A 122,520-nucleotide genomic window follows, 5' to 3' on the forward strand; every position below is an offset into this window, starting at 1 on the left:
AGGTGGATCTTATATTGCAGTGAATCTAGGATGTGAGTTGAGTCAAAGTTGTTTACCTATAGAGGACCCATTAACAGAATTGTGCCAAAGTTGGGTCTAGATAACCAGAAAATGTACCCTTGTTATTGGGATTTCCAACTGCACTTCACCCTTCTATTTGGCAGTCAGCCCCAGGAATGTAAATTCATGCTGTTTTGAATGAGGGGGAAGGTGAGGGAACTAAGTCTGCCTGCTGCTATTCTGATTACAGCATTTGTCCCTCAGAGAGACAGCTCTGGGATTGATGCTATTTTTCTTCCCTCTCAGAAAATGGCTTGGGCTGTGTATCAGGGAAGACCAAGGGGCACCTACAAATGACAATTTCTGCTTAATTCCCCAGCAGGTTTCCAAATCTGTGGTCCTTCAGCTGTGCCCTTGAGTTTGACCCATTTATCCCCTTCTCCCCCACCTACTGCAAGAAATATGGCATAGAAACAGAGCAGTGCAATTGTGTTGCCTTTTTTTCTTTTAATTTGTTGAAATGGTCTCTAGGCAGAAGAAGCGGGGAGTAGAAACCAGATGGCTGTAGCTGAAGTAGAAACCCACTACTAAGGAGCTTGGAGATGCTCAAATCTGGTGGCAGTATTTCCCTGCAGGGACAGGGGATGAAACAGCAGAGTGGTGACAAAAGATTTCCAGAAGACTCACCTCCAGTGTGCTGTTTTCTCTATCCTAGGTCCACACACATGTAAAATGCAGTCCCTTTTCCTTTAATTTTCCAAAGCACCACCAACCTTGGGTTGGAGCAGACTTTTAAGTTTGGTAGTGGGGAGAGAGGTAGTTAGTGGTAACACAAGGGTCTATATCACAAGACTTAACTTACAAATGAGTATTATCCATCCTTCCTTCACCTCCCTATACCTTCCCTCAGCATCCCAACCACTCACCAAATCCCAGAAAATTTCACCAAACCACCTGATGTGTTCTTCGACCTCTCCTCCCTACACACATGAGGTAGAGAGAAATTTGAGACTGAGGGAAAAAGGAACAGTCAGAGTTGGCTAAGAGTTAACCTCCTTATCTTCCTACATTTGGGGAGACTCAGCCAACAGAAGAGCCCTTCACCCTGGTCTCCCTACCATCTAAACTCCTGGAGGATAATAGCACACCAAGGTCTGGGGTGGGAGCTGATGCTTCTCTCCCCCACTCGTCCTTAGGGAAAACTTACTCAATCTTTTGTGAAGCACTATGCAAATGCAGGTGAATATCCATTCAGATATCCCCTGGTTAGGGTTTTTTCCTCCCCAACCAAATACATGGTATCTTTTTCAACACTATTTCTCCAACTCTCCAACACCAACTGGGTGTCCTACAACTCAATACCTGGAGTTAGCGTCAGGCCCCACATGTTTAAGGGCTCAGACCCACAAATCTGCCCTCACTGCAGAGACCAGTCACAAGTATAAAATCCCCAGATTACCTATACTTCTGTTCAACTTGGCTACAAATTCGGGGGTTCCCACAAATGCCTCTCAGATTTGGTAGCATGATTCACAGCACTTGGGAAACCACTTTACTTACCAGCTTATTATAAAGAATACGACTCAGAAAGAGATGCGTAGGGTATGGGAGGGGGGAGGGGGAGATGCCATGCCCCCTCTCTGAGTATGCCAACCTCCCAGCAAACCTATGTCTTCACCAACCCAGAAGCTCCCTGAACCCCATTGTTTAGGGGTTTTTAAGGAGGTTTCATTATGGAGGTTTCATTATGTAGGCATGATTGGTCACACTATTGGCTATTCATGATTAAATCAGTCTCCAGCCTCTCTCCCTTCTGAGGAAGTTGGTGGGGGGGGGGGCCTGAAAGTTCCAAATGCCTAATCAAGTCTTGGTCTTTCTGGTGACAAGGGGCTCCTATCACCCTTATCACTAGGGAAATTACAAGGGATTTAGGAGCTCTGTGCCAGGAACTAAGGACAAAGACCAAATATCTTTCTTATTATACTACCCCATTATATTCACCTGCCTTGTAAAAAATTTCTAGAAATGTCTCCTTAGGGTGTTAGCCTTTCTGGCTATTTCTGGCTCTCCCTCTCTATAACCCCTTAAGAGATTGACCAGAAACCTCCTTTTTGTTCTTCATTAGGCTCTGCAACACATAAGTCGTTCCCCTGTGGCAGACTTCTTTATCTGTCCCCTCCAAACAAACCATTCATGCATGGGAACAAGCATTCTCAGAGCATTGGAGTTGAATGCCCATGCTGCCTCTCTTCCTTCCACAAGAATCTTAGGATGCCAATGGTCAGGGTGAACTTAAATGGCCAAGGAACTCACCCCCCAGGGCCCCCTTTCACACAGTCATCTTCCCTACTATCCTGGGCCACCTCCATTGGCCTCTGGGTCACTGATGTCCCATAAAGGAGAGTTGAGTCATTTTGAGTGTCCAGGGAGGCCTGTTGGCTCTCATTTGTTCAAATCTCTATTGGGAAACTCTCAGAGCTGGGTCCTGAGATTCTGGAATGGAAGACCAGGAGCTTGACTCGTTAAGATGGGATGGGATGGGTTGAGGACCAGTTTGACTGAAACCCTCTTGCATTCTGCCCCCACTGCTGCAGGTTTCTCTCCCGGCACATGGTGAACATAGACAAAAACAAAAACACCACCACAACGACAAAACTCCCGGAAACAAAGCTATTTTTAAAAACTGTTATCAAGAGATCTTCCTTTTGAGGCAAAAACCTCACTCCCTCCTCGTTGGGCTTTACTAATCTGTGGCCCCGGAATGCGTTGGAAGGTGAGGGCCTCAAGCTCACACTGGTTGATCTGAAATCCGTGTTTATGTCCCAGCATGTGGCAATGTGCTCCACTCTGATGACACTTTTCGTTTCTAATAATAGAGCAGATGAAGTAATATTGCAATTGATGTTCCCGGGGATTTGATTGGATAAGTGCATAAACCCTGGAGGGGGAAGGGGGTTGTATGGACGGATCACATTAGTATTCCTGTCCTATCAATGTGCGGGGCCGCGAACAACGTCAGCCGGACCGATTCCCTGCGTCTGCCAGTCCCGCCACGGATTCATTAGGGATCCTCAAACAGATGAGCCCCGTGGAGACGAAGAATCAAGACAACGACCAACTGCCTGCTTCGGGGACTGCCAGCCCTTCCAGGCCTGGTGACGGGGGAGGGAGGAGATAGACGAACGGAGCGCCGCTGCGGGAAGACACCCGAGGCTAGAGCGACAATCTCCCCCTGCCCGCCCTCCCCTCCACCTGGCAGCGCAGGCTTTGAAAGCTGCTCACCCATCTGAATGGAAACTAGGAACCGCCGGGCGGCGTGTTCCTTCTCGCCCAGCCTTGCGATCCATGCCGAGCGGAAGACAGTGCGAGCCCGCGCCAGCGTCCAGCTCCCGGGACAGGGCCGGCAGTGCTGCTGAGCAGAACTTGACCGAGCTCCTTCCTCACTGCTAGTGGAAGCGATGCTGCACGGCACAGCCAGCGCTTCCCCGGCTCTCCTTCAAGCTGAAGGTTACCCACCCGCGCAGCCAGTCCCAAGCCTGTGAGCGCCGCGCCTCGGGTCCCGGCTCCGGCTGCTTGGAGGCGGCGCGCAGGGCAACTACCTGGCCGCCCGCGCCGGGGCGCACTGCACCAGCGGCTTCGGCTTGGTGGATGTGTATGCATGAGTTCTGCACCGAATGGGCGCAAAAAGCGCCCCAGCCGGTCCACCCGCTCCTCAATCTTCCAGATCAGCAAGCCCCCGCTGCAGAGCCGGGATTGGGAGCGCAGGGGCAGCGGCTCCGAGAGCGCCCACAAAACCCAACGAGCCCTGGACGATTGCAAGATGGTAGGTGGAAAATGCGCCTCCTTTTGTTTTTTGTTTTTGTTTTTTTTGGAGAGGTGGGGGGAATCGTGTACGTTAATCTTTTGCCTGAGTGCCAGGAACTCCGCCACCCTCAGCTCCTCCATGCCGGTCACGTGCACATGCACTATTTTTAAATCTGCAGTCTCCCAGATTCGGGGTGACACCCGGGTCGTATTGGCCCCGCCAAGAAGTGCCGCGGAAAGGGTCTTGGGGTCAGCGGCTGTAGGTCGTGCCTCTACCCCCTCGGAGAACGGCAGATAGGAAAGACACGGTGAACTGGCTGGCTCACCAGGGAGGGAGGGGCTGAGTAGGTAAGAGTGCTGCTTTGTGGGGAGACAGTAGCAAACAAACCCAAATAGAGTGCACGGGGCTCTGCGGAGGGGACGAAGGTTCCAGCTCAGAGGCTGTAGCCAGTCTTCCCGTCAAGCTCGGAGCCCGGCCGGAGCGGTTCAGTGGTCCGGCAGGAGGTGAATGGTTTGCCTAATATAACCCACCTTTGGCCTTTATCCCCAGGCCAATTCAAATCCACATCCCAGCTGTGGTAGAGGGGAGACTTTTCTATGCGAGAGTTCCCAGCATCACTCTCTAGTTACCTGGAAGTGGCATGGTAGCTCTCCAAATATGCTCTGGCTCTTCCGAAACTGAGTCTGAACGGGTGGCGGCAAGTAGGTCTGGAAACAGAGCTTCCATGACGAGACTTACCGATGAAAAATAAACACTTGCTTTGGATGAAGAGAACTTACATCTTTGTGCCCCAATCTTTAAACAATCTGTAGGCTCTTTAGCAGGAGATTTGGGGAGGTGGCTCAGGGGTCAGCGAAAGCCTCTGTTTAGGTAACACAAAATAGGAAACTTCCTGATCAGTGTCTTACGAAAGAAACTCGCTCTCTTTTCCAGCTTGTCCAAGAGTTCAACACGCAAGTGGCCCTGTACCGAGAATTGGTCATTTCTATCGGGGACGTCTCTGTCAGCTGCCCCTCACTCAGGGGGGAAATGCACAAGACAAGAACCAAAGGCTGTGAAATGGCCCGCCAGGCACACCAAAAACTTGCTGCCATCTCGGGGTAGGAGACTCTTGGCATTATTTGGTAATTCATATACATGATGTGTGCATGCGGGCAGATATTTATGGTGACCGAGGCCTGAGAGATGTCCTCTGCAAATGTGAGGTTTTAACCAATCACTCCGAGATCAGGATTTTCTAGAGAGCTATGAACAGACTGTAGACCAAATTATTATCCAAAAGTTGTGTGATTCTTATATATGTATTGAATATTTGGGTTATTAAGTGATTTTTTTTTAAAATTAACTTTCAATATGCTGGCCACATGTTGGAATTTGGGGCTTAAGATGTTTTTGCAGAATGTTTGGGCACCAAACTGAAGTTAAATCATCATGCCTCAAGATTAATTTGTCATCTGCTGCTAAACATCTACTGCACAAAAGCCCTGTGCGGTAGGGGAAAAATCTTTGCTGAATCCCAGATTTACTAAACTATTTACACCATGAGATAAATTCCTATGATATCATTTAAAATAAATTCCCTAAAATAAAGTCTTGGATATAAATTACTCTCTTCACTGTAGTGTATGAAAGGGAAGTTTTAACATGAGGAAATCTTTTTAAAGATTGGGGAAATTCACAAATCTAACTAAATTTAAGTTTTTTGTGCCCCCCCAATTATTTTTATTTCTTTTTATCACATTTATGGATTCTCATGCCTATTTTAGGTGATAAGACAGTGAGTGAAAGCTTCTCTCCTGAGACCGCACTCACTCCTTCCCGATCTCTCAATAGTGGGAGAAAAGTTAGTCCTGGATTTTGTTAACAGTTCCTATTTTCAGATAAGTACAGAGAGCAAGGAAACACAGGACTCCTTATGCAGATACATTGATTTAAGTGTTTGATTCGGTCTGGATATAGCTTTTATCTATTTGTCTTCGTGAGTATGGTTTTATTACAGTAGAAGTTCTAGTTAGTCAGACTCTCCTGATAATGTTGCAGATTGATCACTTGTAGGAATTATATCTAATTTACTTTTTTGAAAGAGTCACTCTTTGTTATTTTTAATGCCATTAATATATATAGTGACAATTATTAGTATATAAAGGATAGAAAGCCATATGTCGCCTCTCTTAATAACTAGTCTACATTTGACAACAGACATTTTACATGATGAAAAATGATTCACTGTGCTAACCTCCTTGAAGTGAGAGATACATAAAATATGTTGCAAACCTATTTAATTTAGTAGAAATATTGAAAAGTATTATCCTTTTCTGTTTTAACTGTTATACTATACTTAATAGGAAGTAAATCTGGGAGTGAATCTAGGAGGTGGAAAGGAATTAAGTGTTTAAGGAATTTGGGGAAAAAATGCAGCTGTGATAAATCTCAGAGAAGAAGAGAGAAAAACAATCAGAAACACAAAAGGGAATCATGGTGGACTGAAAACTGTGGAGAAACAATGATTCAGAAGGAAAAAGAGGGCTCAGGGCTAAGGAACTGCATCTATGTAAACTCTGTGTCCAAGAGTGCATGGTGTGCTTATATCCAGAGTTCCTTTAACTTGGAACTCAAATTGATATGTTCTAATGAGAGAAGATGGACTGGAGAAATGAACAAGGAGTTCAATTTAGTCTATTCTGCTACACACATGAAATTCAGGTTCTTCTAAAGGTTTAGGAAAGAAAGAGTCTGAAACTATTGGCTAAAAGTTGAGTTTTGAGGATTTGAGGTGAATTTTATGAATTCAGGGGGTTATAGCCCTTTACTACTTACTTACATGTTATCTGAGAGTTGATGTTATTGGGGGCAGTTTTATAAGAATTAGTGGGAAAATACGTTGTTCTTAGAGGCTTGCAAAAGTAAGGCCAACTCTGTAGAATGTTCTAGAATACAATTCGAAACATTTTCCTCCTTAAAATAACAATGAAATACAGTTTAACCTTCTTTCCAAAAAATGACAGCAATATTGAAGGAAATGCCTTTAGATCCTCACCATCTGGGCTCCATTAATGAAGGATGTGATTCCCCTTGGCGGAATTCCATTCCTGATATTGCTAGTTATGTGGGCTCTCATTTCAAGCTTCATGTGAAGGCTGGTAGGGAGGCGGTAGGATTCAATTTACAATTTAATGCAGGGGTAAGAAAACAGTGATTCCTGGGGAATGTAGACAGAAAGACTAGATTTCTTGACTGCCCATTGTTTGCTGGCAAAATCGAATTAGTTGATAGAATAATCCTCTGAGGGAGGGATTAGTATCCTTATTCTACAAATGGGTCTTAGAGAGGTTAAGGAAATTGCCCAAAGACACACAACTAAGAAGTGGTACAACTTTGATTTGGCCCCAGATTTGCATGCTTCTGAAATCTGTGAAATTTCCTCCATATAATGCTGCCATTCAAAAAGGTGTCATGTAAAAAAAACAAAGTACTGAGATGTGCTAATGTATAGATGAACCTCCAAAAGAGTACACAAAATGAAAGAAGCCAGTCACAAAATACCAAGTATTATATGATTCCATATATATGAAATGCTCAGAGAAAGCAAATCTATAAGAAACAGAAAGATTAGTGGTTGCCTAGGGCTTGGAGTGGGAACAGGGTGTGAGTGCAAATGAGCTTGAAGTGTCTTTTTGGGGTAATGGAAATGATTCAAATTTGAATTGTGGTGATGCTTGTACAACTGTATGTTTTCTGAAAATCAATGAATTGCACACTTAAAATGAGTGAATTTTATGGTATGTAAAGAATACCTCAATAAATGTTTTTAGAAAGGTATGATCACCATCAAAAAGGTATGATGAACTCATCACTTGACTTTCATTGGCTTTATTCTTTTCTACATATGTAGCTTTTAGCAAAAGGGATACGAGCTACAAGGATGGGATAAAGTAAATCTTGACTCTCTGTGCATTCATCAAGATGCCTGCCTGATAGTGGTCATCTAAGCACCAATGCGTTGTTCTTTGTAGGAATACAGGTGGGGGGAAAGGCAGGACTTGAAGGAGTAAATGAATTGTCTCATTTCTTACCAACACAGACCACTCCTTTCTTCTCTACCACCTGGCTCTGGGGCCAGAGGAAGAAGGCAGTGTTGAAAGTGGACAGGGTAAAAGGAAAATGAGGCAAGATAAACAGAGAGGAAGAGCAAAAACAGAGTTGGATTAAACCACACAGGTAGCCCATGGCATTGTGAGACCTCTCTATTGAGACCCACAATTTCATCATCCCTAAGGTCTTTAACATTTTAATGTCTCTGAATTTACAGTTCATTTTACAATGGATGAGGCATCATATTGAGTGGCAGCATCTTTTCATTCCTAATGGTACATAAAACAGTGGTGTTTCTTACAATGGATGATGTCTAAATATAATAAAATACAGTTTGGGTTAAAAGTTAAAAAAAAAAAAAAAGAATTAAGCCACAAATGCTACATCCCTTTCATCCCTGACCAGTTGAAACCCTCAAGGAATGGTGAACACAAGAGAAGAAAACTTGGACTGTGTTTCTCACTAGCTGACCCTGGGTAAGAAGGCCATCTTCACAGATACAACTGAAACACTTTCTCAAATTGTGTTTAGATCAGCAGAAGTTCAGGTACAGCCTTTTCTTTCAAAGGCATTGGATGTTTTCTGGGCAGAGCCAGGCAGCTGAATCCAAAGTCTCCTCTGAATGGCTTGATTTACCACAGTTATTATACCTTCACCATGCTGATCCTCTCCTAGGCATTAAAGCTAAGAGGGGCACTGCTCAATGTTTCTGTGTATGTGTGTGTGCAGGGGTAGGCAGTTGTCTGGACCCTGTCTCCTTGAACTTCCCTCCAAAAATGACTTCTGAGACATCTTTGAAGAATCCCTAGGGCTCCATGATACAGAGAGTACTGATTTAGCAAAATATCCTTGTTTTATGTTTGAGGAATCTGAGGTTTGGAGGATTTAAAGTGACAGCTTGGTCGAGTGTACATGAGGATTTTACAGTCAGGCAAACCGGAGCTGAATACCATCTGTGCTGACCTTGATGGAATTACTTACTCTCTAAGTCTCAACTCCCTTATCTGTAAACTCGTTGTCATGCTCACTCCTGGGGTAGTTGAGAGGATTTAGGGAGCCAGGTGGGTGATGCCTACCCTGACAGGGGTATTCTGCCAGTCCCAGGCTGCTCTAAGACTGGAACCCAGGTTTCATGCTCTCTGGTCTAGTGCCTGTTCTATCAACCACACCATCTCCTGAGAGTGAAGAGAGAAAGAATACAGCATATAAGCTAGGAGGGCCCAGAAGAACCAATAACCTCCAGCAAACCCCAGGAGTTTATGCTGTGGTGGTGGGCTGGTTATTAGGAGTCCTTTTCCTTTGCTAATGTGGTACCTTTGTTGCACTGGATATTCACACTATGACCTTCTGTTAGTGACTGCTGATTAGAGTGAAAGTGAGGTTTGAGTATGCTAATGTGAGAGGCAATATAGCTGTCGTGGGAAAGAGCATTGACTCTAAATCAGATTAGACCCAGATAAAATCCTGTTTTTACCACTTACTAGGGATACATGTGTACTGATATTGCAAATTGCTTCATAGGGTGGTAAACGGCAGTGCGGCACAGAGGTTAAGTATTTAGACTTTGGCGCTAGACTGCCAGTGTTCAAACCTCAGCCTTACCACTCATAAATAGTGTGACCTTGGGCAAAGATGCTGTCTCTCTCTGCCTCAATTTCTTAATCAGCAAAATAGGGCTAATAAATAATGGGACCAAACCATACAGCATCCTGAGGATTGAGTAAAGTAACATACAGGAAGCGCTTAGAAGACTGCCTAGTACACAGCAAATGCTATTATTAAGTTCAGATGAGTGTAACTGTAATTACTAATAAGAAATTTAAAATTCAGGTGGTCAAGATACATTTATATTAAAAAAAATCTGCCCCTCAAATATTTTTCAAATAAATATTTTAGCTGAAATAAATTTTTGTTTACTTTGGTTTCTTACATTATGTTCTGAGGAATTTTCTAGGTTGAAACTTCCCAGATGGCTACCAAAAGGCCTCTTCTATAATATCTTAAAAGCAATATGGAGATGTGAAAGTTCAAAAGTAGTTAAGTTTAGAAATACTTCCTTGGTATAAATCAACCTAGATTCTTCATAAATCATAATATTTACAAAATCTTTTGGCCTAGCTCTGGTATAAGCTATGTGGACAAAGCTTATGCCATTGGACAAGACTATTAAATTCTCTGTACACCTCAATAATTGAATTGAATGATTTCTGAGTTGTCCGGCTTCATCATTCTAGTGTTCTATGTTAATTCGTGTAGAATCACATAGATTTTGTTTACAGAACTGAGCTACGAAAAAATCAGCACGTGCAGGAAGTTTGATGATTGAAGTCCAGAAATAATTTGTCAGGATGTGAACATACTATGATCACAAGGAGAATCTTAATCTCCTAATGGCTTCCGGGAACAACAGAATGATTATCCTAGGGATCCATACCCACAGATTTTAGGTTTTTCCTTTCAGCAATTACTTTCCTGGCCAGCCACGCCTGTGTTTTTCTCCTTTCTCCTTGCATCTCTCCTTGTGTTTTTTCTTCTCGTTTTTTGGTCTATTTTAGTTTTGTTTGATTCTTATTTGACTCTTCTGCTCTGTATTTTCCAGCCCCCCTTTCTGTCCATTCCCTGTCGTGTTTGCTAGGATGTTGAAATGGGAGAGAGAGAATACAGAACTGCAGCTTAGTCAGTGATGCTTCCTCTCAGCACTTCGGCTGAGACTGCAGCAATTACGTGGGGTGGTAGAGAACGGAAGGAGTATTTGTTGACCATGGAGGCAGCTCACTCAGCTTTCTTTAATCCGCATGATGGAGGAGGCCTGAGGTATAGTAAAATAAGCCTGGTTGGCAAGCATGCCAAGCCACCTACACTGTCCTTTATGTTTCCTTCCTATTACAGGTGTTTGGGTTTTTAAATTTTAACTCTCACTGGTCAAATAGTGAAAGGTGAGTTATATCTGCACCAAAAGAATATGCTATCCATCTGAGGTAATGATGGGAGCACAATTCTGTGTCAGTTTTCTAGGGCTGTAGTAACAGAGCACCACAAACCGAGTAGCTTAAACAGCAGAAAGTTCTCGTCTCACAGTTCTCGAGGCTAGAAGTCCAAGACCAAGGTAAGGCAGGGTTGGTTCCTCCTGAGGGCTGGGAGGAAGAGTCTGCTCCTGTCTCTAGCTTCTAGTGGTTTGCTAGCAATCTTGGTGTTTCTTGGCTTGTTGAAGTATCTCAGCCTCCATCTTCACATGTTCTTCTGTGTGAGTGTGTGTCCATATTTTCCCTTTTTATAAGGACACCAGTCTTACTGAATTAGGGGCCCACTCTACTGTACCAGTATGACCTCATGCTAACTTAACTAATCACATCTGCACCAACCTATTTCCAAATAAGGTCACATTCTGAGATGCTGGGTGTCAGAGCTTCAACATATGAATTTGAGGGGTGGGGAGAAGAAAGTTCCACCCATAGCAAATTCCCTTCACCCATCTGCAGTAGAATACACACTTTGGGTTGTTTGTTTCGCCCAGTGGGGATGGTGTTTTGCCCAACACTATCTACATACTTTCTCAACACTTTTGCACACAGACTTCCCAGCACCCAGTGTTTTATCATTTGCAAGACTGTAGCTCATATTAGGGGTGGGGTTTGTGACCATGGAATAGAATGCTTTCTGTATGAAATAGATGTGTTCACAAAGAATCCCCAATATGGTGAGCACTTTGCTATAACCAGTTTAGTTACTGCTGTCTGAAGGTGGAGCAAAATCCAACTGCCAAAGAGAATGTTAGGAGGAGGCATAGATGCACCTACAGTCCACACGTAGGACGTTCACTTTCTCTGATCTGCATGGCTAGACGTGATTAGGTGGTGGTCCCTCAGTGGTGCTGATTCTGTTGCTTCAGGGCCGTAGCATACTCAGGAGCAAGTGACAAAAGACTGCCTCACACAAAATTAAAGAAATGTGCTATTCTTATCAACCAAACTAAACGTCATAGGGAATCTAGATACATGGTCTCCCACTGCCAGTTGAAGTTTAGCCTTTTTATGTTTTGAACAGATCTAATGACTTTCACCTTGTTAGAGCTTTCTAATAGATGTTCCAATTAGAGGGAAAATTAAACCTAAAACAAACTCTAGGAAACTCATCATCATTTTATTATTTATACCGTGAAGTACAAGAGAGCAAGGCTGTGTTTCATTCATGTTTGCACCAAGTGCCAAGCTCGTGAGGAAATGTGCATCTTGTTTGTTCATTAAGTTTACTTGGTATTTTCAAATCTATTCTTAAAAGACACTGTGTTATATACTTCAATTTAAAAATCAACTATACTTCCCTGGTGGTGCAGTGGTTAAGAATCTGCCTGCCAATGCAGGGGACATGGGTTTGAGCCCTGGTCCAGGAAGATCCCACAGGCCACGGAGCATCTAAGCCCGTGCACCACATCTACTGAGCCTGCGCGCCTAGACCCTATGTTCCGCAACAAGAGAAGCCACCGCAATGAGAAGCCTGCACACCGGAACAAAGAGTAGCCCCCATTCGCCACAGCTAGAGAAAGCCTGCACGCACCAATGGAGACCCAACACAGCCAATAAATAAATACATAAATACATAAATACTTTTAAAAAACAATAAAATAGAAAACGTTGAAAAAATCAACTGTAGTTCAATAAGAGGAAAAAAAGAAACTGTGTCTTGACACAGACACACACTTTAGTAAAAAAGGAGCAAATACATTAGCTTACATTTTATATTTCTATTACATTTGACTGTTATTTCTTTCTGGTTTGTAACTATTAAACCAATGTTGGTTTTTAAATGAGAGGACTTGAAGAGCACACTTAAGATTGTTTTCTGAGGCATAGGTGTTCTTTATCATAAGGAATCAGTGGGCAGTGTGTATTTTAGAATTACTCAGAAGGTAATCATGTTTGAGGTTATTTGATAAAATATCACCCTAACATCTGCTTGGTGGCTTTTTAGTGAATAGTTAAATAACCATTTTCTATTGAGGTCATTTTTAAAAAACCATTCTTTAAACTTTTAGCCCTTGCAAGTTTAGATGTGTCTCATCCAAAAAGATATCTACATACAGCAAGCTCCGGAGCAGTAACTAAACCACCAGTCAGTTCATTTATTTCCTCTGCTCTAGAAGACATGACGTTTTTTAAAAAGTAAAAATCTCATGAAAAACATTCAATTGCTTGTCTATACACATATTTACACATATGTATATTGCTTGTGCATATACATATATTTAGATATATTTATAAACAAATACTAAAATTTGTGAAATAGACCCTTGCTAGGATAATGTGTCTAAACCTTTAAATAGAAGTGTTGATTTAGCAAATAATGTTTCCAATCTAATGGAAAACTCTAGATACAATCAGGTTAACAAAAATTACATTTGCAGGTGTAGATAAACAGTAAACTAATAATCTACAGCAATTTAACTGAGTTCGAGCAAAAGGGGGAAGTACATACTAACCCAGAAGTCATCAAACCCCTAGGGTATTATTCAGTCACTAAAAATAAGTATCTTAAAGTCCCCCTCGGTCTTATTCTGTCAGTTAGTAAGTCCTGTAGTATTTTATCTTTTTCAGTGTCTATTGTATCTTCCCCTTTTTCCCCCATTTCTGTGGCTACCCACTTAGTTCGGACTCATGTCCCCTCAGGCCATCAACTATTGTAGTACCTCCCAGTTGTTCTCCTTACCACCAGTCTCTCACCTCTTCTTTTCAATTTATTCACTAGATCCAGACTAATCCTCCTAACACTCTCCTCTGATCTTGTCACTTCTTTGCTTTAAAACTTCCAAAGATGCCCCATTGCCTAAAGCAGTGTTTCTTCACATGTGTTCCCTGCATTGCCTGTCTCAGAATCACCTGGGGTGCCCTCGGACTGAAAGAACCAAAATTCTGGGGAAGGAGCCCTGAAAATCCAATTTTTTTAACATGTACCACACCATCCCCCAGGAGATTCTTGAACTTGCTAAATATGAGGGCTGTCAGCCTGAAGCAGTGATTCTCAACCTGGGCTGCACACTGCAATCACCCAGAAAACTTGAAAAAATTGTCGATGTTTGAATTCTATCCCTAGAGTTTCTGATTTAAATGATCTGGGAGGCAGCCTGGGCATTGGGATATTTTTTAAAACTCCCCAAGTGAGCATTTGTATAAAAATGGATTACATTTGCCTACACTGAACAAAAAATTCAAAGACACCAGTGTTTATTCTCTCACAGAAAAGAAGCCCTAGAATGGCCAATTCGGAACCGGTGTGCTGGCTCCAGGAAGTCAGCATTTCTGTCACCCACTCTTTGTTTATGTCTTCCATCCTCAATCTGACTTTATGATGTGAGATTATTATAGGAGCTGCAGCCATGAGTCCCAGTTCCAGACTGGAAGAAAGGATGAAGGGGGAAAGCCACACTTCCCAGCTGGGTCTGCTCTTTTTAAGCAGACCCAAACAAAACTTCTTCCAGAACTGCATCATATGGTCACATCTAACTACAAGGGAGACTAGGAAATGTATTCTTTTATCACTGCCACCTTAAAAAAAAAGGAGGACTTTATTACTAAGGAAAAGAGAGAGAGCAGATATTGGGAAACAACTAACGATCTCTGTCCCCAACCTGTATTCCCGGACTTAACTTTTACCATTTAACTTGTAAACGCTTTACTTACTCGAACTAGTCTGCTTTTTATTCCTTACGGGTGTGTAATAGGATGGCCCTAGTCTATGAGTCTACATCTATGGTTTTTATATGAAAAAGCACATTCTAGCTATTAAAAGAAATAATTTACTCTCTTAAATGTCAAGGTCTTACTTGCAGTCTCATTGCCTGCCATGCTCCTCGCACTGAAATTCAGAACAGATGGAAGGGTCCCAAAGGGATTAAGAAAATTTTGCTGTTTTTAAATGGACCCATGGAAAAGATTAGAGGTTCAGGAACAACTTGGGAGGACAGGAAGTCAGGCAAGGTGCCTTTGAAAGGGCTTGAGTATAATTTTCACAAAGCAGGATGTGAAATAAGATAGGGCCTGTAAGGAGGATAAGTAGTGGCACTCAAGAAATCAATTTTTAAAAACCTACCAGAGATTGAGTGGGACTCTTCTTTTAAAAAATAAATTTAAACTTTCTTTTAAATCAAGGAAAAAAATTCCATCAAGGAGTTAAAATCTGATGAGCTATAACAGGAATAAAAGGGAGGGAGGCAGGGTTTTCTGGATATGGGGATAAAATGATCTGTGATCAAGATTATGAGTTTATTAAAAGAAATTGAACTTGAAATTCGTTATCTCATGTAAACAATGTTATATCCAGTAGTCAGTACATAAATGGTATTTAATCCATAATTTCCTAAATTATAAACCTATTCAACACATATGACAGTATATTCGATAGGGAAATATATTCATTTCCAACTCTGGAAGTCATCTTCCTTTCTGGGAACCTATTCATAGAGCACCCACCATATGCCACATGCTTTTCTAGGTGCTGGAGACATAGCAGTTCTGAAATAGAGAAGGGCCCTGCATTCATGGTGAAGATAATCAAGAAGTGCTATGGTCTGAAGATTTGTGTTCCCACAAAATGTGGATGTTGAAATCCTAATGCCCAATGTGATGATACTGGTAGGTCAGCCTTTGGGGGGTACTGAAGCCATGAGGGTGGAGCCCTCATGAATGGGATTAGTGCGCTAATAAAAAAAGGCTCCAGAAATATCCCTCACCCCTTCCACCATGTGTGGACACAGAAGGAGGACACTGGCTATGAACCAGGGAGAAGGCCCCCACAAAACATGACCAAGCTTGTGCCTTGATCTCAGACTTCCCAGCCTCCAAAACTGTAAGAAATAAATTTCTGTTGTTTTTAAGCCACCCAGTCTGTGGTATTTTGTTATAGCAGCCTGAATGAACAAAGACAAAAAGAAACATGCAAAGGATAGAGCATTTCAGAGAGTGATAAAAGCAATGAAGAAAATAAAATTAGATAGTATTATTAAAGAATGATGGATGCAACGTGGTGACATCTGAGAAGGTGACGTTCTAACTTGATATCTGACTTTGAGAAGGGACAGTCATGTGATCATCTAAGAGAAAAACATTTCAGGCAGAAGGTATAGCAAGTATAAAAGTCCTAAAATGAAGTGACCTTGGCAGGTATGAAGAAAAGAAAGGAGACTAGATTTTCAGTTTGGAATTGTCTTCAGCTGTAAGTAACATAGACCAGATTTTAGTGGCATCCATACATAAAGGTTTATTTTCTCACATAATTATAAACCCAGGGATAGGGGATAGCACACATTGCTTCATGGTTTAAAGATATCAGGCCTGAGAATTCTATAATCAGGCCTTTTCCTCTAGGTCCCAAGATTGCTGCTTCACCTCCAGAAATTCTGTCCATGCTCCCAGCAAGTAGGAAGGATGGAAGGCAAAAACATAAGACAATTGTGTCCCTTTTAAAAGAGCTTTCTCAGAAGCCTCACACGACAACTTCCATGAACATCTTGTTGACCAGGACCATGTCTTGTGGCTTTCTTGGCTACAAGCTTCATGATCTGATTTACATATATCTCTCTCCATACCAGCTGTCTAGTGAGGACAAAAATTTCCCAATCTGTAAGCCAAAGTGATGCTTCCTGAGGCCTAGGTTAGGGGAACTTTAGCAAGATTGGGGAGAGAGGAAGGGTAGGGAGCTTGAATGTGAGAAGTGAGCAAAGGGGTGCTAGAGGGGGAGAAAATAGTGGGAGGACATGCCCTAGCATCTACCTCTCCTTCCTGCCCATTTCCTTCTTGGTTTTTTGGTCCATCCATTCCTTCATTAAACATTGAAGGGCTTCCCTGGTGGCACAGTGGTTGAGAGTCCGCCTGCCGATGCAGGGGACACAGGTTCGTGCCCTGGTCCGGGAAGATCCCACGTACCGCGGAGCGGCTGGGCCCGTGAGCCATGGCCGCTGGGCCTGCGCGTCCAGAGCCTGTGCTCCGCAGCGGGAGAGGCCACAACAGTGAGAGGCCCGCGTACAGCACAGAAAAAAAAACAAACATTGAACACCTACTATGGGCCAGCCACTGTACTAGGCTCTGGAAGTATAAAGATAAATACAACACAGCTCCTGCCCTTTGAGGAGCTCATCACCCAGCATCTGTGTGAGACAGACATGTAAACAAATCATTGCAAAACAGCGCGATCACTGCTACAATAGAAATATGTGGATGATATAGGAGAGGCATAAAGGAGGCGGCAATCAGCTCTGCCTGGGTGGGTGTAGGCAGGAAAGACAACTTCATAAAGGACAGGATGCCACTTGGACTGAGCTTTGAGAGCAACGAGCAGTGTACTTTCGCTTTTATTTGTGTAGCCTTGGGCTTCCTGCCATGAGCATACTTTAAGGGATGCTATTTGTCTGTCTTGAGCCAAGGGGAAGAAGAAATAGTTTAGATGTGCTGAGAACCAACTGTGCGCTATACCCTTTGCATACATTCCTTCATGATTAAATGAGTTCATCTGAAATAATATTTACTTAGAACCCAGTGAGATAATGTTTTAAAGTGAGATATGTTGGCTAAGAAATGCATTTACCTACAAGTAACAGAAACTAGCCCATAGTGGCCTAATCAGAGGCCACTCTGTAGGTAGGTGGGAGCTGGGATTATTTCACAAGTTGGAGCATGTCAGCACAGTGGTCCTAGTGATTCTTGTGGTCCTAGTGACTTGTCCCTTGTGGTTCCAAGATAGTGGTCCCATCCAGAGCCAATAAAACACCAGGGCTGGCTCTTGATTCTAGATGAAGCATGCCTCACCTGGAAGCTTTCCAAAGCACCCCTACTGCTAAATAGTTTTTAAATTTCCATTTTTTAGTACATTTAGTTCAGAAAGTTGAGGTATTTGGTCAAGATATTGGGTGGCGCTGGGGTTTGAACACTGGTCTCTCTGTGGCCAGAGTCGTTATTCTTGACACTACACTGGGCTGTTTTGTTTCCCCAGACGGCCCCTTCCTTTCTTGGAGAGGCCCCAGGATTGGCCGACCTGCTTTCCTTCCCTTCCACTGTCACAAAGCATTATTTCCACTCAGAGTCTCTCTCCTTCCCTGGACTCACTTCAGCACAAGGACCTCTTCATCCAGCACACAGCTGATTTGAGGGTTTTTAAGGTTTCCTCAGCTAGTAAGGAGAGGAAAACAGGCAGGCAGGAAAAAAATAACAAAATTATGGCCTTGCTGAAGCTGCCAGTGGAATGTGAATGGATCTCGGCTCTGCATTCTCAGGGCCTCAGCACTTCTCTCTGGGCCCTGAATTTTTCAGACTTCCTCTCTCAATACTGTGTCTATCTCAAATTGCTCCATCCTTGAGCACCTTCTTTCTTGTTTGTTTGCCTACCTAAGTCCTAGAAATGTTGGACCCAGGTCAAGGTGGGCTGAATTCTGGGTTTCAAGAAACGACCTGCTTCTTCCCCACAGAAGACATTTAAGGAAGAGGGGGACACTCCATTACCACAGTGACACTGACCACCCAGCTCCTCTCCAAGGCATCAGTGAGTAGAGGGGTGAAAAGAGAAATGGAGGTGAGGGTGAGGAGTGGTATCCAGGGCTAGAGAGCTTCCCACTGGGTGATGGGAACAGTCAAGAAAGTAACATTGAGGCTGGGTGAAAGGATGGGAAGGACTCATCGGTGACAAGAATGGGAAGAGATTACCAGACCAGTCTCAAAACATCACTTCTTTAAATACCCAAATCTTGTCAATAAACCCACAAGAGGTCCTGCTTTCCCGAAAATGGAGTTTAAAATCATAATACATAGTAATTATCTAAATTGCCCTCTTTGTGGGATTTCTAGTTTTCAGCCAGAATGATGGCTTGTTAGAGCTCAGGCTCTGAGTTTTAGGCCCTTTTATTCCCTTAGTGGGTCTAATTTTGAAGCATTCAAATTTGGCTTGGAATTCTCATTTCCATTCTTGCCATCCACTCCCTGAGCTGAGGAATTATGCAAAGCTGATGGTTTTTTCTCTCTCAGATATTCATTATCACTATACAGATAATTTTTGATTTTTTATCTTCAGTATCATATTCCTATGAGTCCATTACTATGAAAATTCCTATTTGTCTTAGAATTAAAGAATAAACCATTCCCCTTCACCCTCACCAAAATATTTCTGATGTAGGAAAAATTTAGGTAGAAAATAGAAATTAATTCCTAAAATTACCTCTGGTGTATAATCATGTATAATTCATGCTTCTTGAATTATACACTTCAAACATTTTGGGGGTTTGTGTCATTATTTCTATTTAAAGGGGAATTATTTGGAAAAAAAAAATCCACTCCTGTCTGTCCTGTTCTGCTGTAAGAAGCAGCAGATGTGGTAAGAAATGAGTATTGGGAAAGTGAGCAAAGGATACATCACCTGAAGAGTCTTGTTCTTGTTCTTACTAGCACTTGATTAACTTTTATAAAAATCTATTTGTTTTGGTTTTGCGATAATCCGCATCTGGGTCCTGCTCAAAAATAGTGGCAGATATAGAAAGACCTTCTCTCTGAGGACCACAGCAGAGTTTTCACTGCCAAATGAGCTATATGAGGCAAACGTAAATGATCAGAATCTGCCTGTGGTTGTGATTTGGGGACGTATAGTTTGGATGAGCACAGCTGTCCTCACCGTGGAAGAGAGAAACACTACTGAGAAGTGAGTGGAAAATCTTTCCCAAACTGGGCGTATTCAAATTCTCCAGAGAAACAGCCACAATCAGGAGTGTGTGAGCAGGGGCTGGGGGCTGTAATATAAAATGAGGAATTGGCTCACACAGCTACGTATGGAGGCGGGGCAGTCCCACGATTTGCCATCTGCAAGCTGGAGACCCAGGAAAGCCAGTGATGTAATTCACTCAGAGTCCAAGGACCTGAGAACCAGCGGAACCAACGGTGTGAGTCCCAGTCTGAGAGCAGGAGGGGACTGATGTCCTAGCTCAACAATCAGGCAGAGGGAGAGAGAGAATTCAACCTTCTTGCACCGTTGTGTTCTATTTGAGCCCTCAAGGGATTGAATGGTGCCCACCCACACTGGAGAGGACCACCTGCTTTACTCGGTGTGCCAATTGAAATGCTAATCTCTTCCAGAAATGCCCTCACAAACACACCCAGAAACAGTGTTTAAACACATATCTGGGCATCCTGTGGTCCAGTCAAGTTTACACATAAAATTAATTATACTGGGTCAGTTGCCTTGACCATAGCAGATGGCTGAAAGCCCCAGAATTCATAATTCTGAGAGTGGCTGTGAGGAGATCACCTGTGGACATTTGAGAAGACTTCTCTCTGTGCATGGTGAGAGGGGAGACTTGACGTGGTTCCTGCCGGTCAGCACATAGTCAGGAATCAGGACTCAGTTGGTCCCCACCTGAGAGTACAACAGTGTTTAAAGGAGACAGCTGTATCTTCCAAGCTGGGTGACTTCCATGAACATTTTTTGCCGTACACCATGTTCTCTTACTATCTGAAGTTTGAGCTCAAATGGCTGCCTCTGTTTGCATACTGTACCATCATTGAATAATGAGGAAACTGCTCAGATTATTTTAGGCCACAGCATGTACCATAATGCAAAATCACTCAGCAAATGTTCCCTCCAGGAAACAAGCCCTATCAACTATTTTTATATTCATGCCTTCAATCTTTTGTTTTCTAAGGAGGAAATATGTTTTAAGCTACCAAGTCTGTTCAGATTCAGAGTAGCTTGAAATTATTCTCGAAATTTTCATATTAGGGTACCGTACAGGCACCATGGTAGATTTGATGTGAAAATGTGAAGCGAGTTAAAATATCTATTTAGGTGTAATCTTTCCAAAAGATATGTCATCACAGTTCATTTGGGGAAAGTCTTGCTTCATGGTTCAACTTAATAAAGACAATCTCCAACTTCTGAGAAAGAAATGTTGTGGGATGTGAGGGGGGAAGAGGCAGGAAAGGGGAATGATTCAGCTGGAAAAGAAAGAAAATAGGGAAGGAGGAAGTAATTAGTTCTTTGGGAACTATGCTGATTAAGGAGTTGGCACTGCCAGGGGATAAAAGGAATGAAGCTAAAGGGAAAAGAAAAGGGAAAATGCAGTTGTAGGATTGGAGGCAATGTGCAATTCAAGGTCTCCAAACCCAGATCCATCAGGGGCCAGAGAGGCGATGTGAAAAAGTGAAGCGGGTCAGGTGGGGTGCTGGTGGTCTGGGGAACCCATGCCTGTGGGTCTGAAGCAGGCTGCCACACAAGCTCCACTGATTACTGATTCCCATGCAGAAAGATGGGCCAAATGTGCCATACTTGTGGCTTTTTTTTCTTAAGAGAGTCCATGAATTCATGTTTGTGTGTGAAATACGATTTTTAAAAGTTGGCCAACAGAAAATGTCTGCCGACTGAAAGTGGCCCTCAGCCATTAGTGTCTACCTCTGTTAATTAGCATGCACTTGCTTGCTCAGAATATTTGCAGATCAGTGGATGTGAACAATTAGAGAGATGCCAGGATGTCTTAGCATTTTCTGTTTATGTTAGTAATTGTATCCACTTCTTAGTTTCTTTGTTACTTTCCGAATAGCACATTGTGGAGTATTAAAACTTGTCAATACCTGTCACCTCAATAAACAAAAACAAACCCCCCTGCAAAAAAAATCCCTACCAAATATAGAAAAAAACAGAGATATATATTTTGGCCTTGAATTGTTAATGAAGGTTCAACATATTTAATTAGCCTTAGGAACATGTTAAACATTTTTGGAATTGAACCTAAGGAAAGAAATTACAATATTTGTACATGTGTCCTGAAGTCAAATTGCTTGAAAGATCCTTTCTTTTGCTAAGACAATTATTTAAATTATCATATTACACATTACTCTTTCATATCACACAGGACCCGTTGATCTTATTAGGATCAACATCAAGACAAATAACCTGTCAGGCATATAACAGAGTCTGAGTGCTACATGAAAGTTAAATATAGGACATACACATTTTACTTTATCTAAATGAGATCCTAAGGGGGGAAAATACTCTCTTAACCTGATTTCATATTACTTATATGATTTAGTATCTAGTAGGATTTAACTGAAAGAGGATGTGGTATACAAAATAGTGACAAACGTCGATTTGCACAAAAGAGTTAAGGCCATTTCTAGATAGCTATATCTGAATTCCCAGCAAAGAGTATTCATTCTCTGATCAGTTTTCTCTGCTTACGAGTGTGGAACCTACATCAAACATTTCCTTTAACTCCATGTGTCCCTTCCAGACTCAAGATTTAATGTAGCCCAGTGGACCATCCATTCTTCTCTTGCCCTTCCCCCTGCCCCACCCCTCCCTCCCTCAAGCAGTTGGAAGAACAATTACTGGGGCTCATAAGCCATCCCAGGTGGTCTTATGAAGACTGTTCCCCTGCCTATCATTGCAGGGGTTCTTTGGGCCTACACCTTTAGAGCTAAAGTGGGTGCTGCCTAATATTCTAATATTTATTGATTTCTTCGAGCCTGAGAGGCCCCTGAGAGGTGTACTTACCCTTTACTAAATAAACAGAACCCCTGTCGTGATGGATATCCACTGCTTTACAGGATGCAAAATGCTTCCACAAATATTAAGTCATTTAATCCTGGAATTATTATCCCTATTTTATGTATGAGGAAACTGAAGCTCTGAGAGGTGAAGTGACTTGTCTTTGGCCAGATAGCATGCAAGTGACAGAGCTGGAATGAGAAGCCGGGTCTCCTGCCTTCCAGTCCATGATCCTGTCCACCGACCTCCAGGTACCACTCTCCAATCATCCTGTTATTTGTCTCTAAGGAATTTCTGGAGAACCAGAGCTGAGACCATGGAGGTTTTTCTCTCTCTTGTAAATGGACATGAATCACCTCCATTGGTAAATATTTCCTTATTTCCCTTCAGCTGGTGTTCTGCTGTATTATACAGATCTGAGGAATCCAGATCATAGCCAGGACAGCAGGGAGTCCCCAGGAACAAATCCATGATAAGGAAGGAAGAATCCGGCACTTTTCTGTAATTTCTAAGAGAGTAGTATTCTTGATTTAGCATGGTCCCTAAACTCTTTCCAACCCAGGCCCTGGGATAGAACCTGTGGCTTTGAACTGAAAGCTAAATCATTAAATGCTAGAGTTTTGCAGTCCAACTAACTTTGCTTCCAGATGTTTCTCCAAATAAATAGAAGACATAGCAAACAGTCTTTTTCTAACTTTCAATCTCTGACCTGCTGGAATGATGGGTGAGCTTCACTTTCCCCAGCCTCAGGATACAATCAATTTCCAACTCCACTGCAGCCAGAAAGAGACCATGGCAGTGATGGCCAGTTTTAGTTCGATTGGCACCTTTGTGGGATAGTTGGGACCTGGGGCAACAAAGTCTCAGGCCAGCTTACTATGCCAGTGAGCAACTAATGGGACTGTTTAGACACCTACCGGTATTTTCCAGAAACACAACCCTGGGGTTCCTGGAGTTGCCTCGGGAGGCTGGCTGCAGCCAAACAGCTGGGAGAATCAGAGCCTCTGAGATCTCAGGGCTAATTCGAAAGGGCTTTGTAACGGTGAGTACATGAAGGCACTCATATTTCCCTCAGGCTGCAGCTCCTCATTTGCCCTCCAGCCCTCCCCCTGTACCTGCTCTAAAGCAAACATTCAAAGCTGTCTAAAACCTGAGCAATTACAAGAATATGCACCTGTCATTCAGCTTTCAAGACCAAATGCCCCACAAAAATTGACTAAGAAGTCACGAGGGTAACATACTCGAGTGCTATTAGCTCAAGAAAGAAAAATTAATTGTAGGATGTTTCGCTTTCCCCCTTTAACTTGCGGAAGTGAATGCCGAGAGGATCCCAGAACACCTCTCTGTGTGCTCTTGATTCCAGAAGCCCCACAGTGTCAAGCAGTGGTTCTAACTCTGCTGCACATTAGACTTCCTGGAGGAGTTTTTGAAGATACTGATACCTGGATTCCACACCCCAGACCAATTACATCAGAATGTCTCAGCGTGAGGTCTGGACAGAATATTTTTTTAAATTTCTGCAAGGTTGAAAACCACTGGTGTAGAGGAATGAGGCCCAGACTGGTAGTCAGTTTAGAATTTCAGCCAAGCTTTCAACTGAGTAATTTTGATCAATCCCTTCCCTACTCTGAGCTGTAGTTTTCATATCATTTCTAAGTTTCCTTCAAGCTGCAAAAACGTGTGTCTGTACATTACAGAATCACTTGTCATGGTCAAAAATGAGTAATGATCTAAATATCCAATAGAGGATTCATTAAATGAAAAACAGTACACCCAGGTGCTGGGATACTGTGCAAACACTGAAAATGACAGTAAGTGGAAAAAGCAGATTATAAAACAGTTTTACAGTATGACCCCATTTTTGAAAAAAAAAAACGAAAATTATACAGCTAGATATAATTGCAAAGATATGCACCAAAACCTTTACAGTTTTTCCTTTCTGGATAAATGATTTTCATTTTCTTTTTTATATACCTGTGTTTTCTAAATATTCCATATTAAATATTAAGGGAGAAAATCGACTCACATGTCAAGCGCTGAATATCCGTTTTGAACACAGCTGTGGAAAATCTCAAAAATAATTATATTTGTCTATGTGGAATTCTAGCTCTTCTATTTATTGGGCAGATATATGCAAAAACCTGATGCTTTGCTTGTCCTCTACGTTACCTTCAAAACTGTACTAGCTTTAGACGCATTCATTTTCCTGATTTGGAACTACTGATCTAGAGAAAAAAAAATGGGAGAAAGAATTTCTCCTGCAGTATTTGTTCTGGGTCCTGGCGGGGCTGCCCCCATTTCACTGGAGAGAATAATTAGAGAGGAAGCAGGATCGAGAAAGTCGGGAGGACAGAGAGCCAGGAAGCTTTTGATCTGTTCTTCTTCCCTAGAGCATCCTGTCATATTTTTTGCCTGTGTGTCGGTGGTTATGAAGATAAAATGAGAGACATCAGAGCAAGGACTTAGCACACCTTTCTGTACACAATTGCTCACTAAACTTCCATTCATTCACGCATGCCTCTGTGAAGCAAATAACTTAGCTACTTACCAAGAGCATGACCTCACAGCGTCCTCATCCCCTGCAAGCCTCAGGTTCCACCCCTGAAAAAGTAACAGTAATAATAGCACCAACCTCACTGGGTTCCTGTGAAAATTAAATGATGTGATGTAGGTAAAGCACTTAAGCAAAACATCAAACATCAGACATCTCATAAGTGCCAGCTATTATTATTATTATTACACCTTTTTCCAGTATTCCTTAACCAAAAACACCTTTCGGTACGACTTCCGTTGTAATCCAGAAAAAGAGAATGGTACAAGCTTATAGCTTTAACAATTTGGGAGGGAAATGATAAAAATAGTTTGGAAGATTATATTTTGATTGGAAAAATGTATTTTTCCTACCATTTCAGTACTAAAAAAAAAAGAGTATTATTTCAAGTGCTCAAGAATAATCCTTCTGTGGTTTGACACCAAGAATAGAATACTTCATTTCAGAAAAAATGCCTTAGAGAAATAATGAGCCACTGATAAAGGCAGTTACACTAGAAAAATGACTTTGGGTTTAAGGCAAGTCTTTTTCTTTTGTAAAAGTGGTTAGGCCTTTAGAAATGTTTTCAAAACAACACAATATATGCGTATAATATAATGAGTGTATCTTGGCTTTTTGTTGTCAGACTCGAAGTTCAAGAGGACTAAGAGGGGAATGGGGAAAAAGAAACTCTGACATTGATGGCTGCAGTTCACAAGCTTTATTAACATGAACAGGATCTGAGAACAACATGGATCAGACGTTCCTAAACTTGTGTTGCCCGCTAGAATCACCTGGGAAGCTTCAAAAAATATGAGGGCTTGGGTCCTACCCTCAGAGGTTCTGATTTAAGGGTAGGGGGCATGGCCTGGGCTCCAGAATTTATTAAATATCCCCAGGTGATTCAGATGCGTAGACAAGTTTGAGAATCACTGGCACAGACAAAGGATCCACCAAGCAAACACGGCTCCCAAGCGTCTCCCTTCCTTTTTCCTCAAGGGGATGTTCCCGGGCTGTGGCAATGGAGGGCAGCCCCACATGGGACCCTCTTTCCTTCCCCCTCTTTTTCCTGCCCTCTGCTGGAAGGGTTATATCAACTGCCCGTAAACCATTTATGTTACATCATCTAAGATCAGTGACCAGACTTCAGACTGTAATCCAGCATCATGCCACCTCCCTTTCTCTGCCTCAGTTTTCACAGTCTTCCTTTAGCTGTGCGTGCATCACATGACCAGAAAACTTCCATTTATGTCCCACTTAAGAGCCTCCATGGGCAGGCCTTTAGTTCTATACTAAATGACATCAATAAACTGGGAACACGTGTTTCAATCACAAATTTTAGGTAGAAGCCAAAGTTCAAATGGTAGCTTTGAAGGATCTGGTGATCAATAGGTAAACAAGCTATGGTTTGAGCTCTGCTCTGTCTGTCTGTCTGTAGGGGAGTGACATAAGTTGGGTCAAATATAAACTCAGCTGTTGAATTGAGAAGGAAGGAAGTCATCTACTCATATTTTCAAGAGTTTTCGCTTTATTGCTTACATTGGAAGTAATAATATAAGGTACCTGTTTGAACAAGAATTTGAAGCCATAAGTATTTCACCTTTCAGGCTATACCCAAAGAAGAAACTAGGAAATACATAACAGATGTGGACTATGGACAAGATGAGATTCTATAGAAGAGACTGGTTGGCCTGGAGTGATAAAATAGCTTTAAGATTTAAAACTGCTTTAATGATAAAAATAATCTCCTATTGTCTTTAGAACATACCTGTGTGATATTTTTACTCTTGTGCTATAAGTGAGGAAATGGAGGCCCATAGAGATTAAGTGTCTTGCCCAAGGTCACATAGTCAATAAATGGTAAGGTCAGTACTTGAACTCATGACCTCTTGATTCAAAGGCCACTAGATTTTCCCCTGTGCCACCCTGGAAGAACATAAATAATGTCTGAATGTGATTCAAATTTATTTGATAATTTATAATTTTTTACTTTCCCCTCCATTTTTAAGTAACTGCCAAGAACTGTTTGGTTATTGATCAGTAATTGTAATATCAATTTGGGTTTTTGTTGCAAGTAACAGCAGCTTGCTCTAGATATCTTAAGCAAATAGGAGGATATTTTGGAAGGTTATGTGGGGATCATACAATCCAGTGGGGGAATGTGAGGGAGGGCTTGGAAAATGGACATGAACCAAGGAGACTGTACAGGCTACATAGCAGAAACAGGCTGGCCAGGATGTTGCCCTGGCCAATGCCACGGATAGACTTTGCTGCCCCAACTGAGTCCTAACCACCCTTTCCTCTTGGGTCACACATGCAGCTTCAGAGCCCTGGTAAGATTGCCCAGCTGGTCATGTGCAACATCCTGGCTGCAGGGAGTAAGGAGAGAATGGCTGACCTCCTTTCAGCTTCCATAATGGGAATCAGGACACTGTGACCCCTCAGTACCACTGATAACGGGGAATGTCCCAACAGGAAGAAGGGTCGAATGTTGGACGGCCAAAGAAAGGACAAATGTCTTCTGCAAAACAATGGTTTAAAAGATATATCTGCATTTTTCTATCTTCCTGCAGTGTTAGGAAAAAAAACCTCACAAGAGAGGTTTCTAAGGAAAATTACAAGCTATTACAAAAAGAAAAATATCTATATTCATTCTTTTAATTTGAAAAGTCTGTGGTTCATGCCTCAGAGTCATTGGAGACATCAATTTGCATAACAAGAAGAAAATAAAACTCCGCACTTGGGGAGTTTGTTATCTGCCATCTCCCAAGTTCGGAGGTGTGTGAGGGTCACACTCTCCTCAGGGTTCTAATCCAGCTCCAGTGCATGAAGAGTCACCCCACGTAACTGGGTCATGGCTGCTCCAAGCCAGACTCTGGAAACGCCCCCCTTGTTTGTTCATTTATTCTTCCTATAGTCATCATGCACTTCTCTGTGTGCTAGGCACTGAGGCTTCCAGTACCTCGTTCTGGGATTTCAAAGTTAAAAATTCATAGATCCTTACAAACAATATCTTGTTTGTTCATGTGTGTGGTGGGCTTGTCCTTGCATGTATGAATTTGCATGTATGAGTCCTCTGGTCTTAAGTATGCTGCGATGTAAGAATTAGAGATAATCTCATTTTTAAAACCACACAGTGGACATAGGTAATTTAGAGAACCCCGTAGTGATAACACTGGAGTGGTAGAGAGACTAATATGTTTAAACAGTGTTAAAAATGTTCATCATCTTGGAAATTCACCTCCTGTTCTATCTTCTAGTTTCCTACTTGCTAGGTTTTTCCCCCTTTTCTGCTACGTGCATACACGCACAACTAAGGTGTAAAAATTCCTTACTGGTAAGTGCTGTTTTTAGAGAGAATCTTAGGTCTTGAAAGATTTTGTTCCATAAATCTTTTTGACATGCTTACTGCCTTTCAGAAAAATTCAAAGGAGGGAGCTCACCAAAGACAAGTTTATACTGAAAGTCAGACTAATTTAGATGATAAAAATGGAGCTGGAACCGTAAATGGGAAGAGCTGTACAATGACTTAATGTTATCACTGTTTAAATCTTTTTCTAAACAGCGCAAGCACCACCACAGTTTGTTGTAATATCCTTTTATCCTGAAGCTGAACCTGGGTTGTATCAGCTCCATGTCTGTTTTCATAAACCAAAACAGAAAGAGCTTCCTAGAACAAAGGGGCTTTATCTGTAAAGCAGAGAGAGGCAGAATGGGCTTTATGAAGAGCATTTACTTTTAGGAGAAATTGTGTAAATACCTTTTCAAGTGTCAAAATAATAACCTTTTGTTTCAGGAAGTTGAATTGTTAGAGCATCTATGTTTGCTTTTCTAAGTATTTGGAAGGCCATTTGCATTTAAAAACAATGAGTAAAAAGAATGATGATCTAGTCTCCTACTTCACAGAGAAAGTAAAAGCATCAGCTGCTCAAATACCTCTATAAATAATGAAACTATGTTTCTCTGTTTTTCAGTCCCTGGGGAACTACTCCTACCTTTAGTCCACCTCTGACCTTCTCTGGGGAGTCTGGTGCTTCCCCGACTCCCTTTCCAAGAATTCTGCTCTGGTACATTTGGCTAACAGGGGCCTTGTCCTATGTGCGCTGCTGAGTCAGCCCATGCTGCAGCCTGAATCACTAATGTTACCAGACTACCCCACTCCAGGATTGCTCTTGGCTCTTGTGTCTCTGAATCTCTTTCCTCACAGCTTCATCCTATACACATACTGACTGAAATCGAGACTACTGCTCTGTGTCTTCATTTCCCAAGACACCGCTAGCATGAGGCTGCTGTTACCAGTTAATCTCTCCTCCTGCCCAAGCATCCCCCGGGTGTTACCCCTGAGAACTCTTCCATCTATTGATATGGTCCAGGAGAGAATCATTCCAATTTCTCCACTGAATCGCACACGTAGCCCCTTACTTTCTTGCCTCTTGAGTGGAACATCATCTCTTAACTGCATTCAATTCTCTTCTTATCGCTTCTGAAATGTCATCAGCCTTTTTGTTGCCTTCCCAGCTTTAGAGAGACTGATGTGGTTGGTGATACTGAAACTCAGCCAGGATATAGTAGGCCTTTCCAACCCTGGGTGTACTAATGAATAAGAAGCTGTGGAAACCTCAAATACTAGGTTCTAAGACAAATGGCTCTATTTTCAAGATTTCATGGGTTTTGGAAACCATATTTCATGAGGTCAAAAAATATCCCCTAGAACAAAGATTCTCAACTTTGGCTGCATATTAGAATCACCTGAAAAGCTTTTAATGACTACTGATGCTCAGGCTACAACCCACATCAGTTATAGCAGCATCTCTACGAGTGAGACACAAGCCAGCCAGGTGATTCCAGGAGGCAACCAAAGTTGAGAACCACTGCCCTTGAAAGTGGCAGGGTAAGGAATTAAATATGGAGATCGTCACCTGATATTTTTTCTTTCATAAATGAATTTATATACCTTCCAGAAACCTGGATTTTAAGAACAATTTCACACCCATTCAAAGCTTTATGCCTCTTTGTAGTTCAACACAATGCAGTAAAACTGTGTCCCAAGTAAAAGTCGGAGGTTACTCCAATCTTTTTCTCATGCTTATTTCTGAACTACAGTTACTCTTTCAACAAAGATTTATTGAGCATCTACTATGTACCAGGCACTGGGGTTACGCCAGGAAATAAAGCAGATGTGATACACCCTCATGGAATTTATATCTGCTAGAGGAGACATGATAAATAAGAAAACAAACAAGATAATTACAAAAGCGGTATGTGTACAAAGAGTATAATATAAAAGGACAACGTGACAAGTGTGTCACATCCAGGGCAAGGGAAAGGCAGCTGGTTTGGGTGGACAGGGAAGTCCTCTCTGAAGGGGTGACATTTGAGATGGGACCTGAATGGTAAGAGGAACTAGCTCTACGAAGATCTGGGGCAGAGCATTCCAGGCAGAAGGAGAAGCAAGTGCCAAGACCCTGAGGTAGGAACAAGCCTGGCGAGCTCCAGAACCTGACAGACTGGGGAGTGGTGAGAGGGTGGGAGATCAGGGCAAGACAAGGTCAAGGAGGGACTTAGAAGCTAGCCCAGCAGGGCCTTGTGAGGTCACAGGGCGGATGGGATTCAAAGTGCAGTGAAAAGCCATAGGAGGATGAGATTTATGTTTTTTAAATATACGGGAGAAGACTGTAGAGGATAAGAGAGGAATCAGTTCCACGGGTGGGAGTGGCTTATTTTAGAGGTGAGGCCAGAAGGACTTCTAGATGGACTGAAAGCTGAAGGGGGTGAGGTGGGGGAAGAGGATGAGTGGAAGGGGAGAATCAAAAATGAGTCCTTCATTTTTGGCCTGAGCAGCTGACCGGATGGTAGCGCCTTGTCATGAAACAGGGAGGTCTAGGTGAGGCGCATTTCGGGGGATGAGAGAGCAAAAATCAAAAGCTCTGTTTGAACATAATAACTGTGAGATTCCTTTAGGCATCCATTAATATCCATTAGAAGATAATGTCCATTAGGACAAGTCTGGAGCTCAGAGGAAAGGTCGGGACTATACATTTAAATTTGGAAGTCATTGGCATGGGGGTGGTATTTAAAACTTTGGGACTGGATGAGTTGACTTAGGGAGATAGTGTAGATAGACAACAGGATAGAGCTCAGGGCAGAGCCAGTTTAGGAAGAAAGGTGAGATCTAGTCAAGAAGACGTAGGAGGAGCCAGGAATTTCGGGTTAGAGGGCCCTGGGAGTCAAGAGAGAAAGTGTCTCAAGATGGAAGGTGTGACTGCCGTGTCAAATGCTGCTGAAATGTCAAGTAAGAGGACAGAGGGACCAGGGCAGTCTGTGAGAGAGAGGTTCTTGGTGACCTTGATGTGAGGAGCCAGCAGAGCGATGGGGACAGAAGTCCAGACTGGAGGGTTGAAGAGACAATGGGAAGTGAGGAAGTGGAGACAGTGGCTATTGACACACATACCAAGAAGTTTTGCTGTGCCTTAAAAGCATGTATTTATCTCTGTCCTGATCTAGATCACTGAAGAAACCCATTACAGTGTATACATTTCTCTTGTCAAGGCAGGTGAATACATCAGATGCCTGATCCCAGTTTGAATGTCATATATTCAAGGCATCCCCTGGTTGGCATAATGGCTGCAAGAAACTTGAATGAATGCTTGGGATAGGATTGGTTCTGCTCTCACCCCAAGCGTGAATAACTTCTGGAAAGTTGCTTCCTACCAGGCTCACCTCTCCAGCTAACCATCATAATCAAAGAGCAAAATATATGGTCAGCTTAAAAGCTATAAGTAAAAGTTGATTATTAAATGACAAAAAGGCTATCTAGCATAGCTTAGATATTAAATAGCATAAAGTAAACCTTCCTCAAATTCCTATTCATTTCCATTTTAAACTTTTAGCTGAACTAGATTTTTCACCCTCCTTCTCTAGCAGATAGGAAGATGCACGTCTTCCGTTACGGAGATTAAATTGTCCTGCCAACACCTTTTAGGTGGTGGCCTGAAGAAGCAATTGAATGTGCTTGACTAGTTACTGTCAGTGGAACAGCTTAATTTCAGTTTTCAAAAAGGCAAAAATCTAGTCTTTTGAATTTGTTTTATTTTTGGCTGTGTTGGGTCTTCATTGCTGCGTGCGGACTTTCTCTACTTGCGGCCAGCAGGGGCTACTCTTCATTGCGTTGCACGGGCTTCTCATTGAGGTGGCTTCTCTTGTTGTGGAGCACAGGCTGTAGGCACGTGGGCTTCAGTAGTTGTGGCACGCAGGCTCAGTAGTTGTGGCACACGGGCTTAGTTGCTCCACGGTCTGTGGGATCTTCCCAGACCAGGGCTGGAACCCATGTCTCCTGCATCGGCAGGCGGATTCTTAACCACTGTGCCACCAGGAAGCCCAAAAATCTAGTCTTTTGGAAGAGAGTCTTGGGAATCAAAATGTAAAACCCAAAAAAATTCAGAGACTTAGTTGTCTAGAGTGTCCATATAGACAAGCCTTTGGGGTGCAGTCATGATTGAAAAAAAAAAATGCTATAGAGGTACCAATTTATCCTTTTCTCTATTTTGCAGAAAAGGATAATTTGTAACTCTCAAAGTCAAAATAGCCTTGCCCTGTATAGCAGGGCTTTCAGAACTGGAGTCCAGAAGTCTCTTCAGGTAGGTAATATCCTCATTAAATATCAAGGAACAGCCAAAAAGTGGATCATAATCTTGGAACAGGGCCACGTTTAAAGACAGAAACCTGTAGTCATAGCAGTAAAAACAAGATATTTCTGATTTCTGTGGGCAAACCTCAAGTGGGAGCAGGAAGTGATGATCATGGTGAGGAAGAGGAGAAATAAGAAAATTCTGAGAGGGACCTTTTAAGCATCAGATATCCTGGGAGAGGACAGCATGAAGAAAAAGAAATTATGTTAACCACGATGATTATGTTCCTTCTGGTGTTCATTGCCATGTACACTCACAATTTTAAAAAATCCAAATATGTGTAGTAGTAGTAGTATGAAAATCTTAATCCTGTTTGCACTTATTCCTGCAATTTATCTTTGTTCGAGGGGTTGATTTCTCATCAAGGCAAGGAATACATATCACACACTTTAACTTTCAAAAAAAATGTGTATAAAGCATACATGTCATGTCATCTGTCAACCAACAGCACAGAATATCTACATTTCAGCTACTATAGGTATCCTTCCTTTTATTTTTAACATCTTTATTGAGGTATAATTGCTTTACATTGTTGTGTTAGTTGCTGCTGTATAACAAAGTGAATCAACTATATGTACACATATATCCCCATATCCCCTCCCTCTTGCGTCTCCCTCCTACCCTCCCTATCCCACCCCTCTAGGTGGTCACAAAGCACCGAGCTGATCTGCCTGTGCTATGTGGCTGCTTCCCACTAGCTATCTGTTTTACATTTGGTAGTGTATATGTCCATGCCACTCTCTCACTTTGTCCCAGCTTACCCTTCCCCCTCCCCGTATCCTCAAGTCCATTCTCTATGTCTGTGTCTTTATTCCTGCCCTGCCCCTAGGTTCTTCAGAAACTTTTTTTCTTCTTTTTCACATTCCATATATATGTGTTAGCATAAGGTATTTGTTTTTCTCTTTCTGAGTTACTTCAGTCTGTATGACAGACTCTAAGTCCATTCACCTCACTACAAACAACTCAATTTCATTTCTTTTTATGGCTGAGTAATATTCCATTGTATATATGTGCCACATCTTTATCCATTCGTCTGTTGATGGACACTTAGGTTGCTCCCATGTCCTGGCTATTGTAAACAGTGCTGCGATGAACACTGTGGTACATGACTCTTTTTGAATTATGGTTTTCTCAGGGTATATGCCCAGTAGTGGGATTGCTGGGCCATATGGTAGTTCTATTTTTAGTTTTTTAAGGAACCTCCATACTGTTCTCCATAGGTATCCTTTTAACTGACCTTCACTTACTTGAGCCACTGGATTAAGGGAAGCTCTCCATTTCCTCTATAGAACTTCCAAATGCCCACGTTAGCAAGCATCTAATACATGCCATGGACTTCTGCACATCCCCACCCCACCCCAGTTGAGTTGTATGCTTATCAAGAGTCAGTTATGTTGTTTTCCAAATATGTTTATTTTTACACTGTAATTTTGATTAGGTAAACTGATGAGATAGGAGGGGCAAAAAGAGAGCTGTTAACATACAAACTAAGTAGTTGAACACCTTAGAAAGTGACCATAAATGTGAGCTGGTAAGAGAAAATTACTATCAAATTAGGTATGCACAAGATAACTGTAAAACACTATGAACAACAATCATAAAATTTTAGGAGGATTCTGCACTTGGTGTGCATCACAAGTGTCTTTAAGTTCTTGCTGCACTTTAAAGAAATTGAAACTGGAAATTGGAGATGATTGTTATGGGTGTGGGGTTTTGTTGTCAGACGAAGAATCCCAATCAATGAATCCACATTTAAAGGGAAGACCTTAGCCTTTCATCAGAAAACTGGTGGATGACTGTAAAATTACGTCTCAGCTTAAAATAACAGTTTAAGATATAGAGTTAGAGCTGACTTACTAACCACACAATGACCAGTCTCAGTGACACTGGATAAGAGAGTTCTACTGTACCTGATAGGGTTGCTCATTTTGGAGTCTCTGAGCTTTACTTCTCACTAGAAGCTTGGCTAAATCATTTATATTCAAGAGAGATATCCTTGGAATAGGTTAGCCATGAGTTTCTCTCAGTTCTATCCCTGGATCAAGTCAGATCCCCAGAAAGCTACATCACAGACCATTTTGATCTAGATTATGCTGGATATTCCTTCAGAGAAATGTTTTAGTGTTAGACTCTTGACTTTTATCAAGAATCCATAAAAGAGATGATCATATGAAGACTATCTCTGCCTGGTCTGTCAAACTGCTATTCTAAGCTTTCTGATATACTCTTCAAAGTCCATGAAGACCCACAGGAAAACTTCACGCAGCGTTAAATGCCTGAAGGCAGCCACATGGGAAGAGTAGGAGAGAGAGGGAAGGAAGAGGAGAAAGATCACAGCCTTTGACATAATTGTCTCAACCGATTAATTATAAAGCTCCTCTTTCCCTCTGCTTTAACATGTTTTCTTGTGGGTTTGTGAATTTTAAAAGTTGATAAACCTAATAAATATGCATTATTTTATCCACTTAATCTAAACCATACATATAGCTAATTTAATTAATGTTAGATCTGTTTTGATAGAAAACAATTTTTTCAGCTTCAACAATTAACTTTTTCCAAGCTTTTCTATTTTAGTGCCCCTACTTTATTTTTATCTTTTAAAAATTTATTTAGCTTGTATAGAGTAAAATTTACTTTTTTGCTGCACATTTCTATAAGTTTTGACAAATACATACAGTTATTTAAGCACCACCATCATCAAGATACAGAAGAGTTCAATTACCCCAAAACATTCTCTTATGCAGCCTTTCATAGTCAGTCCCTCTGGAAATCCCCAGCCCCTGGCAAACGTTGATCTGTTCTTTGTTACTCTAATTTTGTCTTTGTCAAATGTCATGTAAATGGAATCATATAGCATGTGGCCTTTTAACTGTGTCTTCTTTCACTTCTTTCACTCCCTTGAGGTTCTACTTGATTCTACTTGAGCTTCCTCCATGTTGTTGAATGGTCATTCCTTTTTATTGCTCAGTAGCGTTCCATCATACAGATACACCACCATTTGTTTATCCTTCCACCAAATGAAGGATATCTGGGTTATTTCCACTTTGGATGATTATGAATAAACCTGCTGCAAGCATTGACATACAGGTTCTTGGGTGAACATAATTTTCATTTATTCTGGGTAAATACCGAGGAGTAGAAGGTCTGGGTCACGAGGCAATTATGTACTATGTATTTAACTTCATAAGAAGCTGCCAAACTGTTTTCCCAAGTGATTGTAACATTTTGCACTCCAGCCAGCATGTATAAGAATTGAAGTGTCCCTGCATCCTTGCCAGCACTTAGTATTGTTAGCTTTTGCTCGTTTTAGGCATTCTAAAAGCATATACAGGTAGTTCGTGTTTTTAATTCGAATTTCCCTAATGACCAATGGTGTTGAGCATCTTTTTTTTCCCATTAATTAATTTATTTATTTATCTTTGGCTGCGTTGGGTCTTTGTTGCTGCATGCAGGCTTTCTCTAGTGCAGCAAGCAGGGGCTACAATTTGTTGCTGTGCTCGGGCTTCTCATTGCAGTGGATTCTCTTTGTTGCAGAGCACAGGCTCTAGGCGCACGGGCTCTAGACCACAGGCACAGTAGTTGTGGCGCACGGGCTTAGTTGCTCTGTGGCATGTGGGATCTTCTGGGACCAGGGCTTGAACACGTATCCTCTGCATTGGCAAGCGGATTATTAACCACTGCACCACCAGGGAAGTCCGTGAGCATTTTTTATGTGCTTATTTGCCATGCACATATCTTCTTCTGTGAAGTGTCTGGTTAAGTGTTTTGCTTATTTTTTTATTGGGTTGTTTTCTAACTGTTGAGTTTTGAGAGTACTTTGTATTTTCCGTATAAGCCTCCTTTGTCAAATATGTAATTTGCATATATTTTTTCCAGTCTGAGGCTTGTATTTTCACTTTCTTTTATTTATTCATTTATTTATTTAGTTAAATTTTTCAATTTTATTTTATTTATTTTTTTATACAGCAGGTTCTTATTAGTCATCAATTTTATACACATTCGTGTATACATGTCAATCCCAATCACCCAATTCATCACACCATCACCCCCACCCCCTGCCACTTTCCCCTCTTCATGTCCATATGTTTGTTCTCTACATCTGTGTAGCTATTTCTACCCTGCAAACTGGTTCATCTGTACCATTTCCTAGGTTCCACATATATGCATTAATATACAATATTTGTTTTTCTCTTTCTAACTTACTTCACTCTGTATGACAGTCTCTGGATGCATCCACGTCTCTACAAATGACCCAATTTCGTTAGTTTTTATGGCTGAGTAATATTCCATTCTATATATGTACCACATCTTCTTTATCCATTCGTCTGTTGATGGGCATTTAGGTTGCTTCCATGACCTGGCTATTGTAAATAGTGCTGCAGTGAATATTGGGGTGCATGTGTCTTTCTGAATTATGGTTTTCTCTGGATGTATGCCCAGTAGTGCGATTGCTGGATCATATGGTAATTCTATTTTTATTTTTTAATGAACCTCCATACTGTTCTCCAAAGTGGCTGGATGAATTTGCATTCCCACCAACAGTACAAGAGGGTTCCCTTTTCTCGACACCATCTCCAGCATTTATTGTTTGTAGATTTTTTGATGATGGTCATTCAGAATAGTGTGAGGTGATACGTCATTTTAGTTTTGATATGCATTTCTCTAATGATTAGTGATGTTGAGCATCCTTTCATGTGTTTGTTGGCAATCTGTATACTTTCTTTGGAGAAATGTCTATTTAGGTCTTCTGCCCATTTTTGGATTGGGTTCTTTATTTTTTTCATATTGAGCTGCTTGTAAATTTTGGAGATTAATCCTTTATCCGTTGATTCGTTTGCAAATATTTTCTCTCATTCTGAGGGTTGTCTTTTCGTCTTGTTTATGGTTTCCTTTGCTGTGAAAAAGCTTTGAAGTTTCATTCGTTCCCATTTGTTTATTTTTGTTTTTATTTCCATTACTCTAGGAGGTGGATCAAAAAAGATCTTCCTGTGATTTATGTTAAAGAGTGTTCTTCCTATGTTTTCCTTTAAGAGTTTAATAGTGTCCAGTCATACGTTTAGGTCTCTAATCCATTTTGAGTTTATTTTTGATATGGTGTTAGGGAGTGTTCTAATTTCATTCTTTTACCTGTAGCTGTCCAGTTTTCCCAGCATCACTTATTGAAGAGACTGTCTTTTCTCCACTGTATATCCCTGCCGCCTTTGTCATAGATTAGTTGACCACAGGTGCGTGAGTTTATCTCTGGGCTTTCTATCTTGTTCCATTGATCTATGTTTCTGTTTTTGTACCAGTTCCATATTGTCTTGATTACTGTAGCTTTATAGTATAGTCAGAAGTCAGGGAGTCGGATTCCTAAAGCTCTGCTTTTTTCCCTCAAGACTGCTTTGGCTATTCGAGACTTCTGTGTCTCCATACAAATTTTAAGATTTTTTCTTCTAGTTCTATAAAAAATAACATTGGTAATTTGATAGGGATTGCATTGAATCTGTAGATTGCTTTGGGTAGTAGAGTCATTTTCACGATGTTGTTTCTGCTAATCCAAGAACATGGTATATCTCTCCATATGTTTTTATCATCTTTAATTTCTTTCATCAGTGTCTTATAGTTTTCTGCATACAGGTCTTTGTCTCCCTAGGTAGGTTTATTCCTAGGTATTTTATTCTTTCTGTTGCAGTGGTAAATGGGAGTGTTTCCTTAATTTCTCTTTCAGATTTTTCATCATATAGTGTATAGGAATGCAAGAGATTTCTGTGCATTAATTTGGTATCCTGCAACTTTACCAAATTCATTGATTAGCTCTAGTAGTTTTCTGGTGGCAATTTTAGGATTCTGTATGTAGAGTATCATGTCATCTGCAAACAGTGACAGTTTTACTTCTTTTCCAATTTGTATTCCTTTTATTTCTTTTTCTTCTCTGATTGCTGTGGCTAGAACTTCCAAAACTATGTTGAATAATAGTGGCGAGAGTGCACATCCTTGTCTTGTTCCTGATCTTAGAGGAAATGCTTTCAGTTTTTCATCATTGAGAATGATGTTTCCTGTGGGTTTGTCATATATGGCCTTTAATATGTTGAGGTAGGTTCCCTCTATGCCCACTTTCTGGAGAGTTTTTATCATAAATGGTGTTGAATTTTGTCAAAAGATTTTTCTGCATCTATTGAGATGATCATATGGTTTCTATTCTTCAATTTATTAATATGGTGTATCACATTGATTGATTTGCATATATTGGAGAATCCTTGAATCCCTAAGATAAATCCCACTTGATCATGGTGTGTGATCCTTTTAATGTATTGTTGGATTCTGTTTGCTAGTATTTTGTTGAAGATTTTTGCATCTATATTCATCAGTGATATTGGTCTGCAATTTTCTTTTTTTGTAGTATCTTTGTCTGGTTTGGGTATCAGGGTGATGGTGGCCTCATAGAATGAGTTTGGGAGTGTTCCTTCCTCTGCAATTTTTTGGAAGAATTTGAGAAGGATGGATGTTAGGTCTTCTCTAAATATTTGATAGAATTTACCTGTGAAGCCATCTGGTCCTGGACTTTTGTTTGCTGGAAGATTTTTCATCACAGTTTCAATTTTATTACTTGTGATTGGTCTGTTCATATTTTCTATTTCCTCCTGGTTCAGTCTTGGAAGGTTATACCTTTCTAAGAACTTGTCCATTTCTTCTAGGTTGTCCATTTTACTGGCATAGAGTTACTTGTAGTAGTCTCTTAGGATGCTTTGTATTTCTGCAGTGTCTGTTGTAACTTCTTTCTCTTTTCTAATTTTACTGATTTGAGTCCTCTCCCTCTTTTTCTTGATGAGTCTGGCTAATGGGTTATCAATTTTGTTTATCTTCTCAAAGTGCCAGCTTTTAGTTTTATTGATCTTTGCTATTGTTTTCTTTGCTTCTATTTCATTTATTTCTGCTTTGATCTTTATTTCTTTCCTTCTGCTAACTTTGGGTTTTGTTTGTTCTTCTTTCTCTAGTTCCTTTAGGTGTAGGGTTAGATTGTTTATTTGAGATTTTTCTTCTTACTTGAGGTAGGCTTGTATAGCTATAAACTTCCTTCTTAGAACTGCTTTTGCTGCATCCCATAGGTTTTGGATCATCATGTTTTCATTGTCATTTGTTTCTAGGTATGTTTTTATTTCCTCCTTGATTTCTTCAGTGATCTCTTGGTTATTTAGTAACCTATTGTTTAGCCTCCATGTGTTCGTGTTTTTTACGATTTTTTCCCTGTAATTGATTTCTAATCTCATAGCGTTGTGGTCAGAAAAGATGCTTGATATGATTTCAATTTTCTGAAATTTACTGAGGCTTGACTTGTGACCCAAGATGTGATCTACCCTGGAGAATGTTCCATGCACACTTGAGAAGAAAGGGTAATCTGCTGTTTTGGATGGAATGTACTATAAATAGCAATTAAATCTATCTGGTCTATTGTGTCACTTAAAGCTTTTGTTTCCTTATATATTTGTGTTTTGGATGATCTGTCCATTGGTGTAAGTGAGGTGTTAAAGTCCCCCACTATCATTGTGTGACTGTCGATTTCCTCTTTTATAGTTGTTAGCAGTTGCGTTATGTATTGAGGTGCTCCTATGTTGGGTGCATATATACTTATAATTGTTATATTTTCTTCTTGGATTGATCCCCTTATCATTATGTACTGTCCTTCTTTGTCTCTTGCAACATTCTTTATTTTAAAGTCTATTTTATCTGATATGAGTATTGCTACTCCAGCTTTCTTTTGATTTCCGTTTGCATGGAATATCTTTTTCCATCCCCTCACTTTCAGTCTGGATGTGTCCCTAGGTCTGAAGTGGGTCTCTTGGAGACAGCATATATATGGGTCTTGTTTTTGTACACATTCAACAAGCCTGTGTCTTTTGGTTGGAGCATTTAATCCATTCACGTTTAAGGTAATTATCGATATGTATGTTCCTATGACCATTTTCTTAATTTTTTGGGGTTTGTTTTAGTAGGTCCTCTTCTTCTCTTGTGTTTCCCACTTAGAGAAGTTCCTTGAGCATTTGTTGTAGATCTAGTTTGGTGGTGCTGAATTCTCTTAGCTTTTGCTTGTCTGTAAGGCTTTTGATTTCTCCATCGAATCTGAATGAGATCCTTGCCGGGTAGAGTAATCTTGGTTGTAGGTTCTTCCCTTTCATCACTTTAATTATATCATGCCCCTCCCTTCTGGCTTGTAGAGTTTCTCCTGAGAGATCGGCTGTTAACCTTATAGGAGTTCCCTTGTATGTTATTTGTCGTTTTTCCCTTGCTGCTTTCAATAATTTTTCTTTTTGTTTAACTTTTGCCAATTTGATTACTATGTGTCTTGGTGTGTTTCTCCTTGGGTTTTTCCTCTATGGGACTCTCTGCACTTCCCAGACTTAGGTGGCTATTTCCTTTCCCATGTTAGGGAAATTTTCGACTATAATATCTTCAAATATCTTCTCTGGTCCTTTCTTTCTCTCTTCTCTTTCTGGGACCCCTATAATGCGAATGTTGTTGTATTTAATGTTGTCCCAGAGGTCTCTTAGGCTGTCTTCATTTCTTTTCATTCTTTTTTCTTTATTCTGTTCCACAGCAGTGAATTCCACCATTCTGTCTTCCAGGTCATTTATCCGTTCTTCTGCCTCAGTTATTCTGCTATTGATTCCTTCTAGTGTAATTTTCATTTCAGTTATTGCACTGTTCATCTCTCTTTGTTTGTTCTTTAATTCTTCTAAGTCTTTGTTAAACATTTCTTGCATCTTCTCGATCTTTGCCTCCATTCTTTTTCTGAGGTCCTGGATCATCTTCACTATCATTATTCTGAATTCTTTTTCTGGAAGGTTTCCTATCTCCACTTCATTTAGTTGTTTTTCTGGGGTTTTATCTTGTTCCTTCATCTGGTATATAGCCTGCTGCCTTTTCATCTTGTCTATCTTACTGTGAATGTGGTTTTTGTTCCACAAAAACCAGGCTGCAGGATTGTAGTTCTTCTTGCTTCTGCTGTCTGCCCTCTCTTCCATTTCTTAACAGTGTCTTTCACAGAACAATTTAAAAATTATTTTGATGAACTTAAATTTATCAATTTTTCTTTTTTGAATCATGTTTTTGGTGTCTTGTTTTAGACCTCTTTGTCTCATGTAAAACATCAAGGACTTTCTCCTATGTTTTCCTTTAAAATTTTTATAGTTTTATGTTTTATATTTGTGTCTGTGATCCATGTTCAGCTAAGTTTTGTATAAAGTATGATGCATAGGCTGTGTTTATATTTTTGAATACAGATGTACAATTGTTCAAGCACCATTTTAAATTGATTTGCATTGTTTTAAAAAATTAGTAAAATCTAATTTTAATGAAGATTATTTTTAATATTAGAAAATTTTAAAAATTCAGGAGAGTAAAGAAGAAATATTAGTCATAATATCATCACTCAAAGAATAACTGCTAATTATATCTTGGTATTTTTCCTGTTTTTTAAATGCCTATATAGGCATAATTTAAGTAACATGTATTTTTACCATAAGGTAATGCGTTCATTGCAGAATTTATAAATTATAGGGAAAAGCACAAAGAAGAAAATTAAAATTACATCCTTGAATATTACTTTCTTCTTTTGTCTACATATATTTTTTTTTTTTACTTTTTTTTTTTTTTTTGCGGTACACGGGCCTCTCACTGTTGTGGCCCCTCCCATTGCGGGACACAGGCTCTGTATGCGCAGGCTCAGCGGCCATGGCTCATGGGCCTAGCCGCTTTGAGGCATGTGGGATCCTCCCGGACCGGTGCACGAACCCACGTCCCCTGCATCGGCAGGCAGACTCTCAACCAGTGCACCACCAGGGAAGCCCTACATATATATTATAATAAAATTGTACCCCTTGTAAACTTTTTTTACATTAATAAATATAATAAGTAATATCCAATATCTCTAAAATTGAGACCATATATACTGTTTTATTTTATAGGATATTATAATTTATCCAATCCTTTATTAGTTTCTTTTCACTTTTTTCAATTATAAATAATACTGTCAGATAATCCTGCATAAAATTTATAAATATATCTGTTAATTTCCTTAGTGTCAATTTCTAGAAGTGAAATGTGGGTCAAAGAGTATTACTATAATGACTTCCAGAAAGACTGTACTAATTGATTTTCTTTAGCATGAAATTAGCAATGCAAAATATTTATTGGGGGAAACATTTGTGAAAGATTAAGGGGAGCAGGAGCAGCAGTACAAAGGGAAAGCTTTCAGCAGGACTGACACCTGTGAAAGAAGAATGGGAGGAAAGGAGGAATGGGTAAGCAGAGCCTCAAACTGCAGTGCAGCACTGAAAAATTCTCAGCCAGGCCAATGAGCAGCCCTTGAGCAAAGATGACCTTTTAGAGGAATCCTGCATTGGGCAGGCATGGCCCAGTTCTAGTGGCCCACTGTGCTCTGTCACTTGCTAGGAGCTCTGCAGAATGTGGCATTGGCATGCACACCTGGGTGGATCCCAGAGGTACAGCAGCCAGTGGCCCTGAGCTCGCTGCACTCCTCACAGCATGTTCTCTCTCCTGTGGCTGCCACATTCAGTTCCAACCATAAGAATGTTAACATTACTCTTAAGCGTGGCCAATGTAGTAGAAAATAATATCTATTTTTTAAATTTATTTTGAGTTTTCTTGATAAGTAATGTAGTTGTATTTATGTTCATTGATAATTTATATTTTTGCATTTGGCCATTACTTGTTCATCACTTTTGCCCTTTTCCTACAGTGGTATTAATTTTTTTTGGTGCTTTTTAACTCTTAATATACTAAATCTACTTTTGTTAAATGCAGTGCAAATACATTTCCTCAGTGTATTATTTGTCTATCAATCTTTTCTCTGCTAGTTCATCTTTTGTGTTTTTTTGGCTTAGAAAGAGCTTCCCTAAGTCAAAATCAGAAATATTTTCATACATTTTCTATTTCATTCTATTTTTTAATGATTTTTCCTTTTTTATTTTTTGTTCTAGTATATAATCCAGAGTAGGAACCATTTATTTCTAAATATTAACCAATTTTCACAGCACTATTTTTGTAAATAATCTATACTCTTTCTCTGTTCTGTTACGCCACATTCATCAACTTCTTGTCTCTTGTGTATACATGATATGTTAGCCAAAGAGTTGAAAGATCAGAGCAGACTCCTGAGTATCATACATCTTACTCAACACCAAGCTTTACAAGTGACACAAAGCATACTGACAAGAACTCATCACAGATGATACCTATTCCTTTCTGGAGAAGCCTGAGTCCATCAGACACAGCTTCCCAAAACTGTCCCTTTTTCCTGCATTAGGATATGTTTTGGTTTCAGATTGACAACTGAGTTCTGAACAATTTATGTGAACATGTTGTTCTCACACACACAAAACAAAACCCATCATCTTGATTTTGGTGTTCCCAGTTTTATACTCCTTTAGTTGGACAGAAAATGCTTACATGACTCCCTCTCAATCTCCAGCCAGCCTTGCCACATCAAGCAATAAACTGCTGGCTTATTTAGAGTACACATTCTAGACAGACCAGGTCTATGCTGCCAAAAAGCATTAGTATTTCAGATAAGGACTCTTGGGTATCTTTCCACTAATAAGTGCCATCAGCATGTTTATAAGTATCTCTGGCTGTGGTCAATCCTTTTCCCCTAGTAAGGAGGGCGGGAGTCCCTGGCCTGCTGTTAACTCTTTATTTCCCATGTGAGTATCACTTGATTTACCAATGAAAGGTAACATACACAATTTCTTTTGTATCCAATTTCCATGTCCCTTCCAGCACCATGAATTGAATAACCTGAATTCTGTGCCTAGAATTCATCAGCATTTTATGGCACCACATTTTCATCACAAAAATGAATGAATACTGCAAATCAAAACTATAATACAATGAGATATCACCTCACACCAGTCAGAATAGCCATCATCGAAAAGTCTACAAACAATAAATTCTGCAGAGGGTGTGGAGAAAAGGGAACCCTCCTACACTGTTGGAGGTTCTTTAAGAAACTAAAAATAGAGCTACCATATGATCCAGCAATCCCACTTCTGGGCATATATCTGGAAAAAAACATGCTTTGAAAGGATACACGCACCACAGTGTTCATTGCAGTGCTGTTTACAATAGCCAAGACATGGAAGTAACCTAAACGTCCATCCACAGATGAATGTATAAAGAAGATGTGGTACATATAATATATACAATGGAATATTACTTAGCCATTAAAAAGAAAGAAATAATGCCATATGCAGCAACATGGATGGACCTGGAGATTATCATACTAAGTGAAGCAAGTCAGACAGAGAAAGACAAATATCAAATGATATCGCTTATATGCAGAATCTAAAAAATAAAATGATACAAGTGAACTAATTTACAAAACAGAAACAGACTCACAGACTTAGAGAATGAACTTATGGTTACCGGGGGGCAGGGTGGGGGGGAAGGGACAGATTGGGAGTTTGGGATTGACATGTACACACTGCTATATTTAAAATAGATAAGCAACAGGGACCTACTGTATAGCACAGGGAACTCTTGCTCAATACCCTGTGATAACTTAAATGGGAAAAAGTTTGAAAAAGAATAGATATATGCATAACAATCACTTTGCTGTACACCTGAAACTAGCACAACATTGTTAATCAACTATACTCCAATATATAAAAAAAAGAACAAAAAATAAATAAGTACAAAGTTACTAAGCATATGATACTTGTCTCTTGTACATGCATCATTCCTTTTTGGTCCCATATGGCTCCGAAGTCAGTGCTGGGGGAAAACCCTTTTAACTCATTCCAAACATTTCCTTCCATGTGGAAGTAATGTCCTAATTCTGATCCATAACAGGAGGCATATCCCCATTTTATAAGTGGTACTACATTGGAATTTCATAATAGTTAAATGGAAAATGCTTTGAATACATATGACATATGCAGGAAAATATATAACTCTTTCAATAGAACATGTCTTAAACATAGAAAGTCTACTTAAGTGTGGCCAAATACACAAAAACCTTTATAACTCTAAGCAAAGTCCTTTTTACTTTGCACAAGAAACATCAGTATAAAAGTATTAGAAAACTGAGGAGAGTTAACATACATCAGAAAAACACATTGAAAATAATCAACATTTTAGAGCCAGAAATAGGGTAATGACAAGAATTTTTCACAAAGAGTCACCCTCTGAACAAGTAAAATGGAGGAGGAATCACTCTGTGGATACACACACAAGGTTTATGCTAGGAAAGACATCTGCTGGTAGGATTGGACCATATTATCCATAGTTTGTGTATTGATTACTTGACCAGATTATGAGATGTTTGGGGAGCTTTCTTGTAGCAGTATCAGCAAAGAGAGAAACATTTCACTGTAAATTAGATAAAATTCTTTCAATTATGAGGGACAGAAACCAACACTGAACTAACCTAGGATAAAGGAGGCAAGAATATACAATGGAGAAAAGACAGCCTCTTCAATAAGTGGTGCTGGGAAAACTGGACAGCTACATGTAAAAGAATGAAATTAGAACAGTCCTTAACAGCATAAACAAAAATAAACTCAAAATGGATTAAAGACCTAAATGTAAGGCCAGACATTATAAAACTCTTAGAGGAAAACAGGCAGAACACTCTATGACATAAATCACAGCAAGATCCTTTTTGACCCGCCTCCTAGAGAAATGGAAATAAAAACAAAAATAAACAAATGGGACCTAATGAAACTTAAAATGTTTTGCACAGCAAAAGAAACCATAAACAAGAGGAAAAGACAACCCTCAGAATGGGAGAAAATATTTGCAAGTGAAGCAACTGACAAAGAATTAATCTCCAAAATTTACAAGCAGCTCATGCAGCTCAATATCAAAAAAGCAAACAACCCAATCCAAAAATGGGCAGAAGACCTAAATAGACATTTCTCCAAAGAAGATATACAGATTGCCAACAAACACATGAAAGGATGCCCAACATCATTAATCATTAGAGAAATGCAAATCAAAACTACAATGAGATATCATCTCACACCGGTCAGAATGGCCATCATCAAAAACTCTACAAACAATAAATGCTGGAGAGGGTGTGGAGAAAAGGGAACCCTCCTGCACTGTTGGTGGGAATGTAAATTGCTACAGCCACTATGGAGAACAGTATGGAGGTTCCTTAAAAAACTAAAAAGAGAACTACCATATGACCCAGCAATCCCACTACTGGGCATATACCCTGAGAAAACCATAATTCAAAAAGAGTCATGTACCACAATGTTCATTGCAGCTCTATTTACAATAGCCAGGACATGGAAGTAACCTAAGTGTCCATCGACAGATGAGTGGATAAAGAAGATGTGGCACATATATACAATGCAATATTACTCAGCCATAAAAAGTAATGAAATTGAGTTATTTGTAGTGAGGTGGATGGACCTAGAGTCTGTCATACAGACTGAAGTAACTCAGAAAGAGAAAAACAAATACCTTATGTTAACACATATATATGGAATCTAAAAAAAAATTAAAAAAAAACTTGTTCTGAAAAACCTAGAGGCAGGACAGGAATAAAGATGCAGACGTAGATAATGGACTTGAGGACACAGGGAGGGGGAAGGGTAAGCTGGGACGAAGTGAGAGGGTAACATTGACATATATACACTACCAAATGTAAAATAGATAGCTAGTGGGAAGCAGCCACATAGCACAGGGAGATCAGCTCGGTGCTTTGTGACCACCTAGAGGGGTGGGATAGCGAGGGTGGGAGGGAGACGCAAGAGGGAGGGGATATGGGGATATATGTGTACGTATAGCTGATTCACTTTGTTATACAGCAGCAACTAGCACACCATTGTAAAGCAATTAGACTCCAATAAAGATGTTTAAAAAAAGAGAGAGAGAATTAATTGGCACAAGAACTCTATGAAAGTGTTGAAATCAGGTGTAGGAAGAATAGGGAGGTCCCTGTCCTTTCAGGAATAACTTGCATAATAACTGAATCCAGAACTTAAACACCATGAGGAGTCTCTGTTTGTCATCTCTGTGACAGTTCATCCCCTCACTCAAGACTAGCTCCCTCCACCTGGAGAGAAAGTGAAAAAAAGAAATCTTGGAGACGGAACAGATTCTCTCCCACCTCTTGGTTAATCAGTTGGGGGCAAGGGATGGGTACTGTGATGAAACAGCGTAAGTCTGCTGGCCACCTCTATCAATTACTGTGTCTAGGGAAGCAGGTTCATGAAAGAAAATGACAGATATATAGGAGCTGCATGAGTGGAGCAGGGAGAGGAGTTGTTCCCAGGGCATCGGTGCTCAGGCAAACGTGGAGAGTGTGGAGGGCAGAGAAAAGGGTACCCACTCTATCCTTCCTGTAAAGAACAGAGAAGGGGGAAGGGCAGAAGCCTTTAAACCATGGTCTTCAATCATAAACTTTACGTTTTAGTTTCTGTGGCCAAAATAAAGTCTTTGGTATCTCTCTACAACCAGTGGACTTTGAGTATTAAAAAAAAAAAATTTGAATCGAGTTCCTTTTCCAGAAATGCCAAAAAGATGATGCTTTAGACACCTCTGATTCACTACTTCCTGTTAGTAGCACAGTTATGCATATAAATACACTAATGATGTTTAAAATATAGTACTTTAAAAATGGTTGGCTTATTCTTCACTTAACAAATATTAAGCCAATGTGTCAGTTACTGTATCAGGCACTGGGGCACAAAAGTGAACAAGTTACAGCCCCTGCGCCCATCAAGCTTACACTGAAGTGGGAGATAGAGAGGAGCAAACAAGCAATGATAATACAGCATGACACATGTCATCCGAGGGATAAGTTATCTCACAGGGATGGCACTTAATGCAGATTATGGATTTTAGGGAGAATTTCCCAAAGGAAATGATGTTGACATCTGAGACTTTAAGCATGTATAGGAATTGGAGAGGATAAAGGAGTTGAGAAAAGTGTGACAGCCAGTGGAAGAGCATGTGCAAAGGCCCTGAGATGCCAGAAATGATGGCACATCTTAGAACAAGTAATTTTAATATAGGGCTGTGGTGTAGTAATCAGTGAGCAGAAGAGAGCGATTAGGCAGGAGAGGTAATCAAGAGCCACGTTGTAAGCCATATTAAGCGGCTGGTTTTATCCTAAGGGCAATGGGGAGCCATTGAAGAGTTTTAAACAAAGGAATAATATGATCAAGTTTGTATTTTAGGAAGTTTACTCTGTGGGGGCGGGGAGCAGATCAAGGTGTAGAAGGATGTAGAGCTCACACCCTCCCGCGAATCTGTCAAAAATACATGGGAATGGGTAAGGTGGGCCAGGGCAGAACCTTGAGGAACACCAAAATTAAGGACAGACAGGTAAGAGAGTCAGCACAGGAGACTAAGAAGCAGCACCCTCAGAGGTAGGAATAAAAATAAGAAGGCAGCGGAACAGAAACAAGAAAGAATTTCAAGGAGGAGGAAGAAGTCAAGAGTGTGGAATGCTCCAGAGAGGTCAAAAAATAACAAAAAGTTGTCCATTAGATTTGATAGCAAGTATAACAGGAACTTGGAAAGGGTTTCAGGAGAGATAAGAGGACAGTGGTTGAAGCAAGTGGTTGGGAGATTAGAAATAAAAAAGTGAATATAGACATCTTTGAAAGAACTTTGACTATAAAGGAAAGGACAGAGATAGGAAGGTACTAGGAGGGGACACAGGATTAAGGATTTCTTCTAAGCTGGAAGAAACTTGAATATATTTATTCTAACCTTCATACAGTTAAAACCATCAACAACAGAATTTTTTTCTCATATGAGGCAGAATAGTGAGTTAATGCACTAGTCTTAAGTGTACAGTTTATTTAATTCCTACATGTGAATAAACACCACCTAGATCAAGATGCAGAACATTCCCAGCTCCCCAAAAGGTTCCCTCATGACTCTTCTCACTCATACTCATCCCCAAGAGGTAAATAACGACTATTCTGCTTTCTATCACCATAGATTAGTTTTGCCAGTTCTTCAAGTTCATGTAAATGAAATCATACAGCATATCTGTGATATGCATCCATGTGTTGCGTGCAGCAGTAATTTTTTTAATTGCTGTAAAATATTTCATTGTATGAATGTATTACAATTTATCCATTTTCCTGTTGAATGACTTTGAGTTGTTTCCAGTTTGGGGCTGTTATGAATAAAGCTGCTATGAATACTCTCGTATATTATGTTTTGGTAGACATAGGTTTTCCATTCTCTTGGGGAAATGCCTAGGGGTAAATGCTGGATCATAGGATAGGTGTATATTTAGCTTGAATAAATAAAGCCATGGGGTTTTTTTTGCTTTTTGGGGGGGTTTTTTAGCCATGTGCTTTTGAAGTACCAATTATACTCCCAAGATATAGAAATTCCTCTCACCAAAGCTTGGTACTGTCTCTCTTTTTAATTTTACCTTTCTGGTGAGCAGATATTTTGAAAGTCAGGTTTTCTGAGATTACAAACCACAGCTTCTCATCTGGTACTTATAAAAATTACAAAGAATTTAACCTTAAGTATTTCCCATCATTGGCTACTGCCCTTCAGTAAACCAAATCTAATATTAAACACATGTAAACATAAGTCAGGATGCTTCATAAGAAAGAGTTAACTTAATTCTCCTTTAAAGTTAGCTAAATTATAACATAATGATCAGGAAAATCCTGTCAGAAAGAATCTCAGTCCTAATTATGAAGATGTTGGAAATATTACCATCCAATGTACAAGTAGGAATGGAGTGGTTTATATGATGATAGAAATTCTTCATTGATACATAATTCCAATTTACATTCTGTGTAAGTAGTGAGTTTGGAGATAATGGCTCTGTTTCCTCTTCTCATTTTCATTTAAATGAACTGTATTTGAAATCATCACTCACTATGAACGGAATTATGGACTCCACTATTTTGAAGAATACTAGTGAGTCTTCTGGGGGAAAATAATGAAATAGAATAAACTGTGGACACAAAATTAAATACTGATTATTTTGTAATCTGACTCACAATCTTTCCCTCTGTTTGATGCAGTTTCTGTTTGATGCAATATCTGAAACCTGACAAAGAAAATAAATATATGACACTCAAATAACATTACCTGTATGATTTATTGTTGCATTAAATAAATGTTTATTCATGTTACTATTACACACAAAATTGGTTGTCGATGTCATCACCTAATAATTTACTAAATTCTCATAAGTATCATGGTAAATCTATTAAGAAATCTGTTCACAATTTTACCAAAATGAGATGGTTACAGATTTAAGTGTAAAACCTGAAGTGATAGAAGTACTGGAAAATAATAGAGAAACACATTTATGTAATTGTAATGGGAAAGGCCTTTCTAAAAAATGACACCAAAGCCAGGACCATAAGTAATAAAATGTTTGACACGTTTAAATATTTAAAAGTTTTAAATTTGTGTATTTGAGTAAAATAATGCCACATAAAAGCAGATTCAGAATGTGAAACATTTTACTGGACAACTGACCTGGTCTCTTAAAAAAAGTCAATGTCACAGGGGAAAAAAGACAAGGGACTGAAAAATCAGAACCAACATGGCAGAGTAGAAGGATGTGCTCTCACTCCCTCTTGCGAGAACACCAGAATCACAACTAGCTGCTGGACAATCATCGACAGGAAGACACTGGAACTCACCAAAAGGATACCCCACATCCAAAGACAAAGGAGAAGCCACAATGAGGGTAGGAGGGGCACAATCACAGTAAATTCAAATCCCATAACTGCTTGGTGGGTGAATCACAGACTGGACAACACTTATACCACAGAAGTCCACCCACAGGAGTGAAGGTTCTGAGCCCCACATCAGGCTTCCCAACCTGGGAGTCTGGCAATGGGAGGAGGAATTCCTAGAGAATCAGACTTTGAAGGCTAGTGGGAACTGATTGCAGGACTTCAACAGGACTTGGGGAAACAGAGACTCCACACTTGGAGGGCACACACAAAGTAGTGTGCACATCAGGACCCAGGGGAAGGAGCAGTGACCCCAGGGGAAACGGAACCAGAACTACCTGCTAGTGTTGGAGGGTCTCCTGCAGAGGCGGGGGTGGCTGTGGCTCACCGTGGGGACAAGGACACTGGCAGCAGAAGTTCTGGGAAGGACTCTTTGGGGTGAACCTTCCCAGAGTTTGCCATTAGCCTCACCAAAGAGCCCAGGTAGGCTCCAGGTTTGTGTTGCCTCAGGCCAAACAACCAACAGGGAGGGTACACAGCCCCACCCTTCAGCAGTCAAATGGATTAAAGTTTTACTGAGCTCTGCCCACCAGAGCAACAGTCAGCTCTACCCACCACCAGTCCCTCCCATCAAGAAACTTGCACAAGCTTCTTAGATAGCCTTATCCACCAGAGGGCAGACAGCAGAATCAAGGAGAACTACAATCCTGCAGCCTGTGGAACAAAAACCACATTCACAGAAAGACAGACAAGATGAAAAGGCAGAGGGCTATGTACCAGATGAAGGAACAAGATAAAACCCCCCATAAACAACTAAATGAAGTGGAGATAGGCAACTTTCCAGAAAAAAGAATTCAGAATAATGATAGTGAAGATAATCCAGGACCTCAGAAAAAGAATGGAGGCAAAGATCAAGAGGATGCAAGAAATGTTTAACAAAGACTTAGAAGAATTAAAGAATAAACAAAGAGAGATGAACAATACAATAACTGAAATGAAAACTACACTAGAAGGAATCAATAGCAGAATAACTGAGGCAGAAGAACGGATAAATGATCTGGAAGACAGAATGGTGGAATTCACTGCTGTGGAACAGAATAAAGAAAAAAGAATGAAAAGAAATGAAGACAGCCTCAGAGACCTCTGGGACAACATTAAATGCAACAACATTTGCATTATAGGAGTCCCAGGAGAAGAGAGAAAGAAAGGACCAGAGAAAATATTTGAAGAGATTATAATTGAAAGTTTCTCTAACATGGGAAAGGAAATAGCCACCCAAGTCCAGGAAGCAGAGAGAGTCCCATACAGGAAAAACCCAAGGAGAAACACACCGAGACACATAGTAATCAAACTGCTAATAATTAAAGACAAAGAAAAATTATTGAAAGCAGCAAGGGAAAAATGACAAATAACATACAAGCGAACTCCTATAAGGTTAACAGCTTATTTCTCAGCAGAAACTCTACAAGCCAGAAGGGAGTGGCATGATATAATTAAAGTGATGAAAGGGAAGAGCCTACAACCAAGATTACTCTACCTGGCAAGGATCTCATTCAGATTCAATGGAGAAATCAAAAGATTTACAGACAAGCAAAAGCTAAGAGAATTCAGCACCACCAAGCCAGATCTACAACAAATGCTCAAGGAACTTCTCTAAGTGGGAAACACAAGAGAAGAAAAGGGCCTACAAAAACAAACCCAAAACAATTAAGAAAATGGTCATAGGAACATACATATCGATAATTACCTTAAACGTGAATGGATTAAATGCTCCAACCAAAAGACACAGGCTCACTGAATGGGTACAAAAACAAGACCCATATATATGCTGTCTACAAGAGACCCACTTCAGACCTAGGGACACATCCAGACTGAAAGTGAGGGGATGGAAAAGGATATACCATGCAAATGGAAATCAAAAGAAAGCTGGAGTAGCAATACTCATATCAGATAAAATAGACTTTAAAATAAAGAATGTTACAAGAGACAAGGAAGGACACTATATAATGATCAGGGGATCAATCCAAGAAGAAAATATAACAATTATAAATATATATGCACCCAACATAGGAGCACCTCAATACATAATGCAACTGCTAAAAACTATAAAAGAGGAAATCAACAGTAACACAATAATAGTAGGGGACTTTAACACCTCAATTACACCAATGGACAGATCATCCAAAGGGAAAATAAATAAGGAAACAGAAGCTTTAAATAACACAATAGGCCAGATAGATTTAATTGATATTTATAGGACATTCCATCCCAAACCAGCAGATTACACTTTCTTCTCAAGTGCACACAGAACATTCTCCAGGATAGATCACATCTTGGGTCACAAATCAAGCCTCGGTAAATTTAAGAAAATTGAAATCATATCAAGCATCTTTTCTGACCACAACACTATGAGATTAGAAATCAATTACAGGGAAAAAATCGTAAAAAACACAAACACATGGAGGCTAAACAATAGGTTACTAAATAACCAAGAGATCACTGAAGAAATCAAAGGGAAATCAAGTAATACCTACAGACAAATGACAATGAAAACACAACGATCCAAAACGTATGGGATGAGGCAAAAGCAGTTCTAAGAGGGAAGTTTATACCAATACAAGCCTTCCTCAAGTAACAAGAAAAATCTCAGATAAACAATCTAACCCTACACCTAAAGGACCTAGAGAAAGAAGAACAAACAAAACCCAAAGTTAGCAGAGGGAAAGAAATCATAAATATCAGAGCAGAAACAAATGAAATAGAAACAAAGAAAATAGCAAAGATCAATAAAACTAAAAGCTGGCACTTTGAGAAGATAAACAAAATTGATAACCCATTAGTCAGACTCATCAAGAAAAAGAGGGAGAGGACTCAAATCAATAAAATTAGAAAAGAAAAAGGAGAAGTTACAACAGACACTGCAGAAATACAAAGCATCCTAAGAGACTACTACAAGCAACTGTATGCCAATAAAATGGACAAGCTGGAAGAAATGGTGAAGTTCTTAGAAAGGTATAACCTTCCAAGACTTAACCAGAAAGAAATAGAAAATATGAACAGACCAATCACAAGTAATGAAATTGAAACTGTGATTTAAAATCTTTCAACACAGCTTCCCTGGTGGCTCAGTGGTTAAGAGTCCGCCTGCCGATGCAGGGGACACAGGTTCATGCCCCAGTCTGGGAAGATTTCACATGCCACAAATCGGCTAGGCCTCTGAGCCATGGCCACTGAGACTGCACGTCCGGAGCCTATGCTCTGCAACGGGAGAGGCCACAACAGTGAGAGGCCCATGTACAGCAAAAAAAAAAAAAAAAAAAAAAAAGAAATCTTCCGACAAACAAAAGTCCAGGACCAGAAGGCTTCACATTGAATTCTATCAAATATTTCGAGAAGAGCTAACACCTATCCTTCTCAAACTCTTCCAAAATATTGCAGAGAAAGGAACACTCCCAAACTCATTCTATGAGGCCACCATCACCCTGATACCAAAACCAGACAAAGATACTACAAAAATAGAAAATTACAGACCAATATCACTGATGAATACAGATGCAAACATCCTCAACAAAATACTAGCAAACAGAATCCAACAACACATTAAAAGGATCATACACCATGATCACGTGGGAGTTATCCCAGGGATGCAAGGATTCTTCAATATACGCAAATCAGTCAATGTGATAAACCATATTAACAAATTGAAGAACAAAAATGATATGATCATCTAAATAGATGCAGAAAAAGCTGTTGACAAAATTCAACACCCATTTATGATAAAAACCCTGCAGAAAGTAGGCATAGAGGGAACTTTCCTCAACATAATAAAGGCCATATATGAGAAACCCATAGCCAACATTGTCCTGAATGGTGAATAACTGAAAGCATTTCCACTAAAATCAGGAACAAGACAAGGTTGCCCACTCTCTCCACTCATTCAACACAGTTTTGGAAGTCTTAGCCACGGCAATCAGAGAAGAAAAAGAAATAAAAGGAATACAAATTGGAAAAGAAGTAAAACTGTCACTGTTTGCAGGTGACATGATACTCTACATACAGAATCCTAAAATTGCCACCAGAAAACTACTAGAGCTAATCAATGAATTTGGTAAAGTTGTAGAATAGAAAATTAATGCACAGAAATCTCTTGCATTCCTATACACGAATGATGAAAAATCTGAAAGAGAAATTAAAGAAACACTCCCATTTACCACTGCAACAAAAAGAGTAAAATATCTAGGAATAAACCTACCTAAGGAGACAAAAGACCTGTATGCAGAAAACTATAAGACACTGATGAAAGAAATTAAAGATGATACCAACAGATGGAGAGATATACCATGTTCCTGGATTGGAAGAATCAATATTGTGAAAATGACTATACTACCCAAAGCAATCTACAGATTCAATGCAATCCCGATCAAATTACCAATGGTGTTTTTTGCAGAACTAGACAAAAAATCTTTAAATTTGTATGGAGACACTAAAGACCCTGAATAGCCAAAGCAGTCTTGAGGGAAAAAAGTGGAGCTGGAGGAATGAGGCTCCCTGACTTCACACTATACTACAAAGCTACAGTAATCAAGACAATATGGTACTGGTACAAAAACAGAAACATAGATCAATGGAACAAGATAGAAAGCCCAGAGATAAACCCACACACCTATGGTCAACTAATCTATAACAAAGGAGGCAAGGATATACAATGGAGAAAAGACAGTCTCTTCAATAAGTGTGCTGGGAAAACTGGACAGCTACATGTAAAAGAATGAAATTAGAACACTCCCTAAAACCATACAGAAAAATCAACTCAAAATGGATTAGAGACCTAAATGTAAGACCGGACACTATAAAACTCTTAGAGGAAAACATAGGAAGAGCACTCTTTGACATAAATCACAGCAAGATCTTTTTTGATCCATCTCCTAGAGTAATGGAAATAAAAACAAAAATAAACAAATGGAACCTAATGAAACTTCAAAGCTTTTGCACAGCAAAGGAAACCATAAACAAGATGAAAAGACAACCCTCAGAATTGGAGAAAATATTTGCAAACGAATCAATGGACAAAGGATTTATCTCCAAAATATTAAACAGCTCATGCAGCTCAATATTAAAAAACAAACAACCCAATCCAAAAATCGGCAGAAGACCTAAACAGACATTTCTCCAAAGAAGACATGCCGATGGCCAAGAAGCACATGAAAAACTGCTCAACATCACTAATTATTAGAGAAATGCAAATCAAAACTACAATGAGGTATCACCTCACACCAGTTAGAATGGACATCATCAGAAAATCTACAAACAACAAATGCTGGAGAGGGTGTGGAGAAAAGGGAACCCTCTTGCACTGTTGTTGGGAATGTAAGTTGATACAGCCACTATGGAGAACAATATGGAGGTTCCTTAAAAAACTAAAAGTAGAATTGTCATATGATCCAGCAATTCCACTACTGGGCATATACCCAGAGAAAACCATAATTCAAAAAGACACATGCACCTCAATGTTCTTTGCAGCACTGTTTACAATAACCAGGTCATGGAAGCAACCTAAATGCCCATCGACAGATGAATGGATAAAGAAGATGTGGTGGGCTTCCCTGGTGGCACAGTGGTTGAGAGTCCACCTGCCGATGCAGGGGACACGGGTTTGTGCCCCGGTCCAGGAAGATCCCACATGCTGCAGAGTGGCTGGGCCTGTGAGCCATGGCTGCTGAGCTTGCACGTCTGGAGCCTGTGCTCCACAACGGGAGTGGCCACGGCGGTGAGAGGCCCGTGTACCGCAAAAAAAAAAAAAAAAAAGATGTGGTACGTATATACAATGGAATATTACTCAACCATAAAAAGGAATGATATTGGGTCATTTGTTGAGATGTAGATGGATCTAGAGACTGTCATACAGAATGAAATAAGTCAGAAAAAGAAAAACAAATATCATATATTAACGCATATATGTGGAACCTAGAAAAATTGTACAGGTGAACTGGTTTCCAGGGCAGAAATAGAGACACAGATGTAGAGAACAAACGTATGGACACCAAGGGGGGAAAGCAGGGGTGGAGTGGGGGGGGGGTTTGATGAATTGGATGATTGGGATTGACAGGTATACACTGATGTGTATAAAATTGATGACTAAAAAGAATCTGCTGTATAAAAAAATAAATTAAATAAAATTCAAAAAATAAAAAAGACAAGGGACTGTTATAGATTAAAAAGAGATGATAGAGATTTAATCTTGTGTGATGAGCCTTTATTGATTCTTGGTTTATAATTTTTTAAAATTATTTAGGGACCATTGATAAAATTTGGAAGCATATTAGTATTAAGAATGCTTTCTGTATTAATTATAAAGTTAATTTCTTTATGAATCAATTTCTGTAGCTATTTACTTATTTAGCAATTAAAGGATAAACATACTAAGAAAAATAGTTTCAACAAATGTTTTTGAAATAAGTTTATAACTTACCTTTATGGCTTTTAGAAATCAGTAAAAAAGGTAAACACTTTGTGAATAAAATAGGCAAAGGACATGAAATCCCAAATCATGAAAGAAGAAATAAAATGATCAGAATATTTGTGGAAACATTTCTAAGTTTCTTGGTAATCAAAGAAATGCAAATTAGATCACCAAATGTTGAAAAAAATTATGAAATCTAAATATTATCATAAATGGCTGGTAGAGAACATAAATTAGTTTAATCTTGATGGATGTCTATTTAGCAATATAAAAGCCTTGAAAATATTCCTACCTTTTATATAGTGCCTCTTGGCCATTTGTATGCCTCCTTTTGAGAAATGTCTCAGCACTACTTGTCATAGGGAAATGCAAATCAAAACCACAATGAGATATCACCTTACATCTGTTACTATGACTATTATTAAATGACAAAATATACCAACTATTGATGAAGATGGGGAAAGAGGGAACCCTTGAACACTATTAGTGAGAAAGTAAATTGGTACAGCAATTATGGAAAACAGTATGGAAGTTCCTCGAAAAATTAAACAAAGAACTACCATATCATCCAGCAATCCCACTTCTGGGTATATATATATATCTAAGAGAAATGAGATCCAGTATATCAAAGAAATATCTGCCATCCATGTTCACTGCAGCATTATTTATAATAGCCATGACATGGAAATAACCTAATTGTCCATGGATGAATGAACAAATAAAGAAAATGTGACATATGACATTTATTTAGAGACTTCCCTGGTGGTCCAGTGGTAAAGAATCCACCTTACAACGCAGGGGACTCAGGTTTGATCCCTGGTCAGGGAACTAAGATCCCACATGCTGCGGGGCAACTAAGCCCACACCCCACAACTACTAAGCTCATGCACCTCAACTAAAGAGCCTGCGTGCCGCAAACTACAGAGCCCACACACTCTGGAACCTGCACGCCACAGCTAGAGAAGAGAAAACCTGCACACCACAACTAGAGAGAAGCCCAAGTGCCACAACGAAGAACCTGCAGGCCACAATGAAAAATCCTGCACGCCTCAATGAAGATCCCCATGCTGCAACTAAGACAACGCAGCCAAAAATAAATAAAATAAATAATCTTTAAAAAAATTGTATTTATCACATATATGCCATATATACTGGACAGCTATATATATATATTCCATATATATAATGGAATATCATTCAGCATTAAAAAAGAAGGAAATTCTGCCATTTACCACAACACTGATGAACCTAGAGGACATTACGTTAAGTAGAATCAGCCAGACACAGAAAGACAAATACTGCATGATCTCACTTATATGTGGAATCTAAACAAATTGAACTTATAAAAGGAGAGAGTAGGATGGTAGTTGCCAGGGGCCATGGAGTAAGGGAAATGGGAAGATGTTGGCCAATGGCTACAGAGTTTAATATATGCAAGATGAATAAATTCTGAAAATCCATTGTACAGCATGATGACTACAGTTAACAATACTGTATTTGTGACCTTGAAATGTGCTAAGAGAGTAGATCTTAAATATTCCCACCACACAGACACACAAATGGTAACTATGTGAGATGATGGATATATTAATTAGGTTGATTGTGGTAACCATTTCATAAATGTATACATATATCAAAACATCACATTGTACACCTTACATATATATAATTTTGGTCAATTATCCCTCAATAAAGCTGTAAAAAAAATTCCCACCTTTCATTCAGAAATTCCAATTGTAGTGACTTATCCCAAGAAAACAGTCATGCATTTTTTCAAAGATTTGTGGATGTTTTCCTTAAAAAGGAAGTCTGTGGGTATATTAACACGGAAAAGTGTTCACAATGTAACATTATTCTTAAAGCAGCTTACAAAATACTAGTTATGATATGATCCCATTCATTCTAAACTTATGAATTTTATATTTATATATTCACTAAGGAAAACATATGCAAAATACAGTAAATTACTGTGTGGAATCATGGGTGACTTTTTGTCTTCCTTAAGGTTAATTTTCAAAGATTCTAGGATGAGTATGTGTTAATTTCTTATTAAGGAAAAAGTGTTATCCTTAAAAGAGTGACCTATTGGGTAGCTTTGCCAGTCTTTTGAGAAAAGTGTTTTCTACTTCCTTTTGCTACACAGAAAAGTGTCCAAACCCTACTTGATTGTAGCTCCTGCTGTATTTCTGTCTGATCTAAATCTGTATCGGTAAGGGTGAAGTACTTTCTCACACATTATCTCCACAAAACCCTATGAAGGCATTTGAAATAAGTCTGATCTCATACTTTTATAATTAAACAAAGAGAGGGTCATAGGGATGAACTGCCTTCTTTCCTTGTGTCAGAGGAGAGGGGTGGGGAGCGGGGCATTAGGGCTCCTGACTTTTCCGCGGATCCTCAGGAGTTATTTTTTTAAGCAGTTATCTAAGAAATGCATCTTACTAACAAAGCCAATTGTGACTGGTTTGTTATTTTCAGGGACTGACTCATGAAACCAGTATGACTATACCGTTTACTGAACATCACCTTGAAAAGAACCTAAATGTTCCTTTCTGCATGAATTTCAAAATGAGATAATTTTTGTTGTTTAGAAATAATTTCAGACTTATAAAAAGAGTTGCAAAAATATAGTGCAAAGAATACCTGCATACTCATTGTAAATATTTTATTCACTCGTAAATATTTTACCCTATTTGCTTTATCATTATATATGTACATGTCATTATATATATGATTATTTTCTGAACCATTTGAGGGTAAGTTGCACACATCATGGCCCTTTATGCCTAAATATTTCAGTGTATATTTCCTAAGAATAGGGCTACTCCGCATAACCACAGTACAGTTACCAACTTCATAAATGTACAGTGAAACAAGAATCATCTAATCTATCATCCATAGTCCATTTTTGTCAGTTGACTTAATACTGTCTTTTACAGCATTTTCTCCTTTTCCAGTGCAAGTTCCACTCTAGGTCAGGTAATGCATTTAGTTGCCATGTCTCTTTAGCTTCCATTAATCTGGGATATTTCCATAAACTATTCTGGGTCTTTTATGACATTTCCATTTTTGAAGAATATAGCCCTCCCTTTTTAGTAGAATGTCTTAGCCTGCTCAGGCTGCCACCCAAAAACTACCATAGGCAGACTGCTGAAACAATAGAAATTTAATTCCCACAGTTCTGGGAATTGGGTTGGAAGTCCAAGATCAGGGTGCTGGCATGGTTGGGTTCTGGTGAGAACCCTCTTCCTGGCTTGCATATGGCTCCCTTCTCCCTGTGTCCTTACATGGCAGAGAGACAGAGCAAACTCCCTCTAGTGACTCTACTGATAAGGGCACTAATCTCATCAGACCAGGTCCCACCCTCATGACCTCATCTAACCCTAATTATCTTCCAAAGGCCTCATCTCCAAATACCAAAACCTTGTGGATTAGGGCTTCAACATATGAATTTTGAGAGTACATAAACATTCAGAACATAAATAGAACATTCCTTATTTTGTAAAACAAACACACTTTTAAATATATTAAACATGAAGCAGCCTAAACCTATCAAAATAGTATTTTCTAAATCAATTAAACCAGAATAAAATCATATCAGCAATTTCTCAAACCAAATGCTCACTGAAATGATATTTTATTTTGTTGAAACCCAGTTATTACCACCTTGTCTCTGTATCGGGATTTCCATTTATTTGTTACCATCGTTCTAGAATGTGACCCCTTTTGCCAACACAATACTAAAATAGACAAAGATTACTCTCTACAGAAACATACTTTGTCTTAAGGATGTTTATGAGAGTCAGCCTATATCAGAACAATAGAGTGTGCTTCAATTCATTTTCAGACATCAAGTATTCAGAAAAAGTATTTCAGATCAGCACTTGGCTAATAAGACCAAAGGGATTTTTTTCCATGCAGCTTCTGATCTTTTTTAAATCAGCATCATACAGTGTGCTTTGCTGCAATTTTTTGTGAAACATTGCATCTTTCTTTTCTTTCGTTATATATTAAGCAATCAATATTGAATTAATTAGTCCATTACATATTAGCATACTATTCTTTGTGGTTAATCTAAAATCCTTCACTTTTTAAATTTTAGGACAATTTTTCACGTCTTCCAATTAAGTATCATCTTGTTCACAAACAGTTTCTTTTTAAAATGTATTTGTTAACCTGACACCCTCATATTAAGTTTACCAGTGTACCCAAACAGTATCAGGTTAATGTACCATCTCCATGTCTGATATCTTACAAACTTGACCTTTTCTCCTTAATCAGAATCTGGATATGCAACTTTGTCAAATATTTTTGAAAATTCAATGCATCTCTTCATTTCTTATCTACAGAATTCATTTTCCTTATTTTTAAGGTATATCTTAAAGCAAATTACCTCCACACTCAATAAACTATGTTTTGATGATCACAAAATGTTGATAATGTGGTCTAATGTAAAAAGTATATCCCCTGAATAACAGTTCCCCAAATGATATTTTAAAATATACATATTAGGAAAATTATCTTTTTTATTTTTAACTCCTTTTTCTTCTATCAATTCTGATTATTTTTCCTAAGCAATATTTTCTAAATAGCCTTCCAAAATTCATTCAGTTTTCAGCCTATATTAGCTACTTCTGACATATTTTTGATTATTTGGCCTTTCAAGTAGAATGTATATTACTGCATTCCAGGGGTTTTTCCTTTTTCTTTTTCTTTTCTTTTCTACTCCCCGACCCTATTTTTTTTTTTTTTTGCCTTTGCACTAATTTCTCAACAAAACAAAATTTTTCTTTGCTTTTGTAAAACAATCGTTTTAAAATATAACTGGCCTAATATGCCTAACACATCTTCATATTTAATTTCTTCTACACATGAAGCAATTATGTGATCTGATTCAACATAATCAGGAATCAGAATTTCTTCTTTGTGGTCTACATCAAATTTTTATACCTGGGTCTGAATTTAAATTGAAGATTTTTATGGACTTTTAAATGTTGCTTTTTTCTTTCTAAAGTGTCTGTTGATGGTTTTATCTATTTGGAAGCTTTTGATTCTGTTTTGAAGTAACATGGTCATGGTATAGTGGTAAATGCTCAGATAATCTTAAATCAGGGTATTTTTGTTTCAAGTCTCGTATTGTTCAAAGAAAAATAAATGATCAGGATTCACTTTTTTTCCTCTCCTAATGATGACTTCCATGGAAGAATCAATGTCAAATTGAAACCTGCAAACATAACACTTTAATGCTAGTTCTTACATTAATGAATCTCTGGTGTTTTTGTTTTTTAGCCTTTTTATAGTTTTTTTGTAGTTTGTCTTTTTGTAGTTTCACAGTTAATCTTACAGATGACCTAGTATTACTTGAATTTGTAGACCTTCCTTTCTTCCTTCCTCCCTCCCCTTCCTCCCTTCCTTCCTTCCTTCCTTCTGTGGAAAAGGTAGTCCCTGCATAATGTACCACCAGCACAAGTAACCACGATGTTTACTTGACTTGGCCTTCTAAGAAATTATAACCAGGATTTACTCTGCTATTGTAGTGTAAAAGCAATACTTCTCAGGAATATACAGATAAAGTCCTGCTGAAAATGAGAGCAAGCTTAAATTGTAAAACACAAAGAACGCAGCAAAGGTAAGAATAACATGCAAAATAAACAGTAGGATTTTAACTCTCCAAGAACTTTAGTTAATAGCATTATCTGATAATGACTTAGAGTATGCATGTCTTAAATCATAATAAAGGCACAAAAGAAGAATTAAAAACATGGGACAAAAGAGGGTATGTAGAAAGACCAACTATATTTGGAGAAGAACCCACTCCAGACATGAAAAATATGATCCTTAAAATGAAAACCTAATGGATAGATGATAAACAGCTAAAAAGAGTTAACTGGAAGATGGATCTAAGGAAAATGCTGAGAATGCAACAGAGAAAAGTACAGAAAATATAAAAGAGGGGTTAAGCAGACATGAAGACTAAAATGAGACAGCCCAACATATTTCTAATAAGAGTATCAGAAAGAGAAAATAGAATGGAATGATACAACAGGACCCAAGGAAAAAGGAAGACCTTAAGAGCAACCAGCGAGAAAAGACATTACCTACAGAGGAACTACAATTAAACTGAAAGCAGGTTTCTCCACAACAAAAATTGAGGCCAGATGCCAATGGAATAAAATGTGTAGCAGATAATAGGCACAAACACACAAAAAATGAGCAAAAAACCTTGCTACTCCTCTCAGGGGATTGTTTTCTTATGAACTGAGTGAGTTTCATATATTATTCAAACATCTTTGTCCATTTTACTCAGTGCAATCACTGGTTGCATCTTTCTCTTGTTTTAATACTAGTTTAGTTTTTATACAGGCGAACCTGTTAATCTTATTAAAATTGTTTTAAACCCTCAAACAAGAAATTGTAAGTAAAAATGCAGAAATATTTTAATGCTTATTAAAAAAATACAATGGAAAAAATTGTACTGAAATTCTAGGGGATACAAATTAGAAAAAAAAGGAGTATATGAAATTAGTAGGAACTATTGCCAGAAATAAAGAAATACAGTGCATGGGATTTATAGCAAAGACTTCAGCCTAAAATAGACAAAGAGCATAAACACACAATTGGAATAAGCAAACATGAAGGAAAAGATTCAACTCTGCTAATAGGTGATAAAGCACATGGTAAAATAATATATAGAATCTTACACAGTGTAAATTAGCAACATGTCAAAAAATAATTACATCCAGGTTTGGTAGTTCTGCAGTGAAATTGGTATACTTATATAATGCTGGAGACATTGAAATTTAGATTTACATAAAATTAAAAATTCAGGAAGGACTGGGAGTTTGGGAATAGCAGCTGTAAACTATTATATATAGGATGGATAAACAAGGTCCTACTGTATAGCACAGGGAAGTGTATTCAATATCCTGTGATAAAGCATAATGGAAAAGAATATGAAAAAGAATGTATATATATATGTATAACTGAATCATTTTGCTGTACAGCAGAAATTAACACAACATTGTAAATCAATTATACATCAATACATTTTTTTTAAAGTTAAAAATTCAGTTCCTCAGTCACATTAGCCTATTTCAGACTCAGCAGCCACATGAAGTGAGTGGCTACCACACTGCTCGGCGCAGAAGACTGTTTCCATCATTTCAGGAAGGTCTGCTGAACAATGCTGCTCTGGAGGACAGACATTTGGTTTTTTTAACCCTCATTACCATGTTGAAATTATTCAAAATGGGAAAATGTTTATGATAGGGTGATAAGTTTAAAAAAAAAGAAATACAAAATTGGCCTACAATTATTTTAACTGAGTAAAAGCAAATACCCAGATAGTCAAAGTTTAGAAAATTTGTCACAAAAGTTAACTTAGATACATTAAGATGTGGGATTTAGGCATAATTTGTTTTTCATCTAAAAATGATTTTAACTTTGTCATAATACTATTTTCTCATTTTCAGAGAGCAAACAAATATAATACTGCTTGATGCTTGGGAAAATTGCCTTACAACTTCTGACTCTGTTTTCTAAGTCTTTCTCTTGGCTCCATGTAGACTGGGTGATTATTTTTCTTTATCCTTGCTATTATTTTTGACATTGTTCCTTTCTGGTAGAACACTGCATGCTTGACATAAAAAAATCCGTGCATGCCTGTGTGTGTGTGTGTGTGTATGTAAAAGCAAGGATAGAATGGTGAAAAAAAGATAAACATTTCAAGATTTGTATCTTTAACTACACGACATGTTTAAATTGCAACAGAAATTGCCTTTCATAATTCACAGGCGAGGGAAATGAATGTGTGTATATCACTCAGAGACTTCACATATTCATGTTGGGAAATGTAACTTAAGCACACACTAGTCAAAGTAATCAACTTGGAAAAGGAATGACATTCTTCACAAAGAGTAGCTGCACTGTTTACAAAAAATAAAAACAAGAGAGAGAGAAATGGTAGTGTAAAAATTAAATAGAAGTTAATTCCTAAAAAAATAAATAAATAAATATTTCCTGTCCACCCAAACCCCTGGGAAAGAATGGGCTAAATTCCATGTTTCACTGCAGGTATAGCAGCCAGCATGCATAACCTTCCACCATGAAACGTAGTTAAGTCCCCACACAGAATTGTCCCCATTGGTCCTTTCCCTCTGTCTTCGTGTCAGCCAGGCTTCTATTATTCTTCCATTTCCTGCCTGGATCAACTTTTCCAGTTTCCCTGTCACACTCCGCTGAAGGATGTTTCCCACCCTTGCAGCAGGTCCAGAGAACACAAGCAGGATTTTTACCTTTCACAAAGCCAGAGAGGAGCTGTCTTTACTTTGCACTGAGACTGCAGGCCCCTGTCCACGCCACAGCCTAACAACCTTCAAGCAGTTTTCATCAGCTGTAGGCACGTTTGGTTTCTGTTATGAGTCTCTGGAATATTAGTAGTGTGAGCTGGAACATAAGTTTATGCATTCCCTGCCTTTCCCACTGGCTTCCAAATGAGCACCCCTGTAAGGGATTTGTTCAGAGCAGGAGGTAGAGGTTATCATCCTTGCCCTTGCCCGAACAGTGTCACTTTCCAGTCATCTCAGCATTTGGGGGCTTTTCATTAACTCATATACTAATTTGTAAAGTCGGTGTTACTGCACTTCCTTTGGTTTGCAATAAGATGTCAGTTTGTATTAAGAGTGTTGCGATGTGAGTTCAAAGACAAGAAATGAAAGAAGGCCAAAATGAAGCAAAACTTTTAAAACAAGACGTTTTTAAAATTAGAGTAAAGCCTTGCCCAGTAAAACCTGGAGAGCAAACCAAATAGGATTTTCAACTTGAATGCTCACCCTCCAGGAGGGCTCTCAGAAGAGTCTGCCAAGCCATGCTTGGCTTCTCAGGGGTGTCTGCCATGTGGGATGCTGTATCACTGCCGTCCTGGAACCTCCCATGGTCTTCCATCTGCTTAAGTTTGAGCTAAGGTGTGGGTTTGGATCTACTTACTAAGATTTCCTTAATGTGTATCTGGAATGTTATCTGAAAACATTTTTCTCTCTTTGTGCCTGGAACATACTTGGATTCCATTAAGCAACTCTTTTGCTTAATGAAATCATCTCTGTGGCTGTGTGCTATGATTTGGGGGTTCTCCACAGGGTCGTCTGCTTTAAATATCAGCCTTTCTACTGGCCATCATTATTGCTTCTTTCCATTGGATGCTGCATACCTTCCCTAAGGGGTAAGGCTGTATTAGGCTAACCTGTTGCATCTCAAAGTGTGTTTCCTAGATCAGCTGGGAACTTATTTGAAATCAAATGATCAGGCCACAGCCCAGACTCTAGGGATGGAGCCCAGCATTCTATGGTTTAACAAGCCTTTCAAGTGATTCTAATGCACATTAAAGTTTGAGAACCTCTGATCTTAGCCTGTGGGCTTCAAACGGTGTGCAAGATGATCTGAAAGAAAATATTATAACTTTATATTTTATGGTCTCTTTTTCTAATTCCTATTTTTTTACATTTTAATATGCCCAATATGTTAATATCATTATATATGTATGGTTTATCAACAAATACATGTATAGTAGGAGTGCGTACTTAATTTTTTTATGGGTAGGGATGCATGATATACGAAGTATGAAGACTACTTGTCTAAGTACAACATTTTAAAACTCTTACAGTCTAAGTCGGCTGAGCCATTAGCCACCAACAATGTCATATATTTGCATTAATATATTTATCTCACTGCTCACTTCTAAAATGCTTTGCAAATAATCTATAGTGTTTATTCCTCCTCTTGTGCAGAGAACTCTCACATTTTTAATAAAGAGCCCTCTGCATTACATGCTGGAGACTTCTCCCTCTCGGTAGGCAAAAGAGAGAATAGTTACGACCCATGAACAGCATCAGGGGCACCTACCCACTCCCCACTCAATCCATTCATGTTTGTGCATCAGAAAAGAGCACAAAAAGCCAGAAAGAGAACTCCACACCCAATTTAACACACCCTTTCCCCACTCTCATTGCTCTGCTTAGATGGAGGGACCCCTGGGGGCTTAGGGGACACACTGTCCTCACTGGCAGTCTTCCCCGCTCCCCCCACAAACACCAGCTTGCACTAGCCTGGCATGCATCCTGTGTTATACACTTATGCTCCCTTAGTGTTATGCATTTCCCTGAGCCAGGCAGAAAATATCACTGTGCACTTATTATAAATGGAAAAATTGAAGAACTAGGAGTAGGGCCAACTTAAGCTACAATAATTAAGGGCCTCAACAAATAAAAAGTAGAAAAAAAGTTATTTCATTCCTAGCACAATATTTTGCATAAAGTATGCTCTCAATAACTATGCATGAGATGAGTGACAAAGATATAAATACAGTTCGGTTCCTGAGCACTCAGTTCTGGTAATATTACAGAGTACTTAAAAGCATAAATTTAGGTTTGAGTCTTATCACTGTGTTTACAATTAGTTTGACCTTGAGCAAGTTCCTTAACCTCTCTTAAACTTCATTTCCTTCAATCGGTAAGCTAAGGATAAGGACAGTAACTACTTCACAGATTCATTGGGAGAATTAAATGAGATGTAAGTGCTTGGCATGGTATCTGGCACCTAGTAAACTCCCATGAAATGTTCTTTTTATTGCACTTTGCTAATGCTGAATCAAATGCCAAGAAATAATAAAGCGGGTTCCTACCCTCAAGTCCTGTGAGGAAGCCCACGACCCTTTTTGTTTTTTCCTAGCTAAAGGCTAATGATCTTACATAACTCATACTATTTTAAAAATCAGAAGTAATGCCTCTATTGGAGAGACTGACCTAAAGATTTGTTAATCACTCTCTCCTGCCCATATGTCTGTCTGCTTGGAAGAGCTATTTCTGTTCTTGAGCTGACTATTGGCAGAGGTGCAGAGTCCTTTCATTCTGTTTCACCTAATGGCACATTATACTTTACCATTAAGAAAGAAAAAAAAATTATATGCAGATCTCCATGATGGAGCCATTAAGGTGAAAACCCGATGGCAGTAAAATGATACCACATCAAGGAAGAAACAAAAGACTGCAAGTTTCCTGTCACTGTTCAGAAAAACCAATGTCTTAGGGGAGACTTTACAATATGTTATCACCAAATAAAAACACCATAGGATAATAATGGAAGTTTCCATGAACTCTTAAAAAAGGACTCCAGAAAAAGTGACGCTTTCCTTCTCTTTTCCAGATTCTCCCTTTGTTAATAGCAGGAAATCAATAAATATTATTTGAATTAATAATTAAATAGGAAAAAAGCCTGTAACAAAGTTGTAAAGATGTCTAGGCATTACATGCAGAATTGCCTCCCTGGAATACTTCCCCCATTCATTTGTACTTGTTATGACCATATAATTCCCATCTATTATTTCACTTAAATCTTTTCAATAATGCTATGAATCAGGTATTACTATCCTAATTCAGTTTTTGAGGCACTGAGAGGTTCTGAAAGTTGCCTGAGATCACATAGTTATAAGTAATGAAATCAAGATCTAAACCCAGAACTGTTTGTTGCAGGACCACTTATGCTTTATATGGAGGTTGGAAGGTGGCCTTTATGTTAATATTTTTTCTTTCTTTGAGAAAACGTGAGCTACTGCTGTAAAATGGGCTCTCCCCCTCAGGTGGTCAGATTACTGTTGCTTCCTTCACTGACTTGACCACTCTGAAGGTACTAGCCTTGCCCCTTTGAGAACACTACATGTAACACTTGGATTCATACATGGTCAGCCTTGAGCATTCAGTTTGATTCATTTAAACAATCATGGATTGAGAGCCTTCAGTGAGCCAGGCACTCTGCTAAGTGCTTGGGGAACAGAAGTAATGGATAAAACTTCCTGCTCTTAGGGATATTAATCTGGAAGGAAACATACCAAAACATTAATAATGGATACCTCTGGTATTAGTATAAGTCATCCTTTCCTTTTTTTTACTTATCTACATAAAATGTCTGTTAATATGTATTATTTTTATAAAACAGCTTAAAGAAAAAAAAAGAAGGCTGCAAGAAAGGAAATTCTTAAGAAACCAATCTCTAATTGTGAAATGGAGCTGGTGATGGCAGAACCAAGCACTGTAATTCCAGCCTCAGCTTCTTCATATCATGTAGGCGCTACTTTTTAAGGCTGCCTTGGTGAACTGTTTAATTGAGAACGTACTATGTACCAGACAATCGTTAAGTGTTGGAGGTTATGGAGATAAATAAGATAAACTTTCTGGCCTCAAGGAATTTATAGTCCAGTGAAAAAAACTCATGGTAGTATATGATATTTTCCATGTGTATAGATACTGGTCTCTTCTGTTTGCATAAAGCTTTTGCCTTTTTGTAGAAAATAGCTGTTACATCTGTCTTAGAAACGCACATTAACATATTGTCATGAAGTGTCATCTTTTGAGAGTTATGCAAAAAATACAAATTATCATTGCATGCCAATAGAAAGACAGAATAACACGAGAGAATCCCATTAGGTATAATGTTTGAAGAACTTCTAGCATTGGGTAGGAGTCTGAAGTTGGAAAAGTAGACTGCAAAATGCTAAAAAAGTTCTAACTCTTCTCAAGATCCTTCATGTAAACTGAAAAATGAGCCAGAGAGCTAAACTGGCAGCACTGAAGCTCTGGCACTTAGGAGGAGCTATATGTATTTGCCATTGTTATTTATATGATAAACAGTTGCCATCTTTCTACCCTTTTCCTAAATGCTCCCCAAAGAGCCTTCCTGGTTTAATCGTTTTGTGAGGCTAAAAAAAAAAAAAGAAAGAAAGAATTTCAGGCCTGTGTGATCTATATTTTGGACTCTCATGACGTTTTGTCACCTCTCAGGCCATCACTCTAGATAAACAGTCTCTCACATATAAGAAGAAGCCACAACCACAATGGATTTGACAATTAGTTACTCTATAACGATACATATTAGTATATGTAACTATACTGAATTGTCATCATTAGATATTAAAGTACTGATCAACATTTTGTGCCGTCCAGTTAAATGAGATGAGGAAATTTCTTTTTCTTTTCATCAAAAACTCTCTTTTGGATTAATTGAATAAATTAAATTTGGTCAGCCCAGTTACCTCAGGTTGTTTTAAAGTCATGTCATTGTTCTGGCAATACTGATGAAGCCTATAGCTTTAGCCAAAGAAAAATATAGCATCACCTAGCTTAATGACATAATTAAGAATGAGGAGCTAATCGCTTCTCGGCCTTTTCGCTAAGATCAAGTGAAGAATGAGAAGCTAGGGCTTCCCTGGTGGCGCAGTGGTTGAGAGTTCGCCTGCCGATGCAGGGGACGCGGGTTCGTGCCCCGGTCCGGGAAGATCCCACATGCTGCGGAGCGGCTGGGCCCGTGAGCCATGGCCGCTGAGCCTGCGCGTCCGGAGCCGGTGTTCCGCAACGGGAGAGGCCACAACAGTGAGAGGCCCGCGTACCGCGCAAAAAAAAAAAAAAAAAAAAAAAAGAATGAGGAGCTAAATGCCATTTAGATAAACCAACAGTTTAATATGTTGAACCCTAAAATTCCAGTGGATAAAAGCAGGAATTAACCAGTTGCTGCAATTAATGACCCAGACTTTGAATATAATGAAAATTAATGAGCTGAATTCTTTCCAGTGTAACACATGATCACTGAATGATAACTGATCTTTGAAGATCATTGCTACCAGGTGAAAACAATAAGCATCAGAGGTTGAAAATCTTGATTTTTGATGCAAAATAATATTTTCTCATTAAAATGTGGAAACATATATATATACTTCTTTAATTTAAATATAAATGTAAATATGTATATACTTGTATACTTAAAAATAAACTGATCCTAGCTACAGTCAGTGGGATAGGGCTGGCTGTCGCCATGTAACCCATGGTGCTGACTTGTCATCTCAGCAAAGACTCCACCAGCCACAGGCTTCCATCTGCTAGCTGTAAGAATCACAAGACCTGGAGAGCCAAGGCTTAAAGAGCTGTTTGCAGACCCCACATGAGTCCCAACCAGAGACCATAAAGAGAAATACATTGAGAAAATCAGAGGGAAAGATGGAAAGGCCATAGACCCTCAAGCCAAAAAGGATGGAAGGTTGGGAGAAGAAGCCAAGACAGAATAAGATATTTTATTCTGGAAATGGAAGGAATAGTGCCTTGTAAATGTTAGTTTTCTCCTGATCAATAAGCATGAGTTTCAGGTAGCAAGAAAAAAAGGTATGATGTTCAGCCCATTAACTCCTTCAACCTCAGATGCCCTGGGATATGCCCAAAAAGGCTCTTCAGCATCACCAAGGTCACCACCTGCTCCCAGCTCTCCTCAGTAATGCCTTAAACAGTAATATTTAAGATGAATAAAAGATGATTTACAATTCAATAGTAATATTTTTAGCCTTATTTCATTGTAAGTATCACAATGTCAGGAAACTGATGGCTATTGATTTTTTTGAAAGTGCTTAAATATGTTTAAATATAGGTTTTACTTTTTTTTTTTTTTTTTTTTTTTTTTGCGGTACGCGGGCCTCTCACTGTTGTGGCCTCTCCCACTGCGGAGCACAGGCTCCGGACGCACAGGCTCAGCGGCCATGGCTCACGGGCCCAGCCGCTCCGCGGCACGCGGGATCCTCCCGGACCTGGGCACGAACCCGCGCCCCCTGCATCGGCAGGCAGACCCTCAACCACTGCGCCACCAGGGAAGCCCGGTTTTACCCTTTAAATAGGAAAAAAAATGAACAAGGTGCTTGGTAATGCTACCCATTATTTATCAACTTCTCAACTGGGTCATGGGGAAATGTCAAAGATCCTGCCAGAGGGCAGACCAAAACAACAGGGAGATGAAGACCAGAATACAGCCCTAAATCATAAAAGGTGTGGCCCCTCTGAGGCCTGTTGCTTTGCAAAAGGTATGCAAAGTAGCTACCAAAAGATAATTCTGTTGCACTACAGGTTTTACTCTGCTGTTAAAAGTCAAGTTTCATTTCTGACTGAACCCGAATAGCACCAAGGCAGAATTTGATCCAGACTCGTGTTCAGTGGCAGGAAAGTCACCAAGCCATATGTTCCCATGAAACTGACATGCGGTGAAGTGAGGGGATTACTGCAATTACTTCTTCAAAGGCTCCTGGGGGAGCCAAACTTGCTATGACTCTCTGTGAAGAAAATACAGGAGGTTGCCACTTAAAACACAAGTTTCATAAAAATTCACTAAAAGGAAGATTATGAGAAAATTGGAGACAAAAGAGAGAGTCAACTATTATTATATAAAGATACCTTGAAAAATATCTTGTTTCTGTTCTTCTGCTTAACTGGGCTCCTCTGTCTATTGCAGGGCTTATTTTGTTATGAAAGAGTATAGTCATTTAGTAGGTACCTGCCATCTGTTCTGTGTTTATGAACTTGCAGAGACCCTGTAATTACATTTTAAGAATTTGAAACCTAAACTAATAACTGGGTCTCACACACGCACAGGCACACACAGACACACACACTTGTGCCCTCTCTGCCCTCTGACTATTCACTGATTATGTAAACTCATGGAGCCTCCTTGAGAAATCTCCTTCATGAAACCGTATGAACGCTGGGCTCTGAAGCCTTCACTGAATTTGGCACAGAATTAGGATATATCCTTGTCTAAGTGGAATCTATCTGAGAGGAAACCACTGGGGGTATTTGAAGAGATATCCCGGAGATCACTATCCCAGGGTAGGTCAGTTAATCCCTTTCCTCCCCAGCTATTTGCTCTGAAAAATAAAGCAAAGAATATCATCCCTTTCCCTCATCCCATTTGGTTCCCTGAGTCTTTCCTTGCCATTTGGCTCAACAGCCAACAGAGGTGGTTCCGAGAAGAACGACTTGGATATATTTTCTGCAACAGGAGTTCTGGTTTCCATCTCTGCTAGCTGACAACCCCCAAGTGTTTATCTGTCATCACCAAAGTCTGTGAAATGCTGAGTGGTTGTCAATGGGGTCACACCTTTCTTTCTCAGCCTAAGGGTATGTTTATTTAACCAAAGTCTCCTTCAGCTCCATGTATGGTAGCTGTAAACAATGTTTTAGAATGGCAGAGAAGTTTTAATACTAAAGATTATACACAACCATAAGGCTTGTGTATAAGATTATACACAAATTTGATGTATTTAGATGGATTGCAGCCAACTTCTAACAATCCTTCACAGTTTTTACTTGTTTTCCCATACATGATCTCATTTGATCCTTGCACCAACCTTGAGATACTTTGGTCGTGAATAGTTGTTATGCCTATTTCACAGCTGAGGAAACTGAGTCTTGGAGAACTTAACGTGGTTTTCCTACAATCACAATTCTACACAGCAAAGTCTATATTTAGAGCTAAGTTTTCTGACTCCGGAACCCATTTTCCTTTTATTATGTCTTTCTGCCTTCATCTAAATATATAAACCACTGCATTAGGGACAGACTTTCAAAATAACAAACATTTTGCTGGTTTTCAAGAAGCTATTAGCAGCTGCACAAAACACCAAGTCTGGCAAGCTTGGCAAAAGAGCAGACAGATGCAGGGCCAAGGCATTTCATAACCAAAATCCCCAGTAGGCTAACCCCCGAACTTGACCTTACTAGTCATAAAGCTTCCCAGTTGTTTTGTTCAATTTATGCCAAGTTATACTTGCTTTACCACACATCTATCTGTATGTTCATCCCTCTATCCCTCCGCAATCTGTATTTTTTTTCTGAAGTTGCAGACATCAGGACACTTTACACCTAAACAGTTCAGCATGCTTATCTTTGAGTGGAGTTCAATATTTGCCTATGGTTCTTTTTTTTAAATTTCATTTATTTATTATGCCTCAATTGAAAGGGTTGAAAAGGATAAAGGAGAGGAAATACAATATGTAAAAGAAAAGTGCTTATAACTTAATTTAAAGTCATCTTAACAACAACTTCCATGTGAAACATGCTTTAAAACATCTTAATACAAAATTAAGGAATAAGTATTTTGTAATATACTGAAAATCTCTCTGACTACAATTTTCTCTTTCTTTCTTTACACTTAAGTAATACTTTCCAGGTACATGTTGCAAAAGCTTCGGGACAAACTTTGAACTCATCTGTACTTTCCTTTATGAAATATCACTGCCTATGGTTCTTTTATAAAAAATGAAATTTGCATATAATCCAATGCACAAATCTCAAGTGTACCATTCAATAACTTTTGCCAAATGTGTACACCCAGGTAACTCAAACTTTTATCTAGATATGGAATACTACCCTAACACTAGGAAGTTCCCTCTCATATCCCTTCCCAGTCGATACTCTCTCCACCACTGTTCTAATATTTATCACTATGGATTAGTTTTATCTGTTCTAGAGCTTCATATAAATGGAGTCATACAGTATTTACTCTTCTGTATAAGGATCTTCTCACTCAAGATTATGTGTTTGAGATTTATCAGTATTGTTCTGTGCATAAGGAGTTTACTCCTTTTAATTATTGAGTATTATCCTATTGTAGGAATATTCTAGTTGCTTTTCTTTTTAATTGAAGTATAGTTGATGTACGATATTCTAGTTTCTTTATCCACTTTCCTCTTGACAGACACCCAGGCTATTTCTAGTTTTTAGTTATTCTAAATAAAACTACTATGAACACTCTTAAAAAGATCTTTTTATGAACAGATTTTCATTTCTCTTGGGTAAATACCTGGAAGTGGAATTGCCAGGTCATAGGGAGGTATATGTTTAGTTTTATAAGAAACTTCCAGAACTTTTTTCAAAGGCGTTGTACCATTTTAACTCCTACCGACAATGTACGAGACGTTGTTCCATATCATCATCATCTGGCATTGTCAGTCTTTTTAATTTTAGTCATTCTGGTGGGTGTTCATCATATTACTTTTGAATTATAAAGTAAGAATATTCACATTATGGGCTTCCCTGGTGGCGCAGTGGTTGAGAGTACGCCTGCCGATGCAGGGGACACGGTTTCGTGCCCTGGTCCGGGAAGATCCCACGCGCCGCAGAGCGGCTGGGCCCGTGAGCCATGGACGCTGAGCCTGCGCAACGGGAGAGGCCACAACAGTGAGAAACCCGCATACCGAAAAAAAAAAAAAAAAAAGAATATTCACATTAGAGAGCATTTCCATTATCAAGGGGTGACTTAGGCAATGTCTGTGTTCTTGTCCCCCTATTACTACACCAGTGCAGGTCTCTTAAGTCCTAATATTAAGACATTAAATCCTGTTTCTCATCCTTAAAGAGCTGATTGAAAGATTCATAACTTGGCAGTTATTTTAAACGTTTTTGGATTCAACTTGAGCTCTAAATCACTGAAATACTGTCGAAGTTAATTTTTAGGGTGTTTTTCTATTAATACTTAGGCTTTCAAATTAATCAAAATGATCAGGTTAGCTCCTGACTTCTGCTTAATAGAAAAATAAATAAATAATCACACCTAAGTCACTAACTTCTGAAATTTCTTTCACTGAATTAAATGAGCATCACCTCAGGGTGACCCTCATAGAGCTCAGCTGGATTAATAAGAGTAAATCATTTTAGACTAAGCATCAGTTACACATGGTAACGTTACCTCTAAGTTAAGTTGCTTCCGTCCCTGGAGTAAGTATGTAGGCCTAATTTTGTTTGAATGTGAAATCTCCCCTAGGCCTTATAACTTATCCCTAGGAAGTTTCCACGTTGTTGTTTTCTTGACTTTTCCTCCATTCTCCAGGCTCTGACTCTTGCTCACTTGTTACAAAAATAACCTAAATGCTCTTAATTCTTCTCAAAAATGTATTTCAGCCCACTGATCATATTAGACGTATTATAACCCATTCAGCAATTTTTCTTTTAATGATCTTTTAGAAATCAGTAGCAGTAATACAGCTTAGAGCTCTTAAAGTGGGAGAAATAAATTGTACAAGACCTGAGGCTAATGTAGCCTAGTCAAGGCATTGGGAAACACTAACACAAAAGATAACTTGCCCGTTGCTGTTTGACTAGTTTCTTTCTTTCTCTATACTTCAATTTTCCAAGATGTTAAAGGATAATATATGAGCACATGTAAGAATTTTTTAACCAGAAAATTTATAACGCAACTTTAGCATCAATTAATTTTTGTTAGGCTGATTTGGCAGCATCCATTCAGTTTCCTCCCATAACATGTAAGAAGGGCAAAATGGTTCCACAGTTTAGAGAATCTCTTGGTTACAGAGGCATTAAGAAGCTGGCACCCAAGGAAATGATAGGAGTTAGGCATTTTAATCTCTGTTCTGACATGCCTTTTTTTCAAAAGCACTAAATACATTGCTTTGCCTCTCACAGTCCAGCTGTAAAATAATATATTGGCTCTAAAGATTTGTTAATACAGTAATCATTTGTTTACATTACATAAAATGTCATATATATATATATATGAAGTTTGCATATTTTTGGAACTAGGCCACAAAACACATATTTTGTACTTCTGAAAATAAGAATACTCCATGGTTTGGAACGATACTGTACTGGTTAATTGCCCCATTCATCAAATGTACAATACATACCACAGACTCTTTATAGTTTTTTTTTTAACCTGCATATGAGCCACTAGGGCCAATGTTATGCCTAGGTGAAAATAAGCAGCTATGATGGAAATGATGACGCAGCACGGAAAAGACCTGCCTGCTTTAAAATATTTTCCCTCTAGCCTGTCTTTGGGACATTACCTTCAGATTTTTCTATCAAAATCAATGTTAGCAGGTAATATACCAGGATCACTTTTTATTATGTGAACCACTGATGCCCATTATTCCTTCAGAGTCTGGCAGGGCCATGAGGAGAGGGGAGGGGACACATGCAGAGACATTTTGAAAGGCTGAAGATGATATGAAATAATGAGGCGTTGTGTGCGTGTGGCAGAGGGATGGGGGAGAACTCCAGCGAGCAGGAGGATAGCTTGAGGATGCAAAGCACCTGGGGGAAGAAGCTCTGCAAGAAAATCTGGGACTTCCGCCAAAGATATAGTTGATTCCAGTGTTGGCCTAGGGCTGGACCCATGAGACACAGATGAGAAAGTAATATAGGCTCTTATTTTTCAGATAAAGCCAAATTTTGCATATAAGCTCTTTTGAGGTCCTTTGTTCTGACACAGGAAAGACATAGAATAACTTTGCAGGCATCATTCATACTCAGGCAAAGAATTCTGCATTTTCCTGTGTTATATAAGCCATATTGTTGAATAATGCTGGCTCATCTACTAAATAAGTATTCAAAATGTAAACTTATTATCGTTGTAAAATGCTATGTAAATACAAATTCTTTATAGTGTGATTCCAGAACTTAAATAAAAATGAAGCCACCATCTTTTTTCTGATAGTAGCGCCTGACATTATGCCACTGACCCCTTTACAAAAGAATCAAATCCAGATGCTGCATTGTTTAGTCAGATTTCATTGCATTTTAAATGAATGGAGATTAAAAATAAAGATAACACATTAGGACATTTGACAGAGTTCCCTTTTAGACTTCTTTCATTTCTAATCTATCTCTAAATTGTATCCCTTTTGTTTAGTTCGCTTTATTCAATACATGCTATTTTACCTGCATATAAAAGTGTTCTATCAACAACTAATTCCCCTCCTCTTAAAAAGTGATCACTCCATGTTTTATCATATTCACATTTGTTTGCTTTACCACAGTTAATAGAGAAAGGCTCAAGTACTTTATAATAAATTTTAGAGCATAAATTCAGTATTTATTTAGGCTTAGATTGTTAAGCAAAATTATTAGAATTTTATTACTTTTCTTTTTTCATAAATTTTTCATTTTTTCACTAAAAACACTTAGCCTTTGAAAAATTAACCATAGCAAACAATAAAGGATGTCCTTTAGACTGAGACAAAAGACTGATAAAAATAATTTGTATCTTGGCTCTCTAACCATATTATGCTAGGGCCTTAATATTAAAGAGCTATCTTCTAACTGGTAACTGAATAGCTCTTCATTAGTTTCTCTAAAAATAAGAGTTTTTAATCTCTTCTTGCAAGCTAGGATAGTCTTATGGTTTAAATATATTTTGGGAGTTTGTTCCAACAGTTAAATTGAAAATGTCTGATATTTTCAATTACTTAAAACATTTATGATTTTAAGCTCCTAGCAGAAATCTGCTGCTGAAGGGGAAAAATATTAAGAGCTGTTATTCAGAAAGACACTTATGTAAGAACTGTGACCTTGGTTATTGGTTTGAAAGCAAGAAGTCCTATATTTTAGACCCAAGGCTTTAGAAATCTTTAGTGGGCATTTTCCCCTCTCAGAGCTGAGACAAATGGCTGATGAGTGAAATCTTGAGAATGTTCACAGCTTTTCTCTTTCATTCTGTTGCAGCCCAGAAGGTGGTGAGATCCATCCAGAAATCTGTCGGCTCTACATTCAGCTGCAATGCTGCTTAGAAATGTACACAACAGAGATGCTAAAATCCATATGTCTGCTGGGGTCTCTTCAATTTCATCGAAAAGGTATCTTCATTTAATATATTGCCATAAACACTGAGAAATGTTAAACAAAACCTCATCTTTTGCAAAGGCCTATATGTACCATTTGTCTATCTACACACAATTGGAATGGATATAAATGTTCAGGAAATGTTTGATATAAATGAATAAAAGAAGTCTATATCAGTACTATCAAAGTACATAAGAACATTGACCATCTTGAATAGAAATTGTGGTAGAAACAATTCTCAAATTTATTATTTTACCACTTGTGAACATGATTTTGGCTAGAATCAGCATGGGCAGCCAAATTATATAATGATCTTACTAGGGCAGAAAATGCTATCCAAGATTGCTGCTACTTCCCTAAATGTATTTGGTTGCAAGACGACAAATTATAAGTTGTGTCCGAAAGATTTAAAAATAGGAGGAACTCAACAAACAAAATCTCATTCCCTGGTTTAAGCTATAAAGAGACTACATTGGCTTAAATGAATGAAACCTCTAGAGGCAGCAGTGGCTTCAGCATGGCTTGATCAGACTTCTGACTCCCATTCTGAGTGATGTTCTGCCTTCTGGTGGGGGGAGTTGACTTTACCCTCAAGCTGCCCTTCCCACACATTTGCAAACTGATTCCAACAGTTTCAGTCATCACATATGCATACAGAGAGAATTTCTCCCATTATAGACTAGCAAATGTCCTGAGCTTCGTTCCAACTGGACCAGGTCAGACCACATGTCTACACTTGAACCAATCATGGTAGCCAAGGGGACGGAATTAAGCTGATTGGTTTAGGCAATCAAGGCCCATTCCTGGAGCTAGGAGATGAGTCAACCCCACCCAACCAGTGGCTACTGCATAAAGGGACAGGGTGGAATGGAATGGAATGGATGCTGGGGAGGAAGCCAAAAGTTTCTGTCACTGGAGGATTCAATCTATATTTTCTTTGCTAATTCATTGAACAATAATTTTTGGGAGCCTCCTGAATGCAAACATTTTGTGCTTGAGATCAAGAAATAGAGGGATGCACAGAAGGTAACCTTTGTCTATGATTTAAATTCAGAGATAGAAAAGGTCAGTAAACTGTAATAATCAGGGAAAATCTTTTAGAAAGCGTGGGACTTGAGCTAGGTTGTGAGGATAGGGTTCAGACAGTGAAGGAAAAAGAAAGACCTTTCAGGTGAAGAAGCAGCTAAAGAAGAGATATGAAATCAAATGAGCATGCAATTTGAGAGGAACTAGATGACATGATAAAGTACCTGTAAAAATCAAATCTTGCATATACATGTATGCACAAGTCAGAACTAAAAGTAAGATTATGCTACGCTGCTCCAAAGAGAGATTATTTTCTCGATACATGAATATTATCTTTTTCTTTTTCCTTCTAAAGGCTGAATTTTCATGGGTTTCCACCTTGACTTCATGTTTGGAGAGATTATCCCCTTGACACTCAGGAGTCCTGATCAGAAAATTGAATACTCAGACACACTGATGACCCAAACAGTTGTCACTGGCCCAATGTCTTTGTTTGTCCTCTCTGTTCTCATACACTGCCACCATCACCCCCCCCACACACACACGCATTCACATATGAACACACACAGAGTAGTATTTGCATTCTTTCTAATCATGGTTGACTAGACTGGGTATGGGTCATTTTTTTCCCCAGGTCTGCATTGGCTGTGCTTGCAGTATTTCATGCCCGTGTTGCCCCTGAAATCTCCCCTGATGATTGTTCGTAACACCATGTGACCCCCACTCCCTGTCTCACTCTAACTCCTTGGTTTTTCACCTGGTCTCCCTGCCATCCACTCCTACTTTCTGTCTTTTCACAAATGACTTTTGAAAGGAAGACCCTTCTCTGCTAGCTCTCTGCTTAAAAGTAACAGGGATTCCCTCATCCAGGTTCTTCCTTATTGTATTTGGTCTTGACCACACAAATAAAAAACACATCATCTCTTAACTGATCAGCTCATGTGGTCTGCACTGCCTCCTATCTTCACTGTCCATCTCTGATCCCTGTCCTTCCGTGCCTCTTCCTTTAAAAATAATAACCCTCTGCTCCCTGCTCTAGACCTAACACTCTAAGTATGACTCTAATAAGAATATACCTGATGGAATCTTTGATTTCTCCCCATTGTAATTAAGTCTCCAGATGGATTTCTATTTGATTCTTCTAAAATCATTACTACTTAAAGTGCAAATCCTTAGAAAATGCACTTCAAAATTATCCAGGGTGCTGGATAAACATGGAGACTCATGAATCCTGTCCAGGACCCACTGAATCAGAATCTGGGGGCACTCCAGGTGACTCTGAAACACAGTGAAGATGGATAACTGTTTTGCTACCTTTGAAACAAAAGGAAATCACCCCATCATATGTATAAAAATGGAAACTTTCAAGCCCTTACCTGGCTATTCTTACTCACCTAAGTACATACTTTCAACTTTGTTGTATGCTTTATTCTTTATCACCACTAGACAGAAGTCTGTCTACCAAGAATTAAGATGCCAGATAATATACTCTTTATCCAAACAGTGGTATCTCTAGTGTGGCCTTGGGCTGGAAGGGGTCCTGTCTAGATGAGCTCACTCAGTCCCTTCAAGAAATCAAATAGAGTTGACCCTCACAGATTCAACCAATCGCAGATCACGTACTATGCTTACAATCTATGGCTGTTTGAATCCACAGATATGGAACCACGGATACAGAGGGCCAACTATGGGACTTGAGCCATGGATTTTGGTGTCCATGGCAAGTCCTAGAACCAACCCCCCATTCTCCCCTACACACATACAGATACTGAGGGATGAGTTTAGTCCTCAGAGTCTTAGGGGAATGGTGATTCCCATTCTAGTCTATAACACTCGAAATCTCTTTCTGCTTAGAATCTCTTTCTGGTATGTTTCTTTTAATGCTATGGTAAAAATTCGTATTTTGATAACTTTTAGGTTAGCTAATTTTTTCTCCATCCTAATTTCTTATTACAGCTTGGCCAATTCTTCTTTACTCTTTGTCTTCTATCAAGGAAAAACAGGAATTGTAATTGAGTCATTATTTGGGCTCTATATGAGAGTCTCTGGTCAATTTTTTGTTGTGATTAGATTCTGAAGCCAAATTGTTTTCCAATTCTTTGTACTTTTACTTTTTTAATTTATTTATTTATTTTATTTATTTTTGGCTGCGTTGGGTCTTCACTGCTGCATGTGGGCTTTCTCTAGATGCAGCGAGCGGGCACTACTCTCCGTTATGGTGCACAGGCTTCTCATTGCAGTGGCTTCTCTTGTTGTGGAGCACGGGCTCTAGGCGCATGGGCTTCAGTAGTTGTGGCTCACGGGCTCAATAGTTGTGGCACGCAGCCTCTAGAGCGTGCAGGCTCAGTAGTTGTGGTGCATGGGCTTACTTGCTCCGTGGCATGTGGGATCTTCCCAAACCAGGGCTTCAACCTGTGTCCCCTGCATTGGCAGGCAGATTCTTAACGACTGCGCCACCCGGCAAGCCCCTTAATTTATTTTTATTTCTAATTATCTCCCTGACTGCCACCATAAGTCCAGAAAGTATTGAATATCACATTTAGTTTTACTATTGTATTGAGTAGTCATGTGTTTACTCTTTGAAGAAAAAGGTCACACAAGGTTACCGCAGGGGCAAGGAGTATGGTTTGTTTCTGGGAAAAATAAGCCTCAAATCATTTTAAATCTCATTTTCTGCAGAAAGCTTGAATTTAATAATGAAGATTGTCCTTCTCTCCCAATTAAGCAAATTATAAATATCCTTTGTCCTTAACAACATCTTCAGTGGACCTTCATGAGTTTTGCATGCACCATGTTTCTGAATTTTTGCTGTCTCATAAGTCTGATTGGTACAATCTACTTGGAAATCTTTTATACTTTATAAGATCATGCTATTGCCAAAAAAATGAAGACAAACAGTACTAAGATGATTGTCTTATTTCATGGCCAAGAAAGTTAAAGTAAATTATGGTAATATAAGATAAAAACCCACATTTAATAAAGGTTATTGGATTATACCATGCAGAATGTGGTTCTGAAAAACTGTGGAGAAGATGACAGATGGGAATAATTTCAGGCATTGTGTAATCTCATATTTTAACACTTAAAGTTTTAGCTTGGGCCATTACTTGACAAAGTCTAATTTCTATGTTTATAGTGAAAAATAGTTTCTCTCACTTCTTCACAGTTAATTAGGTGGGAAGTCTTTCCCCACAACTGAATCCATGTATCATATTGACCATTATTGCCTGTTTCCTGACACCAGATAAAATGCGACCACAGGTTTCATTCACTCTGTTGGCAGAAAGTGAAGCCAGATTTCTAAGAGAATTGATGATCCTGCCGTTTTGACCACAGCTTTCCTCTCTCCCATTCTCCCCGCAGTCAGTCAGTTTTGACAACCTTCCCATTCTGAAAGCAGCAGAGAAGAGAGAGCACTCCAGTGCAGCCCCCCTTCACATGTGAACTTGCTCCTTCATCTTTATTTTCATCTCTCCTTGCTCTCTCAAGGGTCTTCTCTGACTCTGTTCCACTCTTCTGCCATCACTTACAGCCAGATTGTCCCCAGGTCCTTTGAGGTATACCATTATCCCTTCCTCCCCCTGAGATAAGATGGGTTCTTCCCCTGCAATGTGCCACCAGTATATATAAAGAGAGAAAAATGTGGAGGAAATGTAGTCACAAAAGGGGAAAGAAGAGAGAAATGTCAAACTCTAGTGGGAGTTGAGAGCTCAAGATGCTCTCATAAGAAATTAATGAACCGCCATCCGTCCAGCAAAATACAGGATAAACTTAAGACAAAGAATAGAATATGAGCAGTAAAGACTCCAGGGTATTCAGCCTCCTATTAAGAAATGTAAAGAAAATGACCCACCAATAAAAGAAACAAGCAACGCAGAGACGGAAATAGAATAAAACCACAAGTAAAGCCTTATTTTCCAATGTAATGAGGCAATTGATACTAAAATAGAACATTAGGTTTGAAGAAATGAAGCAGAATAAATCTTAAAATAGATTATGATTCAACTTATGAGTGGAAACATGCATTTGTTCTTTGAACAAATATTTGTTGAGCACTTGTGTAAGGTACTGGGAGACTGAAACGATCAGGGCTGAAGAGATCCCTGTTCTTACGGAGTATATAGTCTCGTGAAGAGAAATATTCACGAGAATTTCTAAAATTTGGGGGGAAAAATTTCTAAAACTCCCAAACACTAAAATTACAATGTCAATAATTAGAATAGGTAATGTAATAGAAAGTGACCATGACTGGGTGGCTACTTTAGAAGGGATGGTCAAAGCTCTCCGAGGAGGTAGGACTTAATCTGAGATTTAATGACAAGAAGGACACAACTTCATGAACATTGGTATCTAATGCAAAGGACCCAAGACCAGAACAACTTGTACTATCTGAAGAACCCAAATATAACCAACTTCTGGAATGTAAGGGCAATCTAACACCACCTATTACTCTGTCTCCGTGTCCTCATATATCAATACCAAACAGTGAACAGGACACAATATTCATCACCTTTTGTCAAAGTAGATGTCAGCTGAGGACTAGGATAACAGCAATGATAATAGCTTCCACTTATTGTATACTTTCTACTTGCCAGGGGCTTTATACATGTCATCTTATTTCATCCTCAAGTATCGTTTTTCCCGTTTTACTGATGGAGAAGCTGAGGCTCAAAGAGGTAACTTGTTGTCCAAGGTCACAGAGCACATTAATCCTGCTGCAAAGTTCATGATTGTTCCACTACACCAGACCATTTCCCACTAAGCCACATTGGAGAAAGGCAAGAGAACATATCAAATCGGGAAATGAAAGACACTAGCACCATGGGCTGAATTTTATCCACACATCTGACAATGATTGGTGCGCGTATTCCAGAATACCATGTTTAATGGCTAAAATTTATTGTATATTTAATTTCTTACCAAAATAAGTTCAGAGAGTTACTTTTAAGATGAGAGGGAAAGTTAACTGCGTAGATCATTTAATGATTTATAAGATATTTGCTGTGATCCAAAGGGAGCATGATTTAGCCATGATGCCCATTAAAGGAAAGTTGAAATTAATTAACTATACAGTCAATACCGTCTGCACATTGTTCTGCTCTACCTTAGGGGTTGGAAATGGAGAAGTGAAAGCCTCACAGGGACCTCCCTCAAATGTGTTTCCATTGTCTGCTCTTCTCCTGTGCCCTGTGATTCTGCTTCCTCACTCAGCTAATGGAACCACCAAGATGACTACTACTCTGGGGTCAATGATAGGACTACAGTGTCACAAGGAGCACAGAGAAGGACACAGGGTGGGGGAGGGAAATAGCTCTGTATCAGAAAATGTTTATTTCCCAGTGTATGGGCAAGAATGGATTTCTGTTTATGGTATAAGTATTATTTCCCACTATGTGTTTATGGCACTATGAATATCTTCTTACCACAGTGTAGAAAAGCCTTTGAAACTATTTTTTAATATAGGCAAACAACTAACTGAACTAATATAACTTATTTCTATTTAAATTACATGCTTTTTGGAAATGCAAGAGTAAAAGTGGATTACTTAACAAACAGCTTACATTTCCCCAGTCCTTTTCACACTGGATGGAGTTATAAATCTCCTACCCGTTATGAAAATGCATGAGAGTGAGAGTAACCATGTGGATAAGCTTCCACGCATCTCATGTAAACTGTGTTCATTTAGTTGTTCACAGTCAGTATGAAAACTGTCCCGAGAGCCTTCCCTGTGTATAGTATCATAGCAGATAATGTGTCAAGAGCACAAAGGACATAGGAAATTTGCCCCTGCCATCAAGGAAATGATAGTGCAGTGACAGAATATTAGCTCAGAGAAGATTAGTTTGTTTTGTTTTGATTCCTAGGGAAATGTACACAAATGGATAAAATTGACTCTGCTGGACATCGGAGTCCAAACTCAGGGCCTCCAAGGAGACACTATGGCAATGCTTCCTACTGTCACTATAGGCTGAAGACAGGCAGGCAAGAAAGGAGTGGAGAGGAGAAGGGGAAATGGAGAGAGGAAAATATGAATAGAAAAGAAAGAGGATGGGAGAAATGAGATCAAGAGGAGGAAAGAGGTCTCCAGAGTGGAGTGTGATAAAGGGGCCTCCACTCTAAATAAAGGACCCCAGCCCAGTCTTCTGGGACTCTTGAGGCTGCCCCACAATCACATGTGGTTTTTTTCCTCCTAAACAACTGATCATTTCTCACAAATATAAGAATAACTAGCCTTCCAAACTGGTATGTGCTTCATGTGTGGTTTCCCTTAACTTTTCCTCAAACATGCCTATTATATTATCCATAAACAGGCTAAAAATACATGGAAATCCCAAAGGAGCTGAAGGCCAAAAGCTTTGCGAGGCCCTGAGGAAAGTGGCCAACTTTTTGACATCCTGGTTCTCAACAGTGGTGAAGCCAGTTTAGTGACATTTTAAGGTGCTCTAAAGGCTCCCCTTCTCCCCTCCCCCTCCATCCCCTCCCCAAGAAAATAATTGTTCACTGAGGCCTGAAATTGATGTTTCAGGGGACAGAGTTTTTCATTTCATAATAAAAAATGATTTTAAATGCATAGTCACTCTTGGGCAAAGTAAAACTTTGACTTGAAGTTACCATCTAGAAGCAGCTTGACCCTTTCCTGAGAGCAGAGCAGACAGCCCACCTGATGTTAGAAACAGGTGCTCCTTCTAAGGATAACTGGTCAAACGGGGGAAGCTGGGGATGCAGAACTCAGATAGGCCAACATTCAGGTTTGTGAGGCGCTCCCCTGCCGACTTTTTAATGTGGCTCAGAAGAACATCTGTGGAACAGCCCTGCTAGCCTCTCCAGCCTCATCTCTCACCAGCAGCCCCATCTCAACTGCCTCGGCATCTTGAACTACTTCGAGGAACTTGAACTTAGAAGTTCTTTCCAGTTGCTCCCTCTGCCTGAAACATATTGTCCACCCTGCCCCACTCCACAACGATCCCTTTCACCCGGTCTACCCTATGCTTTCTTTGGTTTGTAACTTAGATGGGACTTTCCTGCAGAAAGCTTTTCCTGGCTCTCCAAGGCAGGACCTATGCCCATGCAATGTGTCCCCCAGGCACGTGTCACATTGAGGGATAGACACCTGATTTGTTGTCTGTTGTCCTCTCCAGAGTTGATCACCTTGAGTGTGTTCACCACTGTATCTATACATTTAGTACAGTGCCTGGAGCAGATAAAGTTTCAATTAATAATTATTGAATAAGCAAAGGAATTTGCTTTCATTCTGCATCTGTTGTTAAATGAGAGGGAGTATAATTGGAGAAAAAGAAGCTTGTCCAGAGATGTTGGACTGAACTCATACGTATATTTCCCCTCCTACTAAAAACCCATCGACATAACAGCAAAAGATATAATGAAAAGAATAAATCCATATTCGTTCTTATATTTGTCAGGGTAGGGTAACAGCTGCATGAAACATCATCAAATCTCAATGGATTAGAACAATGAGAGTTCATTATTCACCATTGTCATAGTCCAGTGCCAGAGCTAGGGTGGGGTGGGCCCTTTTATTCTTTCCATTCCCCAAATCCATCCAATTGTCAGGGGAGAAAAGAAAGCATGGATGTTCCCATGGGAGGATTTTTAGAAGCCAATCTGGAAGAGGCATACATCACTCTTACTCAGAATCCATTTGCCATAACTCTGTCAAATGGGTCCTACTAATTGTAAGAGGAAAAAAAAAATAGAGGTCGGCAGACACAAAACAGTCTCCCATGGCCCTGAAAAACAAGGAAGTATGATTTCAACAAACCAGAAATTGAGGAATTTCTCAAAGCTAGAGCAACAGGGATTGGATTGGTAGATATAAATGAAGAAATGAAGCCACAACCAATAAGAAACTCAAGAAACAAAAGAAATTCATGCAGGAGAAAAATACGACAAAAATAAAATCAATTCCAGACATACTTCAAAGTAGGAGTCAACAAATACAAATCACAGGAAGGATTTCTGGAGCTGTTGTCAGGGAAATAAATGTTTGAAATTGCATTCAGGAAAAGCTGGGCTGCCCCACACTGAGTAACCAAGACCATCATTGCTTACCCCAGGAGGACACCTGCTGTGAGTGTCAGGACCAGGCAGCAAAGCAGAACAGAGGGTGAAGTAACTCGAATCCTCCATAAGGACTGCTGCAGAGGAAGAAGAAAGTGAGCACATGACTCCAGTGTTTTTTCCCAGGCTAAATTGTTCCACATATCTCTTTGGAGTAGGAGTTGTAAACAGGAAACTCAAAGCAAACACGGGACCCAAAAAATAGGCTGTGTGCCCAGGTAAACTTATCAACGGAGATGAGAAGCACCCTGAAGACAAGCTTTAGACACACCTTGTCCAGCCACACATCCTGCCCCTTTTCCAATCACCAGAAGGAGGATACTCATCAGAATGATGGGCAAAGAGAGATCCTCAAGGACAAAGCTAAACAGACATCCAGGGATTAGCAGATTTTTAAGAAAAATCAACACCCTGAAAGGGAGGTACCAAATGGCAACACGCAAACAACTAATACTTGATGAACAAATTTTAAAGTAGAAACAGATGAAGAATTTAAAATATAAACGTAATCAACAGATTTATTTTAGGTCTGTCATACCTCAAAAGCAGTAACTGTAACAGAAAGGAAGCAACGGGATTTGTTGGAAATGAAAGTGTTTTCCATCAAATAAAATTTTAATAGATGGGTTAATTAGTGTTGGGAGATCATTCTCCTTCAGGCTCTTGCACTTCAGGGAACAGAGTTTTTCTTGCAAAGTGAGGCACTGACTGCCCTTTGTTTCACACTATCTTTTCAAGGATGTTTATTTAGTAAATGTTCTTGAAAAACAGAGACAGTGCCTCCCCTCCAGAGCAAGGCATGCTTACGATTGATTCAGCATAATGAAAACGTTTCCCTCTAGCGCAAAGGGCAGACATGCTTATAGAAGACTTCAGATCGTTAATCTCAGGGTTCCTGAGATTAAGGTTCCTGTGTGTGTGTGGAGGTATAATGATCTGGCTCTTCTTGTGTCTCCCTGTGGGAATTAAAACTCAAGAAATAAACACAAATGCTGATATTCTACTACAATTTTGTGAGTGCTAAATTTTCTTTGTCTCTAACCCAGAGTCTCGTGTCTCTTTCCAGGATCCATGAGATTGTGACAAGTTAATTCACAGGTAGAGGGAAATCTCAGACCCTTCACAGTTCTTAACAATTATTATAATGGAAATACTGAGAGCCTAAAATAGGCACCTGAAAAGTCAAGTCTAGGTATTCTCCCAGAGCTCAGCCCCCCACAGTGAATATAGAATATAGGGCTAATTAAGATCCAGAGACTCTAACATGAAATAGGATTCTGAAAGAATAGGGAAAACAGAGAGAAATAGATAATTAAGAAAAATAGAAAAACTTTTTGCAAACCTAAAGAAATATTTATATTGAAAAGGCTATAACATCTTAATAAATCACTCCATAGATTACTTAATATTTACAAAGGGAAAAAGAGTCCTCTACCATGGTAAAAGCTGGAAGAAATCACCTTAACCAAGTAATCAATATTTAACTAACATCATTAATAATGGGACAAACACATACGCTTTCTAATGCAATGCACTAAAAAGGACACAATATCACTTCTATAATATTCTTGCCAAAAATGTTTACTCTGAACCTAGACTTGTGGAAACAATCAGACAAATCCAAATTTAAAGACATTCTTTAAAACAACTGGCCCAGACTCTTTATTCAAAAATATCAATGTCATGAAAAATGAAAAAAGACAAGGATGCTATTCTAGATTAAAAGAGAATAAAGAAACATGACAATTAGATGTGGTACATAATCCTTATTTGAATCCTTCAATGTAAAAAAAAAGCTATAAAGGACATTATTGGAACAAATGGGGAAATTTGAATATAGAATATATATATATATAAAATAATAGCATTGTATCAAATTGAATTGAAACATTTAAATCAAAATTAAATAAAGTTTTTCATGTGCTAATTGTTTTAAGGTTATGTAGGAAAACATTTTTGTTCTTTAGGAGTTATATGTTGAAGTATTTGGGATAAAGTAACATTAATGTCTGCAACTCTGAAATGATTCAACAAAAAATTATATATATATATTATACATTTATACATATACACGTTATACACATAATCCACATATATGAAACCTATATATATATATATGTATATACACACACCCACAGAGAATGAGAGAGATAAAAGAAGAATATGGCTAAATATTAAAAATTGGTTAAACTAGAATATTTGGATGTTCATTGTATTATTCTTTCAAGTTTGCTATAGGTTTGAAAATTTTCAAAATAAAAAATTGGTGAAAGTAGATTGCAAATGCCAATCAAATGCCAAAAAATGGAGTAATATATAAAACACCCATAGCTAGACATATTTAAGAACCATTTCATAACTCAAAATGTTTAAAGATAAAAAATTTTCAGAGGGCCATAAACAGGCCACATACATAGCATCCTTGGGTAGAGATAGAAGAAAGGGAACAATATCATCCAAGTTGTGAGAGAAACTTAGTTAGAACATAGATTTTTATATCCAGCCAGTTAGAATTTAAGTGTGCATACAGCAAGAGAGAGAGAGAGAAGAAAAAGTATTTTCAGTAATATAAAGAATAAGAAATTTTGTATCAGAGATCTCCTCTGAAATAATGTCAAAGATATGTTCCAGCAAAATGAGAATGAATCAAAGAAACAGGAAGATATGGAATCCAAGAAACAGTGGAATACAAAGAAATTGTAAGCCATAAATACACAGCATTAGAGATATGAAACAGTTACAACAGAAAACCAAACTATTAAAAATGTATTTAGTGAAAATTTTTCTAGGACAAATGAGTTATCAAATTTAACTCAAGAAGAGTAAAATCTTTTAATAAACCATTAAACCTAGACAGTACTGAAAAAATAATCAATGAGTCATCCTTCAATAAAGTTCTAAATCTCAGATGGTAGTAATTTATAGTTTCACCTACAGTGGAAATTATCAGTATCTATTACATAGAGAGAATTCTTACAAATCAACAAGACAGCCCTATTTTTTTTACCATCTTTATTAGAGTATAATTGCTTTACAATGGTGTGTCAGTTTCTGCTTTATAACAAAGTATATCAGTTATACATATACATATGTTCCCATAGCTCTTCCCTCTTGCATCTCCCTCCCTCCCACACTTCCTATCCCACCCCTCTAGGTGGTCACAAAGCACCGAGCTGATCTCCCTGTGCTATGCGGCTGCTTCCCACTAGCTATCTATTTTACGTTTGGTAGTGTATATATGTCCATGCCACTCTCTCACTTTGTCACAACTTACCCTTCCCCCTCCCCATATCCTCAAGTCCATTCTCTAGTAGGTCTGTGTCTTTATTCCCGTCTTGCCCCTAGGTTCCTCATGACATTTTTTTTCTTAGATTCCATATATATATGTGTTAGCATACGGTATTTGTTTTTCTCTTTCTGAGTTACTTCAGTCTGTATGACAGACTCTAGGTTCATCCACCTCACTACCCAATAACTCAATTTCGTTTCTTTTTACGTCTGAGTAATATTCCATTGTATATATGTGCCACATCTTCTTTATCCATTCATCTGTTGATGGACACTTAGGTTGTTTCCATCTCCTGCCTACTGTAAATAGAGCTGCAATGAACATTTTGGTACATGACTCTTTTTGAATTATGGTTTTCTCAGGGTATATGCCCAGTAGTGGGATTGCTGGGTCATATGGTAGTTCTATTTTTAGTTTTTTAAGGAACCTCCATACTGTTCTTCATAGTGGCTGTAGCAATTTACATTCCCACCAACAGTGCAGGAGGGTTCCCTTTTCTCCACACCCTCTCCAGCATTTATTGTTTGTAGAGTTTTTGATGATGGCCATTCTGACCGGTGTGAGATGATATTTCATTGTAGTTTTGATTTGCATTTCTCTAATGATTAATAATGTTGAGCATTCTTTCATGTGTTTGATGGCAATCTGTATATCTTCTTTGGAGAAATGTCTATTTAGGCCTTCTGCCCATTTTTGGATTGGGTTGTTTGCTTTTTTGATATTGAGCTGCATGAGCTGCTTGTAAATTTTGGAGATTAATTCTTTGTCAGTTGCTTCACTTGCAAATATTTTCTCCCATTCTGAGGGTTGTCTTTTCGTCTTGTTTATGGTTTCTTTTGCTGTGCAAAAGCTTTGAAGTTTCATTACGTCCCATTTGTTTATTTTTGTTTTTATTTCCATTTCTCTAGGAGGTGGATCAAAAAGGATCTTGCTGTGAGTTATGTCATAGAGTGTCCTGCCTATGTTTTCCTCTAAGAGTTTGATAGTTTCTGGCCTTACATTTAGGTCTTTAATCCATTTTGAGCTTATTTTTGTGTATGGTGTTAGGGAGTGACCTAATCTCATACTTTTATATGTACCTGTCCAGTTTTCCCAGCACCACTTATTGAAGAGGCTGTCTTTATTCCACTGTATATTCTTGCCTCCTTTATCAAAGATAAGGTGACCATATGTGCATGGGTTTATCTCTGGGCTTTCTATCCTGCTCCGTTGGTCTATATTTCTGTTTTTGTGCCAGTACCATACTGTCTTGATTACTGTACCTTTGTAGTATAGTCTGAAGTCAGGGAGCCTGATTCCTCCAGCTCCATTTTTCTTTCTCACGATTGCTTTGGGGCTTCCCAGGTGGCGCAGTGGTTGGGAGTCCGCCTGCCGATGCAGAGGACATGGGTTCATGCCCTGGTCTGGGAAGATCCCACATGCCACGGAGCAGCTAGGCCCGTAAGCCATGGCCGCTGAGCCTGCGCATCTGGAGCCTGTGCTCCACAATGGGAGAGGCCACAACAGTGAGAGGCCCGCGTACAGCAAAAAAAAAAAAAAAAAAAAAGATTGCTTTGGCTATTCGGGGTCTTTTGCATTTCCATATAAATTATGAAATTTTTTGTTCTAGTCCTGTGAAAAATGCCTGTGGTATTTTGCTAGGGATTGCATTGAATCTGTAGGGATTGCACTGAATCTGTAGATTGTTTTGGGTAGTAGAGTCATTTTCACAATGTTGATTCTACCAATCCAAGAACATGGTATAACTCTCCATTTGTATCATCTTTAATTTCTTTCATCACTGTATTATAATTTTCTGCATACAGGTCTTTTGTCTCCTTAGGTTTATTCCTAGATACTTTATTCTTTTTGTTGTAATGGTAAATGGGAATGTTTTCTTAATTTCACTTTCAGATTTTTCATCATTAGTGTATAGGAATGCTAGAGATTTCTGTGCATTAATTTTGTATCCTGCTACTTTACCAAATTCATTGATTAGCTCTAGTAGTTTTCTGGTAGCATCTTTAGGATTCTCTATGTATAGTATCATGTCATCTGCAGTGACAGATTTACTTCTTCTTTTCCAATTTGTATTCCTTTTATTTCTTTTTCTTCTCTGATTGGTGTGGCTAAAACTTCCAAAACTATGTTGAATAATAGTGGTGAGAGTGGACCACCTTGTCTTGTTCCTGATCTTAGTGGAAATGGTTTCAGTTTTCCACCATTGAGGATGATGTTGGCTGTGGGTTTGTCATATATGGCCTTTATTATGTTGAGGAAAGTTCCCTCTATGCCTACTTTCTGCAGGACTTTTTATCATAAATGGGTGTTGAATTTTGTCAAAAGCTTTTTCTGCATCTATTGAGATGATCATATGGTTTTTATTCTTCAGTTTTTTAATATGGTGTATCACATTGATTGATTTGTGTATATTGAAGAATCCTTGCCTTCCTGGAATAAACCCCACTTGATCATGGTGTATGATCCTTTTAATGTGCTGTTGGATTCTGTTTGCTAGTATTTTGTTGAGGATGTTGCATCTATGTTCATCAGCGATATCGGCCTGTAGTTTTCTTTCTTTGTGACACCCTTGTCTGGTTATGGTATCAGGGTGATGGTGGCCTCATAGAATGAGTTTGGGAGTGTTCCTCCCTCTGCTATATTTTGGAAGAGTTGAGAAGGATAGGTGTTAGCTCTTCTCTAAATGTTTGATAGAATTCGCCTGTGAAGCCATCTGGTCCTGAAGACAGCGCTATTTTTTAAATGGGCAAATGATATGAATAGAAAATGAAAAGAAGAAATACAGGCAGCCAATTCACTTATGAAAAATAAATTTAATCTCAGTAGTAATAAAAGAGGTGAAAAGAAACTTCAATGAGAGATTCTATTTTCCTTCATCAAATAAGCAAAAATTAAATATTGATAATATGAAGTTCTGGCAAAGGTGTAGGGAAATAGATTCTCTCATTTACAGCTGGTAGAAGGAAAATGTAAATTAGCATAGACTTTTCAGAGGCCAATTTGGCAATATATATTAAGGTACAAAATGTGAATACATATACTTTGTCCAAGTTTTCTGCTTTAAAGGATCTGTCCCATACAAATACTGGCATACTCTGGAGAAAGGGAAGAATTACAATGTAAATTCCTTACTAGGGGATACTGTGCATCCATTCAAAAGCATAAAATAAATCAGAATGCATTAACATGAAAGTATCTCTAACCATAGTAATGTGGCAAAGAAAGCTGTATAACATATATAGTATAATTACTTTTTTTGATGCTGTATATCTGTTGAAATCATCTGATGTGTAAGCTTTCGTCCTTGGTACTGGACTTACAGAACTGAAGAAAACAGATAAGGTTCCTGGCCTTACATACTTTACATATCCAGTTTGGGAGATGGGAGATGAGAGTGGGGTTGGGGTGAGCAAATAATAAACCAGTTAGCAAATACATAAGGTAAGTTTCTATTAGTGATAAGTGTTCTATTAAGGCAATAAACAGGGACTGTAGTGGGAGAGGATGCCCAGCGTAAAGTCAGTGCTATCAGTAAATGAGAGCAATTATGATCTCCCCACATATGTTCTGGAATTGAAAACCCCTACAATTCCTATCAATCTCTTGTCTTTCAAGATGTGCCAGCCAGAGAAGATGTAATATAATCAAAATTCTGCAGAGATTTTGTAAGCTGACAGAAAGCACCAAACTGCAAGTCCAGCATCCAAGTTTTTCATTCTTGTGCATCTGCATTAGCAGAGTTATATCTAGTCTCTGAAAATGAGGGAAAGGAGGGTGTACTTGGCATTGCAAGCTCATAGGCATGTTTCAGGAATACATGAATAATTAAGTTACCTTTTTTTTAGAATGTTTTTGTCTTATGTAAGTAGAATTAGTACAGGCAGTAAGTGTACACAAAGTGATTGTGGATTGGACTTTACATATGTGTTTGTGTATAAGAAGAGTACATATGAAGGAGATAGAGGACTCCAAGAAGGAACATCATGCTATCTTGAGTCCTCCCTGTTCCCATGAATGAAAGTTTTGGGCTCTACAGTCCTGACCACAGGGTAGGGGCTACAGTGGCCCCACGCCAAGCAGAGCCCATAAAGCAGAGAATTTCTTTGTGTGAATCTTCTTCATCTACCATTTGCTATCCAAACCATACTCCATTCTCCATGGCATTTCAAACCCAAAAGAGCAGAACAGGAGCCATGTGTGCTTTCAGGTGGCCCTCTCCTTTAGACCTCTGAAAAGCAGAGGGCTGTTTTGGGGGACACCACCCTTTTGTCCCTCTCTCAAGTGCTAGCCACTCTTGCTCAGACTCACATCCCAAGGCTGACTGCTCAGAGGTAGGTGCCAAATGGACTGCATGTGTGCACTCTACCAGGAGATTCAATGCAAGTGCTTTTAAGAGGTCAATGCCCTCCCACTGGGAAATGGTAATATGCTATGTACTTAATTTCTACCCAACAGCAATACCATAAAATTGGAAAAAACAATTCCATCACCCAGGATCAATGTGCATAAAGTATACACAAAAGGATCAAAAGTTTTCATCAGTAAACTTATGTTTGTGCTTTGGCTGAATATTCAGAGGTCCACTTCTACTATAGGCTGATGAATGCTGTACAGTTAATTACCAGTTAATTGCTTGTCTCGTTCTCCTTGTGTTGCTACTACATGGGTTACAAATGACAGGGATGAGATTTTTGCTAGTTGCCTTCAGATCAGGAATCCAAGGGAAAAGCTTCCCATTAGATTTTACCATAAAGAGCCTTCCTTTTCATAAGTGTTTTTGTTTTTTTAAAAAAACATGCAAAAACAATCATATCATGATTAGGGAAATTGAGCTACAAGGTAACCAGGTGGAGCTGCCATCTCATGAATGTTCAATGATACGGGCTGTAACGATTTCTTAACAACCAGTCTGGAGATGTAGCTACATAATACAAATAAAACTGGTTGAAAGAGTGAAAGCAACAATATAGCTACCATTTATACAGGCTACATAATGTTATACAACAGCTTTGTAATTATTTGTTTTTTTGTTTTTTTTCCGGTACGCGGGCCTCTCACTGTTGTGGCCTCTCCCGTTGCGGAGCACAGGTTCCGGACGCACAGGTTCAGCGGCCACGGCTCACGGGCCCAGCCGCTCCGCGGCATGTGGGGTCTTCCCAAACTAGGGCACGAACCCGCGTTCCCTATCTCCAGCACTTTAAGCTCCATGAGACAAAGACTATCCTTTCTTTCACCTCTGTCTCTAGTACCAAGCCCAGTACCCGATACTTAGCTGACACGTAGGAAATATTGTGAGTGAATGAACAAGTGAGTTAATGAACAACTGAAAAAGCCAGGTTTAAAACCCAGTTCTTCGAAACTGAGTTATTTGTAATGAGGTGGATGGACCTAGAATGTGTCATACAGAGTGAAGTCAGAAAGAGAAAAACAAATACCATATGCTAATGCACATATATGGAATCAAAAACAACAGTACTGATGAACCTAGTGGCAGGGCAGGAATAAAGATGCAGATGTGGAAAACAGACTTGAGGACACAGAGTGGGGAGGGGAAGCTGGGATGAAGTAAGAGAGTAGCATTGACATATATACACTACCAAATGTAAAATGGCTAGTGGGAAGCTGCTGCATAGCACAAGGCAATCAGCTCGATGCTTTGTGATGACCTAGAAGGGTGAGATAGGGAGGGTGGGAGGGAGGCTCAAGAGGGAGGGGATATGGGGATATATGTATACCTATAGCTGATTCACTTTGTTGTACAGCAGAAACTAACACAACATTGTCAAGCAATTATACTACAATAAAGATATATTTAAAAAATGAAAGTAAATAAATAAAACCCAGTTCTTGAGAATTCCCTGGCAGTCCAGTGGTTAGAGCTCGGCGCTCTCACTGCTGGGGCCCCAGGTTCGATCCCTGGTCAGGGAACTGAGATCCCACAAGCCATGCGGCACACCAGAAAAACACACACACACACACACACAAATAAAAAATTAACTCCCAGTTCTTGGGCCTCGTATGCCATTCCCATGATAGCAAGATACACCCTTGCAGATACCCAGAAGTTCAAGGCAGAATAAAAGACATTAACAGAGGATATCGGGGCCACGGACTATAACTCCCATTTAATTTCATATGAATTTATGGCCTAACCAATTCGGAGATTTGTTTCCAGAAAGTATTGATTTATTCCCTTGAGATCAGTCCCAGTAAATACAAGTCTTAGTGCATTGGCAGTTCAGTACTGTGGACGGCTACCCAGTACATGGTGCTTTAGTTGATTGCACTTTGTGGTCTCAGCAGAGTGAGGCTGGATCTTGAGACTGGGCTCTTTCCTCATAGAATGATACACTGAAGGAGGTTGGAGAGCCAAGGAAATGGAAGGCAGGTCCATAATCTCTGCTGCTTCTCACAGGCCCAGAGGGCTAGTGTCAGAATCAGAGAGAATGGCAGGAGCTCCTATTTCTTCTGCTGGGTGTCACCTGCTCCTGGCCCTTTTACCTGCCCCTGCATCTGAGGACCGAAAAAGCAGCACAATTTCACAGGCTGAATCTCCTCTTCCTAGCTGATCCGATCTAACTCACGAAGAATGGGTTACAAAGCACCAATAGTCCATCAAAGGCAGGGCCCTTACTTTAATCTTGATCTTCAGGTTGCATTGACCTCAGATAGCTTTCCCAGAATGTTGTGAAAATATGCTACACACACACACACACACACACACACACACACACACACACACATTACTTTAGTATTCAAAGAAGTTTCTAGGGTTAATGGAGCATTTGACTCAAAGCATAGCCAACGTTTGCAGTGATATCTTGGGTATAGAATTTGCATTTATGATTTCTTATCCTCTTCTCTTTACCAACACCAACCCCCTTAGGAAAGGAGCCTGGAGGGGGAACCAAGAGTTTGGATTGCAAAATTGAGGAGTGTGCTGAAACACCTGCTCTAGAGGACTCATCATCATCCCCTGTAGATATTCAGCAACATTCCTGGCAGGTTTCCACAGACATTGAGAACACTGAAAGGTAAGTGGGAAGTTACCCTAAATAGACTGCCAATCCTCCTCTAGTTAACACTCAGGGGCTAGAGAGAGTCGAGATTTTCTCTTTCTGATTTAGAAACAGAGCTCTCAGTAAACTGAGATGAGAGACGGTAAGGGGTCCAAATCCATCTGTGGAATGATAGCAGAGCCTCCAGGAGATGTGGGCTCCCAGGCCTCTGCTTTTCCCACTCCATCAGTCTTGCATCTCCATGGAGATGAAAATGGAGTGCTTCCTTGGGAAGGAAGAAAGGTGGATCTATATACCCATCACAGCTCAGCCACCAGGATGGGTCCCAAAATTTCCATTTGTTTAAGGGAGAAGAACTAAAAATTGTGCAAAGATGTCTACTAGATTCTCAGATTTCAGGTGTATGGAATGGCCTATTCAGTTGCCAGTCAGGGGCTGAGTGTTCTGTCCAGTTCACAGGCAGCTTTCCAAAGGGCTGTCTTCTCTTACTCTCCCAGGATGTAGATGATGGCCCCTTAGTGGTCAAAGTGAGTTAATGCATTTGTCTTAACAAGCAGTAGCTCACGGCTAGAGAGGGAGTTTCTTTCTTGGGAAGAAGAGATTCTACAGTGATTCTATTTCATTTGGGAAAAGGAAGCAATAACAATAATATAATCATAAACGCATCTAGATGCTAAAAATTCCATTCTGTGAGGCAGAGGGACAAGCCCCTTGTTTATTGGCCTTCACACTGATATCTTGTCCTTTGCTACTGATGTCCCCAGAGCCAGCACGAAGCAGCTGAACACTAGGCAATTCCATCGAGGACTCTGTGTGTGTGGGGTTGAGTCATTGACAAGATAATGAACACTATTTTTTTATTTTTAGAAATGTATCACACAGTGACATTTAGAGCCATTGTAGTTCTACTTTCAGATTGTAATATAATTCTAAAGCTAATTAACCAAATTTCTGTGTTTATAGAAAATTGAAGCATGTGGTAATTACGTGCTATTAATAAAACTGGGATTTTGTCTAAGCTTGGAAATCCAACAATTCAAACAATAAAGCTGTTTGGCACAGTTTGGTAGAGCTATAGACAAATGATGAGTGATTTCTCTTAATTTATAAAGTAGAAAATGCTTTGCTCTATTCCCAGGAGTATCTGCCAGAGTGCCATGGTCAGTGTGTAATCCTTCAGCAAAGCCATGTTCCTTCTCAGAAACCTCGCACAGAATCTCTATCCAGGCCTTGTAAGCTTGTCAGAGAGCAAGCTACGGCTGATAATAATAATAGGAGTGTCTAGCTCTCAGCGTTGGAGTTATTTCAGTTCAGCCTAAAAGTTCAGATTCTGGTCAAAGGAGGTGGGAGTGACTGGGAGAAGTAGGCACAGTAGACCTGGTCTGGGAGGGGGCTTCCTTGCTTCTCCCTATCACTTTGCCCTAAGAAATCTGTGGGTCTCAAACTGGGCTGCACATTAAAAACATTCCAAGCCAATTTAATGTGTTGACCCTTGGGAATGCTTAACACCTGTGTTACTGTGAATTCCAATTACGATAATGAGAGATGACAGGGAGTGAAACCACACAGGCAGGACAGCCCTTGGACCAGATAAGAGAACATCATCACCCAGCCTCAGCTTTGCCCAGGGTTCTCCTGTTGTTCTAGTTGCGTGCCCTTCACCTGCCCTTGGAAACGTGAAGTACTGTCCTCATTACCAGAGGCTCTTCTCTGATCTCAGCCAGGTCCAACTGAAGGCAGATATGAGGGCTCCTATAGCAGAATGCCCTGCGGAAACGTTTGTCAGAGTAATTCTTATTCCTTCCAGAGCCAACCCAACTCAGATTTTCTTTTTTCTTATACAAGCAAAATAAATGCAATATTTGCCTACTGGAAGCTCGAGCTGGTACAGTTAGGCACAGACTTTGTCCTTCAGTTGTCTCACAGAACAGACGGTTCGAGATTACATTTCAAAAATTTACAGCTGATAGTTTTTCTTTTTATCAATTTTACAGAGACATGCGAGAAATGAAAAACCTTTTAAGCAAACTCAGGGAAACTATGCCTTTACCATTGAAAAATCAAGGTGAGTCTTGTCATTTCTCTTTGAGGCAGAGGATGTTTTTAACATGATAACCTTGGGTCTTGTTTCTTCAGAAATTAAAGCAAGTTGTTTTTTTTACACACGCAATAGAAGGCATTGAGCCTACAGTTGTCTTTCCTCGAGAAGACAAGCGAATGAGAATAGTTTATCAGGTGAATGCAGTTTTGCTCTGAGGGGGAGCTGAGAAACACTCTGATGACACAACAGACACCTCCTCCACTGGCCCTATCAGTCAAGAGCATTTATTCATTGTATACGCTGTGAAAAGCACCACACCACGTATGGCAAACACAAAAGGACTGAAGACTTGGCCCTTTAAGAAGCTTACAGCCAAGCAGAAGAGACCTAAGAACACTTCCAAAGGAAGATCCCTGCCAACCACGTGTTGTGTTGTTATCTAAACAAAGTAATAGTAATAATTAACATAAATTGCCACTGTGATTTTGCATCCAATTCCAACGTATGGGGGTTTTTCCAAACCACCAAGCAATTATCGGACACCAGCTGGGTGTCCTGCAGTTCAACTGAATTCTGACACTAACTGGGGACAGCGTCGGATTCCATGAGTTAAGGGTTCAGTAGTCCTAAAAGACTGCCCGCCCTCAGCCCCAACTTTAGACACCAATCCCAAGTTCAGGTTGTCACCTGAGCTTCTGACATCCAGCTATAGATCAGAGGGTCCAATGAACTCCTTCTTAGGTTCAGTTAGTTCACTAGAGCAGCTCACAGAACTCAGAGAAACATTTTACTTACCAGATCACCGGTTTATTATTACAGGATATAACTCAGGAACAGCCAGAGAGAAGAGATGCACAGGGCAAGGTATGGGGAAAGGGCACAGAAATTCCATGCCCTCTCCAGGAGCACCACTCTCCCCAGTCTCAAAAGCTCTCCAAACCCTGTCCTTTTGAGTTTTTATAGTGGTTTCTTACACAGGCATGACTGATTAAATCACTGGCCATTGGCAATTGATTCAACCTCCAGCCCCTCTCCCCTCCCTGGAAGTCAGGGGGTGGGATTGAAATTATTAACCCTCCAATCACGTAGTTGATTCTCCTAGCAACCAGCCCCCACCCTCAGGTGTTTTCCAAAGGTCACATCATTAACATAACAAAAGACATCTTTATTGCTCTCTAAGGAAGTTCCCAGAGCTTTGGTAGCTCTGTGCCAAGAATGAGGTCAGAGACCAATATATATAAATTACAATATCACAGCCACTATCCTAAATACCTTAGATGTATTAACTACATTAACTTATTTAATTCTAATAACAACTTTGAGGGAAATGCTATTCATGTTTCCCAATTTACAGGAAACTGAGGCACAGAGAGGTTAACTAACTTGGCCAAGGTCACACAGACTGTTAAGTAGAAAGGCTGGGATGTGATCCCAGGTAGCCTGTCTCCGGAACTATCCTATGGGAGGATACACCAGAAAAGGAAGCAGAAACACAGAAAGGGAAAGGGGATATTCACTAGAATGTAAGTTCTGTGAGGGGAGGGCCTCTGTATGCTTTTGTTAACTGTTTTATCTTCAGTACCTAGAGAAATGCTCGGAACATAGTAGAATAACACCCAGCATAAACATTAAATGTTTGTTCAACCTGCACCCAACTTTGCAGCCCCAGAGTCTGAAGATATGTACAAAGGACTAATAATAATCACTTTCACTAAGCACATATGGCCAGAGCAGCCTTAAGGGAAGCATCAGCTTCAGAGGGTGGTCCATAGAGGGTGGAGAAAGGGTTTTTAGAAGTAAGAAAGATACACCTTGTTTCCACCGAGCAAAGCCCAGGCGGGAGGGAGGACAGGGTGCTGCTTGCCTCTGGGTGAGGAGGGAGAAGAGTTGGCAGCAGAGTGGGAGCTCCACTTGGCTCCAGCGTGGCAGAAGGTGGAGAGGTGGAGGTGAGAACACCAGACAGTGTAGTGTGACCTGAGCTGCAAGGGACGGAGGCAGGTAACAGAAAATAAGAGGCGGGCGATTGACATATATACAATAATAGGTATAAAGTGGATAACTAATAAGAACCTGCTGTATAAAAGAAATAAAATTCAATTAAAAAATAAATAAAATTTAATAATAAGAAAAGTAAAAAAAAAAAAAAAAAAAAGAAAGAAAAGAAAAGAAGAGACCAGCAATGTGGTGCATCAGGTAAACTGCAAGCACCCCCAAAGGGCCTGGTGACCGAGGGTTCCTGGCTTGAGCCGTCGGTACAGTGTTTGGGAGGCCTTGTAGGGTTTTAAGAAAACAGTGTTTTACTACAGAGTGTTGTAGTAATGAGAGCCCTCTGGACACAGCCTGCAAGTTTGCTGCTAGAAATAAGCATGGTTAAGGCTAGCCTTGGGTTCCGATGCTTGCTCTGCCGTTTTCCTGGAACATGTAGTTTAACTTCTGGAAATGTACATTTCCTTATCCCTGAAAAAGAAATTAGACCACCTACTTCAGAGGCTTGTTGTAAGGATTAAATGATTAAACGCATGTCAATGCCCACTACCAATCTTACAGAGAGCAAGCGCTCCACAGATGCATTATTATTATTGTTATTATTATTGATATTTACCAGCTGGCCCACCAACCTAGTTCAGGAAAACTCCAAATCATCATCAAATTGAACAATACCTGCTACATTTCACTCTGAAGCAGACTGTGTAGCATCCATGACAGGGTGATCCTGAGCCAGCTCTCCAGAATATTGATCTCTAAGACGTTGGATTTGGGGCTCCTGTCTGAAGCTATCCTCACCTTTGTATTATGTAGGGCAAGTCCCCCCCACCAACAGGATGTGGTTGGTCTTCTTTTACTTCACATCCAGTTGCTTAGGAGGATGACAACCCACGGCCCCCCAGGCTGAGTTTCATGGATGCCATAGCCTATATTTTAAATTAAATATCTGAAACATTCCCTCTATATTTCGTGAAAGTTCATCCAACAGTTTTTGAATCGGGCATTATTGGAAAAATAGAAATTTTATTTTCTTTACTTAGGACATTTTTATAATCACAAAAAGTATAATAGAAATACTGGGACTTCCCTGGCAGTCCTGTGGTTAAGTCTCTGCACTTCCACTGCAGGGGGTGTGGGTTCGATCCCTGGTCAGGGATCTAAGATCCCACATGTCAAGTGGTGTGGCCAGAAAAATCCAAAATTATAGTAGAAATATTTTGTATAACTTTGTATTACTTTTATAAATGGAAAAAATAATTAGAATTTTAAATACATTTTAAAAATATAGTAATAGTAATGAATGATTGATACTATGAGTAAAAACACAAGTGAAAAGGGAAAAATCGAAACAAGTGAGGCCTAGGACTTGAACCCTAAATCCATTTGGGCCATGCAAAGGAAAAAGCTAGGAGATAGAAGGACTTCTTCAGGAGGGAGTAATGCTGTATGATTTAAAAATAATTTTTAAAATTCAGGTGAAGTCTTGTGGGAAATTAAGGTTTCTTCATTGAGGGGAGAAATGGGAACCCTTAGCACGTGAAGGTACATCTCTGTTCTGGGCATGTTTAATGGGTACTCACAGCATGACGTCACTGGGAGCGGAGCGGTGGGGAAGGGGAATGCGAGTCTCCATTGGGACGTCTGAGAAGGCCTGAAGGAAGGAGAGCAGGTCTGTTGGAGTCACCATGGGAACATTTTTTAGCAGATGCATGCGGCACTATTTTAATCAGCAGATCAGCCAGATCCCTCTCTCTGCGTATACCAAGATAGAGCATAGAGGCTGCCCCATGACCTTCCTGGAATTCTTTTCAGGAGATTGATTCATTACACAGGTCTAATCTATGCAGAAGATGGTGTGGGGTGAAATGTGGGAAAATGTGTTCCAGTTTTTTTCTGTAGGACCTTATTGTCAAAACATAATTCTAACTGGATGAAAAGCATTATAGAGAGCCATCTGTTTTCCTTCTGCCTGCTTCTTTCCTTTCTCTTTTCATTCCATTTACACGTGAGTTTGAAGCAGAGAGAAAAAGGGAAAAGATACTGCTCCTGGTCCCCCTTTTTCCTACACTACACAAACCCTGACCATGTGGAAATCCTGCCAGGCACGTACGGGGTGCGGGTGGGGAACCCACCCTGGAAATGCTCTGAATCCCCTGTTCTCCAGACTCCCTCCTGTCCCGCAACTCAGAAACTCTTCCATGTTGATTTGAGCATTTCAAGATTGAATCCTATCTTCCCGCCTTCCCACCACAATCAAAACTTGACTCAACAACAATATGCTTTACATTGATTTCCAGTGACAAATAAAGGAAGGTGGCCAAGATCAGGAATTGTAATGGTTAGTGGTTATGCCTTTATTTGAGATGGGACTTTTGCTTCTGTGCTTCCAGTTTAAGGCTGGAGACAGAGGTGCACAGAAGAAAACTCCCTTGCTCGGCTGCAGCTCCCGGCAGCCTCCCGGCAGCGTCCAGGTCCCCTGGCTCTCAGCCCTCTGTCCTTTCCTCTGCTTCAGCACCTCTCCTGTCCTACATTCCAGGTCACTGGCAGTGCTGTAGGGAGCTTCATTAATTATGAGAGTCTTGCTGTGTCAAATGGATTACAAATGGAACCACCTGTGTAGAGCCCACAACGTTACCGACAAAGGCTAAAAGGAGATGGGAAAGTGAAGGACAAGCATCTTCTAAATGCAGGCTGTAATCAAACAAAACACTGCAGAAATAATTTAAGCCTGAAAGACAGTTTCACCTTTTCCAAAATTCTGACTTCATGAATGCTGTGTGGTGTGTCAATACATTTACTCTTGCCTAGAATTCGGTTGGTGGTACCATGCATTAGAGTCTGTCTGAAGTGAATCAGTCAGGAATTGCAGCTGTTCTAGAATGGGCCCCCTCCTGCAGACAGTCCTACTCCAGACTAAACTGGGCCTAGGAACAGTTCCCCCATTCTCTATACCCGTGATCCACTCCAGTCTGGACGTGCATAACTAGAACCAACATAGCCATGGCAGGCGGAAGAACATCTGGCATCTGGCTGAAGAACACTGAGCAGTTATGCCACCTGCTAGCCTGGAGATGACTTTTTAGGTCCTTCTCCAGCACCTCATATAAAGACTTTCTGTGCCTCAAGTTGGTGTCTGAATGTCACTCTGGGCAGTTTTTTGTTTTGTTTTTTAATTAATTAATTAATTTTTGGCTCCATTGCGTCTTCGTTGCTGCACGTGGGCTTTCTCTAGTTGTGGCGAGCAGGGGCTACTCTTCGTTGCAGTGCGTGGGCTTCTCATTGTGGTGGCTTCTCTTGTTGCAGAGCACAGGCTCTAGGCTCACGGGCTTCAGTAGTTGCAGCACGCAGGCTCAGTAGTTGTGGCACACGGGCTTAGTTGCTCTGTGGCATGTGGGATCTTCCCAGACCAGGGCTTGAACCCATGTCCCCTGCATTGGCAGGCAGATTCTTAACCACTGTGCCACCAGGGAATTCCACTCTAGGAAGTTTTACTGGTTACCCCAGATCCTTTGCAGTCTCTACAACATTTTGCCCAGGATTCAGCATGACATATGCTATCCCTCCCCCGCTCCTCCAATCTAATCCACTCATCACTGATCACACATCAGTTTCTAAATACATTACTCTAATTATGTTGAGCCACTACTCAAATTTTATGTGTCTACGCATTGTCCATTGAAGGAAAAACAGACTTCTCACCTCATCATTTCTTGTCCCCACCATCATCCAACATGTGATAGTCACTTACAATATGCCAGATTCTGTGTCAGGTGCTGGGGATGACTCCCCCTAGAGGCTTTCCGTCGCAACAGGACAGAATGGGATGAGAATCACCTGGGAAGCTTTTTCAAATGACATAAGCCTCCCCTTGCAGAGATTGTGATGGAGCTTTCAGGGTATGACATGTGAATTCTGGAAACAACTAACACACACACACACACAGAGATACACACACACACAGAGATACACACACACACACACACACACACACATACTATTGGAAAGACAAAAAAATAGCACTTAAAATGCAACTATTAGTTAGATACAGGTTGCTATAAGGGTATATTAATAGTTAGAAACAGGTTGCTACAAGGGCATATTGGATTCTCACCTAGTCAGATTTTAGTTGTAAATGGGGAAGGAGAAGACAGGAGTAATTGAGAATTGCTTTTTGGAAAGTATCTGAGCTGAGATTTTTTAGGATAAATTGAAATTAGCTAAAGAAAAAGATAGAAAGAAGAGAGTCTAGGCAGAAGATTCTGAATGTGTGAAGGTGTCTGAGGAGATGACAGAGCAGGGCATTTTAATGAACTATAAACACTTCATTATTTGGGAAAGTGGTTAGAAAAGAGGCTTAAGGACTTCCCTGGTGGCACAGTGGTTAAGAATCTGCCTGCCAATGCAGGGGACACGGGTTTGAGTCCTGGTCTGGGAAGATCCCATATGCCATGGAGCAACTAAGCCTGTGTGCCACAATTACTAAGCCTGTGCTCTAGAACCCTCAAGCCACAACTACTGAGCCCATGTGCCACAACTACTGAAGTCCGCACACCTATAACCCATGCTCCGCAACAAGAGAAGCCACCGCAGTGAGAAGCCTGCGTACCACAACAAAGAGTAGCCCCCACTCACCACAACTGGAGAAAGCCCGCGCACAGGAACAAAGACCCAACGCAGCCAAAAATAAAATAAATAAATTTTAAAAAAAAAGAGGCTTAAGAGAGAGATTAGAGGGAGTCTTTCAAGATGGTGGAGTGGAAGGACCTTGAGCTTACCTTCTCTCATGAACACACCAAAATCACAACTAACATCTGAACAGCCATTGATAGAAAAGACTGGAACCTACAGAAAAAGATCTTCTACATCTAAAGGCGTAAAGAAGAAAGCACAACGAGACAGTAGGAGGGGTGCACTTGAAATATAACCAAATCCTTAACCTCCTCCCCCACCCCACCCCACCTTGGGTGACCTTGCAGAGGCTCTCCCACAGGAGTGAGAGTTCTGAGGCCAACATCAGGCTTCCCAGCCCAGGGGTCTGGCATTGGGAAGAGGTGCCCCCCAGAGCATTTGGATTTGAAGGCCAGCAGGGCTTATTTGCAGGAGCTCCACGGGACTGGGGGAAACAGACACTTAACTCTTAAAGGGATTGCACAAAATCTCACATGTACCAGGACAAAGGGCAAAAGCAGTAACCTCAGAGGAGCCTGGGCCAGACCTACCTGCTGGTCTTGGAGGGTCTCCTGGGGAGGCAGGAGGGGGGGTGCTGTGGCTCATGCTGGGGCCATAAAAACTGGTGGCAGATATATTCGGGATTATTCATCTGCATGAACTCTCCTTGAGGCAGACATCTTGCTTGGGTCTTTAGCACAAAGACCCGGCCCCACCCAACAGCCTGTAGCCTTCAGTGCCGGATGCCTCAGGCCAAACAACTAACGGGTGGGAATACAGCCCCACAGCCCCACGCATTAGCAGTCAGGTTGCCTAAAGACTTCTTGATCACACAGCCTGCCCACCAGAGGGCCAGGACCCAGCTCCACCCACCAGTGGGCAGGCATCAGCCCTTCTTGCCAGGAAGCCTACACAAGCTTCTAGACCAGCCTCACCCACCAGGGGGCAGAAATCAGAAGGAAGAAAACTACGATTCAGTAGACTGTAGTCTGCAAACACAGGCCAGACACTACCCTGGGACCGCTGGCCCCTGGCCCTTGGGTGAGTGCACCGCTGGGACCCATAGGACGTCTCCTACAGAAGGCTACTTCTCCAAAGTTGAGAAACGTGATTAACCCAAAATGAGGTGGCAGAGGAATGTGTTTCAGATGAAGGAACAAGATAAAACTCCAGAACTAAGTGTTGTGGAGATAGGCAATCTACCCGAGAAAGGGTTCAGAGTAACGATTGTAAAGGTGATCCAAGAACTCAGGAGAAAAATGGATGTTAGAGGGCTTTTTTAACAAAGAGTTAGAAAATATAAAGAACAACCAAACAGAGTTGAACGATACAATAACTGAAGTGAAAAACACACTGGAAGGAATCAATAGTAGAGTAAATGAAGCAGAATGGATCAGTGAACTGGAAGACAGAGCAGGGGAAATCACTACTGTGGAGCAAAAAAAAGAAAAAAGAATGAAAAGAAATGAGGACAGTGTGAGAGACCTCTGGAACAACATTAAGCACACGAACATTCACATTATAGGGGTCTCAGAGGGAGAAGAGAGAAAGAAAGGACCAGAGAAAATATTTGAAGGGATTATAGTTGAAAATTCCCCTAACATGGGAATGGAAATAGCCACCCACGTCTGGGAAGTGCAGAGAGTTCCATACAGGAAAAACCCAAGGAGAAACACGCCAAGACACATAGTAATTAAATTGGCAAAAATTAAACAAAAAGAAAAATTATTGAAAGCAGCAAGGGAAAAACGACAAATAACATACAAGGGAACTCCCATAAGGTTATCAGCTGATTTTTCAGCAGAAACTCTACAGACCAGAAGGGAGTGGCAGGATACATTTAAAATAATAAGTGAACAGAGTATCTGTCAGGCAAGAGCTGCTGTGATGGTTTATGATGATGCCAATAAAAAGTGGGTGCTAGCTGGTGTTCAACCGGGTTCAGCAGAGTTCATATATATCATCATACAGGCAACAACACATTCAGAGGGGTGGGCAGGAAGATTCAGGACCAGCAGGTAGTGATATATTGTGCCATTCCTAAACGGTTGAAGTACAATCAAGCTACTCAGACCTTCCACCAATGGTGGGATGCTAGACAGGTGTATGATCTCAACTTTGGCAGCAAAGAAGATGCCCATGTCTTCGCAAGTGCCATGAGGCATGCCTTAGGAGTGTTGAATTCACAGGAAACAAGGCCAACATCGCCTAGACAAAATTCACAACTACCTGCCGAAGTTCAGAATGGCCCATCACAAGAAGAATTGGAAATTCAAAGAAGGCAACTACAAGAACAGCAATGACAAAAGGCGCTGGAGCCGGAAAGGCTGGAGAGAGGAAGAATGCAAAGGAAGAGATTGGAGAGGGAGAGGTTAGAAAGGCAAAGGCCAGAAAGAGAGAGGCAAGAGCAGTTAGAAAGGGAGCAGCTGGCATGCGAGGGAGAGTGAAGAATGGCAAATGCCGCTACCCCTGCCTCTGTGGAGACAACTCCTCTACTTCTGAGCCAGGCTGGCAGGCAGCCTCTCAGCCGCGGAACCTCCAGCCCAACATTTTCTTGGGACCACCTGCACCTCCACCCCCTCCTCCACTCCCACCAGGTCCTGCCCAGGCATCAGCCGCACTCCCTCCACCCCCAGGGCCCCCTCTACCCCCTCCACTTCCGTCCTCAGGGCCCCCCCTCCGCCTCCTCCACCGCCTTTTCCGAATCAGGTACCCCTCGTCCCCCCCACCTCCTGCTGCTCCCCTCCCTGCATCTGTATTTTTTTGGGGATCCATGTCTGAAGACAATCGCCCTTTAACTGGACTTGCAGCTGCGGTTGCTGGAGCAAAACTTAGGAAAGTGTCACGGATGGAGGATGCCTCTTTCCCAAGCGGAGGGAATACCATTGGTGTGGATTCGGCCTCATCTAAAACAGAGATGGGTCGTGGAAATGGATCCCTTCCGTTAGGGGGTAGTGGTTTAATGGAAGAAATGAGTGCCCTGCTGGCCAGGAGGAGAAGAATTGCTGAAAAGGGATCAACAATAGAAACAGAACAAAAATGAAGATTCAGAGCTTGTAACTTCTAAGGCCTCTTCAACAAGTACACCTGAACCGACAAGAAAGCCTTGGGAAAGAACAAATACAATGAATGGCAGCAAGTCACCTGTTATTTCCAGACGGGATTCTCCAAGGAAAAATCAGATTGTTTTTGACAACACGTCCTATGATTCATTACACAGACCAAAATCTGTGCCCTCGTCACAGCCCAGTGCCAACGGAGTCCAGGTGGAGGGACTTGGACTATGACAGGCTGAAACAGGACATTTTAGATGAAATGAGAAAAGAATTAACTAAGCTAAAAGAAGAGCTCATTGATGCAATCAGGCAGGAACTGAGCAAGTCAAATACTGCATAGAGAATCAAACTAAGGAGAGACAGGACTTTAATCTGGAGAAAGGAAAAAAAAAAAACCAACAAAGAACAACTGTGGTACAACAACAAAACCCTTAAATTTTGTGAGCTGTAAGAAGAAAATGGAGACAAAGCAGGGAAAAACCAACATACTTTGAAAGACTTCAGACATTACTACCCTGGTGATAAGCTGTTTCCCTCTCAGTTTGCTGCTTTTTTCTGACCTTTACAACAGGATGGAAGAGAGTCGTATAGGAGTTCCTGTATCAGTTATGCAGAAAATACTGAATCCATCAGGCAAGATCACCGTGCATTGAGATATTTTCATGTCAAGAGAAAATCGCACATTTTCCACAATCCATTGCTAAAATAAAGAGGAGAAAGGCTTGAGAAGTTTTCTTCAGAGAATGGTGATGAGGAATTTAGCAAGTTATACTATTGTATTGTTTCTCTCAGGTTTGTCTTCCTATCATATTTGATAGTCCATGAATAATTGAGTTCAGCCCTATGTAGGTTAAGATCATAAAATGTGGAACAAATGGAATGGTATGTGCTTTCAAAGGGTGATATTTATAAGAAATGTCCTAAAAATGATTTGTTCGGAGTGAGGAATTTTAGAATGATAGGAAGTCTCTCGAGTTTAGCCTTCATGCAATTTTGTAGGTTCAAACATAAAATTTGTCCATAATTTTTTTTTTTTTTTTTTTTTTTTTTTTTTTTTTTTTTTTTTTTTTTGTGGTACGCGGGCCTCTCACTGTTGTGGCCTCTCCCGTTGTGGAGCACAGGCTCCGGACGCGCAGGCTCAGCGGCCATGGCTCACGGGCCCAGCCGCTCCGCGGCATGTGGGATCTTCCTGGACCGGGGCACGAACCCGTGTCCCCTGCATCGGCAGGCGGACTCTCAACCACTGCGCCACCAGGGAAGCCCTGTCCATAATTTAAAGATTTAGATGCCTTCCTAAATTGTTACAATGCTTTACCAACTCTGTGACTCCTACATAACACAAAGCAGTGGTCAAATGTAAAACAATATATTGTAGATTCACTGTAGGTTTTCAACCTTTTTTAGATTTATGCATGTGGACATATTTATAATGTAATTATAAATTATAAAATTAGAAAACCACCACAAAATTAGCTTTTTTAAATTGCAGACAGTAATGCATGTCAAACTAATATGTAGTGGCCTTTTCAAGGCCTAGTCCCAGGGAAAACATTTTGTAGAGTATAGGGGAGTGGAAGGAAGGGAAGGAATAATTTTTTATTCAAAGTTAATTTCTGCACTATCTTCATTCTCAGTTATCTGCATGAATAATAATGGGGAATATTTTGTGACTTTAATTGGTAAATATGTTAACAGCATCAAGTACTTAATCTTTTACATCATGTCTTCAGCTATTTGTATTTTAACGTGAGTAAGTTCAATGGTCTGAAACATGATTCTGAGCTTCACATGAATTACATCTTACTGTGGAACTCAAAAGTTCCATCCCTGAATTTGGCTGTTATTACCTTGGCGCCCTGCGGTTGTACAGGTGTTCAGGTACACGTTCCTGACTACAAAGCTGCTTTTGAATCTCATGTTGCAATACTGGAAAAGTAACAATGATGGCAGCAATTAAGGTCACAGAACTCATTAGATCAAGGGAAAACAGTGAGGGGGGGGGTCCTGCATAATTTTCTTTTAATAAATAAAGAGAGATTTAGGTGGTGGGAAGAAGGAACTAGATACTCTACTTACCACCGTGTGTGCACGCATGCGTGCGTGTTTGTGTGGGCACTCACGTGTGTGTATGTTATCCACTCCCTTTTCTTTGAAACGTCTAAGATTAAAATAGGGAAGAAATCCTGTATGTTGCAATGATATAATTTTTTGAAATTTTAGGAAATCAAAATTCTCCTGGCTCTCCATCTTGATGTGCCATATTTGCTTTGAAACCTTTGATTATCAGTAGTTTTACTAAAATTTTGAAGAAATAATCCACTTTCATCTGCTATCTAGATTTCTTAACCTAAATTCTTAAAAACAGAACTTGTTGATAGCATAGTTTTCTAAGTGCTGCAAGTTTGCAGCCATTACCACTTCAAAGAGGTTTGAATGAGGGAATTTTTTTCCCTTGTTAAAATAGTTCTATTCCTGTAGAAACTTCAGTTTTAGATCTGTGATGGAGGAGCTATCATAATTCAAGTATACAGTTCTTTTTTTCTATCAACTATTCATTGTCATCCAATAGTGAAGACATTAAAGATGCAGCAAGCTTATGAAGTACTACTTTCTAAAAGAAATAGGTGGCATTTTCGTCTTTATTATTGTACTTTTGGTTATGCAAACACTTTGATGATACAAATGTTTGTGTCCCCCATAAATCTGCTCAGAAATCGCTTTTGATTTTGTTGATTAAGTTAAGCAGTCTCTAGTAGGATAGAGTACTGGGTACAAGTGGTCCAAAGTAAGATAAAAGACTACAGTAAAAATGCTAGATCTTAAAAAAGAAACTGGTTTATGCACTAAATGTTTTGTGCCTTGGTCTAATATTAACATGATGTCTGTGTAAAATGACAAAAAGAACCAGAGTTGAATCACGTTTTATCTCCTGTCATTCTTCATTGTCCCAAATTGCTAAATGTGTTCTTTCCAAGAAGTCTGATTGAATTACTGCATCCATTTACTGTCCTATGTGACAGTTTTGTCCTTGTTAGAGATTTGAGTAATTAAAATGGGAAACAGAAGCTTAGGTTATTTTCCTTATCAAAACTATGTTCCTTGGAGGCACAATATTGTGATGGTTTTCATGCTCTTGTACCTTGGATGTCTTAAGCTGAGTGCAGTTTAGGGGATCCTTTCTAATTACAGGCAGGTACTTCTTTCCTTCAACACTGTGATCTGACCTGTAACAAATCTGTACTATACACGATGTAAATGGCTAACAAGTCAATTGCAAACCAACTGAATGTACAAATCTTAGTGCCGGTGCTGAAATCTCTTCAGAATAGTCATCATGATCTCAAAGTTTGTTTCAAAATTTTGCAAGCATCAAGTGTCAATCAAAACTGAAGATGAAACACTAATGACTGTTGAATTCTCATGCTTTAGGTGTACTTCCTTATTAGAGTTTTTGGTTCTCTGCTATTTTTACCATACTGTTCATTTAAATTTCCTACATGCTAACTTCGTTTGTGCGATTGAAATAAAATTGCAGTATATATTAACAAAAAGAGAGAGAGAGACTAGAGAGGTTGGGGGAGGCCCCTCTAATTCATGTTAAGAGGTTTAGACTTTAACCTGAGGTCACTGGAGGGATTCAGTTAGTAGGCAAGTACAATAAGACAGGTGAGAAATGCTTACAATCTGACCTAAAGACCAGGGCTTGGAGAAGAGGATATGACCAGTTGGATGATGTACATAAGGCCAAGGCAGAATCAAGGATGGAACCTGGGTTCAGACTTGGAAAGCAGAGCGAATGATGGTGTCAACCACTAAATTAGAACAGAGCGGTACCAGTAGAGGTAGAGGACAGGACAGTTGAAGTTCTGGATGCGGGGGGACTCCAAGAGCGATGCTCAGTGGTTGTGATGGACGTACATGTCTTATGCTGAGGTGAGACATGCGAGCTAGAAGGACAGGAAATACAGATGTAAACGTCAGCAGTGTCATGGTAATCAAAGCCCTAAAAATGGTTGAGACCACCCATGGAGAGTGCATAGAGAAGAGCCCTGAAATACCAAAATGTAAGAAGAGCAGCTTACAAAAACTGAGAAGAAACTCAACATGGTATAATAAGAAAGCTGCAAGGAAGGAATGGCTAATAGTGTGGGGTAGTTCAGCTAGATAAGAACTGAAAGTGTCCATAGGATTTAGCAACAAGGGAGTCACTGGTGAGGTTGGCCAAAGTAGCTTACTTGGAACAGGGGGCCCGGAAGCCTAATTAAGGAGGGTTGAGGAGTAAGTGGGAGCTGAAGACCTGGGCAGCCAGGGTAAATTTATTAAGTCTTTCATAAAGAGTTGCTCATAGAATGGTGGCTAAACAGGGTTGGAAGCGGACAATGCACCCAGGACTGTAGCAATTGTATGGAAGCATGAAGGAAGGTAGAAGCACGGAGCAGTCAGAAAAGACTTTTCTGAAAAAAGAGATGGTGTGTGAAAGGACAGGGAGGAAGGGAAGGAAGGGCCTTATTTAGGGAATTCTAAGTAGTTCTGTTTTAGACCATCCCCTCCTTCATATGCCTTTCATTCCAGCCAGACTGGACAATTTACTTGGACCCAAATTCAGGCTGCCTTTGACCTCCCTGTCTTTGACCTGCCCTGACCTCCTCTTTTGACACTGTTTTCTCCATCCGGAATGCCTGCCCCCCTACTTAACCAAATGTCCAAGTTCTCCCCACACCTTGTAGCCCAGCATGAACACGGAGCCCCCAGGAATTTTCCACAAATGTCTTCTTTACAGATGGGAGGAATTTCCCCCTCTGGGAATTCTCAAAGCATTGTATTTGTATCTCTGTAATGGCATTTCTAATGAAGCCTTCTAGTTACTCAGACAAAGATCCCTGAGGCCAAGGTTCACCTTTCTCTTAGGACCCATCTGGTATTACCCCCAGCACCCGACATAGAGCCCTACACTTCGTAGAGCTTTGATTAATTCAGTGGTTCTCAAAGTGTGGTCTCAGGACCAGCCGTATCAGCAGGTCCAGGAACTTGTAAGAAATGGAGATTGCCTGGCCCACCCCAGACCTACTGATTCAGAAACTCTGGAGGTAGGGCTAGCAATCTGTGCTTTCATAAGCCCTCAGATGAAGCTGATGCAGCTTATGTTTGGGAACCCTGGCATTAGCTGAAGTTCTCCTTTTTTAACAGATTAGAAATGTGCAACTGCAGTTCCATTATAAGCACTTCTCTTGACTTAGAGAACATAGCTTTAAACTCAAACGCTCAGTTTATTATTTGAAAACTTCTCATTTTCATGTCCTTCTGTTTCTTAACATATCATTTATGTAAAAAATATTTTATTGGCAAAAGAAATTTGAGCAATAGAGAAATGGTATTACTGTACCTTGGGGGACTCCGGCATCCCTGGCTTTAATAGGGATTAAACATTAAACATCCAAGAATTAAACATTAAATGACTGGGGTTTGAATTTACTGATGACTGAATACCCTACTCTCCTTTTCTTTCACTTTCTGCTATCCTTTCCTGCCTCCTCTTCTCTTTCTCACTTTTTATTTTCACATTTAAAACTCTCCTAAGTTACAGTTCTCTGAGGGTATGCACTTTGGAGAAAAGATACCATAAAACTCTCAATCATTTCCAATAAAAAGCAAAGATTTCCCAGCAAGTTCAGATGGATTAGCACAGAAAGTTTAGAATGAGTGGGGAAACATCCCATTTTGCTCACATTCTGTTGACAGCCCCTCACTTCAGAGACAGGATTTCAGTATGTGGGAAGACATCTTTCCTTGGCTTTAAATTGACTTCAAACCATTCCAGGCAGACTTACTGCTCAGTGAATTTCAGCATTTACTGCAGATGTCAGCTTCCTAGAGTGTAGAAAGCTGCTCTGAATTTCTGCCAAGAATTTTTGAGCTTTTGTGTCACCTCAGCCCTAGGTGATAATCAGACAAGCTCCAGGCTAGGCAAAGGTGTCATAAATGCTCAACTAAGATGCCCCAAACCAGCAGTCGTCCTTAATAGGCAGTCTGTCCTTTGCTTAACGTCTGAGCACTTTCTCATCAATCCTAACACTTCCTATTTACTTATGAATGCTATATATGTATGTGTGTGTGCATGTGTGTATATAGCACTCACAAGTGAATGTTATATATATATATATGAAAAGAAGGCTGAATGAGGAGAATTTCAATAGCACAAAGGTTTTTTGATTCACTGTAATGAATGCACAGATACAAGGGTCAGTCTTGATACAAATCTCATAATACCTGTGTGCTTTTAATACCTAAAAAAGAGAGAATGGGAGCAAATATACCACCACAGCACACACATGCACGCTTTCTTTGTAAATACAACATACCAACGTATGTAGATATTTCCTCATGTAGTGGGAATGATACACACCAGAATTGCATTTTATTGTGTAATATATAAATACCAATGAGGTCACTCCCAAATCTCTTAAATGACTGAAGAAAGGCAAGCATATAGGGAATTCAGGAAATAAATGGGAATTCAGGAAATAGATCTCCAAGTCTCATAGAAGTAGAAATAAGATTTTTCTTTGCTATTAGTATCGTCATAGTTTTGGTAATTCTGTTCCAAGGAAGCATTAACTTCCAGCTGAACTTGAGTTTGGGGAAGTGTAGTCAGTATTCAAAGAGATACCAAAAAATAAAATTCTTTACCCTTCAGGGTCTGCTGTATCTTGGCCATATCCAATTAGGTTAAGTTCACTGATCATTTGGTGGTTAAAGAAGTTAAGAGTCCTAAAAATGATGAGAGAGTATGGTTATCGTTTCTATCTGCTCCAAATATATTATGATTCATCTCAGAGATTCTTCTGAGAAATCAGGTTTATATATAGGATTTGACATTGCTTTCAGCATCTTAACTGTTTGGGGCAAGTTTAACTGTAAAAGAGAGATGTCCTATTTTTTTGCCTCAAAATGTTGACATCCAGATTAGAGTGAATTATTTTTCACTATGAAAAAGACAGAGTCCTGTTTTTCTCCACATTAGCAGAGTGTGAGTATTAAAAGAGGATTTTAATCTGGGGAGCCTGGGGGAGGAGGCTGTGTTTGATTAATCTGATGTGCCCAGCTGGGGCCCCTGTTTTCTTCCCTGGCTCTGACTTGCTACTCTAGTTTCATCTACGTGTGTAACATAGTGCAGCATTCCAAGGAACACTGTCAACTCGGTGGGTGATGCTAATTTACAAATAAATATGACACATGGGAGCCTTGGGGGATGGGGAGGGAAAGCCAGGGCACTTGGATGACAGTTTATGTACGAGGACCAGAAAGCCAGGACTCATTTGTTCCTGATAGTTTCCTGAGCATCTAGGCTCTCAGTAATCAAGAAAAACAATCCTCATCTACAAGCCAGTTTTATTGAAGTGGGGCACAATTCTTCACTATATCAATCACTCCATCTAACTCCTGATTCTGGGCTGTTTTTCAAGGTCCTGCATCTTCAACGTTAGGATGGGGAAAGGAGGGAACATTTTAGCTCTGCTCTGGGAGGGCAGTGCAGCTAGTCCCGGCAAAGCTTAGGTATATAAGAGTTGCCAGCCAACCAGCCATTTTGTTGCCCCTAGTTCCATTCTGACCATATCTCAGCGCTGCCTCAGCTAGCAATTTCCAGATTATTTCCCTGTGGTCCTTCTCCAGCCTCTGCAACCCACATTGGCCAGTTCCGCTCCAACAGGCTGTTTCTACCCACACTCTCTGTTGAACTGCACTATTTCCCAAAAACCCAGCTCATTAAACTGTATTTGGTTTACTGGTTTATTTCTTTCTCTACTTGTCATCATATTAAAATTTTCAAACCACAACTTGTGAATTCAACAGCTGACAATCTTCTCTGAATGCCCTTGTGTGCAGATATCTATAGAAAATGCTAGGGAGGGCTTCCCTGGTGGCGCAGTGGTTGAGAGTCTGCCTGCCGATGCAGGGGACATGGGTTCGTGCCCTGGTCTGGGAAGATCCCACATGCCATGGAGCGGCTGGGCCCGTGAGCCATGGCCGCTGAGCCTGCGTGTCTGGAGCCTGTGCTCCGCAATGGGAGAGGTCACAACAGTGGGAGGCCCGCGTACCGCAAAAAAAAAAAAAAAAGAAAGAAAGAAAGAAAGAAAGTACTCTTTCTTTGTTGAGGGAAATACTCAACAAGAAATAGTTGAAGCTTCTTCCCGAGGCATAAAGTAGGTGAATGGAGGTAAGACAAGGTCCTATGTAAAGGAAAATAGTTAATAATAGCTATATTTACTGTTTCCTCCATGCTAGGCACCAATGTCCCCACCCAAGCTAAATGTTTTTAATAGATTGTTTCATTTAATTCTCACCTAGGGTAAGTATTACTGAGCCTTATTTTACATATGGGGAAAATGAAGCCTAACAAGCTTAAGTGACACTTTCAAAGTCATAGGACTAGTAAGTGGTAAAGTATAAGAAAGAAGCCAGCTTTACTCCAAAGCATGGGCTTTTTCTAAGAAGTATACATCTCCCAAGTGAAAAACTGCCTCTAAGCAGTTTATATTTAATTCTAAGCAGTGGTTCTCAACTGTGGGCTCTTTGCTTCAACCTCACTGCCACCCCAGGAATATGTGGCCATATCTGGGGACATTTTCGGTTGTCACAACTGGTAGGGCAGTGCTACTGGCATCTAGTGAGTAGAGGCCAGGGATGCTGCTAAACATCCTACAATGCTCAGCACAGCCCCCAACAATAAAGGATGATCTGGTCCAAAACGTCAATGGTGCCGAGGCTGAGAAAGTTGGATTCGAAGGATGGAGGATTTTTAAGGCCAATTCATAAAAAACAAGTTGTTTTGTCTGTACCTCACTCATATGTACATTCTATCCCATCACAGATGACAGCAGCCTTCTAAATCTAACTCCCTACCCCCTGGTTAGAAGACGGAAGAGAAGGTTCTTTGGGCTGTGCTGTCTCGTCTCAAGCTAGGTGATTCCTCCTGGAAACCACCACTAGGAAGACCTGAAAATATCACTGAACCCGAGGACCTCCAGACAGCTGAACCACAGTTATTGGTTTTCGACTATGTTTTCTATGCTTCCTTATTACTTTTATCCACCTCCCACCGCCCTTTGAAACGATTTTACATTTGAAAGCAGCTGCTGTCAAGAAAAAAAAAGATTCAAAAAGCAGGCTGTTTTTAAAAGGATTTTTAAAGCTGACATTGTGCATGTCTGCTCCAAACCACACCATGACAGATGCAAGAATTATGATTTTTAAATTATTGAAAGGTTTTTCTAAGTATTACACAGAGAAAAATTATTTCATGTAGAATAGTATATCTATAGCTCTTGCTGATGTCACGTTAACAAATGATCACATATGAGAGTCTTTAAACATAGAAATCTATTTAAAACTGCAAAACTGTTCAAAATCCAACCAATATTAGGAATAATATTATAATCAAACATATACCACCTCAACCTATTGCTTTCTCTGCACTCATTTACGTTTAGTCTTCCATTCTGTCAGAATCTAAGAGCTTCAACGTAAAAATATCTTAATTTATAATGCAACAAGAACATATATGAAAACTATTTAAATTTTGTAAATACACAATAATCCTAATAACTTCTTACAATGCATATGGGCAACTAATTTCCTTTCGATCCAATGGTGTCTTTTTCAGCTGCTTGGAGAATGAAGTAATCCAGTTAGGAAATGGTGTAGTGATATATACAATTACCCTCAAATGTAAAATTGAGTATTATCATATTTTGTTCTAATTGAAATCTGAAGCATGATGTCTGCACATCAGCATAGTGTTAAATCTTATAGGGCATGCTGGAATTAGCTCAGATCGTAAAAATACTTAACATTTTACATTGTTAATAAAATCTTTTTAGTTAAGCTAAGTTTGTCTCATTTTAGATGACTATGCAGATAGGACTTTTCCAACGTGTACTTGGTGTCTTGTCTTATGCTTAGAATCTTAAAAGCAGGACACATTAAGCAATACTCTATTTTAGAAAGGAGGAAGCCACACGCTTTGTTTTTCTGCTCACAGCTCTGCTGTGCTCTTCCTCCACTAAACTCATAACATGATACAGATTTTGTTATATTTTCCCTTGCTCTTCCTTTGGCCCATTTCCCAGACAGAGTTTCCCATGGGTTGAAAGATCAAGCCTTTGGACTGCTTTTCTTGTTTTCCATAGTCTGAAATTCCTAAAGTCAGACAAGAGGCACCAGAGTCCAGCACAATAAAAGGATGACCTATACGTGGTTTATCCAAGATGCATCTTTAATCCCAACCCTATAATTTCACAGTATTTATGTGCACAGGCGTTTATAAGTCCACCAGTATTTTGACCTGAAAAGTAAATATACTCAAGCTTTTAGCTTTAGTGAAGAGCAAGACAAACTACTGGAATAATTATAGTATTAGGTTGAATTATATGAAACTGCTGATATTTGACTGTTTTTGACCTAAAAAATGGCAGCTTCATATAGCTCAACCTAATATCTGATGTTGTGGAAATTATCCTTGAAATTGTCTTCTAGTTTTTTTGATTGAAAGTGAAAGGATTAAAGAGTTGGAAGAGATCTCAAAAGGCGATGCATACCTCTATTTAGATCACACCAGCTGGTTTTTGGCCTTATTCTTGGAGTCCAGAGATGTATTCCAGTGAGTTGGCAATTGACGCATGGCTATAGGTATGAATAGCTTCATACCAAGACGTACCCTTGAAAGTTATATGAGAAAAATCACAATTTCCTAAATCAAATACTTGTAATACAGTGTGGGAATATGCTACTTTAAAACTCCTAGGGTGACTGCTCCTTTGCAAAGCAGGTAACCACTCCCAAATTTACCTGGTCCTCAAACCCTGATTTTCATAAAATGAAATTTTGATTCAAGTTTAATATCCTTTCCTGAATGCCGTTCATTTTTATCCCCTGAAGTTTAATTCACTTCAGGTCCATTGTTTTAGAAATTATGAAGGAGCCCAATCTGCCACGCTCTCAGCTCCCATCTCTGCCCTCTCCCACCTTCCACTATACTGAACCCTTAGCTTCAATCTAGTTCCTACTAAAAAAACTACATGCAGAGTTATTAACAGATAAGCCCAGCCTTGGTGTTCAGCACCTTCTTCTAAATGCCAGACCTAAATCACTTCTGCTTGGTTAATTTGTGCTCACTCTTGCCTTAGCCTCAGTGTGAAAGTAACACCTTCCGTGCAATTGTCCTCTGTACAACTGAAGACTGTTAATAAATTCAGGTCTCACCTCCATGTCTGGGGAGGGCTATAGTAGCTATTCATGGAGATGGGGATTTGTCTAATTCCCTAGCTAGGCTTTCCATATCTAAGAGAAATAAATTCAGCCACCTTATCTTTTCTTCATAGTGCCTGTTTCCCGGCCTTGGATCAATTTTGTAGTTCCCGTGGACACACTCCAAGATTTATAGATCTTCTTTCACTATAGCAGGTCCTAAAATTAAATTTAGCGCTCAAAGTCCCAATAACCTACCCTGGCTCAGAGCTGCAATGGGTAATTCATCATCTCCCATTAGGTATGCCAATGCATCTTGTTAGGAGCTGACCCTACTCCCCTGTCACCTACCAAAGGACTTTCTCAGGTGTAGTTCCATGAGATAACTGTCTCAGCTTCCTGCTGGTAATTTTCTTTCAGATTAGCAATAACACTGAGCTGATCTCTAGGGATAAAGAGAGCCCATTGAACTCATTTTGTTGCATGTACGCATATTCTTGAAACAAAAAAGAATGTAAAGTTTTTTCTGGCATACAACCACCCATTTTACCACCATATTTTTCATATCCTGTGTTGATCTTTTTTTTTTTTTCAGATTACAGAGACAATACATGTTCTTTGTGAAAAATCTGAAAAATACCACCAAGTATAAAGAAAATAAAAATCACCTGAATCCTGCCACAATCACATTGTTTAAAACCACATTTCCAGGCTTTAAATCAGTCATTGTCTGGGCCCAAAGGCACTTTTGGATGAGGTAGATGAAGAAGTGCCCAGAAGGCCAAGGTGCCGCTTTAAAAAAAATCCATCCACTAATGTTTTGCACACGTCTAGGAAGAGATTCAGCGCACACTTCTGATTGTGCCATTGTTCAAGGGTACAAAGATGACTTTAAAAGTAGCACAGCACTGA

At 39.8% G+C, this 122,520-nt stretch overlaps 1 protein-coding gene and 1 pseudogene across 1 annotated transcript; both read left to right on the forward strand.

Annotated features, from left to right (window-relative positions):
* The first annotated feature begins 3,101 nt into the window (after window positions 1-3,101).
* On the forward strand, window positions 3,102-120,167 carry RGS7BP (regulator of G protein signaling 7 binding protein). Its single transcript, XM_060146100.1, has 6 exons — window positions 3,102-3,823; window positions 4,739-4,905; window positions 79,084-79,214; window positions 98,481-98,628; window positions 100,608-100,678; window positions 119,234-120,167. Exons 1-6 carry the CDS (start codon window positions 3,659-3,661, stop codon window positions 119,323-119,325), a joined length of 774 nt encoding a protein of 257 aa, XP_060002083.1. The 5' UTR covers window positions 3,102-3,658; the 3' UTR covers window positions 119,326-120,167.
* On the forward strand, window positions 109,163-110,820 carry LOC132518089 (protein enabled homolog; annotated as a pseudogene).
* Window positions 120,168-122,520: the final 2,353 nt, after the last annotated feature.

Source organism: Lagenorhynchus albirostris, chromosome 3, assembly GCF_949774975.1.
Source record: "Lagenorhynchus albirostris chromosome 3, mLagAlb1.1, whole genome shotgun sequence".
NCBI classification, from domain to species: domain Eukaryota; kingdom Metazoa; phylum Chordata; class Mammalia; order Artiodactyla; family Delphinidae; genus Lagenorhynchus; species Lagenorhynchus albirostris.

Bases quoted from the DNA above. Each gene is read 5' to 3' on its own strand.
- RGS7BP (XM_060146100.1), top strand. From the start codon at position 3,659: ATGAGTTCTGCACCGAATGGGCGCAAAAAGCGCCCCAGCCGGTCCACC. The intron at 3,824-4,738 runs GTAGGTGGAAAA...TCTCTTTTCCAG, and splicing joins CCCTGGACGATTGCAAGATG to CTTGTCCAAGAGTTCAACAC. The intron at 98,629-100,607 runs GTAAGTGGGAAG...TCAATTTTACAG, and splicing joins GACATTGAGAACACTGAAAG to AGACATGCGAGAAATGAAAA.